The 142197-nt window shown below is 34.4% G+C and overlaps 17 protein-coding genes, 2 long non-coding RNA genes and 1 other non-coding gene across 28 annotated transcripts; 10 read left to right on the top strand and 10 right to left on the bottom strand.

Moving 5' to 3' along the window:
- The first annotated feature begins 9253 nt into the window (after window positions 1–9253).
- LOC109181316 (probable F-box protein At1g60180) lies at window positions 9254–10412 on the top strand. Of its 2 annotated transcripts, XM_019331069.1 has the most exons (2): window positions 9254–9516; window positions 9547–10412. In XM_019331069.1, exons 1-2 carry the CDS (start codon window positions 9339–9341, stop codon window positions 10356–10358), a joined length of 990 nt encoding a protein of 329 aa, XP_019186614.1. In that variant the 5' UTR covers window positions 9254–9338; the 3' UTR covers window positions 10359–10412. The 2 variants fall into 2 exon arrangements, with proteins under 2 accessions (XP_019186614.1, XP_019186613.1); XM_019331068.1 differs by having other exon boundaries at window positions 9254–10411.
- Window positions 10413–23479: 13067 nt separating this feature from the next.
- LOC109181773 (casparian strip membrane protein 1-like) lies at window positions 23480–24818 on the bottom strand. Its single transcript, XM_019331683.1, has 3 exons — window positions 24448–24818; window positions 24169–24292; window positions 23480–23883 (listed from the first exon to the last, which is right to left on the bottom strand). The coding sequence occupies exons 1-3, from the start codon at window positions 24735–24737 to the stop codon at window positions 23668–23670; spliced, it is 630 nt and encodes a 209-aa protein (XP_019187228.1). The 5' UTR covers window positions 24738–24818; the 3' UTR covers window positions 23480–23667.
- Window positions 24819–26948: 2130 nt separating this feature from the next.
- LOC109181774 (vacuolar protein sorting-associated protein 55 homolog) lies at window positions 26949–29658 on the top strand. Of its 2 annotated transcripts, none has more exons than XM_019331684.1 (5): window positions 26949–27084; window positions 28465–28516; window positions 28729–28768; window positions 28850–28934; window positions 29230–29658. In XM_019331684.1, exons 1-5 carry the CDS (start codon window positions 26987–26989, stop codon window positions 29411–29413), a joined length of 459 nt encoding a protein of 152 aa, XP_019187229.1. In that variant the 5' UTR covers window positions 26949–26986; the 3' UTR covers window positions 29414–29658. The 2 variants fall into 2 exon arrangements, with proteins under 2 accessions (XP_019187229.1, XP_019187230.1); XM_019331685.1 differs by lacking the exon at window positions 26949–27084 and adding an exon at window positions 27883–28381.
- Window positions 29659–36783: 7125 nt separating this feature from the next.
- Window positions 36784–38524, bottom strand: LOC109181772 (NAC domain-containing protein 90-like). Its single transcript, XM_019331682.1, has 3 exons — window positions 38196–38524; window positions 37443–37720; window positions 36784–37344 (listed from the first exon to the last, which is right to left on the bottom strand). Exons 1-3 carry the CDS (start codon window positions 38359–38361, stop codon window positions 37015–37017), a joined length of 774 nt encoding a protein of 257 aa, XP_019187227.1. The 5' UTR covers window positions 38362–38524; the 3' UTR covers window positions 36784–37014.
- A 7907-nt stretch (window positions 38525–46431) lies between these two features.
- LOC109181776 lies at window positions 46432–58338 on the bottom strand. The gene is made up of 3 exons (XR_002054269.1): window positions 58253–58338; window positions 55283–55286; window positions 46432–46442 (listed from the first exon to the last, which is right to left on the bottom strand). It is a non-coding gene; the product is annotated as an uncharacterized LOC109181776 (long non-coding RNA).
- On the top strand, window positions 55102–60265 carry LOC109181770. Its single transcript, XM_019331680.1, has 9 exons — window positions 55102–55629; window positions 55772–56185; window positions 56257–56395; window positions 56482–56723; window positions 56839–57737; window positions 57817–58169; window positions 58400–58663; window positions 58746–58951; window positions 59414–60265. Exons 1-9 carry the CDS (start codon window positions 55390–55392, stop codon window positions 60131–60133), a joined length of 3477 nt encoding a protein of 1158 aa, XP_019187225.1. The 5' UTR covers window positions 55102–55389; the 3' UTR covers window positions 60134–60265.
- A 481-nt stretch (window positions 60266–60746) lies between these two features.
- Window positions 60747–62900, top strand: LOC109181775 (40S ribosomal protein S14). Its single transcript, XM_019331686.1, has 5 exons — window positions 60747–60858; window positions 61615–61734; window positions 61871–61916; window positions 62161–62246; window positions 62468–62900. Exons 1-5 carry the CDS (start codon window positions 60856–60858, stop codon window positions 62663–62665), a joined length of 453 nt encoding a protein of 150 aa, XP_019187231.1. The 5' UTR covers window positions 60747–60855; the 3' UTR covers window positions 62666–62900.
- A 2005-nt stretch (window positions 62901–64905) lies between these two features.
- LOC109181771 (beta-fructofuranosidase, insoluble isoenzyme 1-like) lies at window positions 64906–69013 on the bottom strand. Its single transcript, XM_019331681.1, has 7 exons — window positions 68743–69013; window positions 67201–67209; window positions 66240–67105; window positions 65968–66126; window positions 65534–65778; window positions 65345–65444; window positions 64906–65243 (listed from the first exon to the last, which is right to left on the bottom strand). The coding sequence occupies exons 1-7, from the start codon at window positions 68936–68938 to the stop codon at window positions 65064–65066; spliced, it is 1755 nt and encodes a 584-aa protein (XP_019187226.1). The 5' UTR covers window positions 68939–69013; the 3' UTR covers window positions 64906–65063.
- A 6126-nt stretch (window positions 69014–75139) lies between these two features.
- LOC109182339 (pentatricopeptide repeat-containing protein At4g21065-like) lies at window positions 75140–80912 on the bottom strand. 5 transcript variants are annotated; one of them, XM_019332492.1, is made up of 3 exons: window positions 80766–80912; window positions 79485–80051; window positions 75140–77243 (listed from the first exon to the last, which is right to left on the bottom strand). In XM_019332492.1, exons 2-3 carry the CDS (start codon window positions 79778–79780, stop codon window positions 75332–75334), a joined length of 2208 nt encoding a protein of 735 aa, XP_019188037.1. In that variant the 5' UTR covers window positions 79781–80051; window positions 80766–80912; the 3' UTR covers window positions 75140–75331. The 5 variants fall into 5 exon arrangements, with proteins under 5 accessions (XP_019188037.1, XP_019188040.1, XP_019188038.1 ...); XM_019332495.1 differs by having other exon boundaries at window positions 79485–79792; window positions 80766–80897; XM_019332493.1 differs by lacking the exon at window positions 80766–80912 and adding an exon at window positions 80230–80288.
- A 101-nt stretch (window positions 80913–81013) lies between these two features.
- On the bottom strand, window positions 81014–81095 carry TRNAS-GCU. Its single transcript has one exon. It is a non-coding gene; the product is annotated as a tRNA-Ser (tRNA).
- A 4080-nt stretch (window positions 81096–85175) lies between these two features.
- On the top strand, window positions 85176–88099 carry LOC109181059. The gene is made up of 4 exons (XM_019330816.1): window positions 85176–86086; window positions 87078–87255; window positions 87461–87967; window positions 88016–88099. The coding sequence occupies exons 1-3, from the start codon at window positions 85295–85297 to the stop codon at window positions 87928–87930; spliced, it is 1440 nt and encodes a 479-aa protein (XP_019186361.1). The 5' UTR covers window positions 85176–85294; the 3' UTR covers window positions 87931–87967; window positions 88016–88099.
- An 834-nt stretch (window positions 88100–88933) lies between these two features.
- LOC109182175 lies at window positions 88934–90864 on the top strand. Its single transcript, XM_019332262.1, has 3 exons — window positions 88934–89863; window positions 89938–90106; window positions 90335–90864. The coding sequence occupies exons 1-3, from the start codon at window positions 89060–89062 to the stop codon at window positions 90763–90765; spliced, it is 1404 nt and encodes a 467-aa protein (XP_019187807.1). The 5' UTR covers window positions 88934–89059; the 3' UTR covers window positions 90766–90864.
- On the bottom strand, window positions 90771–92848 carry LOC109182174 (putative pentatricopeptide repeat-containing protein At3g11460). The gene has a single exon (XM_019332261.1). It carries the CDS (start codon window positions 92796–92798, stop codon window positions 90894–90896), a length of 1905 nt encoding a protein of 634 aa, XP_019187806.1. The 5' UTR covers window positions 92799–92848; the 3' UTR covers window positions 90771–90893.
- Window positions 92849–93038: 190 nt separating this feature from the next.
- Window positions 93039–96514, top strand: LOC109181938 (ABC transporter B family member 29, chloroplastic). Its single transcript, XM_019331917.1, has 10 exons — window positions 93039–93670; window positions 93925–94011; window positions 94106–94213; window positions 94336–94602; window positions 94732–94815; window positions 94887–95103; window positions 95178–95263; window positions 95594–95781; window positions 95864–95993; window positions 96087–96514. The coding sequence occupies exons 1-10, from the start codon at window positions 93101–93103 to the stop codon at window positions 96216–96218; spliced, it is 1869 nt and encodes a 622-aa protein (XP_019187462.1). The 5' UTR covers window positions 93039–93100; the 3' UTR covers window positions 96219–96514.
- A 595-nt stretch (window positions 96515–97109) lies between these two features.
- LOC109181940 (uncharacterized protein At3g28850-like) lies at window positions 97110–98547 on the bottom strand. The gene has a single exon (XM_019331920.1). The coding sequence runs from the start codon at window positions 98481–98483 to the stop codon at window positions 97293–97295; it is 1191 nt and encodes a 396-aa protein (XP_019187465.1). The 5' UTR covers window positions 98484–98547; the 3' UTR covers window positions 97110–97292.
- Window positions 98548–104995: 6448 nt separating this feature from the next.
- Window positions 104996–105889, top strand: LOC109181111. Its single transcript, XM_019330865.1, has one exon. It carries the CDS (start codon window positions 104996–104998, stop codon window positions 105887–105889), a length of 894 nt encoding a protein of 297 aa, XP_019186410.1.
- A 9060-nt stretch (window positions 105890–114949) lies between these two features.
- Window positions 114950–117068, bottom strand: LOC109181941 (alpha carbonic anhydrase 1, chloroplastic-like). Its single transcript, XM_019331921.1, has 6 exons — window positions 116716–117068; window positions 116323–116561; window positions 116125–116231; window positions 115809–115911; window positions 115369–115554; window positions 114950–115258 (listed from the first exon to the last, which is right to left on the bottom strand). The coding sequence occupies exons 1-6, from the start codon at window positions 116795–116797 to the stop codon at window positions 115133–115135; spliced, it is 843 nt and encodes a 280-aa protein (XP_019187466.1). The 5' UTR covers window positions 116798–117068; the 3' UTR covers window positions 114950–115132.
- Window positions 117069–123182: 6114 nt separating this feature from the next.
- On the top strand, window positions 123183–125664 carry LOC109181939 (myb-related protein 1-like). 2 transcript variants are annotated; one of them, XM_019331919.1, is made up of 7 exons: window positions 123183–123314; window positions 123397–123612; window positions 123701–123777; window positions 124036–124093; window positions 124168–124264; window positions 124360–124429; window positions 124682–125664. In XM_019331919.1, exons 2-7 carry the CDS (start codon window positions 123405–123407, stop codon window positions 125414–125416), a joined length of 1245 nt encoding a protein of 414 aa, XP_019187464.1. In that variant the 5' UTR covers window positions 123183–123314; window positions 123397–123404; the 3' UTR covers window positions 125417–125664. The 2 variants fall into 2 exon arrangements, with proteins under 2 accessions (XP_019187464.1, XP_019187463.1); XM_019331918.1 differs by lacking the exon at window positions 123183–123314 and having other exon boundaries at window positions 123380–123612; window positions 124177–124264.
- A 9419-nt stretch (window positions 125665–135083) lies between these two features.
- On the bottom strand, window positions 135084–136218 carry LOC109181433. 2 transcript variants are annotated; one of them, XR_002054197.1, is made up of 4 exons: window positions 136004–136218; window positions 135765–135844; window positions 135602–135663; window positions 135084–135493 (listed from the first exon to the last, which is right to left on the bottom strand). It is a non-coding gene; the product is annotated as an uncharacterized LOC109181433 (long non-coding RNA). The 2 variants fall into 2 exon arrangements; XR_002054196.1 differs by having other exon boundaries at window positions 135765–136218.
- Window positions 136219–136545: 327 nt separating this feature from the next.
- On the top strand, window positions 136546–137031 carry LOC109181110. Its single transcript, XM_019330863.1, has one exon. The coding sequence runs from the start codon at window positions 136546–136548 to the stop codon at window positions 137029–137031; it is 486 nt and encodes a 161-aa protein (XP_019186408.1).
- The last annotated feature ends 5166 nt before the right edge of the window (window positions 137032–142197 follow it).

Below are 142197 nucleotides of genomic sequence, written 5' to 3'. Positions count from 1 at the left end.
AGGGGGAAAAACAGCCACTTCAATAATTCAAGGGAAAAAAATACTATATGTATATAACTCAGGGGAAAAAAGTGTCATTTTCCCTTATTTTAATTATTATTTCGTTTTTCATTTGCCTAATTTACACAATCATGAATTTTTGTTTTCAGCAACTAAATGCGTGCACCCAACTAATAGTTTGTACCAAAGATTTAAATATACGTATCATATTGTCAAAATTAAGTCTTAAATGCCTCTATAGTCTACACAACTATTTCTACTTCACACATTTATGATTATGTCATACGAGGTGTTATAGTACTCTAATCTATAGTAAATTTTCTCAAAATATTTATTATTTGTTGGTCCCATAGTTAAATTATTTACTTTGTACACTCGTCCTTGTTATACAATTAGGTATTTAGGTTCACGATCTATATAATATTTATATAATGATTGCAAAAATCGCGCCTAGGCGCCCGGCCGCTGCCGCGAAAAAGGCCGGAATCGGCCTCCTCCGCAGCCGGCCGGCTAAGCGGTCTAGGCGGTTGCCTAGACCGCCTAGCCGACTGAACCGGCGGTTTATTTTTTTTTTTTTTTTTGCGTTTTAAATTGGGAAAGTTCGGGAAGGCATAACTTTTGACTCGGTTGTTTGTTTTGGACAATTTTTTTTCAAATCGCGTATTTTTTCGAGATCTATCCACCGCAAATAACCGAAGGCGGTTTGGTCCACTAATTTCTCAAAAAAATGCTTCTTTAGCTCTTAATTTTAGTTTTTTATGTATTTAGATGGTTTAAACAATCTTTTGAACAATTTTACAACCACTTTCATAAATAGTTTTTGAGAAATAACTATGGGAACTTTATGTTTTATTACTAAATTTTAAAAATTCTTAATTTTTAATTTTATTTTTAATTAAAAAAATTAAAAAATTAAAAAATCGGCGCCTAGGCTCTAGGCGCCCCCTTGCCGCATAGGGAGCGCCTAACGTTTTTTGCAACATTGATTTATATTGTAATAAATTTGAGGCCCCATTTTTACATTTTATATTTTGATTAAAGATGAAAATTCACCGTCACTATCATATGATGTGTTCGCATTAGATAAATGTCACTCATGTGTAATAATTTACAAAGCATACTAAAAATATAAATTTTATTATTATCATTTTTGGATGATATATAGCGAATGAAAATACAAATGCAGATCTTAGTAACATATCTCGAGCACTCTCCTATTTATAGGGATATACCCAACCTATCTTCGTTCATCACTTTCGCTAAGCCTTGCGGAGTTACATTATTTAGATCTATCCACCTATCCCTTTGGCATTATTGAACTCTCAAAACCTAACTTTTTAGTTCAAGTTAAATTTTTTGGGACCAAATTTGTAGGTTAGACAACATAGGGCAGATTATAGTGTGAACTATAAATAAATGTATATTTTTAATATATTGAATCAGGGTCGGCCCTTGGGGAGTTTTCCCAGGGCCAGCGCACATTTGGGGGCCCCTTAATTTATAAAAAAAAAAGAAACATACTATATATATTAGGGGTGTAGGGCACTAGCATTACCGCAGTAGGCAATTTAGGCTTCACCGTTTCAGCTTTGGAAGACTAGCAAAGTCCGAAGTGGCGAAGTCGACAAATCTCTCTTCCAAAAAAATAAAGCTGTCAAACACTGAAAGTCTGAAACATAAACCTATTATTATATTAAATATTTTATATTTACATAATCTGGAATAGAAAGACAGACCGCAGGGCGCAGACGAGACTCATGAGACAAATACTACAACAAATTGGTGAAATTGCTTACTGCCTAGTCTAGGTGTTTGAACATTTTTATTCTTTTAATTTTTTTTATTCTTTTAACTTTTATTCTTTTAATTTGAGGCTGCCTGTTTGTGAATTTTAGGTATTTGATTTAATTCGAATATTAAAATATTTAATTTGAATGTTTGTGTACTTGAAGTCTTGAACTAGATTAGGTAATTTAAATTTGGAAAAGACGATATATTTTATTCATTTGCTACTGATTCTTCAATTCTTTTTTATCATACAAACTCTCAAGTTCTTCCATTCTTTTAACAGATAATTAGAATTACGTATTATTTCACAATTCTTATATTGAGTTAAAATTGCTTAGAGAGATTTTATCGAAAGAAAATATAGGAGCAGCGAGTATATTGAATTCATTAAAACAGCTGGGTTGTTTTCCAAATGCTATTATTGCATATCGAATATTATTGACTATCCCAATTACTGTTGCCTCTGCATAAATGAGTTTTTCAAAGTTGAAATTATTGAAATCTTACTTACGATCAAGTATGTTGCAAGAGATACTCAATGGATTAGCTTTAATCTCTATTGAAAATGACATTTTGGAAGAAGTTGATATCAAAAGTTTGGTGGATGATTTTGCGTCTAAGTGTGCACGACGCATGTCACTTTTTAAATGAAATTTTAGATGTATTTTTTTTTACAATACTTATATTTTGAATTTTTGACACAACTTTTTGAACAACTATTATTATATATAATTTTTTTAAAAAAAAAAAATGGCCCAAATCCCACTGCTGGAAATTTTGCATTTTCCGTCCAACATTTGTTGGACGAAAAACGCGATATATTGGTCGGAAACAACGTTTCCGTCCAACATACCGACCAAAAGGAACGTTCGGAAAAACCTCCGTGGGAAATTTCGTCCAACTACAATTTTTGGTCGGAAATAGCGTCCAACGAACAAAATTGGACGAAAATTCCGGAAAACAACCCACCATTTTTAAAACGTGGAAACTTCCGATCAACTTTGTGCGTTGGTCGGAAATTCCATCCAACTACGTGCGTTGGTCGGAAATTCCGACCCAACGTTGGACGGAAAACTCACATATTATATTTTGTTATTTTCCTTCCCACTGTTGGTAGGAAAATCCTAAATCATATGGAATATTTTTATTATTTTTATATTACCATAATTTTATTTATAACTGTTGTTAATAAATTATGTCATCAACAAATTAATGAACACACTAAATTGAAAATATATTTAAACATCAAAATTATTTACAACAAAAATTATGTTCATGTTCATAAAAAAAAAAACATAAAAAATATATACTACTTGATTGATGTTCCGTACTACTTAAGTATGAAAATATACTTATTTGATACTACATAAGTAATAAGCCTTCAAATCCGGCACTGCTTCAATGGCTTTGATCAATGCAGCATCCACAACCTCCTTCAATGAAGTTGATCAAGTGTAAACCTTCACCAAAAATGGACCATGATATAAGTAATCTAATACTGAATGAGTAGATACCTATGCATTTTACAAAATGACTAGAAAATTAAAGGAATGTCTTTTATGTTTAAGTAATCTAACACAGAAAAAATAGAAAACTTCTGAATTCTTACATCCTAATTCTAAAGTTTGTTTAGTATAAGAGATGTACTCCACAAGTCTTGCTGAACTGCTGCTTTCACACGTTATACTATAGATTTGAACTTAAAACATAACAAAACAATAATTGTCCAGTATCACTTAAGGAAGATATATAATTGAGTACCAATTAGTGCAACAATTTAACTCACTTAAGGAAGAGATACACACAGTGATGCTAATAGGAAAATGTCAAATGTAAGTTGTCCCTTACTCTCTTTCATCCCAATCTGCAGGCTGGAAAAAGAAAGAAGAATGCTCCGATGCATATTTATAGATGTTAATGCCCACAATTTCAACAAAATAATTAAGAATGATATTATAGTAGATAATAACTAATAATCATCCACAATAATCTTTAATATGAGGAAATGTCACAGATTTTCATTCACTGTAGATATGTAAAACTCCAAGTAAAGCCCAAGCGATTCAGTAAGTTGGTGCAATGCAAGGAAGAGAGTAAGAGGGTAAAGAATATAGAGATGCATACATGAGTTCAGCCATCTTCATGATAAGAGAACATATATGAAAGCATAATTGGCCATTAAATCTAAAGAATCACAATAAATGCAAGAATAAGCAATAAACACTGTATTCAAACACATAAAAGTTGAGTCTTTATCCTTCACTACTTCTGAGCCATCTGTTTGAGTTTCAGATTATCAGATAGAGAAAGCTCCAAAAGAAAATGAAATGTTCTGTATAAAGGGAGAAAAATACAAGTGAACACCGCATTCAACAACCAACCACTCTAGACAACCACTGTATAAAGGGAGAAATGTTGTAAGTCCCGCTTATAGACAACGGTTTTTTAACCGTTGTCTTTTCTAGAAACAACAACGGTTTTTTAACCGTTGTCTATTAAGTATAAAAGATGATAGAAAAAATAGAAAACACTTACAGTAGAAATCTCAGCAGATGATTGTTCCTCTGTCCTAGAAGCTGCATCCTTTGATGATAACAGCTCCTTCAATTATGTAATGAAGATACAAAAATTATTAGGAAACAAATGGATCAACCAGGAAGATACAAAAATTATTAGGAAAAGAATCAGTGAAAGAAATTACCCAATGAAGATCTGTAGAAGCAGGCTCATCTATATAGACCCTAAGTTTAATTGCCTCTTCCTCTGCAGCAGAAATAATAACATCACAAAATGCTCACCTTCCTAGGCATCATGACCTCTTATCTGCTCACCTTCCAAAATATAAAAAGGCTATAAAATCAGGTATGATACAGTGATAGTTAGTACTTTCTACGATTTCAATTAGCACTTTCATATATACTTCTAAAAGATTCTAAATTCTTTAGAATCAAAATCTAGGGAATGTTTCCAAGGGATACACAAAAAAAAAAAAAAAAAACCTCCTTAATTCAACATCACAGCTTTCATCCTAAATTCATATAACAAGCTAATTATTGTAACTCTAATAATTCAGAAATTGAAATCATAATTAAAAAATAATAAAAAACTTACAGCGGGAAGGCGGTGCTCCAATGCGGCGGAGGCTGTGCTGCGGTAGCTGGGCAACGGAGGCTGTGCGATTGGGAAGAAGAAGGCGTCTGCGGCTGGGCAGTGGAGGCGTTGGCTGGCGGTGTGGGCGGAGGCTTGCTGCGATTGGGATGCAGTGCGGGGCGGTGTGGCGGTGGGCGGTGGCTGAGCGGTGTTTAGTGTGTGAAGTGGTGAGCGGTGTGCGGGGCGGTGGCTGAGCGGCTGTGCGAAAGGAATTGAAGCGGACTTTTTGAGAACAAACAGACGTCGGGGTGCGAAATGAAATATTAAAACCCCTATTTAAATTTCCGTCCAATATTACGTTGGACGGATATTAAAATACCTACTATTTTAATTTCTACTTATCAATCAATTCGACTTTACCAACCAACACTATAGGTTGGTCGGAATTTTCGTCCAACACGCGAGTGTTGGACGGAATTTCCGTTCAACACTCGCGCGTTGGACGGAAATTCCGACCAACTTTCTGTCCACCCATCTTTAGTAACAGGAAGTTGAAATCTTTAGTAAAATACCGACCAATTTACGGTTGGACGGAAATGTTGGACGGAAAACGCGAGATTTCCAGCAGTGTCCAAATATTGCATAAGACCCCTGTTTCGATTGGGACGGCCCTGTATTGAATATACATTCTTTATGTATTGAATGTACATTATTTGGTAGTAAACTAAAGGAATAAGGTTTAAATTGATCACTGAACGTAACTTGAAAATGAAATTAGGCCACTGAACGAAAAAAAAAATACAATTAGGCCACTGAACACTCCAAAAATGTGCAATTAGGTTACTAAACACTCCAAATGTATGCAATTTTACCTGATAGCAGGTTACCATCATTTTTAGCAGGTTACCTACTTACGTGGCAGCTGAGTTGACATTTTTAATAATTTTTAATAATAAATTTTTTTTAAAAAAAGGAAAAAAAATAAAATAAAAATAAAATGACGGGGTGGCTAGCAACCACACCGTCGTTTTTTTTAAGTAAATTTATTATTAAAAATTATTTAAATATTATTAAAAATGTCAACTCAGTTGCCAGTCTGCCGCGTAAGCAGGTAACCTGCTAAAATTGATGGTAACATGCTATCAGGTGAAATTGCATACATTTGGAGTGTTCAGTGACTTAATTGCACTTTTTTTTTTGTTCAGTGGTCTAATTACATTTTCTGGTTACGTTCAGTGGCCAATTTGAACATTATTCATAAACTAAATAATGTACATTCAGTACTCAAATAATGTACTATTAAAAATATATTTTCAGTGTAATAAAAATGTATCTTATGTCAGTGGTACACCTTATAAAATAGACCAAGGTTTATGGTATAGTGATTGACAACGACAACATAGATTATCGACTCTTTAGAGAAGATTACTGTTAAATTATATTTTGTTTAAATATAATTGAAAAGTTAAAATTATGAATATTTGGCATCAGTCAAAATTAACATTTATATTATTTTGAAACTAACTCTGCCACAACGTAATCTCAACAATTTGTGTACCAAATGTGATGACAAATATAATTAAAGAAATGAATTAATCATTTACTTACAATCCAACAATTAAAAGTGTCATTTTTCCCAATAAATATTAAAGTGTCACTCTCATAAGAGTGGTATCCAATCCCTTTCAATAACCATTATTGTACAAGTTAATTGCGTGCATGGCAATAACCAAATTACCCAATCATGATGCACATTGCATTGTTCTCCTTGATTTTTATTTCTTAGGCACTACCTATTATACTAATAGATTATTTTCACTCAATATAATTATATAGTTATACGTAATTGTATCATATATTATAATGAGTCCCGAAATGAGTGGTTAAGTGAGTGAAGTAAGAATCTCATACTTGTACGATTATGAGTTCAATTCTTGTCAACACTCTCTTGGTTGAGTCTGTCATATGTGATCTTTCTACCGCAGTTTATATGTCTCATGTGTGGTCTTAAGTAGTGGATTCAAGTATTTATTCTAGCCGTACTAGCATCGTAGGGTGCAAAGTTCGATTCCTATATATCGAAAGAAGAGTATAGAATTGCTCTGAGCAGGCAAAGCTTATGTGGAGGAGAGGGAAGAAAAATGGTGCCCCTGTAAAGCAGTGGTTTTTATCAGAATTATGGAACCGACCAAGGAAAATAGCTTTTCTCGTTGCAATCGCGTGAAGCGCAACACAACGCCTAGTTGCACTGCACGTGCCCGTTGGGCGCATTAATGAAGTTTTTTTTTTCACTTTTATCTTCCCTCACATCTTTTCTTTTATAGTCACATCTGTACAATTTTTTCAAAATGTATAACTGTTGGAGATGCTCTAACTGATTTTTTTCACCAAGTTTTTAAGACAAAAACATGGGGCCGCAATCCTAATTATTTACTTTTTACCTATATATCCACGGTACTATAATCATTATATTGTCTCCCACCAAAAAAAAATAAAAAAAATAGTCATTATATTGTCAATAATAATTCCTAAGTCAGTATCACGGAATAAGTCCACAAAGTCATCGTCAAAGTGCATTATTCCATATATCTTAGCCGGCAATATTAATAAACAAATTAAAATCAACCAATATATTCTACAAAGAAAAATAATAATAATTAATTAATTAAAAAAATAGCTTACTGGGTGACGGAAAATATGCAAAGGACACTGGATGAATCAATCCACGGGGCAATAATAATGATTTATTTTAAAAATAACATATAAATATAAATATAAATAAATATAAAAGTCCTTTTAAGAATTAATTAAGAAAATGCGATCGTTGTGTGCGTATCGTTAATTAATACGGAGTATGTTTTTTAAAATCTTATTATGTCTGCCATAATTGACTTCTAGCTACAACCTGCAAAAAGACATTTATGACCAATTTTTTTACAATATCTTTAGAATGCGGTGTACATTTCTTGTTCACAAATGTATGTTCTCAAATAGTGATTGAATGGTTGCGAGTTTCTTTCATCACTAAAAAAAAAATAAAAAAAATTTGTGGTGTTATGTCCAAAAACATTATTTTATAGGTTAAAACATTCTTCCAAAAGGCTAAAACCCCAATCCTAAGAGCCCCCACACCCACACCCCGACCCGACAGAGTATTTGGGAGGATGTAAATCATGGTGACTCAACTGAACATGAACCATAAAGGCTAGACCGGTGCTCACTGCGCACAAAGAGCTCCCCTCACTTTGAGAGGTTGCTCCCACACTGCCGCTGGTGAGACTCGATCCCTGGTCATTCTTCCAAAATTTCACCTCTATGACAAGTTGAGCTACCCATGCGGGCTTTATAGGTTAAAACATGATAGTTTAACTGGATGTCTCAAATTTGACTCATGAAAATGTAGTTTGAATGGTTGATAAAATATGTGATAAAAAAAAAGTGATATTTTTTGTATATAATAATCCGAGAGAATGAGTGAAACCTAAGTTAAGCTATTAAAAAAGAATTAAAATCATCATAGAAAGTCCAAAACATGGGTTTAAGTACGTAGAGTATAACATTGGTTACATTGGTTATAATACAGTTAAGTTAGTCAACTAATAATGTAGAAGATAATGAGGTTAAGGCAGTAAATACAAGATTGGCTCTAAATTGCCGTCATTATCTATTGATTTTGATTTGTTTTAATAATTTCTTCTTTAACTATGGATCACTCACTAATTAAGCATATATACAAAAAAACAATAATAACAATATAATGTCTGCACACATTTCAGACTTTACATCTTTCATCAATTTCTAAGATGAGAACGGTGAGGAACTATTGAATTTGATGTTCAAATTTATCAATAATTATATGAAATTTATTGTTCAACATAAAATTAAAAGTCTTCAAGATTGATATATCGTTTGGTCAAACAAATTTGTACTTAATAATTAGGGTTATAGCCTTATAGGACAGTACCCCTATCTGAAAATTAACTTTCTAAAAGACTAACTCGAATCTAATTAGTTAGTATATTGAAATATCAATCAACTCAGTTAAATTTGGAAGAACCTATATGGATTATATAAATAAGTTTAGTTTTATCAAGTATTTAATTAAGAAGTGACACGATTTCAACATGACGCAATAAACAACTTGGATTCTATATAAATAGCTTCAGTTTAATTTATAAGTATATATTTAATTATAATTATAATTATAATTATGATAATGTTTCAACCAAACAACTCTAGAGTCTTGGTCAACCGCCCATACTCTTATCTTGTAATTAATTGCAACATCATGGGCATTAATGATAGACTCTACTACACACTATATATATATATACACACACACATATATATATATATACACACTTTAATTTCACCCATCCATTATCAAAATTCGAAACCCAAAAGTTCCATTAAGTGGCAAGCAAGCAAAGCTAGTATTCTCAAGTCAAGAAACCCAAAAAATGGTTCCCTTATCGCCACCGCTTTCCACGGCGGAGCACGGCGGAGAAGCTGAGTTCTTCGCCTTGCACGGGGATATAATCGAATCCCATATCTTGACTCGTCTGGATGGCCCCACACTCGCCTCAACGAGCGCTGTTTCTTCCGCTCTTCGCCGCTTTTGCTCGGAGGCTCAGCTGTGGACTGACATCTGCCGCTCAGCTTGGCCGTCCACCGCCGCTGATCCCCGTGTTCGCGCCGTCGTCTCCGGTTTCCCCAACGGCGGCCCCCGGGCGTTTTTCGCCCACTCCTTCGCGATTCCGGATTCGGGGCGTTCGCGTTCCTACTCGAAGCCCTCCATGCCGGCGCCGGAGGAGTTGATATCCGCCGTCGACGTGCGCTACAAAGGCAGGCTGATATTCACCAAGGCCCAGGAGACGGAAACCGTCACCGCCTGGTTCCGGTGTTCGCCGTTCAGGATTGACCTGCTCGACCCAAAGGACGTCGTCCCCACGCCCATCAGCCACCCCGACGGAGACGGCGCGTGCGCCGCTTTCTCCGACGACATGACGCTAAGCTGGATACTGATCGACCCGAACGGCCGCCGCGCCGTAAACCTGTCATCCCATAAACCCGTTTCCGTCCACCGACACTGGCTGAGCGGCGAAGTTCAGGCGAAATTTGCGTCAATTCTGGCCGTCGATCATCGCCGGAGTCACGTGCAGTGCGCGATCGTGGTCACGTGCGGTGCGTCGGAGGGCGGTGAGATGCAAGTGAGAGAAGTGAGCATGCAGATGGAGGACATGGAGGGAACTCACCTAAACGGAAAGGACAGTTTGGTAATTCTGCAACGGGCATTGGAGGGCAAAAAGGGAAATGGAAGTAGAAGGGTAGAAGAGGGAAAAAGGAGATACGCAGAGTTTTTGGAAATGAAGAGAGAAAAGCAAGAGAGAAAATTGAGGATAGAAGGGGTATTGGATATTTTGTGCGTGGCATTTGGGGTATCTGCTTTTCTTGTATTTTCTTACTTCCTTTTATGCTAGACTAGTATTTGCACTTGTGCGATGCACGGAGTGGATTTGTTGTAATATATTAAGAATATATGAATCGATATATAATTATTTAAATTAGAACATCAAATATTATATAAGAATTATATAATGCAATTAAAGATATGATTTGAATCGTTTATATATTTTGATGTTATTATTGCTTGAATTTGTGCAAATAATTGCTCAAATTAATAGCTAATGTCTAGATGTACGGATGCGGCCCTATAATTTTGAAGATTTTATTTGTCATTGTTTAGTATTTTCATACATTAGACAAATGTGCTCGTTCTCTAACAACTCAGTTATAGAAATGAATTGCGTGTTATCCTTATTCATTTGTATGGAAGATATATTTTTTTGTCTAGATATATAACAATTTTTTCATTTAAAAAAAATTATATCACCGATTATATTTACACATTATTGAAACCTTTTTGTAGACAACATTGGTAGTGACAACACAATCTTGTTCATCTTCGTCTAGAGCTAACATCTTCTCCATCATGAAGGGTTACTTGGGTGAAAATATATAATGGTAGAATACCACTAAATTAGTTATCCTTTTATATTTTCAGTCAATTCGCAATATCAGATTCATTTTCAGCCAATTATTCTTTTTTTATTTTCAGTCAATTAGAATATCAAATGTAGTGATATTTTTACCTAACTTTCGTTCCATTTTTAATTGAAGATGTAGATATTATTATTGAAATATTTCCGTTCCTTTTTTAATTTACCTTTACTATTGTTTAAAATATGCATTTACTATTGATAATGTAGAATATTATTATTGGAATATTTTCCTCCAATTTTTAATTTCCATTCTATTTTTAATTAAAATGCAATGATCTTACCATTTTTTAGTCAATTATAGATCATTTTTTATTTGCAGTCAATTATTAATATTCATTTCCTTTTATATTTTCAGTCAATTAGTAATATTAGATTCATTTTCAGTCAATTATTCTTTTTTATTTCCAATCAATTAGTCAATTAGAATATAGATGCAATGATATTTTTACCTAATTTTCGTTCCATTTTAATTTGATGATGTAGAATATTATTAATGAAATATTTTCGTTCCATTTTTAATTTATCTTTACTATTTTTTAAAATATGTCTTTACTATTTGATGATGTAACATATTATTATTGAAATATTTCCTTTTCATTTTTAATTTTCCTTTACTTCTAACCAAAAAAAAAAAAAAAAAAAAAAAAAAAAAGGAGAAGAAGAGACTTTGGACTTCTCAATACTTGCCCACATTGATTTTTTTATTTTTTTTTTGGTAAACCCAGCCGTCAATCCCAAATCCAAGGATCGAACCCTTGACCTTTGGTTAAGGATAAATGAGTCCCTTACACTCAACCACACCCTCCAAGTTACTTGCCTACATTGATGAGCAAGAAATTATGTTTGAAAGGGGAGCATTGCTCCTCTATCCAAACATTTTCAATGTGAGATCAAAATGATCCCACATCATTTACAAAGGGAGCCCGTGACTCCCTTTTGTCTTCTTCTAATTTTTTTTTAAATTTTAATTTTATTTTGTATATCATTTTGTTTGATTATTATTATTATTATTATTATTATTATTATTATTATTATTATTATTATTATTATTATTATTATTATTTGATTATTGACAAATTCGTCATTTTAACAATTTATCTTTAATCAAAACACCAAAAATATTATTTAATAACTAAGTAATTTGCTCCAAACTGCTAAAAACTAAAACAACACATACATTTTGGGTTAATCTTTCCTAACCCCCAATAATAAATAATAAATAATAAATAATAAATAATAAATAATAAATAAATAAAATTAAAATAAGAAGACAAAACTAAGGTTTCTTAAATAAGAAACTTTTAACTTCTCAATATTCTCCACATCGATGGGCAAACAATTATGTTTGTAGTTTGTACCTCTTAATATAGAGGAGCTCAAGAGCTCAGCTTTTCAAACATTTTCAATTTGGGATGAAAATGAGCTCACATCATTTACAAAGGGAGCCTGTGGCTCCCCTTTGTCTTTTTTTTTTTTTTTTTTTTTTTTTTGTTAATTTTAATTTTATTTTGTATATAGTTTTGTTCGGATTATTATTATTATTATTATTATTATTATTATTATTATTATTATTGTTGTTGTTGTTGTTGTTGTTGTTGTTGTTGTTGTTGTTGTTGTTGTAATTTGATTATTTGGCAAATTCACAAAAATTTTAAGAAATTCGTCTGTTTAATATTTTAAATTTAATCAAAAAATCAAAATATTATTTAATAACTTAGCAATTTGCTTCAAATTGCTAAAAACTAAAACAACACGTACATTTTGGGTTAATCTTTCCAAACCCCCACTACTAATAAATAAATAAATAAATAAATAATAATAAATAATAAATTAATAAATTAATAAAAACTAAAATAAGAAGACAACGCTAAAACTTCTTAAATAAGAACCTTTTGACTTGTCAATACTTGCCGACATTGATGTGCAAGTAATTATGTTTGTAAGAGGAGTTTTGCTCCTCTTATATAGATGAGCTTTCTCTTTTCAAATATTTTCAAAGTGTGATCAAAATAATCTCACATCATTTGCAAAAGGAGTCTGTGACTCCTCTTTTTTTTTTTTCTTTCTAATTTTAATTTTAATTTTAATTTTATTTTGTATATAGTTTTGTTTGGATTATTATTATTATTATTATTATTATTATTATTATTATTATTATTATTATTATTATTATTGTTGTTGTTGTTGTTGTTGTTGTTGTTGTTGTTGTTGTTGTTATTGTTGTTGTTGTTGTTATTGTAATTTGATTATTTGAAAAATTCTCCAAAATTTTAAAAAATTCGATTATTTAACATTTTATATTTAACATTTTAAAAAACATAAAAAATATTATTTAATAACTTAGCAATTTGCTCTAAACTGCTAAAAACTAAAACAACAAATATACATTTTGAGTTAATCTTAGTCAAACCCCCTAATAAATTAAAAAAAAAAAAAAAAAAACTAAAATAAGAAGCCATTAAAATAAGGTTTCTTAAATAAGAGCATTTTGAAACGTTGGGCTTCAATAGGTTGAGAAAGTCTATATAAACAGATACTACATGTAACACGGTGAATCGAATAGTTATGATGTGGAACCGTGTCCACTTTGCAAGGTGGACACAGTTCTATGTTCATAATTACTGAACTATATGTTCATAATTATAAAGCTAAATATTCAGAATCTTTGAATTTCATATTCATAATTATTGAACTCTATATTCACAACTACAAAACTCTATGTTCATAATTACTAAACTATATGTTCATAATTATAAAGTTATATATTCATAATTTTTAAACTTCATATTCACAATTATTGAATCTCTATATTTATAATTACATAACTATATGTTCATAATTATGTTCACAACATTATGTTCATAATTTTGGAACTATATATTCATAATTTTAGAACTATATATTCATAATTATGATCAATTTTAGAACCATGTCTACCTTGCTAGGTGGACATAATTCCACAGCATAATTTGACGTGTCAATAGTACTCAAAAAATAAAATATTTGCCTGTGGACTTCTCAATACTTGTCCACATTAATGGACAAACAATTATATTTGTAATAAGAGCATTGCTCCTCTTATATAAAGGAGCTCAATAGCTCCTTTTCCAAACATTTTCAATGTGAGATCAAAATGATCCAACATCATTTACAAAGGGGAGCTCGTGGCTCCTTTTTGTCTTCTTCTTATTTTTTTTTTTAATTTTAATTTTATTTTGTATATCGTTTTGTTTGGATGATGATGGTGATGATGATGATGATTATTATTATTATTATTATTATTATTATTATTATTATTATTATTATTATTATTATTATTATTATATTGTTGTTGTTGTTGTAATAAATGTTTGTATATCGTTTTGTTTGGATATATATATTCATAATTTTTGAATTTCATATTCACAATTATTGAATCTCTATATTCATAATTACATAACTATATGTTTATAATTATGTTCACAACACTATGTTTATAATTATAGAACTATATATTTATAATTATGAACAATTTTTGAACTGTGTCTACTTTGCAAGGTGGACACAGTGCCACAACATAATTTGTCGGGTCAATAGTACCAAAAAAAAAAGTCTTTGGACTTCTCAACACTTGTCCACATTGATGGGCAAATAATTATATATTTGTAAGAGGAGCAATGATCCTCTTATATAGAGGAGCTCAAGAGCTCCTCTTTCCAAATATTTTCAATGTGGGATCAGAATTATCCCACGTCATTTATAAAGGGGAGCCATCTTTGTCTTCCTTTTTTTTTTTTTTTTTTTTTTTTACTTTTACTTTTAATTTTAATTTGTATATAGTTTTGTTTGGATTATTATTATTATTATTATTATTATTATTATTATTATTATTATTATTATTATTATTTACGAATTAATAGATTTTATTTAATTTCCATTTGAGATTTACTTACCAAATAAGCTTTACTACAAAATTTTGGGCGGGAAAATGAATTAGGATGTTTTTTGTTTTTAATTATATATAGATAGATTGATTCTGTTTCATTTTTAAGCAAAATCTTCCTTAAGATTAATAGTAAAATAAAGCTAACTTACTAATAACCGATTCTATTACATTTTTTTTTACGCAGAATTTTTCTTAAAGATTAATAGTAAAATAAGGCTAAATTATTAATAACCAATTCTATTCTATTTTTTATACAAAATCTTTCCTAAAAGATTAATAGTAAATATCTTAATGATTCTTTTTCTTATACTGCTTATTGATTCTTTTCCATTTTTCAGAGTCTATAAAAAATTCACATGGCTAACATTTCCTTCCATTCATTTCCATTTTTCCATATTATTATTAATTGTTTAGGCGGGAACTTGTAAAGGAGGATATTGTTTTTATTAATTAATATAGAATATAGATTACCAATTAAAATTAAAGTTTTTATTATAATTGAACAGTAATATTACCAATTATTATTTGAAGATTTTGTAAAACAATAAGTAAAATTGTATTACGGATAGGAAAATATATGTACTTTAATTTTAATTTTAATTATTAATAATTAATTCTATTTTATTTTTTAAAAAAATCTTCCTTAAAGATTAATAGTAAAATAAAGCTAAATTATTAATAACCAATTCTATTACATTTTTTTACGCAGAATTTTTCGTAAAGATTAATATAGTAAAATAAAGTTAAATTATTAATAACCGATTTTATTACATTTTTTTACACAGAATTTTTCTTAAAGATTAATAGTAAAATAAGGCTAAATTATTAATAACCAATTCTATTCTATTTTTTTAAGCAAAATCTTCCGTAAAAGATTAATAGTAAAATATCTTAATGATTATTTTCCTTATACTGCTTATTGATTCTTTTCCATTTTTCAGAGTGTAGAAAACATTCACATGACTAATATTTCCTTCCATTATTTTCCATATTTCCATATTATTATTAATTTTTTTCCCAATATTATTATTAATTATTTGGGCGTTCGGCTTCCTTCCATTCTTTTTCATTTTTTCATATTATTATTAATTGTTTAGACGGGAACTTGTATAGGAGGAATTGTTTTTATTAATTAATATAGAATATAAATATAGATTAATATAAAATATAGATTACCAATTAAAATTAGTTTTTTTAAATATTATATTGAACAATAATATTACCAATTATTATTATTATTATTATTATTATTATTATTATTATTATTATTATTATCATTATATTATTATTATTATTATTATTATTATTATTATTATTATTATTATTATTATTATTATTATTATTATTATTATTATTATTATTATTATTATTATTATTATTATTATTATTATTATTATTATTACTACTACGGAGCAATTATGTCGATTCCATAATTACGCCAAAAAATAAATACACTTTTGACATATACAATGAGGAATTGAGCATGGACTTCATAATGGTCAAAATCGGTACCATGAGAATAAAACAACTTAACAAATCAGAACTTCAAAAGTCCGATTATTTCAATAATCAACGGAAAAAATTAAGAAGAATATAATAATAGTCAATTGGTGTATTAAAGGCGATTCTTGCTATATCTTGTCGTGTATATTACAACAGAAACACTTAACCACTCCCCATTCTCCAATCACCCGTGAATCACACATTTTATTGTGTGGCACTTTAAATTCTTCACCAATGACAGTATAGCAAAAAAATGAAGAGAGAGATTAGAGGAGTCAGCACTCATCATCCCTTTAAACGGGCAGGAGTAGGCACCACTCAAAGCAAGATTCACATGAGGTTGCCTTTCATCAATGATAATGAAACTTCAATAGAAGCAAAAAATCAATATATAAAATGGACTTGAAGTAACCGTAGAAATGTTCAAAATAAATCATAATCTAGGCATATGATATTTTTTTTTTTTTGAAAGTATCTAGGCATATGATATGAATAGCTTTTCGCTGAAAAAAGTATTAAATTTGGACAATACAACCATGAAAAACGTATTGTATCTAATCCAATCAAACTACTTGGATGCTAAACCTACCGTTAATTTCGAAACGCGGCTAAACTGAATGATCAAGGCTGAAGACCTAGTGGAAAAAAAAAGGGATGCAATATAAAATGAAGACTTATAATTTTTGTAGTCATCAACTCATTGTATTTATAGGTGAAAAATATGAGAATTAAAAATTTGTAAAATTTTTTAAAAAGAAAGTGTATTTATTTATTTAAGGTATTGCCCTAATCAATTCATTATATTGATATTCCTAATCAATTCATTATATTAATATTCCTAATTAATCTTATTCCTAATTAATTCATAATATTGATATTACTAAATTTCCATTTTTCATTTGCTTACCAAATAAGCTTTATTAAGTATTTGACCAATAAAATATAAAATATTTAATTAATTTGACTACAAAAGTTTGAGCGGGAAAATGAAATAGGAGGATTTTACTTTTATATATATACTAGTATTTTCACCCGTGCGATGCACGGAATAGAATTGTTGTAATATATTAAGAATATTTAAATCGATAAAAAGTTAATTTCACCAGAGGTCACTTATCTTTCCTAACAATTCCAAATTTAATCCTAGACTATAGTTATTAATTATTACGATATATCCTATGTTATACTTCTTACGTTAATATTCTTACTATTATTATTAACACTTAATTACTTTTAAATATAATTTTTACCACTTATATTATTATTATTATTATTATTATTATTATTATTATTATTATTATTATTATTAGAATTTTTACCCAGAATTATTATACGAATGGAAAAGTAAGAATCAATACATTTTATTGGGAAGAGAGATTTTTTAGGAATTGGGCGGGAAAGTAAAATTCCAAGATTTTGTTATTATATATAGTATAGATTAGGCTTTACGTTCTAACCCTCTTTTAAATGAGAGGTCATGAGTTCAGTTTCCAGTAAATAGTGGAAGCGGTATTGAGTCAATACTCAATAGCAATACTATGATTAATTAGTAATATTTTATAATAACATTACATAAAATGTGAATGTTAAAATATAGTATGTAAAAATGATTGTCATATATAATATTGTAAATTTTTGTGTTTTTTTATTAATTTGAAATTAAAAAAGAATTGCCACAAAAAGCCGAAAACACAAAACCTAAAAAAAAAAAAAAAAAAAGCCTACCCAATATTAGGGATGAAAATTTGTCTCGTCCCCGATGAAGATTTTCGATCCCTACTTCGACAAAGACGGGGCTGGGAAAAAATTTCAAAAAACGGGAAATGTGTGATTTTGACTAAAAGCTGACTAAGAGTTGACGGGGAATGGAGAATCCCCACCTTTGCCTTATTCTTCACGGGGATGGGAATGTGAAATATTTTCAATTCTCCCCCGGAGACGGGGACATGAAGTATATATACTCCTCGCTTCCGCGCCCACCCGGTTGCCATCCCTACCCAATCCCCACACTAACTTGTCAAGATTAATATGAAACTATACTCCTTTATTATCATGTAACAGAGCAAATCGGGAAGTTAACTCTAAAAACTAGCACTGTAAATTTTCAAGAGTGGATGATGAAATGCATGGATAATAGTCAATAATTTTATTAGATACTAGGAGATTTCTTATTTCCAAAAGTCTATCTTTCCCAAGTGCGTAGCATTCAAAATTAAACTATCTTTTCATATCCGCTATAAAGAAACTATAAATAGTTGTAATATGTAATTTTATTGAAATATATGAAATATTTTATGTTTTGAATTGTTTTTTATTTTGTATTTTTTATTTTTTCTATAAAATTTATCTCCAAAAGGAATCCAACCGACACTTGAAGATTTAATTTTTTTTCATAAAAGTCAATAGAAACTAAAACCAATCAAATATTTCTCCATTTAACTAACTCATTTAATATCCCAAATTCCCTTTCATAAAGTTTCTTACTTTCTTTCATACAATTAAATGAACATCAACCCAATACTAATCGTTCTAAGACTGTTATTAGCCTTAATATCCAGTGGATGCAACAGAGTCTACGTGTGAGTGAGTGATTATGACCACTCACCAACCTTCCCGCCAAAATTAAAAGTGTTTTTAATGTTTTGAAAAGACCGATAGAGTGAGTGTAATATAATTAATGTACTGAAAGGTTATGAATTTGATTTTTATTAATAAATAATTTTTTTTATTATGATTTGTAAATTATTACACATTTTTAGATAATAATGGTGAATTTTTCTTGTTAGTTCAAAAAATTAAAATCTCTTTTTAGTGGAATGAAATCAAAGATTTTATAATGCTTTCCTGAATTTCATGTTCTTTCTTGGAAATGCATACATAAGCAGTTATAGATTTCCACATATATAAGATCTCTTCACTCTTTTAATTTGTGGGAATATCTTGTTTCATCAACAAAACAAGAAAAGGTTTGACAAACGTTGCGTCACTAAAAAGGAACGATGTTTTCTTTTAAAAGAAATAAAAAATTATCATCATTATATTTATAAAATTACAATTACTTCTATTTATTTATTTATTTATTTTAGATCTACGAAAGAGAGGCCGGAAAAAGAAAATACAACTACAAAGAAATATCTCAATCATAATTAAACTCGATCATATATGACAGAAGATTTCACAATAAATTAAAATACGTTGCTTTGATCTATTTTGCTCTCTACAAATATGCACTAATTAACTAGACATCTTAGTAGTTTTCTACTCATCATATGCTTACCCCTTTCTATTTATAGAAATAATACACACGAACATGATGCATCTTTGAGATTGAAAATTTGTTAACTTTTTTTATACATTAAAATATATGTGAGTGTGACTAAAATATGATGAACAACTTGAAAGCATATCAGTACACTAGCTCTTTGTGAGCGTATAAAGTAATTCAAATGTTAAATGACTGATGAAGGGTGTGCTCCTTGTAGACTTATATCCAACTTGTTAGAGAATGTTATAAAAGAGTAATTAATTGTTAATCGGAGATAAAATTAATGCACATTTATAGAGAATAAAATATGATGGTTGACTGATGGGTTATGTTATATGTTGCGAGTAGAGCCGAGCCGAACCGACATCGAGCTCGATAAACAATAGGTAGACTCGAACTCAAGTTCAATACGAACGAGCTCAAAAATTGGAGCTCGAGCTCGAGCAACTCGCGAGCCGCTTGGATATATATATATATATATATATATATATATATATATATATATATATGTGTGTGTGTGTGTGTGTGTGTGTGTGTGTGTGTGTGTGTGTGTGTGTGTGTGTGCGCGCGTGCGTGTGTGTGTCTGTCTGTGTGCGCTCGGCGAACCACATGCATAAAATATTTGAGCTTAAGCTCGATTACGAAATAATTCGGCTTGAGTTCGAAGTTAACTGATCTCAAGTTGAACTTTGACTGAGCGGCTTGCGAGCTGCTCGACTCATTTACACCCTAATTGCGAGTGCTTTCTGCATACTAAAACTTTATAGATCATTGATGTTTTTCCTTCCGCACATTATTCTTAATAATGAATTGAGCATTTCAAAGTTGAGAACTGTGAAATATTAGTGTTTTTGAAAAAGTATTATCCTCTTGATCATTGATTTTTTTTTTTTTTAAATGTAAACTTAATTTACATATATATTCCGAATAATAACAATAAACTTCCCACGTCATCTAAACAAAATTTAACTCAATCATTTGAGTGTGGCAAGTGAAACACTAAAGCATGTTTTGTTGGATAGAAAAAAGTTTTTGAAAGAAATAATTTTCTTTAAATTTGAGAAAAATAAAATTCTCATCAGTTTAATTCATGGAAAACTTTTTTCACAAAAAAATGTTTTTTAATTTTTTCTTTTTTAGGAAAATAGTAATTTTTCTTAGGAAGGGGTTGATATTTTGTTTTTTTTTTTTTGCATAAAAGTTAAGAAAAAAGTATCACATAATTGAACAATTTTGCCTTTATTACTTTTATTATCATTAATTATTGTATATGAATATTTTAGTCTTTATATTTATTATTCATTATCGTTTCAACTCCAACCAAATAACAGAATCACTATACTCAATAATTTATTTTCCACAAATTAAAATAATGAAATCAATCTTTTTGATAATTTATTCTTTTATAAAATTTTAATCCTATTTACTCTCAAATATTTTCCACGAATCAAATGAGGTGGGAAGGTAGCTAACATTCAAATAGCGTGAGTGGATTTCTCCATTTTTTGTGCATGGGATTTGCCTTAAATTACTTTCACGTGTCCGGGAATCCTCGAGTTGTCCGAGGTGGAACAGTCCGACAAGAGGGAACACAACCATAAATTATATCAATCGTTATGTTGTGCATCCGTATGCACCATGCATGATGTATACGGATGTCAAAACGATGTCGTTTTATTAAAAAACGCACATCTTCCCTTTAAAAAAAATTCAGGTTCAATTCTCAGCAACAATATTATATTGTTCATTCATTCTTGAATTTTAGTTCATAGATTATAGAATTATAGTTCATTGATTATGGAATTATAGTTCATCAATTATGGAACTGTAGTTCATCGATTCTGAAATTTTAGTTTATAGATTATGGAATTTTAGTTCATTCATTCTGGAATTTTTAGTTCATATATTAGATTATGGAATTATAGTTCATCGATTATGGAATTATAGTTTAACGATTATGGAATTTTAGTTCATATGTTGTTACTGGGAATCGAACCTGATTTTTTTTTAAGGGGAGACGCACGTTTTATTAAAATGACGTCGTTTTTGCATCCGTATGCACCATGCATGGTGCATACGGATGCACAGCATAATTTGCCAAATTATATGGTAAAGTTGGACCCTATGGTTCATATTATTTTGTTTCCAACTTTTTTCCTTTTCTTTTGGTCAACGTTCACATTTACAATAGATATATAGTATTTTAATTTAAAATATATCATGTCAAGTAGTAATTCTAACATTATTATAGGTTCATAATATGTGAACAATACATAAATATTTTTTTAAACACTTATAATTCTCTACAAGATAATATTTGTTCTAAATTAATAGATAAATAAACTTAAAATTAAAGGTTCATAAATTGAGTGTTTAATATGTAATTATAATTATGATATAGTTTTAAGATATATTTGGTTGAAAATTAACAAGTTTTTATTATAAATTTAAGGTATTGATTATATAAATTGATAGTAATCATATTATGTAACTACAGTCAACAAACTATGTATTTGCAACACTAATTTTGTTTCTAATTACGTGAAAAAGCGACACCACCACTAATGACATTGTTTATGACCTTATGTAAGTTACAAAATAACATTGTTTCCTGAATATAATGTACATTATTTATATACTAAATAAACATTATTTGATAATATGGTCCACACAATAATAATTGTAATCAGCTGGACCTTGGTTAGTTGGTGATCTTGTTTGAAAAGAGTCAAGTCCAATCAGTAATGGGCCCTTAATAAATTAAAACGTGGTTTATTTGTTATGTGCAAAACCCAACTGTTTTAATGAATGCAGTTTTATTACATGACGCCCAATACGTACCTTTCTGTCCCAACCTTTTAACATGGTAAGATTATAATTTATTATAGCTTACTTTTAAACTCGTGATCTACCTATGACATCATTTATTAGGATCAAATGTTTACTAGTATACAAAAAGTTGTAGTTAGTATCAAATGCACAATTTTATTTGTTTTTTTATGTTGCCATATTTTCAAGCGGTAGAGTGTTGAACTTGATCCTTTAGACTTCCGTCCAACAATCCTTTAACCACTTGGTGCTGGATTTGACCCTTTATCGACCTCGATCCGTTCAACAATTTTCTTGTGAGATGATAATATGAGATAATAATGGATTGCTGGAGAGGTTGAATATTGGGTGGGGAGTATATTATTATCTTAATGGCATCAATATGGAGTAGTTGCTTGAATTAGAGTATAATGAATGGCAACAACTTCTAACATCGTACCTTGCCTCCTAGGTGGACTGGAAACATTAACTAAGAGTTAATTCCATTTTGTTTTTTAGATTTATAGGTGACAATTTATTTTTAGTTATTTTTTTTTTTTTTTACAAAATATCATTATTTGGTCTAGTATTATTAATTGTGGCATAATTATTTTTGATCGTTCATCAACAAATTTAACCCGATACTAAATTCTTAATCGTTACTAAATTCTCACCAATTGCACATAGCGTCTCTTAAAAGTTGAAACCGACACTATAAATTCTTATCATAATGGCTTCTAAACCCTTGGTTTAGTGCGGTTAAGTTTTTTGCATTAATTTTTATTTTTTTTTTTTGTGACGAAAGAAATTCGTAGTGAGATATGTACACACATTTCTCATTGTAATTTTAGCTGACAAAGGACCAAGCAAATCAGGTAAAGCGTTTAGATTATCCAAAATTGTTGAGTCCAAATCAAGAACGATGTTAATAAACTACTCTCACGGTAAATCAAACTTGGAATAAGCTTGTATATATGGGCTAATAGCAAGATAGATATATATAATCATTTGTCTTAATTTAATGTACTCATCATTCAATGTTGATAAGAAGCACTATGATACATGTAACACAATTTCCACCATCAATCAATACAAGTACACCAACGTACAACACCACTATATATAAAATCACAAATCAGAAGATAAAATCCAAAGGAAATATATATAATATTAGAACCCGCAAAAGCGAGCATTCAATCATTTTCTTGATTAATCATCATATCAGATCAGCGTCTTCGAAGAGCACAAGCAGAGAGAAGCACCATAACAATCAAGATCACCACCGTGACGAAGCCCACCACCACCGCGCTGCTCGCCCTCTCGCAGAAATCCCCGAACTGCTGACAGATTGCAAGCCAGTTGGCATCTGTATTCCCGACGTGAGCCAAGTAAACAATCGCCGCCGACGACCCCGCCGCCGCCGTTGCCAACGTAATCGCCACCTATACCCCATCAAAAAATGTTTTAGTTAGTTATCTCTATTGCATGCATGAAATATATATATAATAAAACATTATAAAAACAACCCAACCAAGTTAGTAAGACTATTGACATGGTAATCACAATGTTATAAATTTAACTTTCAATGGAAGAGCAATTTGACAGCTATGAGCCACCTAATCTAGTTGACCGTTAGAATCACAAGATGGAATTTATTTATGCACAGTTTTCAGTAGTGACTATGGATTTCCTGATCATTAATAAATTAAGGTGGAGAAACATCTTACGGTGTCCGCTATGATTAGAAACATCCTTGGACCGACTGCATATGACCGTGCAATGCACACTATAGAGAAGGGTAATGAAAGAACCAGGTATCCAGACACTATCCCCATGCTAATCACAAAGAACCTGCAACAAAACACAAAAAAAAAATTCTTAATTAAGTAAATTACTGATCAGTTCAAATCAAGAATGTCAAGAGTCAACTTGGAACCTTGTAGTTACCAAGTCAGCAGTCTGACCAACTTGTTTAATGTTGTCTAGATTTTTTATTTATGACTTACGAGAAAGTTGGAAGATCATCATAGCTAGCTTCGAACTGGAAGAACTGAGTGAAAAACGGAAGAGTTTCCTCGGCGGTTGCCATGGTGACAGTGGCAGCGATGGCGGTGGCAACACTAACTATTCTAAGGATGAGGTCGAAGATGGCAAGGCCCTTTTTGTATCCTCCACCGGCCACCGGCGCCGCCTTATTGTCGGATGCAACGTTAAGAGCTCCCAAGAGTGGAGCTTTCCCTTTCCTCTCTTTGCTCGACTCTGCAACATCAATCTTGGTTGATTCACTCTTCTCCATTATCGAAACCTTAATCAATATAATCCGATGATGTTTCTGTTTTTCTAGTTGATTAAATGCTCAAATGCTTGATTGATGATTGGATGCATGGAAGGGGGTTATATAAGTTTGTTTTGATGATTTTCCCTTCATTTTTTAAAGAATATATGTTGAATTTATTGGGATGGTGGAGCAAGAACAGATTCATACTTAATCAATTATTGATTAATATATAATTTGTGATATGTCATATGATGGAGCAGATATAATTGGTTGGTCAGGTGCATGGGTACAATTTTCAATTATTTATAATAATTTTTGCAGTGGACCAAAGCTTTTGTTGAACAGTTAGATTAATTAATTAATTATTTTATAGTATAGTATGTCAACTGCACAATGATCTTCTTCCCCTAATCCATTATAATTCAATCTAGGGGTAGAAGAAAACAAGATGAATCTGCTCTCGAGGCATGACAGATATTCATGACGGTAACATAGTGAGAATCTTGGTGTAGAAATTAGAGAATGTGGCATACACATGTCAAGTCACGTTTACTTAGAGTTTATGAACATAATTGAGACATGTTGAAGAAATTTCGTATATGCTAATTGAACCAATATAATGATTTGTAATATTCAAAAAAAGGTTATGAGTTTGATTTTTTGTTAATACCTTCTTAATTGGTCGAATCAAAGTCTTTTCTAATGTGATTTATTTATTCTATCTGTGCGATTTTACAGGATATTACACAAGAACAAAATTTACTTAATATGCACTTTCGAGTAATGACTGCGAATTTTTATCATCACTCAAAAGAATAAGAATAAGAAGAATACAAGTAAATTACAGCGAATAAACTAGAAAAAAAAAATGGTCAAATAAGTCATCGAACTTTATCTAAAAAGTCAATTAGTCCCTAAACGTTTGCAATTACCTCCATTAACAATTTATTTTGATGCAATGAAGCGCAGAAAACGATTAATGACCAACTATCACAAGTTATTAGAGTTCCGGCAACCTTTTGACGAAATTTCAGGCAACAAAGTACGGTGAATGGTTGCCGATCACAGAGAAGGAGACCAATGTATCCTTCTCCAGCAGATGGCGACTAGTGGTTGCCTTCTCCAGTAGAAGGCGACAACTGTAATCGCCTTCTCAATATGAGAAGGTGACCATTTGGGTCGCATGCATTCTCGTCGAAGAAGACGACCATCTGGGTCGCCTTCTTGTCCAAGAAGGCGATTACAGTGGTCGTCTTCTGCTGGAGAAGGCTACATTAGTCTCTTTCTTCGTGATTGGCGGTCTTTCGTCGGTTGCCGATTATTTTGTTGTCTGAAATTTCGCTGGTGGGTTGTTGGTAGAGCCGTCAAAACGGGCTTAGCTCGCCGGCCCGGCCCTACTTAGGTAGGGGGTGGGTTTAAAAAATACAGGACCGTTTAGGAGCGGACTTTTTGGCCCGTCCCGCCAAGTCCGCGGGTTGCCCGCCATTATTTTATTTTATTTTATATAAAATATGCACTTTAAAATTATTGTTATGTGTAATATTTTTGGACTTTGAAGTTGTGACTAGTGTGATTGATGAACTATGAACTTTGAACTTTTATGTAATATTTAATGTTTGATTATTATGTTTTATGTGAGTTATGACTTATGTATCAATTTATTTTAATTAGTTTGATGTTTGATTCACAATTTTTTTTTTAAAGAGGGGGTTTGGGCGGGGCCCGCCTAGCCCGTGGGCCACTGGCGAGGCAGTCCGGGCCTACCAAACCTAGGACCGTTTAGGAGCGGGCTTTTTTAGCCCGCCTCGTTTAGGCCCGCCGGGCTTTGACCCGGCTCGCCCCGTCAGCCCGTATTGACAGCACTAGTTGTTGGAATCTTAATGACCTTGTAACAGGTCATCATAAGTCATTAACAAAATTTTGAAATTCATTGCATTAAAATAAATTGTTAATAGTTGTAATTGCATCTTCAAAAAATTTAAAAAGCTAATTAGCTTTTCAGTTGAAGTTTAAAGGTCTATTTCATTATTTGACCCATTTCTTGAGAAAAAAAAAAAACAATGCTTTCACGAAAAATTTGGAGGGAAAGCGTAAATAAGAGTTAATTGAAGGATGCAATCGCTAACCGTAAAAACACAGATCCGAGTATCCGACCATTCCGGGGAGGAATATAAATTACAACAAAATACAAGGAGATTTAAGCAAACAAAATAATTCCAAGATTGAAACCGACAAATATTCATCTCCTCGTTGTCGTTGAGCTCTGGATGCTTCATCAGACGTCGGATCGGAAATCAGCGATCACAAATTTCATTCCAACTTTGCCCCTCCGTCCTTCCAAAGAGAATGGCGATGACCGTAGGAGGTACGCCCCCCCCCCCCACCCCCCACCCCATACACACACACAGAGATACAGAACTCTATATATTCGCGTTATTTTTATAATTTGTAGAATTCGAGCTTCTATTATCAACTGCCATGTTTGATTTCTCAAATTTTTACTGAAAATAAAGATGAAGAACTCGGGTTTGGTTTTAGGGCTTTAGCAATTAAACATCTAAGAATTTCTGCTCAATCATCGTTATTCAAGATGTTGCACTGTGGTAATCAAATTGGGAGTTTTAGTAGAGATTATTTAATCTGATTATTAGGGTAGAGTTATTGTAAGAACAGATGGATTGTGCAAAACTTTTTTCATGTTTAAGCTGATAGTCTATAACTAAGAATTGTTCATACATAGTCTTAGCATAGAAAACTTTCATGATTTTGGTCTTCAAGGCTAAAAGTTTGCATCTTTGATGCTATAAAATGTTTGGTGGTGCTCTCAAGGTTTTCACAAGCTCTTAGAGATAGTCTATAACTAGGGAGTGAATGGATTGTTCATATGAAACCTTAACAATTAACATAGAAAAATTTCATGGTTTAGTCTTCAGGGTTAAAAGTTTGTATCTTTAATGCTATAAAATATTTGGTGGTGCTCAAGGTTCTTGCTAATGCCTATTTTCGGGGGTTATCAAAGTGTGGTTTGTGATAAACGATCTTGGAGGAAGTAAGCACGTTTTTGCTTGTCATTGATTAGTTGCGTGAATCGTGATGGATGGGCATGATCTTGTGATTCTTGTCATTGATTAGTTGGCCGACTCGGGTGACTAGGCCGACTAATATCCGCCTAAGGGTAAAATCCCCTTGGCCTAGGGGCACCTAGCCGCCTAGGCCGATTTTTACAACATTGATTCTAACATATTGAGCTTATAAATACAAAAGCCAAAATACTCTTTACGCCGCCAGTATGGCATTGTGGTCGAGGAGAATCTCTAGATTCTCTTCTACGGCAACCCTGACAAAGTCACCCCTGAAGTTAACTCTAATGGATTACCAGATTACTAATGGGAGGCTGCCTTAGGTGAGGTAATATGGCTCATTAACTAGATCGGTCTGTTTAGAACATCAAAAGAGCATTGAGTCGATTATTCATTTTTTAATTTGAATGTTTAGTTTGAATATCAGTTTATATAGTCAGCTAATCTCTTTTCAAATTTAGCTATCGTTGCTTTTCAGCTTTTGTTTTTTTCTGGGGTACTATATTAACTTGTTTTCATCTGGTGTTCGTTCATATCCTGTGGTCTTGATCCACCAACTCGACTTTGCTTGTTGGTTAAAGTGTAAGTGAGAATATTCGAGTTTTTCCTTTGGTAATTTCCAATACGGTTGAGATGAATATTCAAATGTGATTCCTTGTTAACAGGCTTATGGGGCTTGCCTTCATGTTTTCCACGAGCATCCTGCTACAGATCCTGGTAGGTTCAACGATTTTTCCCTCTCGTATATCCATGGAATCTGTGGATGTCAAAATTATACCTTCTAGATCACACGATATCCACTGACTTTTTAGTTTTATGGCTTGTTATCTTAGTGATTATACATTATATTTGTTGACAAAGAATATGTTGTCTTTTCCTTGTGTTTATGATGTTGCTCCCGGTTTTTATAATGTCCGTGTGTCTTGTAGGCTTGTGCATTATACAACAATTGGTGGCCGATGTTATCAGGTTTGGACAAAAAAATGTACTTTGGATTACACCGATTACTTTTTCTCGTTACTTACCAGAAAGAATTAATTACTTTGACAGCTCTTATGTATGTCGTGGTCCCCATGCCTTGTATGTTCTTTGGCGGTGGTTCCACTCAATTCTTAATCAGTCGAGATGGTGGCGGGTAAGTTCTTTTCAAATCTGCATTATCCTTTACGACTTGCCTTACCGAACTGTTCTATTCATCTCAATTAAAAGCCTAAGCTAGTAGTTGGATTGCACATTAATGGTTATATGCTCAACACTATTCAATCATATATTTGGCGTTTGCATTTCATTTCTTTTAGTTCTCGTGCTTAACATACATTGTCCTGATTAACTTATTTTGCCTCGTTTTCTCTCGTTGTTTATGTTTAAGTTCCACCATTTCTACACGATTAACTTGTTCTGCCTTATCTGACTCGCTCTCCCTCGTGCAGCTGGATTGACGCTGCGAAATTCCTAACCGGGGCATCTGCAGTCGGGAGCATTGCCATCCCCATCATTCTGAGACACGCAGATCTGATCGGGACAGGGGCCATGTTCATCGAGTTCACCTCGTTCTTCATATTCGTCTGCACCGTCTTGTGCTTTCACCACGCCAGCCTAGACGACGAATGGTGAAAAACCGTTGCCCTCGGTGTAAGCATTTTCTGTGTAAACATTAGGGTTAAGTGGTTAACCGGAACTGTGAATTTGGGATCTTCGGAGAAGAAAATGAGAAATTTCAGTTTGTGTATAAAATTCTAAGCAATTAAGCATGTTGTGTCTGTGTTCCTCGTCCGACACTCAGATTCTGATACCTCATACCTGTGCTGAATGTTCCACTCAGGTCACTTGTACATCATTATATTATTCTTCTTACCGAATTGTTTGTTGTTTGTTACGCACGTTTCGGCGTAGAATCCAAGTTTCTTCCTAGTCCTCTTCCCATGAAAATGACAATAATTAGAAGATATTTTAGCCACTAAAATTAGGGATTGTCAATCGATACCGCGTCGATTTGTACTAAGTAGAATTTAAATTGCACGTCTAGTTGTTTTGAATATTGTGGGGACCAAGTACAATCTAAAAAAACATTTGTTTTTAATATTGTGGGGATCAGCAATTCAGCATATTGTGGGTTTCTTGTGGGCATTAGACATTAGTTTTTTTTACTTAAGAAGTCACTAAGTCACTGTGATTATCTTGTTAGACTGGGGTGTAGGAGTGGTCTTTGGGACGAGAAAGTTCACTTTTTGTAAGCAAGAATAACTTAAAAATTAAAATATTGAGCTTAATATATAAATAATAAAAGATCTCGTTTTATAACCCTAACCATCAAAAGACCATATGGAGGTAAACCAAGAAAGTCAATAGGCCGAAGTCGAATATATAATCTTGTGATTACCAAGTTAACAATCTAACCAACTTGATTGGGGTTGCCTTCATCCCCACCCTTTTATTATTAATTCAATAAAGTTGTATAATTTGACTAATTTCTTAACATCAGAGTTAATATCTAATATAGTCATCGAGTATAGTGGTTGTACTGAATTTAGTCCTAAATGAATTTTTGTGCTCAATTTAGTCATCGACTTTGATGATTTTACACAATTTAGTTATCTGTTAAACATTCTATTAGTTGATTGTTAGAAATATGGTCCTAATTGTAATTTCTCATCCGGCCTTCATCTCATTTGGGATAATTCCTTCTTCTTCCCCTTATTAAGATCTACGCAATGCAAATCTTCGTACCCAAATCAACTTCAACCCTAAATAAATAAATACATAGTAAATAAATATTTAGGTACATAGATTTACATTTCTATGTGGACATATCTTAATAAGGGGAAGAATAAGGAATCATCTCAAATGAGGTGAATGATGAGAAATTACCATTAGGACCATATTTCTAACAGCCATCGAACAGAACTTTTAACAAATGACTAAATTGTGTAAAATGATCAAAATCGAGAACTAAATTGAACACAAAAATTCATTTAGGACTAAATTGAGTAAAACCACTATAGTCGATGACTATATTGGATTTTAACTCTTAACATCAACTTGTGACTTTTAGATACAAGAATCATACTACATTCACTTAATCATAAAGGATGTTTATTGTTGGGTTCAACATTTTAGACGAATAAAGGTTGTTTATTTATTTGTTTAGTTGACATAAATATTCCAAAGGAAAAAAGAAAGTGGGTTAAATAAATTGTCATTTAGTGAACAAAGTTTAAAAACAAAGCTTATATAATTATATTATATAGTCAATTTATAAAGTCTTCCATCTTATCCCCATGACTTTGCAAATTGCAATGGAGTTATGAAATTATAAATAATTATTACAAGATAAACACATCTTTTTCACGTCCTTGGATAAATGAATACGCATCACTATTATAAACTTAAATTTTTTAATTAATAAAAAAAATCACCTTTCAGTCTAAATTAATGTGAAGCGAATCTTTTAATTTGAACCCATAGAATGCCTGACCTGTTTACTTTCATCACATCATTGAATCACTAAAGACTCCTACTATTAGCATTTTTCACATATTATCTTTTTATTAGATATGTAAATTCATTATTAACTCATGGTGGGATGTAAAAAAAATATATATATATATATATATATATATATATATATATATATATATATATATATATGGTGGTGTAAGCCCATAATTCATAAAAGTGAATAGTTTGCATTTTATTCAGGAGTCGTGACTAACAAAGGATTGTAATTGTATGGTGAGAAATTTTTTTTTTAATTAATATGAAACACATCTTTCAGTCTTGATTAATGTGAAACGCATCTTTCAATTTGTACACATTATGCTTTACTTGTTTACTTACTTAAATTCCTTATTAACTTAGGTATGGTATAATGGTAAGCCAATTCACCCCAATAACCCATCCATAAACATATATAGTAGGGTTTTAAAAAATAATAATAAATAAAATAAATAATGTGAAACGCATCTTACTTTCAGTCTTGATTAATATGAAACGCATCTTTCAATTTGAACACGCAGCGTGTAGCTAGAATGCGTGACCCGTTTACTTTCATATATCACATCACCAAATCACTATCGCGGAATAACAAATCGATGGATACGGTAAGAATATGGAAACTAGCAAGGCAGGTTGTATGAGTTTGAACTTTATTATTCTTCTTCTTCTTCCTCATTCTGATCATCAATGCATGGTAATGGTATCCTAGTCACTGACTATGTCCGCACATACAACTAATGCAATCAACGCCACGAACTCGTCAAACAAGATAGCAACGTTGTTAGATTACGATGTTATGGTCAAGTGGTCAACTCCCGGTAACAGACAACGATCCCACCAATCTTCTTTAAATGTACATTGCAGCCGACAGAGCATTTGGAATGGTGTAAATTATGGTAATTCAACTGAACATGAACTATACAGAGGCTAGACTTTTGCTTACTGCGCAGAAAGAGTCCTTCATTTTGATAGGTTGCTCCCACACTGCTACTGGTAAGACTCGATCCCTGTTCATTGTTTTCAACTTTCACCTCTATGACCAGTTGAGCTACCCATACAGGCTTAAATTTTATTTCATTGTTTGACCAGTACGTAGAGTTGACCAACCAACAACTGTCCAAAAATCATACAACAATTTCCACCTATTTTCTTCAACTTCATGTTTGTACTATTAAAACTGCAATTCATCTCTTATGTATAGTTTGTGAATTATTTTACGGGGTCAGAGTTTTTTTTAATGGACACCTCAGATAGATTACGATGTTATGGTCAACTGGTCAAGTTGTCAACTGCCGGTAACAGACAACGATTTCGACCGATTTTCAACATCGCACTGAACCGCCCAATCTCATGTCGGGAAGATAAGTAATTTCAAATTTTGCTAGTTAAAGACAGCTTTTGGTGTCATTTTATGTATGCTGTTTTGCGCTAATTAAGTCTGCCTTTCTTGTCATGTTGTAAAGTTATTACAATTAATTAAGTAGTTGATGATGTATTGATGTGTGGTTATGAAAAAAACGTATATAGATATAGGTGGACAGGACATAATGAATAATATATATGATATTCGATGGGACAAAAATTGTCACCAAAAGTGCTATCAAATATCAATCTAGTAACGTGTTATCTCATCCGAAATATAATTCAACGGTAATTTTTGAGTAATTTGTGTTCACTAAATAAATCATGTCTTGTAATTTTAGTCTATATACAATTCAACTTTTTTTAAAGCTTTTATGTATATATAGTGATGCAAATCTCATTCTTTCTTTACTCAATCAAGCTTTTTCACCTTTATTTTTCAACTCAAATGAGTCTACTTTGATAATCAATTTCTCATTCATCGATTATCCATTTTGAACTAACGTACAATATATCGATCTCTTCATCTTACCACGAAAAACCCGAATCCAATTTGAGCCGACCCAGATTGGGAGTTAACCCCCCTATATTTGTATCACAAATAACCACTTACAATATCATTTTATGCTATTTTTCCAACACAAATGATTGTAACTAGTGTTTATAACAAGAAAAAGTACATACATATATGTCAGCTAAATATGCATTAAGATACAGTAGTATGCATTATCTGTGTTGGATTATTAAAATAAAATAAAATAAAAAAACCTAAATGACTAATATGCATATGCGGAGTAATTTTATTTTATATATAACAAAAGTACAATGAAACCTGCAATATAAATAATCAATAAATATACAAAAATAAAGACTGTAATTTATTTTTAAAATTTCTGTCAAGTCTATTCTATCTAAACTTATTTTCATAAATATGTTTGGCTCTTTCTTAACCATATTTCCCTGTCAAAATTTGACTTATCAATGGTTGTTTTTTCAGCTAAAGCAAAATATAAAAATATGAAGTATATTCACCATTTCTAGTTAGAAAAATACTATTTAAAATTCAAAAAGCAAAAAAAAAAAAAAAAAAAAACTAATTCAATTGCCAAAATAAAATATTGTATGTCCAGAATCAATGTAAAAGAAATGAGAAAAAAAGAGTGGTGTAGAGATTTTTTTTTTTAAGACAAGATAATGATTTAAGATTTAATAAGAATAATTGATAGGGGTAATATTGTAAATCTATTAATATCATGATTTTTGGGCGGCCATTTTTGGGCTCATCTCGATTTTTAATGTTGAGGGATTAGCCACTAAGATCGAACGAGGAAAAAAATAGTCATTTCTATGAATTGAAAATATAACCTTAATAAAATATAATAACATATGATTATTAAAGATTTGTTTTGTGAAATTCAAAAGGCAAAAATAGAATGTCATCATCTATCTAAGATACTGTTTATTATTCCTAAATATTAACAAAATCCGAATCCAATATGAATAGAGAGAGAATAAATTTGTTAATAGCAATATATATATAGCACTGAATTAATTCTATTTTTTTGAAAGGAAATTCTATTTTAATTATTCATTAATTAATTATTTTTTATGCTACAAACTCTATTACATTGTAATATGTGTTGCCCTCATTGAGGCTCGATCTCATAACCTCCCACATGAAAGAGGTCACTACATGCCATCTGAACACAAGATGCTTGGCTAATTAATTAATTAATTAATAGCAAGCAAATTATACAATTGACGAAGTTGATCAAAAATATGTTAACAAGAATCAAACTCGTGACCTTTATCCACTCAGTCACCCGAACATTTATTTATTTATTTAACCCAATTATTAGGCAATATCAACTCAAGATCCACTATAGAGAGTGAAAGAAAAACCCAATCACAATTAGAATTAGGTTAATATGTTTGGAGTTCTGTCAAAAAAATACTAAGGATATTCTCGCAATTGAATTTAGGTTAGAATAATAATTTTATTTTTCCTCCTAAATTTATCTTTCAGGAGATGAATATTAAGAAGGAAAATTTAAAAATGATTGATAGAAAGCATTACTCTTTAGGTTAATATGTCCACAACCAAAACTAATTTGTTGTAAGACATTTTAGAGTTTATAGCCGATTATTTTAAGCTAGAAATAAGTAATAAGATCTGGTAAATTATCGAGAGTTTAAAATAATAATTTATTTTAAAACGCTACTTTGAATAGAATTTCAAAATAAGCTAGTAGCTACTAGCTTTTAAGTTTTCAATTTTTAAGCTAGTTTATAAGCTAAATATGCAAAACAAAGTCCATATAAAATATTATTGGGATTTTTGCTACACAAGTGCTTATACCATCAACAATTATATCAATAGTACAATGACTATGTTTAGCAAACATAGCTGAAAAGGCAGCTGAAAGCTTAAAAGGAACTGAAAGCTGAAAAGCTATAAGCTAGGCGTTGAAAACTGAAGAGTTGTTAAGCTAGTTGTTATGCTGGAAAGTATTTGGTAAACTTAGCTTTTTGATAAGCTGATAAATGTAAAAAGACAAATAAGGACATCTTCATAAAATTTAAAATAGTTTGTTTACATATTAAACTTTAACATTTTGTCTGATCTTCAAAAAAAAAAACATTTTGAAATAAAATTATTAGCATAATCATGATCTAGCATCCCATAATGAAGTAGCAATATTGTTGCGAATCTCCTTCATCTCATAATAATAATAATAATAATAATAATAATAATAATAATAATAATAATAATAATAATAATAATAATAATAATAATAATAATAATATAATAATAATAATAATAATAATAATAATAATAATAATTGTGGTGAAAGTTGCGGATAATAATGGATAAAAAAAATATTTTAATTGGGAAGGGTAAATGATGTCATTTCTTTAAAATAAGAAAGACAAAGGCTCTGTTTGGCAGAGCTTATTTAGGAACTTATAGCTTATTTTAAGCTACTAATAAGCTATAAGCTCTGGTTGGTAATGTTCCCAAAATAAGTTCCTAGATTAAAATAAGAGCTTATTATGGAACGCTACTTTAGGTAGCGTTTCAAAATAAGTTCCTAGCTTCCTAACTTTTTTTTTTCCATCTTTATCCTTATTATTTTAAAGAAATGACATTATTTACCCTTCCCAATTAAAACCTTTTTTCTCTTCTCCTTTAATTTATCTGCAACTTTCACCATAATAATAATAATAATAATAATAATAATAATAATAATAATAATAATTATTATTATTATTATTATTATTATTACTACTACTACTACTACTACTACTATTATTATTATTATTATTATTATTATTATTATTATTATTATTATTATTATTATTATTATTACATTTATCTTTGTGTGTGTTTAATAGCGGTGAGCATCGATCGGTTACGTTTAATAACCGACCAATAACCGAGGACACTTTTTAAATCTCCATAACCGACCCAAATCGACCGAACATACACTTTTAACCGATCGGTTATTCGGGAGCATCCACAAGTAATATATATATATATATATATATATATATATATATATATATATATATATATATATATATATATATGAATAATAGTATCTGTTATTCGGTGACCGCGGTTATTACACCTTCATAACCGATAAATAATCGAATTTTTTTTTTGTTGCCTTATAACCGATAACTGACCGATAACCGAAATTATCTGTCGGTTCGGTCATCGGTTATCGGTTTTGTCAGTTTTTAGGTAATTATGCTCACTCCTAGTGTTTAATAGTACTTTTAGTGTACTTTCTAAATATATAAAATTTGTATACTAATACTAAACTTAATATTATGAAAAATTAAATTAAAAATAACTCCACTTAAGCCCCGAACCAAACACATAAAATGAGACAAATGGAGTAACTCGTAAACTTTTGGTACGAGAATCATGTTTTACCTTCTCAGTCTCTCAGCCACCTCTCTTTCCCGGCAAATTAAAATTTCCATAAGCCCTTTGTTTGTTGATACTATAATCAAGAATTTCAAAGAGTGCACTACTGAAATTCGTCCAAAGTTGGGGACTAAATGAACTCAAAATCTGATTAGAAACCTTAACGAACACCCAATAAAATATATAGCAGTAACATATTGAAATTCCGAAAATTATTGTAATATAAATACGATCATATGATCGAGTTTATTAAGTTAAAGATCTAAATTACAGTGTAATAATAATATAACATAGATATCTAGGGCACAAACATTCTTAAACAGTTCGAAAACTCATGTAGTGACGTCAGATTGTAATGGAAGACACAAAATTTAAAGATTTTGCCAAATATTCGTGTCTGATCTTCATAATATTATACGTACTAGTTGTAGAGGATTTTGAATGGATCCCATTCGAACAGAATCTGGTCGGAAAAATCCCAGACGGGGTCGTCTTCTACACTATCTCCGCCATGGGGTGGCGACGGCGATGAGGTTTCTTGCGAGCTACTTTTCTTGTCAGCCTTCTGTAGTGATGTCGACGCGGAGGCGTCATTGGCGGCTGCAGCCATTGGCGGCGGCGGCGGTTGCAGAAGAGCGGGCTCTCCGCCTTCCGCGGCGGGTGGCGCCGGTGCCATACATGCCGGCCGTCTGTCAAACGCCCTGGCGCACTTGGGTTTCTTGTAAACACGACACAAGATGAATTCCTGCGGCTGCAGCGCAGCAACAAAGAACATTCGATTAGTTTAAGGAAACTGTCTAAAAAAAAGAAAGAAAGTGCCATGAAATTCATAGAAAGTTTACTACTTACTGAATTATTAGAGGCTTCTCTTTCACTGAAACGATATTCTTTCATCTTCCACTCAGTCTTTCTTCCATTAGGCGCTCGCCCCGTGTAGAATACCATCGTCCTTTTCCCGCCGATGACGCGATTATTCCCGGAGTACACCAGCCCCGGCGACCCGGTGGCTTTCCAGTACCCTCCGGCCGTCAGCCGCGTCGGCCGCCCTCCCCGCGCTTCCCTCTCCTGCATTGGGATGAAGAAAAACCATTGCTCCGGGTCGCTGCGATTATACTTTCCTGCAAATTCTGCACTCCAAAAAACCCCAAAAATAAAAATAAAAAATCCCAGAATTAAACTTTTCAAATATTAATGCAACATGAACCTCATGAATCACTAATCTGTTTTATCACCAAAAAAAAAAAAAAAAAAAAAAAAAAAAAAAAACCCATAAAATGCATGGATTTACATGCCAAGAAAAGATGATTATATATATTTTTTGAGTAACGAGAAAACTAGCAACCACTACATGAGAGTGTGTATTGCATAAATCCTGTTTCTAACTCTAGTCAGTAAAAGAGGTGAACTAGCTTAGATTGTTTATAACTGATATGTTCAAATTAAAAAAACCAATCAACGACTCCTAGTTGGGAGTCACCTGTAATCTTATGGTTACAAAGTTATCACACCAAGGTTGTCGTGGAAAGATGATTATATTATTTCTACATACATATATGTAAGCACTATAAACGTAAGAAGAGATGGAAATTAAAGATGACTAACGTGGGAGACTCCATGGATCGTGATCGTAAATATTGAGGACGGGGATAACGACATCAATGTGTTCCTCAAACCTTCCTTCAAGCTTGTTTTTCAGATAAAACGACACCAGTTCTTCTTCTGTCGGGAAGAACCGAAACCCTGGCGGTGGAAAATCATCCTCCTCCATATCGATCTTAGGCTGTATAATCACCAGATTCCAGCAAGCTTCTTCAACAAATTTCTTGGTTTTTCTTTTCTTTACTGTGTTAAGTTAGAAGAAGCTAAGAAGAAGAAGAATTGAGTTGGATTGAAGCAAGGGTTTTCAGAGGTTCAAAATGGGATATCCCTAAAGACGATGACTGGTCTTGTCCACTTATATATAGAGAAAAAATGAAGTTTGTCTGGTTGTACGGAAAGGGCCGGGTTAGGAAAGGAGGGTGAAAGTTAATTAAACCGAGTAAAAGGACCAAAGCTTGGTCATCCAAGTTGCTTTGAAATTTCCACGCAATGGTAGCTAAGGATCCTTGAAGGAATAATAAATTAAAGAACATACAAAAGATTAATTGGCTGGTCTAATGAAGTGGACTATGACGACGATCATACTATTTTGGGAGACTAGTCTCCTCACTTAGCTAGGTCTTAGTTTATAGATTTGCAGTATATATTAGGAAATAGATAGCGGATAGCGGGTTGTATTAATTAGTTTTGAGTAGTAGATGGTATTAATGGTTTGTGAGTGGGTATTATGTGAAATTACTGTTATCAGATTAATTAATTAAGAGTTTATCATTACGTCAAAAGTTATAGTGAGTAGTGAATTTGTAATTTTATTTCCTTATATTTGCACTAGCAGTTAACACTACGTTTTGATGACATGATATTGAACTCGACCCTTCAAGTCACTCCAAACAAGTTAATTTGATGAATTCTAAATATAAGCAACGACAATTTTTTTTTTCTTCAAAATGTAAAACCATTAACTAAACCAACTATCATAACTATTTCAATATATCCGTGCTCGATCTCCTCTTGCACGAGTAGGGGTTCCAAAGAAATAGGGGTCATGTTCAATAGTTCAATTTACACTCACTTTTATATATTTACAAATATAAAATAAAGGACATATATATAATATTTACAAAACAAAAGACTTTTATCAATACAAAATAAAGAACAAAATATGACTTGAGTAAAAAAAAGTAAGCATTCTAACTTATGCAAAATAACAAACATACAAGTCAATTTAAGTCATGGATATTTGTTCTTTTTGTATTTGGACAAAAAAAATTAAAAAAATAGAAGGGTACAAATATGTTAAGCTTTGAGTGAATTTACTCATCATTTTGAAATGTTCGAACTCACAAAGGTATGAATTTTCCACCGACAAGCACTTGTTAGGACTATATAGTCCTAGTTTTCTATTGAGTTTCAATATATATCTTATGTAATGTGTTGTATATTACTGTGTATTGAGTTATCTTAGAATACAAACATTAATCACACTCACTACAAATAATTAATTAATCATTACCACTACTGTATAACAAACATATTTCTTCAAAAAAAAAAAAAAAAGTATGTGAACATACAACTATACAAGTCAATTCAAGTCATGCATATTTGTTCTTTTTTGTATCTGGACAAGAAATATAATGACTAGAACGGTACAAACGTGTTAAATTAATAACTCTAAAATGTTCAAACTTCATTGTTGCAATTTACAAAAGATTGATTTTATTAATTTTTTTTGGATGACAAAAAAAACTCGCAATCACTATAAAAAATGTTCATTCAATAAACCTTATTCATGTGTAATAGCCCCCAGATTTGAATTTTTCATTGATATATAGGTATATTTTTATTATATTTATTATTTTATATTTAACAAATAAATTTTATATATTTTTATTGTATTTATTCCATTATAGTTAAGAAATAAAAGTTATATATTTTTAATGTAAAAAATATTTCACATGTTATATTGAATATAAAAGTGAAATTTAAATATTACTCTATAAAGAAATATATTGTTATTGGAATTTAAAATATATAGTAAACATAAGAAATAAAAATAAATTCTAAGGTGTCAAATAGTATCGATGCCTTATGCATCAACTATATATACAACCATATATATTTCTAATTTTTTTATTGGAGGGTACCTGATACAACCTCAAAAACACCAATGATATATATTTCTGATGTTATATAAGGTAACATGATAATATGAATTGACAATACTTGATGCAATCTCAAAAACATCAACTATGTAGGTTTTGGGTTGTACCAGATCAGATACAATGAAATTAAGAATTGACAAGTATAATACTATACATACTTTCAATTTTTACCCCAAACTTACGTAGCGTCTCCTGATTTTTCCAAAAAAAAAAAAAAAAAATGATTGCTCCACAATTTTCAATGCTTTCTCTATCTCCATCTCTTCTATCAATAAAATCACGACACGTGATTGAAATTTGTATACATCAATGAGAGTCTATGTATCATTTTATCAAATGATAATACCCTATACAACCCCAAAGCGCAGCATACGTGGTTCGTTATACCTAGACCAGACAATCCCAAAGCATACATAATTGTATCAGGACCCACCGGTGAAAAGAATATCGATGTTGATGTACAATATACACATATATAGGTGTATACATAATCATCAATATAAAATAAGAATAAAAAGGATGAGTTGATTCAAGCAAAGGTGATCACAAGTAATGTGAATAATTGAAGTTGTTCACACATAGGCATCATGACGTTTCTCATGGGACAGCACATGGTGTTATCACTGTTATTTATTCAAGTCTTCTAAGTCTTCAACGCTTCAAGTCATCGTCTTCAACAACAAACAAACACACAATTTAATCCGATCATAGATTTTCTGGAGACTCCAAAAAAAACTACAAGTCCACTGTACTCTAACTATCCTATGTGTCTCTCCTCTCTTGCCTACCTTAACTTCTCCGTCATTCATGTCTAATTCCATCTTGAATTGGTATTTAATTTGATTGTTTGTATTCATTTATGGATTTGGTTCCATATGAAAGACTTGTTTTCTGGGTATGTACCATTCTTGGTGTTTTATTGAGCTAGTCATTCGGTCAATCAATGTTCGGCCATCAAGAGGCAGCTAGCTACCGCAATTCAGAAGTTATTCTAGAGTAGTTAGGTTTTTACTCCGACAAAATAATTATATATATAATAATACTCTTAGACATCATTTTTTTTTATATCTATGATATAGACTTTCACATTATTTCGCCCCATCAAAAGCGCAATTCAAGATTATAATTAAAGACTTGTTAGAGTAACGTATGAAATTTTGACCAAAAATTATAAATTATCTTCCAGTGCGAAGTTGTCTATCACCAACAAAATTCTCTTTATATATAATATAGTAATTTGTATAATTTTAGATACTTTTTTATTTCCTCATATAGAAGTCTATGATTGATTGATTGTAAGTTGTAACTAGCAGAAGCACCCAAATTTCTCTTTTACTTCTTTTTTTTTTTTTGAAAGCGAATTTCTCTTTTTACTTATTATCAAAAAGTTGAATCCACAACTTCAAGAGCCCCACACCTCGGCCCGACAAAGCATTGGCCGGTTATTCATGATTACTCACATGATTTAACACATAGGCTAGATCTTTGCTTACTGAGCACAAGGAACCCTCATCACTTTGAGAGGTTGCTCTCACACTGTCGTTGGTGAGACTCGATCTCAAATCATTGTTTACAAACTTCATCCCTGTGACTAATTGAGCTGCCCATGCCGGCCAAATTTCTCTTTAACAACTTCATGGAAGGATGTTTACTCTCGTAAATAGTAGCCTACAAGCTCTAGTTTTATCATAATGTACATGTATAGTTTAAAATATTTTATGCGACTAAAATGATCAATAATTTTTATATATAAGTCACTCTACTCCTTATATATATATATATATATATATATATATATATATATATATATATATATATATATATATATATTTATTTATTTATTTATTTATTATTATTTTGAACGGACCGTGCAGTGTTAACTACTTTATTATGCAGGAAACACATACACCATGTAAATGGAGAGAATTATATTGGGGAAGTTTTGGTTGAATTAAAAGTAAAAGGAGAACAAAAGAATAAAGGGATGATTTAGAAATTTAGTCATTTCTATTGGGAAATTCAAATGTAAACATAAAGAAATTGTAAAGATTCCATGCTAGGTCTAATCGTAACCATTGAGGCAAATTAATGTAGTCAGCACTAGACACTAGGTATGGAATATAATTATTAAGGTATGTGAAATTTCAAGGTATATGTAGTTGAGTAATTTATTGGTAATTATAAGATTTTAAATTTATCTTTTTGTAATTTTGTGTTGGTTAGGTCGCAAAGCGAGCTTCATTCGAAGCACACATTTGAATTGTGGGTGTGGATCGGACTTTTATTTCCTTAAATCAAATGTAAGGAAAAATTCATAAAAGTATTGTTATTTTAACATCTTACATATAATAAAGCTATATGGTTGGGAAATAATTAATGTTATAATTAATTACCAACATTATTATTATTACTAGCTATAAATATAAAATAGCCACAACATCTTTTACTAAAAAAAAAAAAAAGAAAAAAAAAAAGAAGCACAACATTTGAAAAATAAAATAGCTGTTTTTTTTTTTCGTCCATAACAAAGGATTACATTTATTGAATTAATGGAGTTATTAAATGTTGTGATATTAGGATTAAGAATTCCGATTCCCGATTAATAGAAAATATGAAACGATACAATATTAGTTAAATCTCTGGCTTTACAATGAAAGTCTATTTGATATGCTTTTGTTATTTATGGTGGTTCTTGGAATTACAATATTAATTAAATTTTCGATGAAAGCCTATTCAATATTTGAAACCGTGCAATTAATGCAAGCATCTACATATAATTTTTCTCCATCTCAAATGCTTCAAAGAAATGACAGAGGCGAGAAGGGATGAAGAAAGCAAATGTTGCGGGCCGTGGGTCAATTATTGGACTTCAGAATAAAAAAAAAAAATCATTTAAGCCATAAATAAAAATTTAAATATATATAAATGTATATATCGTATGGGTCTTTAATGTTTTTTGGGATGTCTAGGACTTTTAAAAGAAAAAAAATACATTTGAATTATCTCCACAAAAAGTGGTCTTGGACTTATAAAATGACATTTTAGTTTATGGAATGCCATGTGCATAAAGAATATATTATATAATCATATTAAAAAATGTGTTCAATTAGAGTATAAATTTACTCATACAAAATTTGAAATTTGCTTTCTAAATGTAATTATCTTAGTTATTATTCGTATTGTGAAAATTATAATATAGATGAAATACAATTAAGAATAAATCAATGTAATTATGTAAATTCTCTCTATAAGTTTATTTGAATATGTACATAATTAGATATTATATTAACCATACAAAATTTTAATTATAATTTTGTATTCTATAAAAATAATAAATACTTGACCAATGGAAGCTCAAAAATATTATTATATTAAAAAATTTAAAATATTTTTATTTTTTCTATTTTTTTATTTATATTTATAATAACATAATTTTTTCCCGTGCATCGCGCGGGTGAATTACTAGTTGAAACAATAAAGTAATTTTATATAATGTGGATAGTAATTAAAGTTGAACCAATAAAGTATTTGACATGGAAAAATAAAATATTTTTTCATAAACTCTACGGGGTTGGTGCGATTTGATAATTCAAAGAGTCTCTTAGACATGATTTTCATAGAGAAAGAGACGGGTAGCACTTGATCAAAAATCTTATTATTAGAGTAAATCATCATTAGTGCTCTATGGTCTTTAATTTCTTCTCTTTTGAGGTTAGGTGCATGGTATCGTTTAAGAGTTTAAGCTATGAATTGAAGAAAAAACTATACATACAAAAGCTTAGGTACATTTCTAATTTTTCTAGAATATAATTGGAATTAAATATTACCAATCATTATCAAACATTAACTATATTAGTTGACAAGAAGACTTTACAAAACAACATTATATATAGAAACAACTACTATATATACTATCGAATGATGACATTGATGCGATACATGTACTCAGTGTAATAATTCAAGTTTAGCAAGTTGTATTAAGTACTAGTATACTACCGACACTAATTAAGTAACTCAAGTATAGCAAGTAGTGTATTAGATACTACTGATACTTACTTGATACTATTGCTAACAATATTTGTTACAACTTACGACACAAACGTATTTGTACTAGATATAACATTACGTAAATATCAAACTAATAATACCTTAAAATTTCTTTTAAATGACATGGAAAATGTGTAGGCAATATCCCATTTCTGCATAATACACCTTAAAGATTTTCATGCATATAGATAGTATACTCTATAATTGCTGGGTAGTTGAGAGGTTCACCGTTTCTTGACTTTCTTCCTCGGCTGTCTGGTTTAAGAAAGCTAGCTAGCTAGCCCCACATTAAGGTGTTTCAAGTGGACACTACAATTGGTAACTTGGAGGCTAGGGGATCGGATGGGTGCCATTCATTTCATATATCATGTATGGACAAGATTTCAATGTTGTGCATGTTTTTGTACAATTTTAGGAATTTGAAAGTAGAGAATATTAAATAAAAAAAAATTGTAACCAAAGTCTTTTATTGCTGCGATTGTGATTGAACTGAATTATTTTATTTTATTTTTAATTTTGCGCATATATAGATTAAGAATGGATCTATCATTTTAAGTAAGGACGTGAAGACTTATCATTTTAAGTAAGGACGTGAAGATTTATATGATCCTTTCATTTAATTAAGTCAATGGCTGTGATTTAATTCTATGCAATGGATTTAATTTTTCATACACAGTTTGTTGTGCATTCGTTCTCAATTTTTTGTGCATTCTTCCTCAATTTGTTGTGCGTTCTGTCCCGTTTGTTGTGCATTCATAGTGTGACTATGTGCATCCAGCTGCCCACTTTGTTGTGCAGTCCATTTCTGTTTTGTCATAGCCTTTAGATCACTCAAAATGGATGATATTGATTAGTCCTCACGTCCTTACCTGATTCGGAACCTATAAATAAATAAAGAGTTAATACTCAAAATGGTCCTTGACTATAATGGTTTTTCTCAATTTCGTCATAAACGACTTTTGTGACCTAATGTAGTCCTAGATTTTTGTGTTTTTGCTTAATTTAGTCCTCTCTTTGTTATTCCGTCCATTTTGTGTTAAATATAGGGATAATTCAGTAATTTTAATATTGGTATCTCTTTACTCTTAGACCTGCGAAGTGCGAAATTTATCATTCTTTTACGAATTACTCCCAAATATGTGAACATAAAATTTGATTAGCAGGTCTAGGAGTAATTATGAGAGTAATTCGTAACATAACGATTGATTTTGCACTTCACATGACTGAGAGTAAAGAGAGATTAATATTGAGATTACTGAATTGTTCCTTTATTTAACACCAATTTGACGAAATAACAAACGGATGACTAAATTGAGCATAAAGACAAAAGTTTAGGACTACATTAGGTCACCAAAACCGTTTAGGACGAAATTGAGAAAAATTAGAGTTTTTTGCACTTTTAGTCCCACGACTATAGTGGTACTGACAGAATTGATCCACGACTTTTGAACCTTGCAACTTTAGTCCACGACTATTGATTTTTTTGCAAAAATGGTCCTTCCGGCCATTTTTCCGTCAAAATTTCACCGGAAAAAAAAAATTCTCTATTTTTAGCCGGGTTAATGTATGTAGTCAAATATCAATTTTTTTCTTTTAATTTTTTGAGATAAGTAAAATGTCAATTTTAACCCGGTTAAAAATGGAGAATTTTTTTTTCCGGTGAAATTTTGACGGAAAAGTGGCCGGAATGACCATTTTTGCAAAAAAATCAATAGTCGTGGACTAAAATTGCAAGGTTCAAAAGTCGTGGATCAATTCTGCCAGTGCCACTATAGTCGTGGGACTAAAAGTGCAAAAAACTCAGAAAAATTACTATAGTCAATGGCCATTTTGGGTATTAACTCCGATTATATACACACACTCCGATTGTATACAAAACAAATAATATATTGAATTTGGTAGGACTACGCAGCAACACAATCAATAGAAGCTACGCATATGAGTGGAAGTATAATCCCAACTTGCCAAGAAGATCCAAAGAACCGTCCCACCTTTTCCTTAATTTCTGTCTCAATTTCGGATAAATAGACATTGACAAATGCTCGAATTGACTTGTATATGTATCCCCAATTGCATCATCCATGCTCTCATTAATACATTAAAGTTCAAAAAAAATGTAATAATAATGATGTTGAATTGTGTGCCGTATTTCATGACCGATTAATGTGTCAAGAAAAATAATAGAGATATATTTTTTTCTCTTTTGTAAATAAAAATATTATATTAAAGAGGTTAACAAGAGTGCAAAATTTGGGATGGTTGCCAATTCATTGTCAATACAGAATTTTTGAGCCGATAATGGACCACATTTCGAAAGTGACCAGAATTATTGAAGGAATGTGAAGTAGAACCAATGAAGCAAATATATAAAGAAGAAGAAAAAAAACTTTTAAAAAGTTTTGAAATTTGATCTTTCAACCACTTTGGGAGTTGGACAGTAAGGTGGTGTTTGGTAATGGGGTCAAATATAAGGAATGAGAATGAAAATTATACACATTGTTTGATTGACATTATTTTAAAATATAATTATAAAATTTTATTACCCCCAATAATTACAAAACTCGTTACATATTTTAAATCACGTATCATTCTTTAATTCAACATTATCCTTCCTATTTCACCAAAATTCATTTTAATTACCAAATATTTAATTCCATGTTCGAACCAAACACACTCTAAGTTTTATCATTGCCTTTCAAATTTATGAAAGTGATCCGAAAAATAAGTATTATCTAGGACATGGGCCTTCTACAGATGCGGCCCATAGATCTAAAAGAAAAGAAAATGCATGGAAACTCCATATTCTTGGACATGGGCCTTCTACAGATTAAGCCCATGAAACTGTCCAATGGGCCCTTTATTCCGGACTCCTGGCAGCCTATATATACACACCATATTAGCTAGGGTTTATTCAATTCTCCGTCTTCTCCACTCTTCACTGTGAATTCTTCGTAAGAATAGATTAAACTTGTTCTGTATTTCTGATGTAGCATCCAATTCCCCTGTTTCGCAGCCCTTGAGATCGCCTTCCACCATCATCAATGGAAGCGTTTTGAGTCATTGCTGCGATATATCAACACTTGAAGCATAAATTCGCAATCGTATGTATATATGGTTGTGGATTATGCTGGGAAGTCTCCTTAGGGTTTTCCTATGAAGATTTTTCCTGTTTTGCTCCCATCTTATTTCTCTGAGGTAGTTCGCCATTTTTGGATCTTATTAACGAGACCAAAATGCTCGTCAGAACCGCCTCATTTTAAGGTGGGAGAACATTTATTTATTAATGAAAATGTGGATTTAGGTTTGGTGTTTGAGCGTAGTAGGCAAGGATGATGATGCGATTAGATGCGTGAGGGGGAGAATTCCTCTATGAGCATAACTTACGAGGCTTATTGATATTCTGACTTGCCTACGTTTGTGTTGAACGATTAGACCTTTTTTTTTGGTGTTTTAATTTCATTGATTTTGTTAATTATACATTGAGGTGATTTGAAATTGGAATGATGAAAATCAGATTGTGTGCGAAGTGAGAAATCTCTACTGAGCATTACACAAACCGCTTATTGATATTCTGACCATTCATCCCTCTCTTTTCATTCCCATTTTAAAAAAATTATATATATATATATATATATATATATATATATATATATATATTTTCTTGGTCTCATTTTATATATTAAACATTGTGAATGATAATTGAAGAGACATTGTGTTTAATGTAATTAAGTGAATAAAGAGGTGTGGTGAGACGAAAAGAATTTTGAAAATTTAAAGAAATTCGATCAAGGCAATTCTAGTTGAGTTGGTGAAGCAGTGTTATCCAGAGCCCAATAGCGGTTAGAGCTTTTTTTTTTGGAAATCAATGAAAAGGAAATTCATAATCAAAGCTACTATACAAGTAGGGAACATGATTTAGATAGTGGGGTAGGTGTGATAAAAAATTTGTCAAAGAACAATAATTCCAACTAAAATTAATGGATTATATAATATGATAGATACCCACATTTCCTGATTTCATGTGGGAATCAAGGCTAGTACTGTGGTGATAGATCTGCTCTAGAGCGGGTCGGCATTATGGTTATGACTTGCTGGGAAATCTGGAACCAAAGAAGTAATTAATTTTGCAGATACAGTGATCGTCTGGATTGCAGCAGTGACCAGGAGAAATGGATTAAACCTGAGAGGAAGGGCTCTTAAAGCTTAATGTTGATGCTGCAATTGACAAAGACAATGCTAAAATGGGATTTGCAGTGTGACTAGAGACGAGAATGTGAACTTCATTGCTGCTAAAGGTATTCAATGGAGTGGTGTCTTCTCTCCTAGAGAGGCTGAAGCACTTGTTATCAACGAAGCTTTGAAATGGATAAACGATATGAACATGGATAATATTCAATTAGGACAGATTCCGTGGTTCAAGGCATTAATCATATTAGGGTAGAGTCTTCTTTCCATTTGATTTTGAATGATATTTAAAAAATTTGAGTGAATTTACTCGTGATTTTATCCTTTTTGAAAGGATCATCGACATGACTGATCATATTGTTGAAAGACAAGTTGTTTCTAGGTCAAAATTAAAATGAAAATCAAATATTTGGTAATTATAATAGATTTTATTTAAAGCATTTTACATGTTTGGTGATATGGTATAATTGGAAATAATAATTATCAATATTAATGTTTGATTACATTTGATTTTGTAATGAAAATAATAATTATTAATATTTATGATTGATTACATTGGATTCTATAAAGACAATTGATGTTAATATAATGCAAACCACCAAGGATAAGAGCGATAGCAAGTAATAAGATCTTTTGACAATGTCCTCCACCTACCAAAGGTTAAGATAATTCCATTTGCCAAAGGTGTGTCCTCAAACTAAGAAAACTAAGAACTTATTTGATTCAAACAAGAGAACTAATAAGAAGCCTTGTCTGATTCAAACTAAGAGAACTAATGATAGAAAATTTTCGAGTCGAAACTAAGAAGACTAATAGCTGCTATCCAGCACAAACTAATGTGATGTATCAGTTGAAACTAAGGAGACTAATAGCTGCTATCCGGCACAAACTAGCTCAAATTAAGAAGGTCAATAAAAGAACGCCTAAAAGACAATTCCCATGGTTGTCCCATGCCTGTAAAGTTCAATGCTTGGATGCAAATGCATCACCCCCACTACCAAAATAGCATACAAGAAGTACAAAACATTAGTACGAAAAAGATCAATTCAAATAAATGAATTGATCTCAGGCAGTAAATGAAGAAGACAGGTTATAACTGCACCAATATGTACAGTTTCTTTGAATTGAATCTTCTCCCAAAAGCTGTCTGTAATTCTCCTGTTCAATACTGGAAGTTTTACCAAAATTTTCAATGTAATATCTTCAAGAAAAAATCAACAATATAAGAATCATAAACACAGACAAAAAAAATGAAATTTCCATATACTACTATATTTGACTATAATTGGGGGGAATCGACTTCATGACTGAAAGCTATCTGGAAAACTTGTTAACTTCACAGTCAAAAGGAAGAGCAAAATCACAGACTTTGACTAAAATTTGAGTTCAGTCTCAATTGTTCTCAGTCGATGAAACCTGTTTGACGAAAAACCGCATTGCGAACCTGACGAAGATCCCTCCCCTTGAGGGTTCTGCCGACTCCTTCCAGTACTGAGAAAGTGGTTTTCGGAGACCTAGCCGATCCTCGCGCCACGATCTCATGCGGTGGCAGCATTTCATCATCGGCATCGTCGTCGTCGTCAATGTCCACATCAGCAAGCTCGCCGTTCCTCGGCGCCTTCTTCGGCATCATCGGCACTTTCATCGGAGCCGAGTGCTGGAACTTCGTAGCCGGCATTGATTGCGAGAAGTTCCGATTGTAGCCATAGCTCTGCTCCCTGTCCACCGCGGGCTTGGGAATTGAAGGGAAATCCCGCGAAAACGACGTCGTAGCGTGCTTTTGATAGATAACCGGACGCCCACCTTTCCGCTGCTGCTCCGGCAATGCGGCGAGGATTCCAAAATTCTCCGGCTTCTTAAACGCCTGCCGAGGAGTGCTGAGAGAGCCTGAATTGGAGCGAGGTTGAGGCTCCGTAAAGTCTCGTCCAGTCCAAAGCACATCGTCTTCGTTCAGCTCATCGCCGCCCAAGGATGCATCCGATTCCCCTCCGCCGCCAATAGCAGATTCCACCTTCGGCGGCGAAAACACGCCGAGAAACCGATCCGTCGAGGTGGATCGGCCGTGGCCGTGCCGGAAGTTTACGACGGCGTTTTGGTCCATACAGTGAAACTGAGAAACCGGGAAGAACAAGAAGACTTGTACCCACAGAATTAATTGTGTACAGCGAGTAAGCACCGAATTACGCAATGCACCCCCTTTTTTAAAGCACCCTGTCTCTGTGGCCCCCGCGCTTGTACGCATGGCCTGCACGTGTCTACAGCGCTTACCGCTGGATTGAGTGGGGCCCGCATGCGACTCGACGGCGTACAATCCTCGCGACTTCAATTGTTTCCTGTGACAAAACGTATAGAGAAACAAGAGGCGGATTGAGATGATGACATATGTGGTCTAGGGGCCAACGTGGCGACGGCCTTAGTGGGCCATGGAATTTTTATTTATTTATTTATTTTTTAATGACTCTATTACATAGTAAAAAATTTTAATTTTGGTCTACTGTCTATTGGAATTGTTTTAATTGCAACGCTTGACTTTTAAAAATGTTAATTTAGTACCTTGATTATGTAATTTATATCAATTTTGGTCACGCTGGCTAAATTATCGGTCCAATTTCACCGGAAAAATTTAATAAATCAAATAATGAAGATATTTTAGTCATTTTACTCATTTTCTTTCTTCTCCGATGAACTTCTCCCTATTTCCCGCGATGAACAACATGCTAGTACCTCTCCGCCGGCCTCACGCAATCCATCTTCGTAGGAGGCAGCAAAGACCATTGCCACTGCCACTAAGCACACACATTAATGGAGGCTCCGGCGGCGACGGTGCTGCTTCTGCTTCATGCCCTCATATGATGCAAACTCCCAGTGTATGTATCATTGTTTCACGTACACATTCATTTCTTCATCATTAAATTTATGCACTTCACTCATTTCTCTCACTACTTCTACTTTGCATTCATGCATCTGGTTTACTACGCTTTCCATACTTCAATTCCTTCGGCTCAAATTCTCTAATGTCGCGTTCCAGAAACCTCGGAGTCCATAGCCAAGAAGACGAAGTTGGAGAAGATGGACCGCGAACACTTCACCGGGCAGATTGGGATGAACGAGGTATGTTCTAATCCACCATGGGTGTTGGAGAAGATGGAGTTGCGTGAGGTCGGCGGAGAGGTAGTAGTAGGTTGTTCGTCGCCGGAAATGGGGAGAAGATCATCAAAGAAAAAAGAAAATGAGTAAGATGACTAAAATATTCTCATTATTTGACCTATTAAAATTTTTCGGTGAGATTTTGCCGGTAAATTGGCTGGCGTGATAAAAATTGATAGAAATTGCATAGTCAATGTATTAAATTGACATTTTTGAAAGTCAAGTGTTGTAATTAACACACCTCCAATAGCCAGTGGACCAAAATTGAAATTTTCTCTATATAGTAGTATCTGTTCATACATACTTTCTCAACCTAGTGAAGTACACAGAGTCAACAACGCCTCACTAAAATTTGATCTCATGATCTCCCACATAGGAGAGGGTCTATGAAAATTTAATATTTGAATTTTTAAAATACTATTTTCCACTACTAAAATCTTATTATTCCTTCATACCTCAACCAACCAGCATACAAAAAAAAAAAGATTAATGCCCGAAGGCATAAATGTATAGAATAGCAATCACTCAAACATTAATTTTACAATCAAGTTAATTCCAGCAATGGTCCTCCGATTATGATGATTTTCCAGATTTAATTCTAGACTTTTAATTTGGACAATTTAAATCCTCGTTTATTAAATTTTTTCCAATTGAGGTCCTTCCGTCAATTGTTGGTTAAGTGAGCGTCAATTTCAGGGACAAATGAGTACTTGTACTTAGCGTATTTCTCCTCTTCATTCCACCATATATACGTGAAATTATACCGGATATATATATATATATATATATATATATATATATATATATATATATATATATATATTATATATATATATATATATATATATATATATATATATATATGTATACACACACACATTCATATATAGAGGCTAAATGGTCAACTTCTCTTAAAGATTCAATCTTTAGATTTAATCTTCTGTTGGGTGTTGTTCAATGAGCAGCAATCAACAGTAGAAGTTGTTTGTTTTTTTTTTGTTGTTTGTTTTTTTTTTGGGTTAAAATTTTGGATTTTTTTTATCTAGGTTTTTGGAGAAATGGGTAACGGAATCGAAAGACTGAACTTCTGCTTCGCCGGGGATGCTGGAGAAATATCCTGGCGGCGGCACGACATCGTCGTCAACCTGTCATACACATTCATTCTTCCAAAAGGTTGAACCCCAACCCTAAGGGTTCCCACACTCCGGCCCGACAGAGCATTTGGGAGGATGTAAATCATTGTGACTCAACTGAACATGAACCACAGAGGCTAGACCTACTGTCATACACATTCATATATAGAGGCTAAATGGTCAACTTCTCTTAAAGATTCAATCTTCTGTTGGGTGTCGTTCAATGAGCAACAATCAACAGTAGAAGTTGTTTTTTTGGTTAAAATTTTAATTTGGATTTTTTGATCTGGGTTTTTGGAGAAATGGGGGCTTCGCCGGGGATGCCGGAGAAATATCCTGGCGGCGGCACGACATCGCTATCAAGCCAGACCTGTCTTCCAAGACACAACCTTTCTCCTCCGACAACTCTTGCTCTTCCGCCACCACCACCATCACCAACAACAGCTCCATGACGACGACGTTTCACAATATTTCCGGCGCCTCCATCTCCGCCAACACCTCCACCCCTCTCTCCACCGCCCTCGTCGACCTCGACCCCTACCACGAAAAGGCTTCGGCTTTTGAGAGCTCCCAGTTTTTCTCCTCCATCCCTTTGCACCCACTTCCTCGGAACTCCATAACCGATCCGGCCCAATTCCCGGGGTGTCAGCCTTCGGCTCCGGTCCTATTGTGGGCGGATTCTTTTCCGGTCCGATTGCTGGAGGGTTCTTATCCGACCCCATCAACTCAGGCTCTTTGGGATCAAAAGGAAATTGTCTAAGCATATTTCACGTATATACGGTGAAATGAAGATGAGAAATACGCTTAGTAAGTAAAAGTACTCATTTGTCCCTGAAATTGACGCTCACTTAACCAACAATTGACGGAAGGACCTCAATTGAAAAAAATTTAATTGACGGGGGTTAAATTGTCCAAATTAAAAGTCTAGGACTAAATCTGAAAAATCATCATACTCAGGGGGCCATTACTGGAATTAATTATTTTACAATCTCAATGTAACTTCTCAACTTTCAGAATTGTATTTCTAGTCTTTTTAAAAACTCTGTGTAGAAGACAACTCATCAAACAAACACCTCTTAACATGTCCACCATCCTTTCCATCACATTCTTTATAGGCGATTGTTTAAACTTCCCAAGATAAAGGGATTCGAGACACTTTATTTTAGGCTTGTTAATGGTGTAAAAAACGACGACGTTTTATCCGGGCAAAAATTAGTAGTCATATTTTGTTTTGCAATGCGTATGACTATTTTATAGTAGATGATTAATTATTGATTATATTATGAATTAATAAAGTAAATCCAAATTGAATAATAAAATTTATGGGGTTTTGCCGTTTTGGTAATACGATGATGATAGAATTGTCCTACATGGAAAGGGCGACACAAAATCATAGTTTTAATAATATTTAATAATTAATTTTTCACGTTTCGTGTACCCAGTCCATCACATACTATGCATGGCCATATATAGGTAATAAAAAAATTCATAACCTTAATTATATACTAATTTCTATCAATCAATCAAATAAAATACCCTTCATTGTTGAATTTCGATCTACTACATTTTATAATTCTCTACAATTTAATAACAAAACTTCTCATTTATTCATCATCACAAGTCTAACATTTCAGCTATTCACATGTCCATTTGTTGACCGTGCAACGTTTGAGCATTTACATGTTCAATGTAAATGTATGAATGAGGATTTAAAAATGCTTAGGAGTAATAATGGATTTGGAACGTCAATATTTTTTATTCTTCGGTAGTTAATGAAGTGAAAACATGTAATAAATTTTGTTATTTTTATCAGTCCGGCCAACTCCTAGTTTTAGTGGCAAAAAACGTAGATTATTATCAACTTCAATCTCATTACATTTTTAAATTTCTATTAGTTTAACGGAGGTCAATATATTAAAAATTAATTAATTATAAATTTTAGAACATGAATAATTATGGGACTAAGTCAAGGAAGATACACATGAATTGAATGTGTCAACGGAGACAGGAACAACTAACAGCCATAATCTACAACATGATATTAATAGTTACAATAATTGAATTGACTTTAGCAAGTTCTGATTGAGCATAGTTCTTCTGAGTTTTCTGGGATGTCTTAGCTTACCTAATACAGACCATCTAATAGTGGCCGGGTTTTCCTGGTAACTCAAAAATCTTGGGTTATTTGCAGATTGCATGCAACCAAAGTTTCGTTTGTTGTTGTTGTCGTTGTTGTTTTGGTCTTGTCTTTGCTAATAATGACAATCAAGAATTGTATAATTTTCCTATTTAATTTACACCATACTGTTCTTTGTGGAAGGAGCGCATAACAAGGAAGATGCTGATATGCTAATCTGTTATCTAATCTTGTGAAATCATTCGGCTGTTGTTACTGAAAATTACAGAAAACATTGACACAGCTGATTGTACTTAAAGACAACGTTATTTGTTTGTCAGGTTTTGAGTGGATCATTGTTATAACACAGTATTGTTTAATCACTCACAATCATAAGTTGTGGAAGAATGGAGAAAACAAGCTCATCAGAAAGTGGTGAGGGCTATGATGCTGTGGTTGTTGGTTCTGGATATGGAGGTTCTGTTGCTGCGTTTCGCCTTTCGATGGCGGGTTTCAAAGTGTGCCTGCTTGAGAAAGGAAGAAGATATGAAGCTCAGGACTTTCCCAGGGATAGTTGGAAGATACTTTCATCTGTCAGGGTGGAGAAAGGAGGAGTCAAGATTGGCCCAAAAGATGCTTTGTTTCAGGTTATCTTTCTCAATCCTCTTTATGGTTTCCTAGGTTTCATGTCAGAGGTTTCAGACATCCTTGAACTGTATTGAACATATAACCATTAATGTGCAATCCAACTATCACATGTTTCAATTAACTGGACTATGAATGTGTCAGATTCATCAAGAACAAGACTGTCTGGCAGCAGTGGCCTGTGGGCTAGGTGGAGGGTCACTTGTGAATGCAGGAGTGATGCTACCAACCCCTTCAAGAACACGAAGAAACCCGAAATGGCCTAAGGAATGGGAGACCGATTGGGAGTTCTGTCAAGCGTCTGCTGCAGCCATGCTAAGGATACAGACGATCCCCGCCAAGTTCCAGACCACGAAAGTCATGGATCAAGTGCTCCCCGAGTGCTGTGACAGCAGCTCCGACGCTCCTCCATTGAAACTTAGCGTGAACTTCGACATGGAAGACTCAAAAACGCCTCGAGGAATGGGCACCTGCCTTGCCTGTGGGAATTGTCTCGCGGGGTGTCCATTTGGTGCCAAGAATTCCACTGATAAGACCTATCTGGTCTCAGCTGTCCAGGTAGGCATGGTTTGTTTAGTACTAGGTAAATGTTTAGTAGCTGTTCAAGAATGATGACAGATGAATTGCAGGCAGGATGTACTATAAAAACAGAATCTGAAGTTCAGTTTATTGTGAGACAACATATGACTGACAGAACAAGGAAAAGAAGGTGGCTTGTCTTCCTAGATGATTACAACTACATAACATCCGATTTCGTTATACTTTCAGGTATACACTTTCTGGGAACACAACACCAATGCACATAAAACTGACCATAATTTTCTTATTTTGTACTTTTTTATGTCATTCTATAGCTGGAGTTTTTGGCACAACGAAGATACTTTTCAGGTCCCAAGCCCGAGGCTTAAAGTTCTCGGAGAGGCTTGGATCGGGGCTGAGTTGCAATGGCAACAATGTGGCTTTCCTGGCTGGAAGCTCCGCGCCTTTAAATGCTCGTGGCTTGAGCAGCAAGAATTTTTCCAGTGTACCTTTTAAAGATCGCCCCGGGCCATCCATTTCTTCATCATACATTTCTTCTTTGGGGTTCACTATACAGGTTAACTCATTATAGCATAGCTAAAAGCCCAAAACATCTGTTATCTGTTTTCTGTTTTATGTTTTCTGTTTTCGAATTCTCCAGTTAGTAAACGGGCCTATAATGTTTCTTGCAGAGTGCCGTTGTGCCATATGCTTATCCAAGCGGGCTGTTTAAAGGAATCACAACGTATATATGGCCATCTCGAAACTGGCTCCTTTACTGCATCAAAGAGAACTTACAACATTTTCTTGGACTAAAGGAAAGCCAGGAAATGGTTCTGAATGTGATGGGGTGTGACGAAAGTGATGGGGAAATCGGTTTCAAGAAAGAGACGGAATCCATCTGTTTCAGATCCCCCCGAGACCCTCTACTACCCCGAAAGATCGAAGCTCTACACAAGATCACGAAGAAGCTAGGAGGGTGTCTGTTCATGTCAAGGTTCAGGAGCACATCAGTGCATCTTTTAGGAGGCTGCAATGCTGCAGCAGATGCCTCGGGTGGTGTCTGCAACCGAAATGGTCAAGTTTTCGACGCCAAATCTGCAGAAACTGTGCATCGTGGCCTTTACGTCTGTGATGCATCCTTAATCCCTTGCTCGGTTGGTGTCAATCCATGCCTCACCATTGCCACAATCGCGGAACGTGTGAGCAAGGACTTAGTTCGGGATGCTCTCGGGTACCAATCTGAGAAAGAAGCCGAATTGTCTGATCAGTTTTGGGTCACTAAACCAGACTCAAACTATGGACACTGTGCTAAAACATCCTCTGTGGACATTAAGGAAACCATGACAGGACAGATTGCAGGTATGCCTTGTTCTGCATTTCTTAAACTCAGGGTAGATTGTGCTGCTGGCTCAAAACATCATGGTTTTTCGCGAGGAAAAGCCGGTGGGTACATAGAATTCAGAGCTGTTGAAATGGACAGAATGTATGTAATACATGGAGAAGTGGATTTATGTGGAACTGATCCAAGAACTCCATACACTCAGTACATGCATTATCACCTTCTCCTTGGAGCTTCTTCTGGTTCAAGGTTAGATTCCCTGACAGACTTTCCCTATCTGAGAATTTTAACAAAAATCAAAGCCCTTTTAATTTATCATTACCTGCAGGTATGTTCTTGAAGGAAAGAAAGTAATGAATCCTTACATGCTGGGATTGTATGCATGGAAAGAGTCCACCACCATGCATGTAACATTCAGAAAGATTTCAGACAGTGCTTCCATGGAAGAAAATCAAGAAATGATGGCTCTAAAAGGAAAGCTGCGTATTTCCTTCATGGGATTCCTAAAGACTCTCATTTCTGTGAAGGGTAACAGCAGATTGATGTTCTTATCTGCTTTCTTGCAATCTTTGTTAAGAACATACATCCTGCAAATTCCACGACGAAATCGAAACATCTTGGCAGCATCAGAACTGCCTGAAAGGCAGTATCCTACAAGTACCCTCCACAAGATTAGAACAGGTAAACTCATACACACAAGATCAGAACACTTTTTTTTTTTTTTTTTGAGTCATTACCCGAGAGTGTCCACTAGGCCAGCAAACGACCACAAGGAGTTAAACCAGTCTAGGTTGTCCATAACTGACCGGTTCAAACCAAAAAGACCAATAGGCCGCTCCCACTAACAGTCTGACCAACTTGGTTGGGTTGTCGTTAGATTAGAACAATTTTAACTCATTTGTATGATGCAGAAGATGGATTTATCATCAGTTGTAGACAGTGGAAGTGTTATCAAAGTGAGTGGGGGCTTGAAGAAGGGAGAAAACTGTATCCAGTCCTCCTAATCAATGGCTACTCCACTGAAAGTTTCTGGTTACCAACTGAACCAAATGATCTTGTAAGGACTTTGCTTCAAGAAGGGCATGAAATGTGGCTTCTGCAATCAAGGGTGCACCCTTTAAACTCTTCAAACAGCTTCTCCATTGAAGACATTGGCAGATTCGACATACCTTCTGGTATATATACATATAATTTGCACTTGCTTTTTCAAGTTAATCATTGGTGAATATAATGAATTCACAGAAGCCATTTTTGCAGTAATTGATACAATCTTGGAGTTGCATGGGGCATCAATAAAGATACATGTTGTAGCACATTGTATTGGAGGCCTAGCCTTTCATATTGCAGTAATGGGAGGCCATGTTTCTGCCAAGCAAATAGCTTCCCTCTCTTGCACCAATTCTTCCATGTTCTTCAAGATAACCACATCTTCACTTGTCAAAATGTGGCTTCCTCTCATCCCTGTAAGCTCTCTTTTGATCACAAATGGATAATTTTCGAAGGCAGGCTAGTTAAGTTAGTCAAGCTATTGATTTGGACTTATTGGCTTTCTTGGTTTGAACCGATCAATTAAGGGTAACCTAAATTGGTTTAATTTACCTGGTTCTTGGTCAGTTAGGTCACAATGCAACTAGGCTGATTTATCTTTTGTGGTCCTTTGTCGACTAGGGTCACCTTGATCCTTTGTCGTCCAGGTCACAAGCGGGAATTACTTAGTGCATACCCGGTCAGTAACTTAATTGGGATAAAGTAGTCCTTTGTCAATTAGTGTGCCAGGTTTACCCAATACACGCCGGACATGACAATCCTGACTCCATGATTATTTTGAAATATTATAGTACTTCAATCGTAGTTGGTCAAACGGCATTATTCAATCCTGACTCCGCTCCTGTCCCGAATTAATGTTTTATCTTCAAAATCTGCAGATATCCATGGCGATTCTAGGCAACAACAAGACCCTACCCATGTTCCAATCCTTAAAGATCAACAAAAGACAAACTATCCTCAAATCAATAGCAAGATTCCTGCCACGCTACGAGAGATGCAGCTGCGATGAATGCGAAGTCTTCTCCGGCATCTTCGGCAACGCATTCTGGCACGGCAACGTGACCCAGACCATGCATTCCTGGCTGAACAACGTGAGCTTGCCGGCGCTTCCCATGGCGGCCTTTCCTCACCTCAGAAAGATCTGCAAATCCGGCAACATAGTAGACGCCGAAGGAAACAACTCGTACTTGATCCACCCGGAAAGAATGGCGTTGCATACCCTTTACATCTCCGGCGGCCGGGCTCTTCTCGTGACTCCCGAAACCTCGTTTCTTGCTAACAAGTACATGAAGTTGCACCAGCCGGAGTTCAGGCATGGAAGGGTGGTTGTTGATGGGTTTGGGCATTCTGATCTCTTGATCGGAGAAGATGCTGACAAGAAGGTTTTCCCGCACATTTTGGAGCATATTGCGTTGGCTGAAAATGGAAGAAGCTTTGCTCAAGAAAGGAATGACTGTAATAGTGGAGCTTTGCATTGGGGTGATAATGATCCATATGAGGATGAAGATGATGGTTTTTGGAGCTGGAATTCTACATTTGTCACCCTGTTTTTCCTTGTATTCTTTTTCTTAGTTTCTCTTTTCAAATGTTTTCTATGATATAGACATATAGTAAATCATAGGTTGCTTGATCTATATATTGTATAGTGCTAAGTTATGTTTATTGCGAGCATAATAGAGCAATTGATTTATTATAAAAATAGCTATTCAGAGGTAAGAATAGATGACACAAGACAAATCTCTTAAATGTAGGGATAACAATTTGTCTTTTTCTCAACAGAAATTTTGGATCTTTGCCTCAATAGGAATGGAGAAAATTTTCAAGGGAATAGGAACGGAGACTGGGAATGTATGTAATTCACTATCAGTGGATATCTCTCTCCCCCAGAATGAGGACTATTTTCAATTCCCGACTGAAATGGGACGAAAACGAAATTTCAAGAACAAAAATATAGAGTATATTTCCCGTCTCTGCCTAGTTGCTATCCCTAATTAAATGGTTCGTGAAACAATATAGACTTTTTGATTTTAATTTATGGAATTTTCATCCTTATGATTATTAAAAAGAAAATAAGGTAAATGGGCTAATTATTTATATCTAAGCTTTCAGATTTTGATTTTAATCATTGGACCCATAACCCATTGGGCATTGGCACACAAATAAGAAGTCCAGGGGTAGTTTCGGTATATCCCCTCGTTCCCAAACCTAGCTATATAAACGATGCAGCAAACATGACATTTCTCTTCTGCTTACATCGCTAGGGTTCTTCAGCCTCAACAGCAGCTCAGCTTCTACAGCTCTCTTCCACCCACCTGAAGCCATGGTAATCACTCTGCTCTACATCTTCAACTTGCCCGTGCAATGTTCTACTGTGATCTATGGTTCATATTGCGAGATTCATAGAAATTTCTCTTAAAAATTCCAACTTTATCAGTGATATGTAAGTTGAATGGGATAGTTTGTTCTGTATTTCTGATTAATAGGAAAATTTTAACGGATATCGGCTAATTTAGTAAAGGGCAATGCGATTTTATGCTTGTCGTCTCGAATTTCGTTTTGCCTCGGAGCTTATGTAGTTGGCAACTGTAGTTTAATGGGGATTTTTTTGAGCTGATTTATTTGAAAGTTAGATATAGTTTCTAGTAATTGAGACTTCAAAATTGATGGTTGATATTCGTGTGAAACATAATTCTATTTTATTATGAGATTCATAGAAATTTCTCTTAAGAACTTGAACTTTATCAGTGATATGTAAGTTGAATGCTATATATGTTCTGTATTTCCGATTAATAGGAATTTGTTTAGGGATATGGGCCCAAGTATTAAACGGCAATGTGGTTTTATTAAGCCATTTATGGTTTTGTTATAATCTTCTTGAATTTCATGTTACCTCGGAGCTTTTGTAGTTAGCAACTGTAGTTTAATGTGGATCGTTTGAGCTGATTTATTTGAAAGTTGTGTATTGTTTGTAGTAATTGAGACTTCAAAATTGATGGTTGATGTTCATGTGAAGCATAATTCTATTTTATTATGATTAATGCTAAGGATGTGTAGTGACTGTGTGCCTTTCTTCTTGTAGTCAAGGAGAAAGACCAGAGAGCCCAAGGAGGAGAATGTGACCCTTGGACCTGCCATTAGGGAAGGGGAATTGGTGTTTGGTGTTGCCCACATTTTTGCATCATTCAATGACACATTCATTGTAAGTATTGTTCTGTCTTGTGCTCCTAATTGTGATAGTCGTTCGTTATAATTTTTAGAAGAATAAAAATTAGAAACAGTAAAGCCGATTATGCTCAAACTCTGAGCTTACAGTGTTTTCTTGTTTTTCATTCCAGCACGTTACTGATTTGTCTGGCCGGGAAACACTGGTTCGCATCACTGGTATGTTGGGAACATCTTTTGTTCGTTTCTTTACTACTGTTATTGTTCCATTTATGGTTTTTTGATTTAGTCAATTTTGCCAACACCCCTTTTTGCATTCTAAAACTAACCTTACAGATATGATTCTGGCACAAGTTACTCTTAGGCTTTTAAAACTAAACTTATAATCCATTCGTCATCTTAATTGTCTAATATACTCTTCTATCCTTTAAATAATTTCGTGGGTAATGATCCTTGACTGCAGGTGGAATGAAGGTCAAGGCTGACAGAGATGAATCTTCTCCATATGCAGCTATGCTTGCAGCACAAGATGTGTCTCAACGATGCAAGGTAGCCTGTTGTTCCTTTTTTAATGTGTTGAACTGTAGGCTCTCTTTACGTAACTTTGTCTTTCTAGCCTCAGTTTAAACAGTTATTATGTATGTTAAGTGCTAGTAAACATTGTTTCAAGTCGTGATATAACAATGAAATATATTTTATTTTTTTTCTTATAAGATTTCATCCTTTTATGTCTGCTTTGGAGACTGACTTAGCAGTTGATAATATTGCAGGAGCTCGGGATTACAGCTCTTCACATTAAGCTTCGAGCTACAGGTGGTAACAAGACCAAGACTCCCGGTCCAGGTGCTCAGTCTGCTCTCAGAGCCCTTGCTCGGTCAGGCATGAAGATTGGCCGTATAGAGGATGTTACTCCAATTCCCACCGATAGCACTCGTAGAAAGGGTGGAAGAAGGGGAAGAAGGCTGTGATTCCTTCGTTATACTTGTGCACTCACCACCATGTTTCGAACCCTCAAGTCCGGTCATTTTTGTTTCGCTTTCGTTCTTTATTTCGGGTGTTTAAACATTTTGTAGCCAAGAGGCACTTGTGGTTGTCAATTTTACCAACTTTTGGTAGTAGTATGTAAGATGATGGAGTTGTTTCATATTACAACTAATCTTTACTTGTCTTTGTTTAATGTCATATTTTTGTTTATTAGACTAATATTTACTTTGATTAGGTCATACCATCTCTACTTAACTCTCACAAGCAATAGAACTAAGATTGTTAATGTTTCACCAATGCAATATTTAGGCTTCTAAACATGTGGTTATGGAAGAAATAATACCAGGATTTGCATACTTGAAATGGAATTTGGAAGTGATGACAGTTTAGTTAGTACATAAATGAAATTTGAATATTGTTGGTAATCTAGTAATGGAATTTGAAATTGTTGGCAATTTAGGAAGTATAGAAATGAAATTCGAAGATTGTTGGTAGTCTAGGTAGTATTGAAATAGAGGAAATAGGTACTTGGCAATCTAGGTAGTACTTAAATAGAGGAAATAGGTTTTGCCATACGGGGCAGTGGGGATTATGTCTAAATTAAAGTGGGCAGATCCCTTGTACGCACCGCCATTTGGCCTTGTCTACTGAGTCATTGAGTCACCGTGATTTACATGGCAAATAGAGATCGTGCACCAGGGTGCACAATGCATTGTGCGCTATGGCCCAAAACGACGTCGTTTTTATATTTTTATTTTTATTTTTTTATTTTAAAAATTCTATTTCCCGTTTATGCCGTTAACTCCTAAAAAAAAAATCCTTTATTTTGTATGTACAAAATTCTATAGTAGAATACACATAAACTCCTAACATAATACACATAATCTAACATAATACATAATATGGAAAATTGCATCTTTAGCCCCTGAGTTATAACCAAGTTTCGACTCAGTCCCTAAGTTATGACTGTCACCGAGTTTAGTCTCTCAGTTATGAGCGGAGTGGCGAATTTGGTCCCCAGCATTAATATACTGTCTGCTGCTAACAGAAAAATTAAAAACAATTTAATAATTGATGGGTAAAATAGAAATTTTAAATTATAATCCTCTTCTTATGTCGAAACTCATTATGGAACAATCACTCTTTTCTTCTTATACCTACAATCGAAGGTCTTTTCTTCCCCAAGCTCTAAAATCTCAAATTCGTCCATTTTCAAGCTGATTCACATGTATTAATTTCGTTTCTCTAATTTATATGTTTAAATAAATAATCAATATTCTCCGTATTGATGAACTACATTAATTATAGGATATCATCTCTTAGTTGTAGTATTTCAACTTTATCCAAATTTGGAGATAATTTTGGATGTAAATGTGGTGATTTATTACCCATTAAAATGTCATAGAGTTAGGCTAATCCAGGGAAAAGATACTAAACTTGTCCATGTTATGAGTAAATTAAATTTTTGTATTTGTCAAAAAATTGTCATTTAAGTTTTTTTTTTTTAATAAATAGAATTGAAATATTGAAATTTGATTTTTCAAAAAACGGGAGTAGGGTTTCTTCGTTTATTACATAAGCAATTTAGGGATTTTGTAGGTTTGGAGCTAAAGTATTTTAGCTAAGTTTGTAAAAGGGGGAAATAGGTTATATTACATACAATCATACAAGTTTTTTTTAAAGGAATTTACTTCTTTACCCCTAGAATTAACTCTGTCAGGGACTAAAAATGGATACGTTAATAACACAATGACTGAGTTGTCACTATGATTATAACTTAGGGACCAATCTCGCCATTTTCCCTACATGATACACATAAACTCTTAACATAATACACAGAAACTCTAAACAGAATACACATAAACACAAATGTTAAAAAAACTGTAACAGAATTATTAAGTAATACTTATAAAAACGACGTCGTTTTGCATTGTGCACCCTGGTGCACGATATAACAATTGAATTTATATCATTCCAAATGCTTTGGCAGGCCTTTGAGGTTGGGGATTCAACATTTTAAAAAATAAAAAAAATAATTATACTCAAAGTGGATAGATTCTTTATACGCACCCGCATATACTTCGTCCGGCATTGAGAAGAAATAGAGGAAATAGAACACTTTGATATTGTTGGCAATCACATAAATGAAAAGCAAATCTGCTGGCAATCGAATATACGTACTTCTATATAACTGTATATTATAAAAACCTTGTACAAATTTTCGAAACATAAAGCTACTTCTGATCTATAAATAAAAAAAAGAAATACAAATTTTCGAAACATAAAGCTACTTCTGATCTATAAATTAAAAAAAAAAAAGAATAACAAATAAAATCCACACTGCCTAAAAATTAAAGTAAGTCCCCCCTTTTGCAACTATAATTAGTTCATTTTAGGATTACCCATACTCCATGCATTCAAAGTCTCTATAGTAATTGCCTCTGTGCCATTGTTGAATGCAAACAAGTGAGCATTATCATAGATTGCCAATGTAGGATAAACTCTAGATGTAATGCAGGTTTTTCCACCTGCACCAAAACTCTCTACTACTGAATGATCAATCTGCAAAATTACAAGCATCGATATTAGTTATGACGATCGACCAGCTAAAAGAGAAGAAGATAGTCGATAAAATGAAAGATTTGACTAAATTCGTCACATACCAGACTCCTAAGTGACAGTTTCTTCTCTACAGCTAGATCTACATCTACAAATCCAGCAAATGAGGGTTTGTACATTCTTGGTTCATTCCTCAAAGTCGACCTGTAATTTGTAAAAAATTAATTATATTAGAGCATGTAACATGTCAAATAATAAAAGGTGAAACCGATCTGATAATGAGATAACCATACAATGTTGCATCTGAGCACATGAGCACTTTGTACTTGTGTTGGTCCTTGAACACTCTGAAGGAAACAGGTGTGAACTCTTCCAAGTTCGTTGAAGCTAAGGTTGCCAGCCCAAATGGTCCCAGACCACCTTGGACTGTCGAACCCCTTACACTACAGAGTTTCTGTGCATCATAATCAGCCCAGGTGGGGTCAAATGGCTCTGCCTTGTCTAAGCTTTTGAAGGAGAAAGTCACCTCAACATCAGCCTACAATTTATATATATTAAGATAAGATATCATGCCAGTTTGGTAAAATAGTTAATTTATCAACCAATTTTAACTTATTTGATCACTATTAGCTGTTAATTTAGTTAAACATCAACCTTTTTGTAACAGATTATTACTCTAAAAAATACTGTTACAAATATGAAAAACCAAGAAAAGTAAAGAACAAACCTGTGCAGCTGTGATTCCCTTAACTTCAATATTCTCTCCAATGTTCAGCTTGTGATTGTTCAGTTCGACTTTGTTCTCTCTAATGGTTTCCAGTTCTTCAATTGGCCATTGCACCAGTTGTTTTCCATTAGAATGAAGCCAGATTCTACGTGGAATAGCCTATGTTTAAACATGGGACAAAGAACAATGTTTTTAGTATATAACAATAAAGATAATACGATAACATGTCACATAAAATGGGTCGATCTGACACTTTTGTCAATGTATAGTACCTGAACTCCAGACCAACCCTTTATTTCACTATCATCCGGGCTAACATCGGATTCATTAGACCAGCCCCAAAGAACCCTCCGGTTCTTGCTGGGATCAAAGAAAGTCTTGGATGCATAGAAGTTGCCATAATCAAACCTCAACCCGGCCCAACCATCAACAGAATTCCTATCAGGAATGAACCGGTCTATATCCGGATAATATGCACCCACAGTGTAGTACTCATACCTTGTCTCATCAAGACTAACTTTCAACACATGCTTAACATTCTCCCCAAGAACCGAAGTATCCAAACCGGTTTTCCCCTGAGCCTGAACCGGGAAGAAATCCGGGCACTCCCACATTCCGGTTTGGGGAGCTGAATGCAATGGGTGTTTTGCCTTAACCCAATCCACAAAGTTTCTGCTCCTATACAAATAAGCTACCCCTCTTCGCTTTCTCTTGGAGCCCACCACCATCCGCCAATGACCATCCCGGCCCAACCAGGCCGTGGTTGGGTCACGAAACGCCGAAATGTTCATCCAGGGTGTATCCCCAATAACAATCGGGTTGAAGTCGGGCTTCACCCATTCTTGAAGGTACGGGTCGTTGTAGTCCTTTGGGTAAGCCAAGTTTTGGACTTGGGTTTCTTTGTTGTCCACAATTCCGGTGTACAAGATTGCGGGCTTGTTACCGGGGAGAATGGTGGCCGAGCCCGACCATGTCCCAAATTGATCAAAGGGCTTTGACGGGTAGATTGCGGGCTTTAACGGCTTCCAGTTAATCATGTCTTTGGACACTGAATGGGCCCATACTATGTTTCCCCAAATTGCCCCTTTCGGGTTATATTGGTAGAAAAGATGGTACAGTCCTTTGTAATACATCGGACCTGTTTCAAGAATCAATTAATTCCGTTAAAAAAATTAAATGATAATTAACGTTTTACTTTTAATTTAATCCAATAATTAAGTAATCATTACTCACCATTTGGATCTGTCGTTCATTTGACAAGGAATCCCAATCCCAACAACAGCCATGCAAATTAAAAGAAAATAATTAGTCAATGATCATATATACATACCATATAATCATTATCTAATACAACTATTAACGTGACCAGGCTATTTCACTAAGAAACCTAGCATATTTCAAGGGTTTGGTAAGTTGTTACTATAGACGTGGATTCAAAATATATTTAACATTGTAGTGAGCAATATATATATATATATATATATATATATTAAATTAGATTAGGAAGGTCCAGCACATAATTAATGAATAATTAATCTCATGAACAATTATAATTAGGTTGGGCCTTACAAATTTCAACTAGGCCGCGATACAGCACATATATAGTTGACCAATGCATATATTATTATATATATGTATAAATATATGTACACTTGATTGGCAGTACAGTTGACGAATATAATATATATTATATAATATACAAGCAGCCATATTTAATTAGCTAATTAATTTGCTTAGCTTCTCCCTACATAAATTAATCTATACATACACCAAACACATGCATGATTCCACACCAATATTGATATTAGCTCCGGTGTTAGTAATATTTAAGTAAATATAATATATCTAATTACACTACGTATAATCAACACCGTATATATAATAGATAAATTGAATCGGACTTTTATTTTTAACAATAAAAGTCTCAAATACATGTTGCATATGCTAAGACAACATATCCCGAGCCCGTTTGGCCGGTGCTTTTCAAATAATTTTTTAACATTTTAAAACAGATTTCTATAATGCAATTATTATAATGTATAAGGATTAGTCTTATGAAATAAATTATTAATAAAATAGTAGTAGTATATGTACACATAAATTTATGATTTTTTAAAAAATAAATAAATAACTTAATAATAAAGTAGTCTTCGTCGGGAAAGATCCGATTTTGACGGGCAAAAAAAGTGATTACGCAATCTTTAATCTCATAATCTACAGAACAAAGAGAAATTTTGGACTTTTCTTGTATCTAACTGGCAACAAGTTGATAAACATTTGTAATCAGATTTACTATTTCAAAATATATATATATTATCAAACTAAACCCTAATAAGACTTTCATTGTTATTATAAGCCTCGTCGAGTATAAACTTGATCTTGAATACATTGAAATTCGAGATCTATGTGTTTATTATTAATAGGACTAATAAATTAATTAATATTTTCTATTCTCTAACATCTTATGGCACAAAATCTTTGACATTATAAAATCCACATGCATATAAGATAACAATTTATCTTGTTCCTAGTTGGCATCCCTACATGCATATATGTACATATATACATACACAAATATATATATATATATATATATATATATATATATATATATATATATATATATTCTGAATTATAAGTTATTATTAAAAAACGAGATAGGTTTACTCATGCACAATCTCAAATAGTGTTTTGAAAACAGAACGCCAAAGATCATGAGCTTAAATAATATAATTAATTAGAGGAAATTAAGATTGGGAAGAAAGACATATATACCATTCATCCAATGTTGTGGGGGTTGAAAGTGGTAACCGGTACGATGAACTTTCTTGATATCAACGGCGCTTTGGGATTGCAGATGCATATAAACCTTGTGAGAGGCTTCGACGACGACGACGCCATTTTTGTAGCCGCAGAAAACCACAAAACAAAGCAGAAAAACCCACCCAAGCTTTTGGGACGACAACGCCATTACAACGTTGTACGTATGTACTGTCTCTTCTGTTATAGTGTATATATATATATAGAGAGAGAGAGAGAGAAAGAAGAGATGCAAGGAGGGTTATGGGAAGAAGTCTAGGGTTGGGTTATATAGAGGAGGGGATGTGATGAGAGAGAAGCGTGGGTTGGACTAGTAAGAGTTGCGGATTATGAGGATATCAGAGGATGCATGATTTGACTTAAAAGCTAAAATAGATAGAGAGGAGGATGTGGTTTTGGATAAGTTTTGAAAAATTTAATGTTGAGAGTTTTTAGTTAAGTCGATAACTACTTAGATAACTTGACTCTAGTATACAATTAAGAAACTTTCAGATTTTGTGGGTAACTATTTGGGTATTTAGTACAAGGTTGTAGTAATTATTCTTAAGGATGATAACGGTTTAAAGATTTAATTCAAGAAGTTAGGCTTATTAGGATCGGTATTAGGACTGATATTATTATATTAGGATTCTATGTATTTTAATCACATTATGACTCCTTATCCTAGTGTTAATGTGACTCAATCTATTTTGAAGACTTTTTTTACTCATTGTCTATTTGTCTGTTTGAATCAAAATAGTATACTTTGAAAAGATCGAAAAGAAAAAAATGTTTTTTATTCTATGAAGTATATGAACCCATATTTTCTTATGATTATTTTAATCATGCATGCGTGTTTAATTGGAATGGTAATAGTGTCTGCTAGTAACCATACCAATATCAAAATCATGTGTAAATCATTATACATTATGATAGCTAGATTGAAACAAACAAAAGTTCTACTTAGGTTAAAACAATGTAATTCAATAAAATTACAACTAACCCACATTCTCGATCTCAAATTGTATACTTTTATGCACAAGGACAGATCACTCCCAAATCCCACCAAATTGAATCCCACCTTGGTGCCACTAGAAGCAAGTTTTAAATGTAACTTCTCATTCATTATTGGACTACTGCCTTGGAAGCGTTAAAATCATTATAAACGTATAGCTCAACTACAAATTAACATTTTTGTTGAGATATAATATATACATTCTTTAATTTGGTGTCTGTCAATTCATGCTACGCCATCTAATAAAAAAGAGACTATATCTGCGTGTTGCTTGGAATACATAAGAAAATAATGTAATTGATACATATACACAACAAAAATATTATTGAACATATAATAAATGTGTATTTCAACTATTATTTTAAACTTTTAGTTAAAACTGTACATATTATTCACGTTTTATATAAAATTGTATAATATTACGCTTGTTGGGAGAAGTAAAGAATTTTATAGTGTACAAATTTGATTTTATTTCTTTCCCAATGTATTTTCCCATTCGGTATTTGACTATACTCTCTGAAATTTATGAGATTTTGAAAGCTGGAAAAATTTATGAATTTTCTAATTAAACCCATTTAATTTGATTGGTTTACTTTTTAAGCTATCATTATATTATTATTATTATGGATCATGGTACATATTGTAAAGTGGACCACCATTAATTTATAAGTTCATTTTTAGTATATTGAAAATTCATTTCTAGTATATGTACTACATATTTATTTTTGAAATTAAGTTCATTTTTAGTATATACGACCTACAAATGAACCTATATATAGTATATTAAAAATGAACTTTTCTTTAGATGATGGAGAAAATTCGCAGCCACTATTCAATTATCTGTACTAAATAAATGTCGCTCATGTGTAGTAGTCTACAAATCATACAAAAGAAATAAATCATGTAAAAAAATTAAGGACCTCTGTGACAAGTCCAACTAAAAGGATGTTGATAATAATCAAACTCGTAACGTTTATATACGAGAATCTATCAAACTCATTTAGTCATCTCATTAAGTAAAATAAACTTTTAGTATACTAAAAACAAATACTCTGATCTATAGTTGTTAGTGGTCCGGACCAACCACGATCCACAATATAATTTGCTCCAAGGGTGTGAGTTCCATTGTCAAAGTCAAAGATGAGCTGATAATGAAAAATATGCATAGATCTTTGACTTTTTCATTCCCATATATTTCGTGTTTTTCCGGCCGGCCCAAAATGACTTAAACAGCTTGGCCTCCAGGTTTAATTTTATCCAGCTTGAAGTATTGCCGTATTGGCATTTCCAAGACCAATTTTTTTTTTTTTTTATCTTTTCAATTTTCATTACCTTTGACTGATCAAAAAATATATGGAAATGAATATGGCATCGATACACCTACTTAAGATGTTTGATTGTAATTTATTTCTATACTATTTTCAGAGGTCGAAATATGAGATCTTAAAAACACAATAAATTTCACCTTTTGAAAGTAAATGTGGCATCCATTGGATCAACACATGTAACGAGGATCAATTAATATGCCGTTATTTGTGTAAGAAGAACATGACACAGTACAAATGGATAAGCTAAGATAATACATGAGATGTGATCTTACATCTTGAATTTCATATATATGATATTTTATGAAAGTTATTTGTAATGGGTGCGTCATGATTAACCGTTTTGAGTTTTTTTTTTTTTTTTTTTTTTTTTTTTTTTTTTTTTTTTTTTTTTTTTTTAGTAAAAGTCAAATTTATTCCAAACCCAATTACTTTCACATGTTAAAAAATCATGTTTTTAACTTATGAGTTTAATTTAATTATATATCAATCAATGACTTTAAATGAGTTGGTAATATCTTTAGCGGTTTAATCTCAATGGGCTCCCTAGCACCGTGTTAGAGAAGCCAAACAATTCCTACTAGTAGGGTATTAGTTTGATTAGGACAGATATTGTTAGCTTGGATTCAATGCTAATTAACACATTTAATTTGATGTAAAGATGATCTTTATAAACGAAAGGTGTGGTTAGAATAGAACTAGTACAATATATATTACAACAGCACAAATGGTAAAAATAATATGTTTTGCCACAAAAAAAAGTGTGATCGAGTAGGCGGAATATATATGATCGATTTTTGTACTTGACGATGTAAACTGTATTAGAAAGACCATATATAAAGAAACTGCACTAGAAAGACCTTATCTAGAATGTCGGCAAGAATAAAAATTATAATCTTTAAATACGAGAATTATGTTTTACCTACTTGATAATCTCTTTTGAGGTATTTCCCCATCTTTTTTAATTCTTAATCAAAGGGCCACATCTAAGAACATTTGTCCTTCAATTCATTCCAATCCTTATACCATGGACGTGACCAGGGTTCACAGTGCATCGTAGATCCTAGTGCATGTGTATGTATCTTGTATTGTGAGTTTTTAATTTGTGTCTTGTATTATGAAATTTTGTATCTTAAGTGTATGAATTTTGTACCTGAAACAAATTAGTAACTGTGTCTTATGTTATGAATTTATGTGTCTTGTGTCGTGAAATTCTGTGTCTATGAAGTATGAACACAAATTATGTACGTAAATCAGATTTGAATTTAAAATTACATAAGTAAATATATAACATGTATATGTATTTTGTGTTATGATTTTTTTTGTATCTTATGTTATGAAATTCGGTACTTTACGAGTATACATTTTGTATCTCGTGGTTTCGATGATATAAATGGAAATTCATTCAGGTTGGTTCAATTCATCCACTAATATATAAATGCCTTATTTATATATGCCCTGAATTATAGGACCAAGCTATATGCATGGTATAGTGGGCCTAACTACAAGGCACAACTAACCCTACAACGAATTGCATGTATACTACTCCCAAACATCAACGAGAAAACCACCACATATATATGCATGTTTTTTGTATATTGTTCTTATCTATTTTCGAGGTGAAAAAAGTTCAACTTTTGCGCATTGATTCCGTGACACAATCAGTCACGTAATGCGCCTGTAAAAATTAGTCAATTCATAAATTTAAACTTAAAATTTAATAATTTATCACTGTTTTTATTTTGAAATTGGTGAAATAAATCATATATTAATGTGCCTTAAGTTTTCAATTGGTCTTTATGCCCCAAATAGTCAAATACTTGTACATTAGTGTCCTTAACAAAATTAAATTCATACTTCTCCTTTTTTTTTTTTTTCTTTTTTTTTCTTTTTTTTTTTTGTTGGTAAAATTCGAAATTTGTAGCTTAAGGAGGGGTTTGTAGGATTGAATATTATTCCATGCTTGTTTGGTTATTATTCTCCATTCTCCAGCTGAGAAAAGTAAATAGGACGAGTGTCAAAGGTTGTTTGAGGTCAAAAATTGTGACTTCATTCCTTATTTGCTCTGTGGATCGTATGAATAAAAAAAGTTATTTTTTGATCCATATCTATTCTTGATGACTTTCCTCTTTTGGTTCAATGAATATATATAGGAGGGAGATGTGGTGGGTGTGACTAGGTTTTGAATAAAAGAAATTTACAAGATATGTTTAGATATATGAAAAATATTACGGGGTAGTATATATACAAACATGCAATAAAATTAAAATAATATAAGAGTCATTTTATGAACATCCCAAAAAAAAAAAAAAAACGCACAATACATGAACTCGATCATGTGAGGCACGGCTTTTCCGACCCGCCCTATCGTCTATCACGACCAGTAGGATAGAAGAAGGCCGGGGGACTATTAAGCATTTGAACATACACTCCTAGCCTAACGAAGCGAATATTTTGTCAAGATATCAGCAACTCTGATTTGCTCTTTTGTACATACACATAGTCAAATTGAATATGATATGATACTAGTAAAATTTATTTCTCTTTTAATGGATAATTTTGACTATTAGACTTAGCTTGTTGTAATACCACAAGGAATCATTATTGCTTCCAAAAAGTTGTTGATTTGTTTACATGTCCAATGCCTTATCACACGTTGCAAGTAATATTTTAAGGCCAAAAATTGATAAAGGGGAAATCAATGTGAGCATATAATCATTAATGTGCAATCCAACTCTCAGTTTATGCTTTTAGTTGAGATGGAGCACATGCATCAATTTGGTATCAGAGCCAGACCAAAGGTCATGGGTTCGAATCTCACCGCCACTCATAAGCGACTACGGTTTACTGGGGGCGTGTGAGCATATAACCAATGGAGCACATACTTCAATTATCAACACTCCCAACTATACATACACAAAGTCAAGCATGCGAATATGCAATATATACACGGATCTTTCTCAAGTGTGGAATTGGATAAACATGCACTTTGAAAATTATAATATGAACTTATTAGAAGTTAGAAAAGTATAGGTTATTTAATGTTTTTGACTAATATGTATATTGAGATTTGACAAAAAGAGTGACTATTATGTTCTTTAAATTAAAGTGTCATATAAGTCTTGGTATAGATTCTCGTATCTAAAAATTACGAGTTTTATTCTTGCCAGCACCTTTTTAGTCAAATTGACACATGTTATTTCTTAATTATTTCTTAACTCTGTGCATATTATTTTGATCGTCTTATCACACATGTTATTTCTTAATTATTTTCGATGTTAATTCACAATTAATACCGCCAGTTATGATGTGAATTGAAATTGACAAACTTATATTTGATGTAACTGTTTTAATTTGACTTTTTAAAATATATCTTTAAATTTTTGCAGCCTCACATATTTCATTTTCAACAATGGCGGGTTGTATGAGTTTGGCGATGAGATGACAAGTCAAACAGACAGAATCTTGGTTTCATCGTTTAGTTCTCGACTATTTCCTTATCAACTAACTTATTATACAAAGATGTAAAAATAATATCATATGAATTTTGGGTCAATCTTGTAAATTTTAAGAATTACAACTATAATGTCTAAACCTTTACTGGATGAGGTAAATCGTTAGATAGGCCATGGGCCTAACGTTTATAGGTTCTGGTGCCTGTAATATGACCGAACGATCAACTCTTATTGCAGCCCAGGGTATGGTGATGCAATTTTAAATGTTATATTTTAGGAAAAATTTCGTTCCTAAGGTATAAAGTAATTGTAAGGTTCGTTTCTACTTGTTGATTGTGCTCACTTTTCATCTCGATATAACTAATGTTACAAGTTTCATTTTTTTTCTAATAGGTCGTGCTCACTTATCAGTTATCATCTCTAAGCTATAACTGGCATTGTAAATTTCGTTCTTAATATTTTGTTTGAAAAATGACGAAACTTGCAACGTTAGTTATAGCTTATGGACGAGAACTCGAGAAGTAAGCACGACCAATAGAAAGTAAGGACAAATCCTACAATTATCGTAGACAAAAAAGTGAAATTTTCCTATATTTTATTATTGTTAATTGTATACATTCTCTGTTGGAACTTGGAACCATCTCATTTTCATGTTTCAAGAATAGTAATATCTGAGGAAATTGACACAAGTACATTCTGTCACTCTGCAGTGAACCAGCAAAAACTGGGTATGGAGATTCACATTATGAAAGTACTGAATGCAGTATAACTCACCAATAATCTCCACAAGAACAAGCACCAGATCCGAAATGGTGGAACCGATTTGCATCGCGCACAACAATCGTCCTGCTCGTAACCAGAGACACGAATTTAATAAACGTGTGACAGTCGCCGCAGACTCTGAGGTTCTTGATGACACTAATGGAGGTTCCCTCTGGTGTGGCGATGAGGCCGAATGCAATGGCAAGCTTCTCGCTGTGAGCGTATATGCTTTCCAGCTTGAGTTCCTCATCAACGTCGTGCAGCACGAAATCTGTATCGGGAACGTATCCAGCAAGCTCGAGTTCCCCGCGCAGATGACTCAGCTTCTGATAAATCTCCTTCGAGGAAGGGTGGGTGTGATCTGCAACGCTGAAGCGATGGATGTTGTTGTCCACTTCGATCCATGTCCAGCCGGGCGTTTTCTTCAGGCTCTGATGTGTCATTAGCTCCCGGATCTTGGCGACGTCTTGCCATCTTCCAGCTTTGGCGTAAATGTTGGCGAGCAGTATATAGTGCCCGGGATTCTGAGGCTGCAATTCGAGGAGTGAATCTGCTGCCATTTCTGCAAGTTCTACTCTGCCATGAATCCTGCAGGCTCCCAGCAATGCTCCCCAGAGACCTTCATCCTTTTCAACCGTCATGTTCTGAATCAAACTCTGTGCTTCTTCAAATCTTCCCGCTCGGCCTAAGACATCGACCATACAAGTATAATGCTTCACATCTGGCGTTACGCCATACTCTCCCTCCATCGATCGGAAGAGCTTTTGTGCATCTTCGACCAGCCTGGAGTGACTGCAAGCATACAAGAGTGACACGAATGTGATCCTGTTAGGTTGTATCCTATTCTGCAGCATTAGAGCGAACAAGTCGAGAGCTTTCTTGCCCTGTCCATTATAACCATAAGCCCCAATCATTGCGCTCCAAGTTATAACATTCTTTACTCTCATACAATCAAATATCTCCCTTGCAGAATCAAGGTTTCCACACTTAGCGTACATATCAATCATGGCTGTTCCCAGTATCACATTCAGTGTGAAATTGTTTCTCAGAATATATTCATGGATAAGCCTTGCTTTCTGCATTGCCCCTAATTTTGCACACGCGTTTACAACGTTTACCATGGCAACTTTATCAGGAAAAACCCCTTCCTCTCTCATCTGATCAAAGAGAACCAGAGCCTCGTATGGATCCCCACAGTCAGTAAACGCTCCAATCATGACTGTCCAAGTCACAACATCCCTGTTGGGCATTCTGTGAAAGACTTGCTTGGCATCACCGATAACCTTACATCTTGCATACATATCCGCAAGAGCTGCAGCCACAAAAGGATCTGATTGCAACCCGTATTTACAAACCACATTATGAATCAATTTACCCATTTGAAGGTTCATTCTATCCCTACAAGCCCTTATGACAAAAGGCAAAGTATAACTATCAGGCTGGTCCCCGGATCTCAGATAGTCCTTAAAAGTCCTAAAACAACTGATAAAGTCATCAACTTTAGCAAACCCACCAACCATAACACTCCAAGAAACAGGATCTCTTTCACTCAATCCACCAAACAAAGCATAAGCATCAGAAATAACCTTATGTGTGGTGTACGTATAAAGAAGCTTGTTAGCAACAAGAAGGTTATCAAGAAGACCATTGACTGCTATTTGGGCATGAACCCGTTTGATTTCAGAAACACTTTTACAGTTCACAAGTGAAGAGAGGTAAAACCTTGGATCCACGAAGTGCGGGAACTGTGGGGTTGATGTTTGTGGGAGATGGGCTATCTGCTCATACACATGGTGCTTTGTTGTAGTCTCAGCAGCAATAGATGTAAATGGGGATGCTAAGAACAAACCATGTTGTGCATCAATGGAGTGAAGAAGCCTTCGGGTTTTGGATTTGAACATAGAGATTTTGCTCAGAGTCCTGAGATGGAATAAAAAAATCAGGATGCGTCACTGCTCTTGTTATGCACAGGAAAGTGCAAAAATTGAAACTTGAAACAACCAGACTAACGTATTATTCTGATTAAAATACTACAAATTTACAAAAATCTGGTCAACACCTCTTTGTACAAAAGGAAAGATTGAGGAAGAAATCATGAATCAAGAACATAGAAATAGCGTGAGGTTGCATAGTGAATCAAGAACATAGAAGGAATATGGTTTTAAGTTGAGACTGGGAACTCTGACAACTTTTGCAATATGCTTTCCCTTAACTGCTCAGTTCTAGTACATCTCCAGTGTCTCTCAGAATGCAAGTCAAATCCCTAACCACTTCATATATGAAATCTGTTTGTGTATGCGTATTATGGCCCATAGAGAAGAAGTGGGCTTGTCTTTGAACCTCAATCATGCTATATCCAGGATCCTTTTTAACCCCCGACTCCTTCATCACTCTCCTGATCTCTGCAACATTGTTCCACATACCAAAAGAAGCATAAGCATTAGACAAGACAACATATTTACCAGCATTGTCTGGTTCCAACTCAAAATAATTTCTTGCAGCAATTTTCACCATGTCCATATTTCCATGAACCTTGCAAGCCCCAAGCAAAGCACCCCATAAAACAGAATGCTCCTTACAGGGAGAGTTTTTAACAAATTCATAAGCCTCTTCTAATCTTCCTGCACGTCCTAAAAGATCAACAATAGCTGCATAGTGTTTTCCGCTTGGTTGAAGCCCATAATCTCTTGACATTGAAGAAAAATACTCTTTACCTTTATCCACAAAGCCTCCATGGCTACATGCAGAAAGAACTGCAAGAAATGTAACAGTGTTGGGTCTAAAACCTTCACTAATCATTCTATTGAAAAATTCCAAGACCTCCACTACTCTACCATGCTGCCCAAAACCAGAAATCAAAGCAGTCCATGTTATAACATTCCTTTCCAAGGAGTTCTCAAACACAAGATACCCATCATAGGGACTACTGCATTTGAAATACATGTCCATAAGGGCACTATTAACTACAATATTTCTGCTAATTTGGCATTTTATCATCATAGCATGTGCCTGCCTGCCCTGTTCCAAAATAGCTAAAGAGGCACAGGCCCTAAAGACTGATGAAAAAGTGTATTGGTCTGGATTCAAGCCACTTTGTTTTAAGTTGTAAAAAAGACTTAAGCCCACTTCTTCCATCCCCTTCTGCACATATCCTGCAACCATTGCATTCCACGAGACTAGACATTTGTATTTTAATCTATCAAAAATAATATGTGCAGTATCCAAATCGCCTGATTTTGCATATAGGATTAAGAGCTTAATTGTCAGATATTCATTTGGAAAAAAACCAACAACAATCATTTGCCAATGAATTCTTCTCCCTTTCTTATATGCTTTCCTGAAAATACATTCCTGCAAGAGGAGGGAATAAGTTTCAGATTCCACTTGTACCCCAGTGCGGCACAATATCCCAACTGCTTCCATCACTCTTCCAGAGAAACAGAGATCTTTTATTGTTTCATCCAAACAGAACAAATTCTTTAGGGCATTGGCCTGAAAACTATGAATATAATCAACAATCACTTTATGTAGTTGTCTAATTGAACAAACAAAACTATCCAATTGTACATTTATTTCTCTACTATTCCAAGGGTATCTACATTAATTAATCCAGAGAAATCAGCAAGGACAGAAAAGAATTTGTAAAAAACAGCATTGACACTTTGTGGTTTTGGTTAGTGAAATGAAACCGTAAACACTCTCCATTTTTGTCTAAAGTCTCAAACTTTAATTACAGTACTCACAAGATTCGGCTTAAGTTGATTTTTTCGGCCACATAATGCATTGGCTCATGTTTTTATCCCTATGTCATTACCTTAGCACCTGAGCACCTCTACTAGAAAACCATAAATAAATTAAAAGTATAACAAAATTAAGAACCTCGCATCTTTTTTTATAGAAAATATTAACAATTATACAAAATTAACCTCATATAAAATTCAAGCCCAACATTCAACATGAGTGTCTTCCTAGAGCATTATTACTAGATTTTTTTTTTCTCCACGAGTTAGCCACTTGGCCTAATTCCAATCAAATATAAAACTCCAACTAAGCAATGGACAAATATAAAACTCGAATTAACGACAAAGATAAGTAAATTAGGTGACAGAAATATAGACAAAGAATTACAAAATGAAGCATTAAGGTCGGAGCTTTCCTAACCTGCTTTTGCTTCTATCAGACTGTATCCTCTTAAGAACAGTGGTGGCTTTTCCAGCAAACATAGTTCCCAGAATTGTAGGAAACTCTCCAGAAACCATCTGCACTGACTGGGTTTTCAAGCTCCGAACTCGATTGCAATTCAACATTGCTAAATACCCATATGAAGAAATAGTGATCCATGGTTTTACAGTTTGAACACGGTTAGGGCTTAGAAGAGGTCTGAAAATGGGTTCCTGAAATTTGAACTTGGGCGCTGTTGCATTCATAAGCATTTTCATTCTTGAACTTGTTAGCATTTGTATGAAACTCTATGAGGATGATTAAAAATTTAGTTCTTTTGGTGTTATATTAATTGCAGAAATGGGAAGAGGAGAGGGGTTTAAGCTTTTAGAGGGAAACATTAGGACGAGGAGTAGAGCTGTAGAATGGCAGTGAACATGAATGTCATAGTTTCGGCCATTTTGGGCCTCTAATAAATTTTCTAACAAAAAGCTCCACAAATGGGAATGATTTTGTATTTTGGTTGAATAAAAATACTCTTTTTGCCTCATCTTACATCACATACACCTGCAACAAGAGACTAGAGTTATTTACAATCTTATTGGTGGTTTTAACACTGGCAAAAACATTTAATAACAGATGCTTATTACTTTCACCAACAAGTTAAGCAAATTTTCTAATCTAGAATCCAGGATAGTTGACAATTACACAGTGTTTATCACTCTATTACAAGAATTTCTGTTACCTTTATTTTTGTTTGTCCAAAGAAAAATATCCAAAAACTGAGTCTCTTTGTCCTAAGTCCTCATCAGAGATAACTAAATCAAAGTTAAGCTTTAAAAACAGAACAAAACTTGAGCTCTGCAACCCAGAACTACTGTCTGCTTCCAATCCACAATAATGCTAAACAAACCTGCTAACCTACTACCAGTGGAGAAATTAAAGCTGCACTTCACAATTCAAATTTAACCTGTTGCCACCAAATCAGTACTTACTGTACTAATTAAGCTGCAATTTGTTTTCTTGTAAATAGATTTCAAACTTTTATTCCTGTAAGTGGGATTATTTTTTTTTCAAACACATTTAGGTTAGTCACTTAGCTGTGCTAATATAAGTAAACAAAATCATAAGCATAAAGAGGTCCTGAATATTAAGCTTCTCTGGCACTTTGTGTAGACTAACAAGGGAATTTCTCATTTAAAGATGTTCAAGATATCAACCAAAGCATCAAACAATAAGGGAACTTCAATGAAATCAAATCACATTTCGTTTTTCAAATACCTAAATGAAGTAGAGGGCTTGCTGGCTGCCGGAGATCGGAAAACGGAGGGCCTATGTCGGAGATAAGGGCTTGTAGGCTGCTGCGCCCTACCGGTCTGCACAGCGCCGGAGCTGGGAGGGGAGTCGGAGGTTTAGAACAGAGAAGGCTGGAAAAAAACAAAATAAAAATTAAAAAATATATATAGCCTCATCAAAACGACGTGGTTTTGATGCTGTATTTTAAAAATGAAAAATTACTCTAATTAAATCGTCGCCTGAGAGATTCGAACTCTCGCGGGGAAACCCCATGTACTTAGCAGGCACACGCCTTAACCACTCGGCCAAAGCGACGCTCACACAACAGTCTCGATTAAAAATTAATAAATATAAAGTTTCATCATCTTCCAATTATTTTTAATATTTTAATACAAAATGCTTAAATTTGATTCGTTATTAAAAAAAAAAAATTAAAAATGATATTATAATTTAAAATAGTTTGATTATAAATTTATAATTATCATAATGTATAACGATTTAGTTTTTGTTAATAAACATTTGCCTTATGTGGCAAGGTGGACATTGATGTATATTTTTTAGAATAATTTTTAAATCAAGTAATTAACTGATAGTCACATCTTCAGGCTGGTTGAATCTTTATTTGACTTAATAAAATTGATTAAACTTGAGCAAGGGTTTAAATGCAATATAAAATTAATTGATGAAGAAATTGAGCTTTGAGTCTCAAAATTAAAGTAATTGGAGTCCAATGATGGAGATATATGGTAGAGATTAGGAGCTAGGGAGTATAGGTTAAAGACAAAAATGGATGTAAGTTGGGCCAAAGAAATCAAGGAAGGGTGCAAGTTAGACCTAATCATGAGCCAATTTGGGGTGCAAATTTAGCCTAAGAAGTCAAAGAATGGCGCATGGCATGTCGAGCCTAAAGGGACATGCAAGACTTTGGGTATAGGTTGGGTTTAAAAGGTTAGGGTGTGAAATGGAGTAATGAACAAAGTTTGTGAGTTATGGATTGAAAGAAAAAAGAAAAAAAAAAACTTTTTTTTTTTGTTGTGGGGGGGTGGGGTGAGTACGAATTGAGAAAAGGGGCAAAGTCTAGTGGTTGAGGTAGTGGTGCAAATTAAATGCATGCCATGGTGTTAAAGGTTAATGAGGAGTGGATGAGTAACTACCCAATTCTTATATCGTGGACCAAAGTCCATAATGTACAGAATTCTTGTTTATAATACACAGAATTCATGTTTATAATACACATAAATATAATATAATGAACATAGATTCTGTGCATTATGAACATAAATTCTATACATTATGAATAAGAATTTCATGTATTATGTTAAGTATTTTTGTGTCTTTATTATATCGTGTTGATGTATATGTGTATTATGAACATAAATTCTGTACATTATGTACATCAAAATATAACGAACTTAGCTATTATACAAATAATAAACACATAGTAATATACTAAAAATGAGTTTATTATAATATACCAAAAAAATTGTACTTATATCAAAACTTATCTTTTAAGATGAACTGATCTGAATCGCACAATATAATTTCCTGAAGTGGATGGGACAAGGAATACAAAATGGGGCATGAGATTTGGCAACAGGAAGAATAAGGTAGGCAACTATGTTTACAGTTCGATCAATTACCTAGTACTGTTTGGCTATTCTCAACACACAAATTAAAACCAGCCAACGAGCCCCAGCTAATCAAATATTGCTTTCTACCAAATCAACATTTATTTCTTTACATAAATAGGGAAGCAACCCATCAATGGTCACATGAACTTCGGTATGGTAATATGAAATGCACATATATGTACACAACTAATGTATATCAGTAATAAATTCACTCAAAATACCATCAGTTGAATTGGTTACGTTATTGACTTATTGGGTGAAAGATCACTATAGTGTGAGAGTTTTACCCTCTTGTAGGGATGTTTAATTTTCTTATGGGCACCAGTCATGAGTACGTCCTCCAAGCTAGAGGGTCACTGAGTCACTCCTCCACACTCCCTATTGGGCTGGGCATGCACTGATCCTCCCAACTAAAGGGTTGCTTATCCATAGTGGACTGGCCAGCTCATGTGTGGGTGTGAGGGATTTTGCCTTTTGTACCCAGGATAGAGACATTGATGTAATTATATACCTGATGTATCTGTCAAAGTCAAGGATCGAACCCACCCTTGATCTTTGGTTAAGGATGGATGAGTCCCTTCCACTCAACCACACCTTCCAGGTTATATTATTATATATTATACAATCACTCAAATGATTTTTTTTTTCTTGATGAAAGAAATACTCAGTTATTATCTAATGATAGAACATGTTCAACTAAAAGAGTGTTATCAAAAATTAAATTTGTAACTTTATAGTACGAAAATCATGCTCAATTTACTTCTCCACTCCTTGGGCAAATAATAATTTAATTGCTCCGGCTAGTATCACCTACTTCTCTTCAGAGTTTATCCAACTTCTTAATTAGGCGCAACATATAGTCATTAATTTATAGCCACATTAGGAAATATATAGTCGTTGGAGCCTATTTGTTGTGAACCAATGTAGTTTCACACTTCCACATGGTGTCAGATCAGATGAATCATCATTGTACTATTCAGTGGTAGTTATCGTATTTAACCATTTCTCAAACAAATTTCTACCATGATAAGAACAAATTTCTACCATGATATTAATGCAGATGGATGTATTCTGCCTAACATATTTTCTTCTTTTGGTCTAACCCGCGTATTCACCGTCGGATACAGTAATTAATCATATTATTAAATTATAATCACTTTCAAGCGATGATTCTTTTTGGATCAGCTTCCATGTACTCCGATAGCGAATGAAAATTAGTTGGGTGGACCTGAACTGTTAAACAGACAGAAAAAGATCCAGACCACCTCATGATTTAATTAACACCCAAAAAAAATTATAAATACTTTTTAAGGAGTGGGACAATTGGCTCGGGGGTGGAGTTAGAAAATTTATGTCATAAAGGCTAAAATTACATAACAAATTTACAATGTCAATCAACATCAGTACCGGTCATATATATATGATATCATTATATATATTGGGAAAATGATATCATTATATATATACCATATATAATTATATTATGTATTATCGATAATAATTTTTAATGATAATTTATGTAACAATTTGCATCCGCATTCAAAAAAAAAAAAATGTAACAATTTGCATCCAAGTCAATCGATACTTTAAAATTTTTTACATAATACAACATATAAACAATTATAATCTTGCTTGTCAGTTATCACTCTTTTATCAAATAAAAGTTGTCATTTATTTTGTTGGCAACATTTTTTTACATAATTAATTGATATTCATTTTACTAATTAACTAAATATTCTATAATTTGAGGGACACTAACGAATTCCAAAATTACAAATTAAAGAATCAATATTAAAATTAGTTTTTTCAATTCCAAAAAATTAATTTCACTTTTGGTCCCACGACTTTGGAGGTTTTATCACTTTTGGTGCACAACTTTAAAATTTTTTATTTTTAATGTCTAACTTTGTTATTTTTATCAGTTTTGGTTATTTCGGCCAAATTGACAATGAACTATTGCTGGATCGGATTTTATATTTTTAGGGGTAAAACCGTCATCCTAATGAAACATCTTCAATATGTAAACAAAATCACTATAAAATCATATTTATAGGTGTTTGATCGATGAGAATAATGGAGAAGACGGGCATAAATTAGACACATATTTATGAAATTTATAGCGTCGACGATTGACAAGTGCATCTATTTCTCTTAATATGATTTTTTTTTTAGATATTGAAGATCTTTCATTGGGATGACGATTTTGCCCCTAAAATATAAAACTCGGCAATATTTCACCTTCAATTTGGATGGAAATGAAGGACCACAACTAATAAAAAATAATAAAGTTAAACACTAAATTGAATAAATTTAAAGTTGTGCACCAAAAAGTAATAAGACCTCAAAACTAGTTTGAAGAAAAGTGAAATTAATTCATTCCAAAACTAGTCTTTTGAAAGGTCACCATTGCGAGATTTGAACTCCCATATCTTTCCTCTTGGTATGACTACTCTTAACTAATTTATGAGGGGATGGTCTTAATTCTTCTTCCAAAGGTTGAACTTAACCTTAAGGGCCCTCGGCCCCACATTCCGGGCATTTGAGAGGATGTAAATTATGGTCGCTCAACTGAACCACAGAGGCTAAATCCGTGCTCACTGCGCACAATGAGCCCCTCTCACTTTGAGAGGTTGCTCCCACACTGCCGCGACCTGGTCATTCTTCCAAAGTTTCACCTGACCAGTTGAGCTACCCATGCGGCGGATGTTCTTAATTCTTAAATGTGTAATATTGTTAACAATTAACATCGGTCCACCTTGCAGAATATTTTATAAATAGCAAACCAAGAAGGCTGCCATTTATACTGTTTCAACACCGGCCACCTTTCCGAATCCTTATTAACTCCAATAAACAATAATACTGTGTAACAAGACGACGACAATAATGTCTGTTAGAAAAGGCGCCGATGAGAATAACAAGGAGAGGGTTGTCGGAGGCACCGAACACGGCTGGTGCAGAGCCGTGTCCGGCGGCACAGGCATCACAGTGCTGGCGTTTCTGGTGTCGCCGAAAGCCGCGGACACTTGTCTTCTCCGAAATGCCCTCCACAAGATCCTAAATGCCCACCCTATCCTCCGCTCCAAGCTGCGCTACAACGCCGCAACCAAGGCCTTCTCCTTCGCCATATCCGCCACCCCAGACATCCAAATCACGCCGTTCGACGCGCCGTCAACTCTGCAGATCCTCCGGTCCCGGACGGATTCCGACGACGACGTCGTTTCTCCCTCTCCATTCCATATAATCCTCGAGCACGAGCTGAGCAACAACGCCGCCTGGCGAAACCCCGCTTCCTTCCCGCCTTCCGGCGCCGACGTGCTCTTCGCGAGCCTTTACGCCTTGCCGGAGGAAGGGGGACACGTGATGGCGCTGCGGTTCCACACGGCGGTGTGCGACCGGACCACGGTGGTGTCGCTGCTGGGGGAGTTGATGGAGTTGATGAGGGAGGGGACACTGAAGGGAATAAAGAACGAAGGGGAGGGTAGTTTCGGAATAGAAAATGTTGTCCCCAGTGAGAAGTCAAAGAAGAGGCTTTGGGCTCATGGCATAGACATGCTGGGGTATTCGGTCAACTCTTTCCGTCTCACTAATTTGAAGTTCAATGACGTAAAAGGGCCTAGGCATTCTCTTGTGGTTAAGCTGCAGTTGAACCTCCATCACACTTCAAGAATCCTCGCAGTAACTATAATTCTTCCCCTCTTTAATTCTTTTTTAAAATTTTCAAGTGACTAGGAAAACCGATAACTAATTATAACTATATATAAGTCGGAGCTACAGTATCATTAGGTAAATTATATTCTATAACCCTAACCGACAAAAAACCATAAAGAAAAAAATCAACATATAAATTGCTAGCTCCCGCTATGAGTTAATTAAACTTCTAACTTTGTGATTACAAAATAAAAAACTTGACCAACTTAGCTTGGTTATCCCGACCCAAACCCAAACATTTAGCAAATTATATCATGAATCAGGATTTACCTTGCAGTGTAGATCATGGTCCAAAAATAACCTTCAAATTGTGTATCTATAGTTGACATATTCTGTACATGTAGTTTATAATTTCTGTACATGTAGCTATCATATTATGTGTCAGCAATTATCAAGTCAGATTCTGTATTTATAGTTGACACATTCTGTACCTGCAGTGCAGTTGATAGTTTCTGTACCTGTAGTTATCTATTATGTGTTAGCAATTATCAAGTTACTTGTTTACATGACGGTAGGTACAAAATTTTTGTATCAGGATTCACAATACAATATGAACCCTGATCCATGGTATAACAATACAATTGCAAACCTCCCTCTTTAATTTTTTTTTTTTTTTTTGAAATACTCATAATTTTTTACCATGTAATATCTGTTTTATACTTTTTCAAACATTTTCAGTCCAAAGAATCACTATGATGTGACAGTTGACCCCTCTTTAATTCTTTCATCTATATATTGGTCCATCATCTCTAAACATATATAAGTCACCATCTCAACACAATTTCACATGCATGACACACACCGTTAACGTATAGAATACTAAATTTTAAGATTTCAAATATCAAGATATGTGGGCCGGGAGAGCCTCCTCCCGAATGATCGACACATTAGTTTCATCATGTGAAATGGGGATATACAAGCTTAGTTCTATGCAAATTGATATATTCTTTTTGGATAGGGTTGCAAATCTGCTGGGATCAAGTTATGTGGAGTTTTAACAGCAGCAGGATTAATGGCAGCACATTCTTCAAGATCCCAGTGGGATCATCATCAGCAGCAGAAGAAGAAATATGGAGTTGTGACACTCACTGATTGCCGTTCAATTCTTGATCCCCCTCTTTCTTCTCACCATTATGGTTAGTTAGTTGCTCCACTTTCATATATCCATCAATCTGTTAAGCATATAGCCATTAACGTGCAATCCAACTATCAGCTTAGACTTTTAGTTGAGATAGAGCACATGCTTCAATTTGGATATCAAAGCCAGGCTAAAGGTCATGTGTTCGAATCTCACTAAGATAAATCAGTCTAGATTGTCCATAACTGATCGACTTAATGCAGGATTCTATCACTCTGCAATTCTGAACATGCACACCGTGAAGGGTGGAGAAAGGCTGTGGGACATGGCAAAGAGAAGTTACAGTGCCTTCGAGAATTCCAAGAAAACCAACAAACATTTCTCGGACATGGCGGACCTAAACTTCCTGATGTGCAAGGCCATCGACAACCCTGGTCTGACGGCGTCGTCGTCGTTGAGAAGCGCCGTTATCACGGTGTTCGAGGAGCCGGTGGTTTACGACATCAGCGCCGACATCCAACGGGAGCTGGGCGTGGAAGACTACGTGGGGTGTTCCTCGGTTCACGGCGTGGGACCGTCGATCGCCATCTTTGACACCGTGATTGACGGAAAACTGGACTGTGCATGTGTTTATCCGTCACCTTTGCATTCCAGGGAACAAATGCACGAGCTGGTTGATGAGATGAAGAGGATTCTTATTGATGCCACCAAATTCATTGATGATCTTAATTAATGAGATTTCTTAAGTAAAGGTCATTAGTTGATCCAACTAAGTAATTAATATGGTAAGTTAGAGTAATGACCCATCCAGTACACGGGTTGTTTAGATGCATGGTAATAATCTCGACTTTTTCATGGTTGAGTTTTTAAGCTTATCCCAGAGTAGTCATTTTGTTGGTGAACAATTTTATTTATTATTATTTTTTTTATCATGATGGTTAAATTGATGAGCGCAATTAGCAAAAGTTTCTGCAAGTAAATCACGTGCAACAAGTTTAAATAAAAACACACACATACATATAATAAAATAATGACTAAATAGTCCAACCTCATGAAAGCAAGTTAAGTACGTAGTGTACAATTGTGTATATATATTAGCTTAAAGGACAAAGATGTTCCAACTATCCCCTATATATTGAGTATAAATTATTTAAAAAAATGAATAATGAAATGGGTGTAACTCTTACGGTGGATTGATCTTATGAATTTGGAAGCTTATTTGAGATGTGTAAATATTTATCGACAGCCAATCAACACAACTATGAGTCTCCTAGTGTTCATACTTGACAAAACACTAATCAGTCTATAAATCCTCTAATGGCATGAATCATGTGCAAATGTAAATCCTTATAGTTCTCTCCTTGCAAAACTTTACTAACCACAAATATAAAATTGATATCAAAAGACTTATTGTTACTTTTGATCATATCCCACAACTTTATTTGTGTTTTATGAAGCTCGATTGCGAAAATTGTCTCGATTGATTTTACAATTGGAACAAAATCAATTGGAACAGTCGACGTAGCCCAACACAACCACTTAAATTGCAAACAAGAACATAAAGATGGACAACTCTAAAGACGGTATTCATTATTTGTGCTTCAGTAGGTTGAGAAACAGATACTATATTGTAACAGAGTCAGTATTACTATTAAAAAAAAAAAAGAGTTGGTGGACTCTTGGAGTCTTGGGGCAAAATGTTAGATAGTAGAGCAAGACAACATTGAACTTGATCAATCTACTAACGTGTACTCAAACGAATTCTAGTGGTCCTGATTCAATAAGTATCTTTACTTCTACCGCAAACACTTCAATTATTTGTCTCCGATCCCCAAACTCTAAACCCATCACTCGGAAATTTCATGGCGGCGGAGCAGGCAACCACCGCCAACTCGCGGCTGAGCCGCCAGTTGGGTGGCACCGAGCAGACCTGGTGCAAGGCGGTGCCTGGCGGCACAGGGATAACTGTTTCGGCGCTGCTCTTCTCAAAACCGCCGGATTTTTCAGTTGTTAGCGACGCCGTCGGGAAACTCCAAACCGCACATCCCATCCTCAGCTGCCAACTCCGCCATGATCCGGCCACGGGATTCTACTCCTACGTCACTCCCGCCACTCCTCCCCTGAAAATCCAGTCGTTTGATCGTGCGTCGACGGCGGAGATTCTCCGCGAACTGGCAAATTCCCCGGACGGCGGCGACTCCTCAGTCTCCGACTTCCACCTCATCCTCGAGCACGAAATGAACCGCAACGCTTGGCAGAGCCCCGACCCGGAATCCCACGTTGACAGCGACGTTTTCTTCGCCAGCGTTTACACCTTACCCGGCGTCGCCGGCGACAAGTTGGCCGTGGCCCTACGGCTTCACACGTCGGCGTGTGACCTTGCGACGGCGTGGACATTATGTATGGAGCTGATGACGTTGCTTGGGGAAGAAGGGATAATACAGAGGGAATTAGAGTGCGAAACTAAGATTGCTCCGGCAATGGAGGACTGCATTCCTGAAGAGAAGATTCGTAAGCCATTCTGGGCACGTGGAATCGACATGTTTGGATATTCTATGAATTCTTTAAGGCTGTCGAATCTGAGCTTCGAGGATACTGAATCTCCCAGAGCATCAAATCTTGTCAGACTTCAGATGAACAGAGAAGACACCCATCGAATTCTCAACGTAAGACTGGTTCTTTGTTGATTTAATGATATGATCAAGAACATATGTGCATGAATCATCATCGGTTTCTGCAGGGCTGCAAAACAAGAGGAATAAAACTGTCAGGATTGTTGTCTGCTGCTGCCATGATTTCTGCATATTCTTCAAAGGGCCTTCCTGATTATCAGCAGGAAAAGTATGCAGTGGTGACTCTAATCAACTGCCGTTCCATTCTTGATCCAGTCATCAGCAGCAACCGGGCCGGTTAGTTAACTTAACTTCTTCCTCACTTTTAGTTAAGACAGAGCATATCCTTCAGTTCTCCAATCCCATGTTGCATTTTGGGTCGTAAACCTCGTATTCTGACCCTAGTTGGCAAATGAGAGGTAAACCAGTCTAAGTTACCTGACCGGGGCTCAAACTAAGAAACTAAGAATGCCAATAGTTTGCTCCCCCGGGTTGCGTTTTAATGTTGTGTTGAATGATGTTTAGGGTTCTATAATTCTGGGATCTTGAACACACATGACATCAGAGGAGGAGAAGAGCTGTGGGAGCTGGCAGGGAGAGCCTACACAGCCTTTGCAAATGCTAAGAACAACAACAAACATTTCACAGACCTTGCTGATCTCAACTTCCTTATGAGCAAGGCTATAGAGAATCCTGGATTAACACCTTCATCTTCCCTGAGGACTTCTTTAATCTGTGTCTCTGAGGACACCCTGGTAGATGATCATGGATCTGGGGTGGAAGACTATGTTGTTTGCGCTTCAGCCCATGGCGTAGGCCCTAATATCGCGATATTCAACACAATTAGAGGTGGGGAATTAGACTGCACTTGCGTTTATCCATCACCATTGTACTCGAGGAAGCTTATGCTGGAGCTGATTGATGGCATGAAGAGGATTCTTGTGGAGGCAAAGTGAGTAGATAGATTAACAGCTCTGTAATCAAGTTGAACTCAAAACTTTTATTTGAGTTTTGGACAACAGATAAATAAAAGGGCGAATTTTAGTTGCAATGTATTTTCAAGAGTGCATATGCATTTTCAGTATCACCAATAATCATTGCAGGAACAGGCTCCATTTCTGAAATGGTGAAACCGAGTTGCATCTCTCACGACAAACAAACGATCCTCCAAAACTCTAGTTACCTGCCTTAAAAAGAAATGGCAATCTGCACATATCCTCAGGTTCTTTATAACCAGGATGTCAGCTCCCATGTTAGTGTTCAAGAGGGCAAATGCAATTGCCAGCCTTTCGCTATGCAGCCTCGCGCTACTTCTATGTTCTTGATTTATGATTTCTTCCTCCATCTTCTCTGGTCCTGCAAGCACGTTTAATGACTCTTCTAGTCTCTCTAACATACCGAGTATCGCTTTCAGTTGAGGGTGGCTTCTATCTGCAGCAACAAAGAGGTGAATCTTCCCTTTGAGTTCAACATAGCTATAGCCTGGATCCTTTTTAAGCTTTCTATCTCTCATCATCACTCTCACCCTTTGTATGCCTTCTGAATTCTTTGCCTCAGTGTAGATGTTAGATAACAGTATGTAATAGCCTGTATTCATGGGTTCAAGCTCAACAACCTTGTTAAACGCGAGCTCAGCTAGCTCGACATTTTTGTGGATCTTACACGCTCCCAATAGCGCGCCCCATACAGCTCCATCAGGTTCAACTTTCATATCAGCAATAAGCTCGAATGCTTCCTGCAGGCGACCTGCCCGGCCTAAAAGATCAACAATGCAGGAATAATGCTCTGAACCTGGCTTTAATCCAAAATCTTTTTCCATCATAACAAGATAAGTTAAGCCCTTATCAGTCAATCCGGCATGACTACAAGCAGACAAGACGCTAACGAAGACTGTTCCATCAGGTTTAACACCACCGTTTATCATCTCATCAAAGAGTTCTGTGGCAGTCTCTCCTAGCCCATGCATTCCATATCCACCAATTATGGCAGTCCATGACACCAGGTTTTTCTCCGGCATCTCATCAAATATAGCCCGAGCTCTCGCCAATTTACCAAATCTCGCATACATATTGATTAAAGCATTCTTCAAAAACGTGTTGAACCTTAACCCGCAAGACTCGATTTTCTGTTCCACCTCAAAACCAGTTCTTTGAGCACCAAGATTAGCACAGGCTGACAAAACTGCAACAAAGGTCATTGCATCTGGACAGATTCCTGACAATTCCATCATGCAGTAAAGCTCCAAGACTAGTGCAGCAAGCCCATTTTGGGCACATCCAGTGATCATTGCATTCCAAGTGATCAAACCTTTTTCAGGGATGTGATCAAACAACTTCCTCGCAAGTTCAATCGACCCACACTTCACATACATTGTCAATAAACAGTTTAAAACAGCCAAATCAGTGTCCAAACCACATTTAATGTTCATACTATGCAATGACATACCAACACCCAAAAGCATGGGAGCAGTGCAGCCCGGAACCAGCCCCAACATGGTAACTGCACTGAAACCCACTCCCATTGACCTCATTTCACGAAACAATAAACACCCTTTCCTGAAATCAGAGTTCTTAACATACCCAGCTATCAAAGCATTGTAACAAACTGTGAGCTTTCTAGACTGAGGACTTTGGTCGAACACTTTGTAAGCATTTTCCACTAGCCCGCATTTGCAGTACATAGAAATCAACGCCGTCTGAACAAACGGCTCGGGTTCGCACCCAGACTTAACCACGTGGCAATGGAGTAGTTCGCCGGCGACAGTAAGGGAAAGCGCGGCGGAAGACTTGAGGACAAACGGGAAAGTGAAGGCGTTTGGGGTGGCACCGGAGCGGAGCATTTGCCGGTAAACCCCCAGGCCTTCTTCGAATTGACCTTGCTTGGAAAGCTCCCGCAGCTGGGCGTTCCATCCGCCGGCGGGTTCACCGGCGATTCTGTTGATCTGAAAATTCGATAAAAATCTGGTCTTGCTGTGGAGTTGTCTGGTCATAGGTTCGTAGCATTATAAATCGAGAGTAAATAAGTGTTGGCTATTTATAGTTTCGCTTTTTATCTAACAACCAGCTTTGTATGAATATATATGGTACAAAATTACCTTTTTAATATATTAAAATTACATTATTTATGTAATGAATATATATTATACAAAATAACATATTTTTGATATATAAATAATATATTTGTGTTTTAAATATGTATTGTTTGATAGTATGGCCGTGGAATAGTTTACTTGTTATTATTTTGGATTCTTGTTTTAGTTAATCTCAAACAGTTAACTTCCCCCGCCGGAAAATGGCCCTGCGCCTGGAGCTGCCGTACTCCTCCTATCCCCACTCCTTCCGCAACCAAATAGCCACCGCACTCCGCCCAATAATTAAACTATCATTCACTCGTCCCCTCAGATTCCATTGCTCCTCCGCCGGCGCCACCTCCGGCGGACTCTTGTCTCCCATTTCTTCTCTTTCGCACCTCAAACCCTACCTCCAGTCAGAGTGGCAACCCATCCTCTACGGTTGGCTCTGTAGTTCCGTCTCCGTTTACTGCCTCTCCAAACTCGTCCCGGCAGTCGGAAAGTTCTCAACTTTGATGAGCCCAGCAGACGCCGTGAAGCTGAAAGAACGGAGCTTCATCTTGGGGGCTCTGTTTTCGGTTAGACTCATCTCTAATTACCTCCAACAGGCGTTTCTCTGGACGGCCGCCCTTAGCTCTGCGTGTAAGATTCGAGTTTTCGTGTTCCGAAAGGTTTTGCAGAGGGAATTGAGTTTCTTTGAGGGTGAGGGCGCGATAGCATCAGGAGATGTTGCGTATCGGATCACTGCCGAGGCCTCTGATGTTGCAGACACTGTTTATTCTCTCTTGAATGTGAATTCTGCACCCTGTTTATTCGAGAAATTATTTAGGAGTTTATAACTTATTTTAAGCTACTAATAAGCTATAAGTTCTGTTGAGTATGTTTTCAAAATAAGCTATTAGCTTAAAATAAGAGCTTATTTTGAAATATTACTATCATCTACAGTAGTAAGCATGCTATTTGAAGATGTGTTTATGCATTTTACTTTGACCTCTCTCTACTTCTTTCTTTCCCTTTTCTTGAAATTCTACTTTACTATTTGCAGACAATTGTACCCTGCACCTTACAGTTAATAGCAATGGCAACTCAGATGCTGGTCATCAGCCCTGGTCTGACATTAATCTCAGCATTGGTGAGAAAGACATAATTATATTCTGTTTTTGCCTTCTCGTTTGTATTAAAACTGTGATGGTCATCAAATAGATGAGATTTCTGGTATTTTGAAGGTTATTCCACTGATGGCTCTTGTCATTGGATACCTCGGTGAAAAGCTTCGAAATGTATCCAATCAAGCACATCTTACAATAGCTCAATTATCTGCTTACCTGAATGAGGTTTTTTTTCTTCTTCTTTTTCGTTATCTAGTAGATGTACTGGTGTTCTTATATATGCATAATTATTTGTACTTCTTGAATCTCCGGTTATGTTTAACATAGAAAAACGGTTCTTTCTCTAGGTACTTCCATCAATTCTGTTTGTGAAAGCGAATAATGCAGAAAGCTATGAAATTTCCAGGTTTCAGTCTCTTGCTTTAGATGATCTATCAGCGAGTTTGGGGAAGAAAAGAATGAAAGCGTTTATTCCGCAGTTGGTGCAAGCAGTGTACTTTGGGATCTTATTTACGTTTTGTGCTAGCTCGCTCATAATTTCAAGAGGATCTTTTGATTGTTCCGCTATGGTTTCTTTTGTCACATCATTGGTTTTGTTAATTCAGCCGATTCAGGTAAAGCCGTAAAGCTTTTCTCTTGACTATTTGTCGATTCGAAGTTTTACTGATACTGATTCGTGTTGCTATTATGGTTCAATATTACTGCTCCAATCTTAAGTTATCTGAATTTAAAGAACCATGCAGGATGTCGGGAAAGCCTACAATGAATTAAAACAAGGAGAACCAGCTATCCAGCGCTTATTTAGTCTTACATGGTTCGAGTCCGAGGTAATCTTCGTCGGTCTTTTATTGCAGACAGTGCCTCGTGGTTGCTAAAATATAACCGGACATTTTACCAGGCGAATGATAAACAAAATGCAGTGAACTTGGGCAGCGTTGCTGGAGAAGTAAGTTTTTCCGATGTCTCTTTTAGATATGGAGATAATAAACCTCTTATTTTGGAAGGCTTGAATTTTCGAATTAAAGCTGGACAGACAGTAGCCCTTGTTGGACCGTCGGGAGGAGGAAAGACAACTATCGTAAAACTCCTCCTTCGCCTCTATGATCCTCTTCGAGGTCTGGTGTCCGTTATTAAAACTGCAAATATCGTGAAAAGTTTTCCTTCTTTGTATCTAAAGAAAGTTTAACAGGTACCATACAGATAGATGGCTACGATATTAGAAATATACAGCTGGATAGTTTGAGGAGACATGTCGGTCTGGTCTCTCAAGATATTGTAAGTGACATGATCTTCTGAACATTAAATTTTAAGCAAAACTAAGCCTGTCCATTATACTATGTTGGGTGTCAGTCGAGTTCAGCCCCTGCTCAATTCGAGACGTGGCGTTGTGGCTTACCATAGAGGGATGTGGTTAAATGGTTAATGTCCAACTATTTATCACCAATTGGTTTTAAGTAGGATATGACAACCAGATAGCTAAAGAACTCTGTGGTTAAGCGTGCTTGACTTACAACGGTCTGTATCTGGTTCCTTTGTGCTTCTTGATATCAAAATCATGTTGCTCTTATGACTACGTGCTTGATCTGGTGTTCTTGTGATTTCCAGACGCTCTTCTCGGGGACCATAGCCGAGAACATTGGATATAGGGATCGAATGGCTGGTATTGACATGGACCGAGTTGAACTTGCAGCTAGAACTGCTAATGCAGATGAGTTCATTGGAAGCCTGCCCGATGGGTACGAAACAAACGTTGGACCTAGGGGCTCGGTGTTTAGTGGAGGCCAGAAGCAAAGGTATGCAATTCGATGTTATAAACCAGTAATCTCGAGTGAGATAAGGCAGTAAGAAACGTTTTTCTGCATTTCCCCGTCTCAGAATAGCCATTGCAAGAGCACTTTACCAGGATCCATCGATTCTGGTTCTGGATGAAGCCACTTCTGCATTAGACAGCAGGTCAGAGCTGCTGGTGAGACAAGCTCTACAGCGTCTGATGCAGAATCGCACTGTAAGCTCATTTTTTTTTCTCAGAAAACTTCGTTCTTTCACCATTTTTGCCTGCTTCATTCTCGTTAATTAGATCTTCCCCCGCTCCATGCAGGTGCTGATCATTGCTCATCGCCTGGAGACGGTGCTAATGGCTCAACGAGTTTTCCTGTTAGACGACCGGAGTCTGCAGGAGATACCTCGCTCCTCGCTGTTAGATTCTCAACAACATGGTTTAATCTGCTGACTCTAATATGATGGGATCTGATGTCTTGTTTCTTGTATCATCTGTAAGTATTATTTCCAGGAATTCCAGGGATGTTCACACTTCATAGCAATATAGCATAGAATTTGTGAAGAAAAACAAACATATTATTACTCCATTTTAGAAGCACAGCAGAAAATTTGGTATAGAGACAGAACTATGTATGTCTGGCATATTATTATGTCTCCCCTATTATTTTTTCTTTTGGTTTTTTACATGAACTATGTGACCCTAGCCGACAAATGACAGGTAAATCAGTCAAAGTTGTTCATAGCTGACCGGTTCGAACCAAGAAGGCGAATAGACAACTCTTATAAGTATTATCCACCGCTATTAATTGTTTATGAAGTCGTCATAAAACCGTCCAATCCCATTTGGAAATAGGGTTTTATGAGCGTACTTTTGTAACTTCCAAGTTCATTTTTTTCTTCTATTTTTGCCCTCTATAACTTACTATCTCAATAGACAATAATAGAAGCACATTTACTCAAGTTGGTCTAGTAATTGACTTGGTAATCATAAAGATTTCAAATTTGGCTCCCTATAAAAATTACCTATTGGCTTTTTCGGTTTGAATCAGTCAACTATAAATAGCTTATATTGATTTACTTCTTTATGGACCTTTATTGGTTAGAGTCACGAACTCAATGGTTGAACGATTATGTTTATAACTTGGTTAACGATGAAAATATAATATTTTATAATTTTGAAAGGTAAAGGTGAAAATTTGGACTTGGTTCCCAAATTCAAGAATTGAATACTACGGAGTAGTCCTTTTGAATATCCCAACACAGTTGGGATGAAAAAGTGAAACAATGCTAGCACACTTGCAGCAGCAGTCCTGAAACCTCAAAATCCCCAAAAGATAAAAACTGAAAAGAACAACCAGAAAATGTCTTCTTATTGTTGCAATTACGCAACTAAAGTTGATCCAAAAAGGACCACAGATTTAACACACAAATACTAAATTCTTCCTTCTCCATAAGTTCAAGAAAAAGGATAAATATGCAAAGGTGCAAGAACAAACATTAATAATGTTTGTTAAAATTTACATAGTTAACAACAAATGGGACATTGAATCAAACCATTCTCATTGCACTCCCCGCACTTGACCGTATTCTTCAGGTCTTCGCCCAACACCTTACAACTCCCGTTGCAGTTCAGGCACAAGACAAACCGAACCCCGGCGCAGCCATCGCATCCGGCGCCCGCCTGGGGGATCCCGCTTAGCAAAATTCCCAATTTGCCCTCCTCCTCCAGCTTCACCACCTCATCAGCCCCACCTATCATCCTACCCTTCACAAAAACTAAGGGCACTTTCACCACCATTGTGCCCATTAGTCCTCTCAATTCCTCCTTGAAACCTGAATGCATCGACACATCACGCTCGAACGTCCGAACGTGATGCGATTCGAGTATGGACCGGGCCGTGTTGCAGTCCTCGAATGTCTTCCTTATACCCCTCAAGGTTGTCGTGTAAATCACGACGGAATTTTCCCCCGCCGGCGGGCATTTCTGGTTGAACTGTTCTAGGATTGTGTCGGCGGCTTCCTGGGATTTTCTTGATTTTCGCGAAACTGGAGTGGATGAGATCATCTTCTTGATCTGTTCTTCCTCTTCAGACGACAATTTCTCGCCTATTTCTGGGTTAAACAGAGGGTTTAAGCTCCTCCGAGTACAAACCGCCATGGATTCAGCTCTCATACTGTCGCATTTCAGTTCATTTGGGGATAATTTTGGGCTTCCCTTCTTCAAGCTCCTCAACCTTGGCGACACTCTCCATGGACTCTCCTGCAAATTGTAAGCTTTGGGAACAGTTTTCGGGCTGAATTCTGATCTCCCCATGGCTCTTCCGGGCTTGTTCTCTTTCCCCCCAGATCTCCTCAGCTTCCCCGGAGACGCTAACTGGTTCAGAAACTTCAAAGGGCTTCTTCTGTGATCGAGAAAGCTTCGAGCTTTCGGGCTTTTCTTGGCGGCGGGCATCTCTGTTTCGTCGAGACCCTCCATTAGCTCCCACGCGTTGATCACCTCCGGCGGCTTTTCGCGCGCCGGCGACGCTTTCTTGACTTCAACCACGCATTCCTTGATGCATTGCGGCGGCGTTTGCTGCTGATGAGAATCTTTGTCGAGCTTCAGGACGCCGTAGGTGCTGGACGTGAGGGAAACGACGTGGGTGGCGCAACCGCCGTCTCCGGCGAACGGAAAGTCTTTATCTTTGGGGAATAGTTTGGACGAAACGCAGCCCATCGGAGTGGGGGAAAGGGGAATGTGGTTAGTGGAGTTTCATGTTGGTTTCTGGGTTTTATTTGTACTTTTTATCCGGTCAGCATTTTTTAAAAATGTTTTCAACGGTTATCGTGACTGCAAACGGAAGCAACGGTCGAAAAATTCGAAATATGTTTTATCTAATTTCGCGAGAAGCCCTCGTGTTTTTCTCTAATTGAAATCATCGCCAATTAATTTTGTTCATATTTCTATAAATTAAAAAAATTACATTTGTATGGAGTGAGACCTATTTTTGTAGCTGACATTGTGAGTGTGACATGATCACCACACATATAGTTAGTTTTTTTTTTTTTTTTTGAACTGCAACTCAAAAGTACTAATATGTTCGTGTATGAGAGATAAATGATATCATGTGTGATCACATCTCGATACGAAGTGACATATTATCCAATATGTTCGATGAACTTGGAATATACTCGTCTTCATGTTCTGTACCTTATTTAAGGTGGATTTACGGTGAAGAATTACACAAGTCTATACTCTCACAATTCTTACCCGATTCAAATTTTTCCGCTCAAATTAACAATTTTGGTGGTCCTTATAAACCTTCAACTACTCTCTTGTCAATACTAAAATTAGTTATTGTGTAAAATCTTTTTTCTTTCATGCAGTCTAGCTAGCACGGGAGTTGTCTTCTTCTTCTTGTCGAGAAGTGAAAGTCAACAGCTTCCAAGAGTGCCGGGACAACAACATAATGCTCAACGAATATAAACGTACGATTAAACTCCACGCATTAAAAAGCTAAGGTTGTTTAATTTGTTCCTTCTTAATCTCATTCTCCCCATTAACTTCTTGTTCTATTTTGTTTGTCTCTTTCCCTATGCTGCGAATGTCAAAGCCATTCACATATGTTGGGTTTATTGGAATTGGCTGGTGATCCAATATAAATCCAAACAAGATAGAGATTAAGCCATGAAAAATGTGATAGGGTCTACATTTTTTTTTTTTGAGTGGTATAGTGATGCAATTTTTTTGGATAAAAAGTTGATGTGACGCATAATATAAATTTGTGTCCTATCAATTTTTGATGATATATAGGATAGTAGTCTATTGTGCATATAGTAGTAACTGCGGAGAATTATGGCTCAATTTTTAAGGAGGGAGTTTGAGAAACAGTTAACATATACGTGTAAAGCAATAAGTATGTAAATTCATTACCTGATCTTGACAAATCAAATTCTACTATATTTAGAGTGTTCATACATTTATATTATAGAGTTCAATCAAGAGTAGTTTGGTAGAGTTTGCGATGAAGTGTTAAGAGTGTGAAAAAAAAAAAAAAAAAAAAAAAAAGCTTATATCACCTGTGAAACTCATAGGACTCAAGAGTAGTGATGCACTGATGCACAGTCGAGTCCTCTTTTCGTTCTTGATGTAAAGCCTTTGTATATTTATTTTATAATGGAGGATGTCGAAAGTGACAGTCACGACACAACAATTATATTTGTACATGTGCATGGTTGAGTAATGATATATTATTTGTGATGGATAATAATGAAATAATGCTCCAACGGTAACTTTGACCATAATAATAATTTTTTAACGGTCAATTTGACTAGACCATTTTCGCGAATCAGATCTTTTCATTTACTTTTGTAGTTATTGACTTATATATTATCATTCTTGGACCTACTCCACTCGTTAAGTTGAGGGACTTATCCAGCAATATAATTTCATGATTGTTTTTAAACTAGTAATATTCATGTGACTAAATCAACATCTCTCAAACATTTGAATGACGCGATTAATTAATTAATTAAATTAATTATGCAAAATTTCATGTTGTTTTTATGCTTTTTGTCTTTAAAGATATTGGATAAATGGAACAATTTGTAACTTAGCCTGTTAGCCATGTGAAGGAGCCTAAAGGCATGAGGACGACAACGTAAGAGTTGGGCCACGCAATAGTTTCATTGCTTGTAACTAATGTTTTTTTTTATTACCTGAAAATTATATTTAGCCGAATTATATAAATATATATTTTTATCTTATTTTATTATTCAAATAAATAATAAATATTGCACTTACGACTTTTCAAACATTTTTTAAATAAATTCTATTTATTTATAACTTTTTCAAACTAATTCTTCTTGGCATAGAATATTCCCTATGCATATGCATGGTAGAGTGAATTACCAAGAAGAGGGATTTACGACTATTATACATCACCAATAGATTAGCAATTGAATTTCTAGAACATCTCGTGCATGTCGGAGAAACATCGACTACCATAGTCCCACACTCCCACAACCTTAATAATGAATACACATTTATTTCATTTAGTGAGTGTTTGGTAAATAACCGTTAGCTGATTAGGTTAATGAGTTTGACTAATTGATAACATTAGTCGATTGTAGAAAATTATTTTGTAAATTAGCTGATAGCTGATTACATGCAAAATGATTTTATCAAAAAAGTTATTTTGAGCAGTTTTTTAATTTTAACATTTTGGAGCACTAGTTATCACAAAAAGCTAATTAATCAAATACTCATATTAATTTTTTAACCAAATAAAATAGCTATTATAGTGACCAAATAAGCCAAAATTGACTGATAAACTAACTATTTTACCAAATATAGCCACAAAAAGCTAATTAATCAGACACTCATATTAATTTTTTTTAACCAAATAAAATAGTTATTATAGTGACCAAATAAGCCAAAATTGACTGATAAGCTAACTATTTTACCAAACATAGCCTTTATATGTTGTTCAATTAACTAGATTTGATCAATATTATTCAAAATATTAAGTTTATTGTTCTGTATGTCACAAAAACTATTAAAAGATCAAATCTACTTTGTAGACCTATTGAAGCACACATCGCTTTCACATAGGATCAAACCTATGACATTTCATTTGGAAGAATCACTTCATACCGCTTAGACCATAAAATCATTGACACAACAAACTCTTTTTAAGATTATTCAGAATTCACAGATCTCCAGAACATCCTATGCTGGTTCTTTTGACTGGTAATACTAGCCACCTTGTAATTCTTGTATTATGTTACTAATATAATTGTGCCCGTACAGATGGGCCCAACAAATGACAAGGTAATATATAGTGTTCTAGAACAAAATGATCTGATGCTTCCAATATGCCACTGCTTAAGATTTAAAAGAGAGATTGAAAAGAGATAAGTGAATAAGTAAAACATGATTCTAATATTAAAATATATTATGTATTTAATTATTATTGTTTATACATTTTCAATCGGATCCATTCTAATAATCTTTTTAGTGTGATGTGATTCTCATGTAAAGTTTTTCCACTATTATACATAAATAATTTTTATTTAATATATATTCTCAATTGAATAGTGATTATAAATTTTTGTCGTTGTCTGAAAATAAATAAAATAAAAAGATTGAAAGGAGAGTCCAAGTTGGAATTTGGAAGGGCAGCCCAATGTATTTGACTCTCATTATTGTTTTTCTTTCACAATGATAAGTAATTATTGTTGTTTAGACTAGTTCATTTCACACCTGCCTTCTAATTTTCATGCATACATTTCTACTTTTCTAGTACTATCCACAATTCACAAACCCTTTTCAACAATTATTTCTTCTAGAGCCTCTAAAGTATGGAGTAATAATTTTTGTAAAGTGTATTTGTAAAGTAGAAAAATGACTTTTAGTTATTTTATAAAAAATATTTTTCTTTCTTAGCATTTAAAAAATTTGTTTTGGTGTATTTAGTTCATTTTTTGAAAAATGAGCATAATTATTTTTAATTTTTTAAAATATACAATGATGGTGGTGTAACATATAGTATATTATATAGCAGTATAGGAGATATATGTTTGAGAGAAAATTCTGAATTAGAAGAAAACTACATTGCATAAGATAAATTTGTACACGTAATTATAACCCACGGCGCCGCAGTGCTTTAAACAGTAGAACAGTAGAAATAAAGGAAGTGGGTGGTCTGGACCGTCTGGTACATATATGTGTGAATTTGTAGGTCAAAATTAAAGGATAAAATCAAGAAAATTAATTATATTCCCTCCTAACAAAATTGATAAGAAACTATGTGCTACCAAACATACAAGGATGACTTACCTCCTTTGCCATTCACTTTTCTATACCTCCATAAGATTATATTTATGGGAAATTTTATCAATCTCCGAAAGGCAGAAACGCGGGAGATTTTACCTATTTCTTCCGTTATAAGGTTTTTGAAAATTTTATTATCATTGTCAAATTATACGATATTGGTATCTCATCATTGTTAAACTAATCAAAATGCAGCCCTGACTCAGAAGGTCATGCACGAGCTCGATTCTTGCCAACACTCTCGGTTGAGCCTGTCGCGAGGGTCTTTCTAGTGCGGTTTACCTCTCCTATGTAGTGGAAAAAAAAATTCAACCCTGACCGTGCCTACAGAGTTTAACTGTTATCCAAGAGAAAACTTAGTTTAAAGTTCTTTAACATAGTGCACACTGAATGATGTTTACGGGCCCGAACCCTGTATTAATATTGAGTACTATTGACTCTGTAACAATGTAGTATCTATCCATACATATTGTTTCCATTGAGGTTTGAACTTGTGACCTCCTATTAGGGAGAGCCACAATTATGTCGCTTGACCATAGAGTATTTGGCTTCATGATTAATAATTACTTATATAAGGCATTCATGCATCAACTTGTCAAATACAATCTAATATTATTTCAGCTGTTAATATAACTACAAGAAGATATCACCAAGCCACCATCCAACTGAAATATATTTGCTGCTACACATACTATCCCACTTCCCCAAATCAATCTACATATAGTTTATCATGAAATGTACTTTGGAATATTTTGTGTTTGGGAATATATATATATATATATATCTGCATCACATCAATATTGATCATAAAAGATCTCCATTTACGTGTATTAATTTAACATATTAATTAATTAAATTGCATAGGTTAGATGATCTGATGAGTGGATGGTCTTTGTTTTTATTTTATTATTGAGATCTGAAAAATTAATCATTTTTGTTGTGAGCTGTACTATGGAAAGACAACATTAGCTGTTCATGTTTTGGTGTCCATCCATGACCTAACTAATTGACATGATTTCCCCATCTCGTACAGCTTAATCTGGGCATTTTTGTCTACCATTAATGGCCTGATTCCTTTTGATTTGAATTAAATCCCATCCAATTAGCGTTCTTAATTCAATTATTATTACCCCATTATTGATTGTTATTAGTTCAATTATATATGTATATCCCTCCTAGACAAATTGGTTAGTCAGTTGTCTTGGTAACCACAAGAATTTCGATCTCCTGAGAGTTATTTATTAGCTTTTTTGGTTTGAGCTGGTCATAAGTATACATAACTTAGGTTGGTTTACGTTCTTAAGATCATTTGCCGATTAGGATTATCACAAGGTAGGATTTCAATCAAAGTACATCTTCGTATATTGACTGTGAACTTTCTTGAACTAGGCCAAACCTCCCTTTTTGGTCCCCGGTTTTGTGTTATGATCTTGACCATGGTCCTTACTACTTTCATTTCTTTAATTAATGAAAAACACAACACAAGCTTATCTCATTGATGATGAAACACAATTTTAACTTACGAAAATTAAAAATAAAATAAAAAATTGCAAAGAAAGGTCAAAGATTCTCAAAAAGTAGTAATAAAGGAAGTAGAAAAAAGCAAAATCAAAAATTTGGAAGTTAGTTTGTCTTCTAGAAAAGAAAAAAGGAGATGAGAGAAAGTGTTAAACACGAACCAAACCCCACCCACATATCACTTTCCCTCCTATCTTATCAAACCAAACAGCCCCTCCTCATCAACCTATTGAAAACTCTCCATCCAACAATTCACTCTCATCTAACCATTTTTATGTTATAGAATGTCACAAAAATATTTACCAACATGTAATTCTTTATATAACAAGTTTGTAATAAGTGTCCCTAATTAAAGTTTGATTAAAACTTCAATTCCTAACGAGTTAGTAATAAGTGTCCCTAATTAAAGTCTGTTTTTTTATATGATTAATGCTATACGTACAAGAGTTGATTAATAGTGACGGAATCTGCACTATCAAACACAGGCGTAGTGAAGCAAACTTGTGTGGCAACACAATTACACATGCATAGTGAAGCAAATATGTGTGCTGACACAATACATGACTGTCGACACATATAACGTCTGATAATGTAACGTCTCAGTCTACACATTTTTTATAACCCTTCAAAGAATCCTAGGAGTTTGTTACTTGCCCAAAAATTCGTAGTGTATTTTGGTTATTTTATTTTGTATGTATTAAAAAATAGTGTTATAGAAATTTTAATGTTTTGTAAATGTTTTTTGACTTATTTAATTCCGAGTTTCAACAATATATATATAAATAGCCTTCTTCTCTCCCACTCATGCAGTAGATTTTCACGTCGCTTAATATCCTCACTACTCATCCCCTCTCTCTCTCTCTCTCTCTCTCTGTAACTTTGTTTCTCTCACTAGAATGCCTCCTCAGGTTGATCTGGAAACGTTAGTCTCGGCCTGCGCCGGCGGCGGAACGGATCGGAAAATCGCATGCGAAACATTGGTGGAAGATAACGCGGCAGACAAGGAAGACAGTTCCGACGACGACGATGCCGGAAGGGAAGCGCCGCCGGATTTTCCGCCGGAGTCTTTCTGGCTGTCCAAAGACGCCGAGCTGGATTGGTTCGACCGGAACGCTTTTCTGGAGCGGAAGGAGTCGGCGAAGGGAATAAACTCGAACTCGAACCCGACGACGGCCCACCCGAATTTGAACCCGGGTTCGAATTCGAGCTCGCAGCGGTTTTTGAAGTCCAAAGCTTCGCTGCTCTTCGGGCTGCCGAAGACGCAGAAGATGAACTACGTCTGGAAAACCTGTAGCAAACCGGCCAATATCCGGCTTTTCCCGGCGAAGCGGACCGAGTCGATCGGAAAAGTCGTGGCCGAACCGTCGTCTCCGAAGGTTTCGTGTATGGGAAGAGTCAGATCGAAGCGCGGATGCCGGAAATCTTTGTCGACTGGAGAAAAACCGACTGAGGATCACGCGGAAACCGGCGGAGATAAGCGGAGGACCGGGTTTTACTCGAGATTACTCTCCATGTTCCGGACGAACCGGAGTCACAAACCGGCTAAGAAAATCGAGGCCGGGCCAAAACGCGAGGAGCCGGAGCCAGAACCGGGTCGAAAGAGCGTCAAGGCGGCAAAAATGCGCGACGTTCCGATAAGTGCTGAACCGGTGCCGGAGCCGCCGGGGCTAGGGGGAATGAGGCGGTTATCGTCGGCTCGGAAGTCGGAATGCTGGGCGGCGGAGGAAATCAAAGCCGCGATTTCGGAGGCTTTTGAAACGGAACGGCGGCGCGGCGGCCACAATGGGTGAAGTTGATCGCGGCGGTCGTCGGAGTCTTTGGTGGTAGTTGAAACTTTGCGGTCGGTCGTTGATCTGACGTGGCTTGTGGAAAATGTTTGTCCTCATTTCATCAAGGTAAAAGATAATATTTTTTTACAGTTTTATTTTAGGCTTATTTTTATTATATAATTAGAATAGGTTATTGTAAATATATTGGGTTGGAGTGGAACGGCTTGTAAACTTCACTACTATTAATGAGAAAAAATTACCATGGAAACTTCACCTTTCCAAACTGCAAAAATGTCACAAATTAAAGTAACATTTCCAAGTAAATACCACGAGTAATATCATATACTTTTAAGTAGCAATTCTTATTTGATAATTAATCAATTAATCAATTTATTCGTGCCATAATTTGATACAAACGGATAAGATTTGGCCAAATACAATGTACAAATCATTCAATAATACCACTCCAAAAGTGGACGAGTGGATGAAATATGATTTTCTTACCAGAAGATAATGAACTCAATTCCTGCCAATACTCACACATCGCACATAATCTTTCTAGGCTTCACAAACTATTACAGAAAAATGGAATTATCCAATGTACACATTCGAATACTGACTGTAAATTTTATTTGTCAACTAATTTTAAATCTAAAAATTTTCTATTTTTCTCCTAATATATATAGTCACATGTAAGTTAACTGACTTTACTATACAATGTTGGAATTTTACGTAAGAGTCATAATTTACTGGCACAATCCATAGGGTTACAATGATAAGGATATGTTCATGGGCAGCTTAATTGGTCACAGAAGTGAAGTTTAGAAATAATAACCAGAATCGAGTCTCACCCGCAGTAATGTGTGAGCAAACCTCTTAGAGCAGAGTGACTTGTAGACAGCTGTATTCAGCTGAATTATTATGATCCCAAATACTTTAGGGAATTCAACCTTTTGGAAACACCTACAATGATAAGGATATTGGATGCAGTAAAGTCATTAGGTTAGTTAGGGTTTCATTCTTCCTACCAACTTGGGTGTATTAAATGATGTCTGGTACCGAAAAGGTCAATGCATATTGTTACCTTCCTCATATTTTTCCTTAATTGACGTGTTGACCGGTTTGTTTGAAATGCCAAAAATATTTAATTGCAGAAAATGACAGACAACCTATTGGAATGCACAAATGGTTATAATTAATTTTATTTCCAAAAAATTATAATTAATTTTGATTGTCAGTTATTTTTTCCTTTAATTAAATCAATAAAATTGATACAAACTATGCCTTTTTAATTCACCTTTTAAATTAAATAAAAACTAATTATCATTCACAAATAAAATCAACAATTTCATAGTTAGAAGTTTTATTATGTAAAATGAATATTCAAGACTAAATTGGCAAATCTACCTAATCGAAGAATCAGATTGGCAATTTATTATTGTTTTTGTAGTTTGGGACAATTGGTACACAAATTGCTGATGTATTTTTAAAAGTTTTGAATTAAATTTTCTATAAACAATATCAGCTGGTCAAAACTGTTAATCCGCTAATTGCTAATTACTCTTCATTACTCGCTAATTGCTAATACAATTTGTTAACTATTAATCATTATTAAATAACCGCTAATTGTGAAACAAGACTTTGTAAATGTGTTTTGTAGTGATAAGAATATAATATTGGTTGTTGAAGGGTAAGTAAACACCCTATTGTGTGATGTGTAATTAAGAGGTGAAAAGTCACATGTCTTGCATCCTCGTACACGTAGGTGTGTCCCTTGCTAATTGAAGAAATTGTACATATTCTCCATGCTCCCATAAGTACATGTATGGAGATTATCGAGGTGAGGTGGCGTGGAAGTTAGATCTAACTTATTATATTTTTATTGGTGAAGATGATAAAATAATTATTGTTCAAACGTGGAATGAAAACCAACATCAACCAACCAGCTTACCAAATGCCACTTTCTTTTGTTTTATTATTTTGGTAGCATTATCTAGAGTATGCACCGAGTAAATCTCATTAAGTACCAATGTTGTAAAAATCATTTCTAGATGTCGATTAATTGACACTTAGGCGCTAGGCGGCGGCCGACCGCCTAAAAATTCGGCAGAATCGTTGTTCTAGGCGGTCGGCCGCCTAGGCGCTCTAGGCGCCCTAAGCGCAAAGTAGGTATTCGTGGCCTAGGCGGGATTTAACTAATTTTTTTAAAAAATAAAAATAAAAAATGGCGCCTAGGCGTAGGGCTGTGCATCGGACGGGTTCGGGCGGATCGGTTTAGAAAACCGTTCATCCGCTCGGATTTCGGATTGGGAAAAACTACCCCAATCCGTTCGAATTAAGAGGGAAATCCTATCGGATTTCCCATGTTCGGATACGGTCGGGTGGGGTCGGATTTCGGTTTGAACTCGGATTAATATAAAACATACCAAAAAAAAAAAACTGTAACAATGTTCAAACTTAATAACCATAATCTAAATTACCAAAGCTATCAGCTATGTAGGCATTTAGATTTTAGATACATAATTACATATTGCAGTTTCCAACTTGTGTTCAAAATTCAAAAAGCAAAAATGAAGTCCACAAAATGAGTTTTGTCTACAATACTCAAACAACACTAAACTACTAACTACTAACTACTAAAGTACTCAACAAGTCAGCAGTCAGCAACTCAGCAAGTCAGCAAGTCAGCAGTCACCAATCAGCCTTCAGCAATCAGCATTCATCCATTCCTCATCTTCCTGCTCAATTACAAAACCAGTAAAGACTTTAAACTTTAAAGCCAATAAAGACAAAGAGAAGTAGGGAACTAATAATACTTAATAAGAAAGGCTCAGATTGCTTTTTTTCATATCATTTTAGAGTTGGGGGCAAATTGCTTCATGAGTTTTGTCTCAGAACAACATACCAAACACCCAAACTCTTTTTAATTCAGACAAATGGTGGAAGCATCATCATAGCCATAAGTCCATAACTAAACAGAAATGAGAATATGAGAGGAAGGGAAGTGATATACCAGAATTCCAGAATACCAGAGATGTAACTGAGTAAGGGCAGCAACATTTATAAAAAAGTTACCAAGCCACTTAGCAATTAGCAGTTCTGGAATCTTACCTGATTTGCCTCAAAGAGTCCACACATTTATCAATCAAACTAAACAGAAAGTCAGAAAGCAATGTTATATAAAAGTATTACAGCAATTGTTGGGAGTGTTCCAACAGTACTTGGTAAAGAACCAGCAGCTCCAGTGGACAATTCTGCACAAAAAGGAAAAACAAAAAAGAATTTAGAAAAGGTAAGTAACAATTAACAATTTATAAAGTAGAAACCTACAAAAGATATAAAATAAAAACAGTACCCTTCTCTAATCTTTCAACATCATCCAAGTTTTCCTCCACAGAGATTGGATGATTGGGTGCCCTCAACCAATCTTGTGCACATACTAGGGATTCAACAATTTTAGGAGTTAATGAACTCCTAAAGGGATCTAATACCCTACCACTAGTACTGAATGCACTCTCAGAGGCAACAGTTGAAATGGGAACAGCCAGCACATCCCTTGCCATTCTAGAGAGTATAGGAAATCTATCACTGTTAACCTTCCACCATCTTAGAACATCAAAGTCCACATTTTCTTCATCTTCCACTATTTTTTCACTTAGATAAATCTGGAGTTCAGTTTCTTTACTGCTTCCACCAGCCTCCATTCTCTGTTTTTTAAGCTGGCTTTTCATTCTACCCTGAGGTTTTCCAACTGAAGTTTGAGAATGGACTGGTTCAGATTGGGTAGATTGCACAGTAGGGGATGCAGACTGCACACTGTAGGTGGCTGTATAATCATTAAACAGGACAACCATAGAAGATTGAACCTTTTCAAAGCATGATTTTCCTTTTTCATCACCATACAACTGAGCAAATTGGGCAGGCATGTACTCAATCTTATCCCTAGGATCCAGAATATTGGCATAGAATATCAAGAAGTTCATTTTTTCAGGATCTCCCCAATATTTTTCAAATTTTTGTTTCATATGGGACCCCATATCCTATAAAACAGACATAACACAGAAAAAATTAAGAGATGCATACAAACACATTCAGATAAATGATACCAGTTTACAGTTTACCTTTTCAGAGGTTGAAACAGAGTTAACCATGTCATCCAGCATGCAACCTAAGTCAGAAATCTCAGAAAAGAAAGTATTTGAAGTGACATATAGAGAACCAGATATTCTCACAGTCATCTCATAGAAGCCTTTCAGGAAATCGACTAAGCTTTGCACAGAAAGCCAATCCATAAAGTTTGGAATAGAATCAGGTAAGTCAGCATTCAATGAGGCATCATTCTCATAAGCTTCAAAGGCCCTCTGGTATTGAAGGGCAGTGTTAAGCATCATGTATGTGATGTTCCATCTTGTTGGAACATCAAGTTGTAATGCACATTTGGCTTCCACCCCATTAAGCACAGCAATCTCTCTAAACTTCTTAAGTCTGGCAGGAGAACTCCTCACCCATCTCACAACATCTCTAACTTTCTTAACAGAAGGACCTGCATATCTCAACCCATCCTGGACCACTAAGTTCAACACATGGGCTATGCACCTCATGTGCATATATTGAACCCTAACAGAAGACCCACCCCAAGACAGAAGTTTGTTCTTGAAAAACCCCAAAGCTGTGTCATTTGAAGAGGCATTATCAACAGTAACAGTGAACACATTTCTAATCCCCCAATCAAGAAGACAACTCTCAAGGGCTTTGGCTATATACTCTCCCTTATGAGAAGAAATTGGGACAAAGGAAATGATCTTTTTGTTTAGCTTCCACTGATCATCAATGAAATGTGCAGTAATGCACATGTAATTGATCCTTTGGACAGAGGTCCATGTATCAGTGGTCAAGCTGACCCTTTGGGTGCTCACCTTAAACAAATTTTTTAGGGTTATTCTCTCATCTAGGTAAATCTGATAAATGTCTCTAGAAATGGTCCACCTAGAAGGGATTTGAAACCTAGGACAAGCAACTAAAATGAATTTCCTAAAGCCATTTCCCTCAACAATCCTAAAGGGAAGTTCATCAACAATGATCATCTCACACAATGCCCTCCTAATAGCCTCTTGGTTGAAAACCCAAGTCCCCAAAACCCCCTCAGAAGCTTCTGTTCCAGAGGCATTAAAGGTGAGAAGAGACTGCCTTGTGTCCTTACAATGAGGATTTTTTAGGCAGGCCTTCATATGGTTTCTCAAAGAGGAAGTGCCATGCTTTTTACTTTCACATTTATAGATTTTGGCACAATAAAGGCATTTGCCCTCAACTACTGGTCCCTCAATTTCACCTTCAGCAGGTGGAGCACGGATCTTTTCAAAATGATCCCATACTATAGATCTAGACTCCACCTCTTTCCTCTTCTTTGTAGGAACAACAGGAGGAGAAGGCATAGGATTTGTCTGAGGATTTCTCTCAGTGCCTTGAGCTTCTACTCCATGCTCCTCATCAGTTGAGGTTGGAGGGTGTCCAGTTGCACTGATGCTTTCCATCTATAAAGATGGGCATCAGTATCCAAATAAAGCAGACAACCAATCATACTAAAGCTTCCACCATACAGTACTCATACATAGAAGTATTACATATTTACATATTACTTATTTACTTTCAGTTAATTTCACATGTCATCATGTATGCAGAATTGACATAAACAATTTAAGGGTCCCATATCCATAAACTTAATACAATTTACAATTTACAATTTACAAAGAAATCCATATTCAGGCATTCAAGCTAAGTGGATGTATGCCACTTCATAATGCTCATCATATATATGGATTTCACACAAAGGGGCTAGGGCTTCCACCAGATTGGGCGGGTTGGACGGGTTATGCACAGCCCTACCTAGGCGCCTAGCGATTTTTTCAACCTTGTTAAGTACTAACCTTATTTTTCATAAATTTTATAAGGGATTTGAATTGCATACACTAGAAACACTCTCTGTAACAGACTCGATCAAAAGAGTGTTGACAAAAATCAAATTTATAATCTTTTAAGTACGAGAATCATACTTCACCCATTCGGTAACTCCTTTCGAGCTAGCTTTCATTATTTTATTGGTATGGGAGTAATTTTTATTATTTAATTGGTACTTTAGGTATAATCAAATTGGATTTGTTATTCAAATGTGTTATGAATTATGACTAATCATTTATTATCTTATATAAAAATGTTTTACCTTTATTTTACCTACCTATGCAGCGTTGGTTATAATTTTTAAAGAAGAAAAAAAAAAAAAAAACGAACAAGATTTATATTGATGGTTGTTACCTTCAAAAAAAAATATTGATGGGTAGTTCATATATAAATTAGGGTGTGTTTGGTTCATGGGTTTACATATCAGTAATGATAATCAAAATCATAGTTAGTGTTTGGTTGACAATTTTTTAAAACACAACTATAGAATTTGATTACCCATTCAATTAAAAACTTTATTTCTTAATTAAAAACAAGCATCATTCCATCTTATTAGTAATATGATTTTTAAGTTTGGGTTAGTGCTTTTAGATTTTTGATTTGATTCTGCTTTTTGTTCATATTAGTGCTTTGGATGTCATTATATTACGATCAATTGCATTGTTTTTGTATTTTTAAAACCTCTATTCCTATTATAGGGTTATACATAACGACCAAACATCAATATTGGTAGTCATTTCAATTTCACTCTGCTACCAAACATGCAAAATACTTTCACCAAAAACTTATTAACATTACAAGTATTTGACTCTCATTCCTATTCCAATTTCTATGTACGAACCAAACACACCCTATAATTATTCCGAATAAATAGATATTCCAATGCATACACAACAACACTCTTAAAAATGTTGTTCTAAATAGAGTTTGAACAAGACTCGATTGAATTAATCACATCTGTGATATACGAATAAATACTAGTGCAATGCGGAAAAAAAAAGTCAATCTAGTAATTAAATAACAAAATCAAATAGAATGATGGCAGGTAAAAGGTGAAAATGATGAAATAAGTTAGAATAGTAGTACTCATTTTATATTTATCATATCATATACTTCAATATAAAGTTAATTTATTAATAAAAATAAAAAAAAATTAAAGTGTCAATCAATAGTCTCGATGTTCTTTTATATTATTATCATTCTAAAGTAAATGATAAAAACTTTGAGTTCGTATCAAGTATTATAAAAAACCTAGTACAAACTTATAATTTTCATTATTTATTTTAGAGTGGTATGTGATACATACAAACTGAATCACTACTAGTCGATATCGTAAATTTTCATGTAAAAGTATATATGTAAATCTAAGAGTACTGGTGAGTGGTGACAATTGGGTTATAAAACACACAAATAATATAATAGTAATATTATATTATTTCCTTGATTGGCAGGTGTATGTGGGTAATATATCTCCACGTTTAATTAAACAAATATAATATTAATCGGATCCCCTTAACTAATTACAAGGACAATTTCATATTGAAATCAACACCACGCTCTATTAGTTACAAACTTTTTAAAATTTTTTGGTTAGTGTCAACTTACAATAATTCACTTTCAAGGTAGAAACTCTTCAATAGTATTTACCGGGGCATTATTAATTCAGATCAGCATTTGAATTATTTTGATAGAAACAAAAACAATGGAACGTGCTGGTTGCAGTGATGGACCCATGGCACATATATATATATATATATATATATATATATATTTTTTTTTTTTTTTTTTTTTTTTTTTCTGGGACTGTAACGTTAAATAATGCATGAAGCCTACCCCATGATAAGAGTGTCAAATACGTCACTTTGTTCTAATCGTTAATTTCTTCACTCTGCACTGAAACTTGCTGCAGCTGCTTCTACTTTCTTGGTTGCATAAAACTTGTCCTTTCTTATAAATATTTAAAACACAAATAAATCCTTTTCACTTTTATAAAAACCGCATATATAGCCAACAAATTCAAAAATTAATTAACGCATAATAAAAAAGAATTTCAAGTAATATTTTAGCTAGCGTTTTTATAAAAGTTGCTAACTTAGCATCCACATAATAACAATAACAATAAAATTTGGACGAAAGGCCATAGTCGACATTCCCATGGTCATGGCATGGGCTCATGGCTACAATAATATAACCTCTTTAAAAAAAATAAAAAATTGAATGGAGTAGTATGTATTTATATTAATATCAATTGTTATGTTGTGGAACCGTGTCCACCTTACAAGGTGAACATGGTTCTATATTCATAATTACTGAACTATATGTTCATAATTATAAAGCTATATATTCATAATTTTTGAATTTCATATTCATAATTATTAACTCTATATTCACAATTACAGAACTATGTTCATAATTACTGAACTATATGTTCATAATTATAAAGTTATAAGTTATATATTCATAATTTTTGAACGTCACATTCACAATTATTGAATCCCTATATTCATAATTACAGAATTATATATTCATAATTATGTTCACAACTCTATGATCATAATTTTTAAATTATATATTCATAATTATGAACAGTTTTAAAACTGTGTCCACCTTGCAAGGTGGACACGGTTCCACACATAATCTGCCATATTAATAGAGTTGGTGTTAGCGTGAGAGTGGCTAATGTACGTAAGTAATGGTTTAATCAAGTTGCGCAAGGGTTTTTCAAATTCCTAAATTTCTAACGCGAATCAACCAAGGAAAAGTCGCATACATAATGTTAAATTGTAAAAATAAGAATTTGACAACAAACAATAAGGTGCATGAAAAACAACATCCCCTAAAATTCGCTTGTTACATGTTGGGCTGAATTGTTATGACAAATTACCCACCAACAAAGGTTGTTTGTTGTAATTTCTGTAGAGACCGTTTCCAAGCATCACTAGCAAGAATATTCATAAAGCCACAAACCTTTCAATACACACTTATATGTAGTGAATTACTAAATATTTTGATTGAAGTTTAGTTCCACAAATTTTACACTCATATATTTCCTAGTTTAATTATCCCATCTTAACATCTATTCGGACTATCTATATGTAGTTGAACAATAACCAAAGGTCGAGACAATAAAATCATATAGTAGGAATTTGATAAGAACTCAATTTAAGCTTGATTCTTATTTTAAAAATGACTTCTAAACACACATATATTGAAATTGAAAAAAAAAAAAAAAAAAAAAAAAAAAAAGCAAATCATGTTTATTTATGTATATATATTATATCCCAATTAACTTTAAGATAATCAATAATGTTATTGACGCTCATAGAGCTCAACCTGTCGTCCATCCAGGGGCTGGATTGGCCTTGAATTCCTCTTGCATGCCGAATCCAATGGAGCTCTCAGAGCTACAACTTGTTCTCTTGATACTGAATGAATCTTCTCATATGATTTTATAAATAAAATCAGCAAATCAGCAAATAAAAATAAAAGACAGAAATTAAACTAAGAGAAAAGTGTATATATGTTGAAGATTAATATTGGTATACCTTGGCAATGACGGTCCATATAATATCTTCAGTGCATGGAGGGGTAGTGAGGGAGCCAACATATCTGTAATACTTATGGCTATGGGAAAATTTGACCAATTCATGGGTGTTCAGATTTCCTAGAAAAATCCGAGGTTTCTCTTGTCTTAATAACTCGCTAGGCAGCTCAGTCAGTTGCTTTTGTATCTGAAAAAAAAAATTAAAAAAAAAAAAGACTAAGCATCGTACATCATGCATGAATATAATGTTCATATAAAAATTTTAATTTAATGAAATTTCATATAATTACTTCGTCAGATTAAATTTCAATATCAAAGTGATAGTTTGAACCGATTGAAAATTGTTTATAGAGGGATTTGAAATGTATTCCATATTGCCACTTACCCGGTCCACAATGTTATAGTCAAAGAGCTATTTGAGTAAGCCAATAATGAATTTACCTTAGCAAGAAGGGGATCAGGACGGCCTAATTTGAGGAGGACTGCCAATACCGCCACGCTGTTATCAGGAGCAATGTGAACCAGGTGAAGCTCAGCTGCAAAGCTACAATTTTGTAATTAATTAGTTTATTCAGATTTTGTAGAAGACAAAGGACCTCAGAATTGAAGGGAATCTTTGCTTCCTTAGAAATATGTGCATAGTCTAGGACCTCGTAACGCTAATGCTATAAGTATGAAACTCTTTATAAAATCAATTTTCTTATAGGTAAAGAAAAAATATATGTGTGCATAAGCCATAAGGGAAAAAGGGTATTACTGAAATCCATCAATCTGGTGCTCAGAAGGGGCATGCCAGTGCATTTGCTTCAGTCTGTAGATCTTCCCTTCCAAAACCAAAGCTCCTGCATCTTCACCATAACTTATCTGCATTTATTTATCATGATAATATTAATGAATTAAACAGTACAAAATTCTGCAACTGATTGCAAACTGTAACATGCTAGCTTTTCATTACCCCAACATTAAACCCATTGTCCATCAAAGTAGCATTGACAGACCGACTATATTTCATCTCCAGAGGCTTCAACTTCTTGTTAATGACAGCTTTGTGGCGGAGGATGTTGATTGGGGACTGTGATTTCCCATTGGAGCATGCTGAGAATGCAGGGTTTAAGGCTCCCCACCGGGCCGGGCCCGTTATGCCTGAGTAGCTGAAGTTGAGTGCCATGCCGTGGTGGTGGTGGTAGTGTTCCCCTGCAAATTTCAAAGAAATTCATTTAACCCAAAAGTTACTAATTTTCTAAACAGTAAACAAACATCTGAACTTAGTCAAAAAGCATGTATTATGTATAAACTTTGATCAAGTATACATTTTTAAGAAGAAATGATATGGGAAGAGAGTATATACCATGAAGAACTGAGACTGCAGATGCAAAGGGATTGAATATGGTGAGAAATGCAGAGACTGCAAGGACAAAAAACTTGGCCATTTCTGTGAAATTCTAAGCTCTTCCTCCTCTTTGGAGAAATATGATTTCAACTTTCCTTTTTTCTTATTCCTGTTCGATCTGGCTTTATTCTTTGTATATAGTTCACATGCAGATAACTTTATGTCTGCACTAATAATATATATAGTTGCTGACAAGTGACAATCCAAAGTCTGCCAAAATGATCAATATTTTGTGAAACTTTCTAACTGTAGCTTTGTCTTCGTCTCTCTATACACAGCTCTCATAATTTTCCCTATTGTAATTATTGCTCATTAAGGTAGTAATTTTTTTTTTTTTTTTTTTTTTTGGTTACGTTTTTGGAAGATAACATATATATACACACACACAACAACGACAACAACAAATTGAAAGGTTGAATACTCTCAAGTCTCAAATATACAAAATAAGAATTAAACAGTCTGAAAGGGGTGATTAAGTGAATGGAACATGATTCTTGTATCTTAAAGTCACGAATTCGATTCTTGCCAACACCTTTTGGTCGAGATTATTGTACAAGGTCTTTTTAATGCTATAAGTTTCTTCTTCACAAAAGGAAAAGGAAAAAAAAACAAAAACAAAAAAAAAAACAAACTTTAATGTCTCTATCTCACTTTTAACTAATAGGCTAAAGCTTATTTGACAAATACAAGTATACAAAGTGGGATGCGCAAGGATTCCACTTACAGAAGACCACATAAATGCAACAAAAATATTATTGTATGTAATTGATTGAAATATATGAGTTAATACATCCCCTAAAAAAAAATGAGTTAATACATATAATGGAGGACGGTAGAATTAATTATGTGAATTTGAACTTGTTTTGTCATGAATTTTATAATTTTCTGATATCAATATTTTATATAAAATATCTTGAATTCATTTCTATTTTTAAAAGTATACCAAAAATTTGAATTTGCATTTTGTAATTGTGAAAGTAACGTACACCATACTAAGTATTAGGCATAACATGATTATTATATTTTACTTGAAGTGACATTCTGGTACCTCTTGATTCGTCGTGCCAAATGGGAATATGGGATGGGATAATGTTCTAGGCATGCTTGTGTTTAATTCTGCAGCATCCAGAAATCACAAGATTAGAACAATTAAGGTTAGTATATATGAGTTTAATAAGATAAGATGAATGGACAACCACATGGATGGATGACAATTGACTTGTGAAAAATGCGGCCTGCACCATTATGTTTGCAGAAACCACAATGGCACAATGAACAGTGTTGGATGCAGCGCTCACCAACTTCCTGTGATGTAAAAGTCCAATAAAGAAAAAAGTTGTGGCACAGAGGAATAGATGAATCCATCTAGTATCTCGAAATCGACAGCAGAGTAGAGAAATGATGCAAAAATTTGACCCTGTGGGTTGCTCCATGGACCATATATTGATGTGACCTTGATGAAACGCTGCCAACATAAAGAAATGACTCTTTCTATCAAAATTGTATGGAGTATCTATTTCATTTAAGAAAAAAATGCATCTTTAGATGATAAAAGAAACTGTAATCACTATTCGATGGTATACACCGAGTAAACCTTGTTCTTGTATATCATTTACCTCAACATTTATATAAAATAATAATTTTAGTCTCATAATCATCGTGTACTCTGCTTTTCTAAGGTGTGGGAATCATATCCCACCACCAAATCTCCAAGCTAATAAAGAGAACCACTTTTTGAAGCATGACAAAGTGGTGGGTGGCCATGCTTCTGGGACCTCAGAACGTGAAATGCTCTGCAGCCCAGCTTCCACATAAGATGGATGGAGCTGAAGGTAGAAAACTTTTTTGTTTAGAGGTTTATAAGAGAGATAGAGATTCTTCATGGCAACCAACTTAAGTGGTTATAATCTTAGTCCCCTACAGTATGAGGATTCACCTGCTAATCTTACTGCCAAAAGTCCAAAACACAAAATTTTCAAAGCACAGAAATTTAGGATTTTCATGAAATTAAGCAGTCAGCAGTTCAGCACTAAAACTCAAGAGCATGCTGTTTCAAGATGGGAAGTACTTCCTAAGCCATGGATGGAAAAATTCCTTTTTTTTTGGATGACGAGGAAACCCACAACCCTTTTGAGTGTGAATAAATCTCGCATTGTGACTCTAGTCGGCAAAGAACCACAAGAAAGACTCATAGCTGCTGACCGGCTCAAACTAAGGGCACAAGGATTCAAACTCATGACCTTGTGGTTACAAGCGTGAATCTCTTGCCATTTTGGCTAGAGTTACCCCGAAGGTGTGGATCTCTTGCCAAGCGTGGATGCATTGGCCATTAGGGGTAAGTTGATGGGGTATCTCTTCCGAGGAAAAATTCCTATTTCATGGGGGTAAGTTGATGATTGGCTATTAGGCAAATTAATTCGCCCACTAACTGACTTAATAATTAATCACAAATTGAAACGTCAAACAAAAATTTCTCTATTGATGCATTATATAACACTATTCTTTCAAAATAAGCATTATTCACATTAAAATTTCTGTTGCATCAAGAAACTGGGTAATGTAACGACTACGGAGTATAAATTTATGAAAGACAATCAAACATAATCTTACAATTAAACTACTCAACTACTAGAAATTCTTGATTGATAAAACCACAAGCATATAGAAGGATCCAACAATATTAAATTCAAATGTGTTAATTTTCCACAGCTAATGTGGAAGAGAGGAGGGTGAGGCCGTGAGGGACGTGTAGAAGATGGGAAAGGGGCTTATGAAAGTGCAACTGGGCAAAAACAAGAACAATCATGTTATCAGATAGTTGAGCAGCCTTGAAATTGGGTAGCAGGCTAGCAGCATAAGTGAAGGCCCACTTTGAGTTTGGATTTAATCTGTATGAAAATCCAGATATGCAGAACTTTTAGATAACAAGAACTTGGGCTATATTTTTCTACCTTACATTATGAACATAGCCCAGCACCTTCAGTTAGGCACACTTAGACAGGGACATCTCATATATATATATATATATATATATATATATATATATATATATATATATATATATATATATTCCGATACACATCCCATTTCCTCGTCATTATAAAATTAATTTAGTTTTGACCCAAATTGTATATATAAACTCTTACTCGGAAAAGGCTTGGCTAAGCGCTTTTTACCCAGCACACCCCTACAAGATTCAATTTTCTTCGACCATGCAATTGTATTAATAATCTGCTTACCAACTGTCTCAAGACATCCCATGCATTTATTTATTCATATGTTATTATTATTATTATCATGGGTACATAGTGGGTATTAAGATCCTTAAGGATAGATTGATTGCATGTAGGTAAAGAAGCATCCAAACTGCATTAAGCAGCTTAAAGACAAAGGGAAGATGGGGAGGAAGCCATTTTCCGTGGCTGTGGGAAGAGAATAACTAAATTCTTGGCTTGGGAATGTGACCCCATGGCTTTAGTAAATATTCTCAAATTCCATTCCCAGAATATCTAACTTTTCTTTCTCTCTCCTTCCATTTTCTTTTTTCTTTTTCTTTCTCTCCCTCAAGGAATATCATTCCGTGGTCATTTCTATCTCTGTGTTTTCTTCCTCAACCAATGGCTGCACTCAAGGTTAATAGTCCTAATGATTGTGCAGCACTGGGAAAGATGTTTTTCATGTGCAGTCCTTGAAAGTAGAATTAGATTAACATAAACGCATCATCCAGGAACGAAATGAAAGTACATCAAAGAACAAATGGCCGGTGCATGCCCATGTCCTCTTCATTAAAGTAGAGAATCTTTCTAAGTGCACTAGTAAAACAACTGAATTAAGATAGTCCGGATGAGTAAAAGGAAGCTAGGAGTTGTGCGTACCGTACTTGCACCAGAGAGAGAGAGATAACAACAGCAGCAGCTATCTTTTTGGTAACATCAAGAAAATGCAACTTAAGTACTTTTAATTGTACTGCTTTGGAAACAATGAAACCAAAATTAGAATGTACTTATTCTATATTTATGGATTAGAGTGTTTAAAAGAAAAGGCTAATCACAATACAAATAACTAATCAAAACACATTATCATCACAAGGGAAAGGAAAGTGAAGATAATAACAAGGAAGGTAATGAATTTATCAGTAGACAATTTTAAGGCTATTTGGTTACTTTTACACCAGGAGGGCCTCACATATACAAATAAATTAAAGCATCATCAAGTCTTGGTCCCATCTACAAATTCCATCTCAGGAAACTATGTCCAACATTTGTTTATGTGATCAAAGAGAACCCTCATATTCATTACGGTTGAGATCTATGCACCAGCTCAGTTTAACAAAGTTTGAGGCATGGTATATCGTACCTCATCTGCATTTCATTCCTATCCACATGCCAGCAGAACAGTTGGAGAATCCTGCTTTCTGCACTTTATGTAAAGGTTGCTTAAGATTCCTCCAAGCTACATACAAAATATATATCCTATCGTATGTGAATCAATTCATCCTTCCAGATAGAAAATTACAGAATGAACAAATGTCCTTGAAGGAGTTGATCAGTTTAGCTCATTATTATATAGCAAATTGCATTTAAAAGTTAAATTCCTAAAAGAAGGGAAGGCCTAAAAGGTTTTAATCAATCTCCTAATGCTTCTTTTAGACACCAAAAAGCTGTCATTAGATGAACATGCATTATTGCCTAGTTATGTTGGACATATTTGTTCATATGCAAACTTGCTCACCAGAACTATACACAGTAACACAAACACATTACTGTACATTGGAAAGTGGTAACTCAATATAGCAGTTGCAGAACATATATTATTTTATATGTCATAGAACTATATTCTGTTCTTTCATGATTTTTTTTTGGTGAGAAGATGCATTATGTGGTTAAGTCTATCACTCTATCCCAAGAGAAAGGAATTCTAGATCACCAAAACAACACGTATTTGCATATAGGCCCGACCTAAACAACAAAAGAGCATAAAAGTATATATAGGTAACCATGTATAGCAACTATTGAATGATTCATCCACAGTATTCAGCCAGGCAAATCAAGGCTCAACACAGGGGAAAGGCAAGTGGTGGCCTTCCAATTCTGAGTTGTCATGTTTTGCAACAGACACAAGAATGAAGCAAGTACAGTTCATCATTATATATCCTTTTTGAAATGGTCCCAATGCTTTGGAGATGGCTGTCTTTTGCCATTTTAGAAGAATTGGAAAGATTTAGTTGAGAGCCCCTTATCACTATTTTAGATCTGTCCAAACTGAATAAGTACCAAACTTACTAAAGGAGACGAAAAGGAATAAGTTCTGTATTCCATTCCTGGCCTTCAGACGAAGTCAGAAAAAGAATCCTGCCACTATTTTCATATTTATCTTCTCATTTTATTAACTCATTATATTTGGTGATAGAATGTGACAGATAGAACACTAAAGATATTCAGAAAGTTCATTAGACAGAACACAGATATTGAAAGCAAGTTGGCGAGTTTATTTACCATGCATTATTACATCTGGAAGTCTGGAACTGAAGAACTAGTGTAGATAGCGACATGCATAAGCTTCTTGAAAGTGACGCACAAAGTAGCTTGCATTTTTCATGATCCTTTTGCAGGAGGCTAAAACAAAGCTCCTTCATTTAACAAGAACACACTGATATCTGAAAGCAAACAAGATAAAAAGAAAATGGATAAAGAAAAATGATGAATAAAAGACTGAGTTTGGAGATAGCGATCTCTTTCTTTGCCCAGGGGAAACTATAGTCAAGCTAATATCATAAAGTATATAGCTATGGCACTGCAGCCAGATAACTGCATCATACAGTGACCATAACCAAAAACAATATGGCAATAATATTATAAATAAATTAAATTATAAAAAGAAGAAGAAATGCATCCCAGCTATAACTTGAAAGAAATGAATTAATTCACTTATTATGGGCTTAAAACAAGTAAACAACAGGGCCATCTCTCAAGGTACAAGATGCTTTAGTCAGCAGAATCATCCATAGAAAGGTGAAAATGGCTGTGAAGGTTTCAAGACATCATAGATAGTGGATTCCTCCATTCCCCATCAGAAATAATTCCTCTACTTGTTCGGAGAATAAGATTCTAAACTTTTCTTTGAGAGGAATATGTCTGCACAGGAGAAAGTCTATGGTGAATCTATTCTCGTACCCATTCTAAGGTGTTAGTGTTTCAGAAACTACAATAATGCATAGGAATTTAACTGCTTAGCGTCAGGGTCTGATAATATAAATATAACCTGCAAGCAAGGGTCCACAGGGTTTAAAACTGCAAGAACAAAATATCTTTTTGAGTCACTGTGAAGACTGGATTGACGTAGCTTGTGTTGTCCCTATCCAAGATTCCATACCTTACCTGACCAGTTCCTAAAGCACCTCCTCATTTCCATATAAGACTTCCTTGAGCACAGCTTTGGAGTGTGGAGAACGGTGTAGACAAAAGCTCTATAAAAGTTTTCTCTGATCAAGTATCAAGACACGTTAGAATTCAAAGGGTGACAGCAGACTGCACCAAGCAATTTCAAATCCATTACAGGTACATAAAAACTATTTATAATTTGTCATGATACTTCAATTCCTCATAATGTGGAACTTACTTTGTAATTTTCAAATTAAAGACAGCAACATGTATCATCACCACCGTCAAGGAAAGAGCATGCACCCTTCCACAAATATGTTGATGCCACCTGAAAGGCATTTGTTCATGCAAGGTGAGAATGGCCATGGTGATTCAGGACTAGTCCTTTCAACTGATGCCAAGCCAAGATTGAAGTGGACACAAGACCTCCATGAGCGGTTTGTAGAAGCAGTTAACCAGCTTGGTGGAGCAGACAGTTAGTATATACAAACATGTCAATTTTAAAAAGAATCAGAAAAATTGCAGTTTGTTCAGCTAATTAAATTCAGCACTTCTTACTGCAGAAGCTACTCCAAAGTCAGTTTTGAAGCAAATGGGAATTCAAGGATTAACCTTATACCACTTAAAGAGTCACCTTCAGGTACATTCTCAATCACCCCCAATTTCAGCCTTGATTAGTTTACAAAAACTTGAGCTAGTAATTAATTCAACTTTTCCAAGCAAACAAGGATCATGACTAAATGAATGATTTTCACTGTCTAGGGTATTAACGCCTTTGTTGTAATTCCTAAAGCCTCCTTTGATTTGTTTTCATGTAATAGTTGATGGTATAACTGCTAGAAGATACTTCTATGTGATAACAATAAAGCAAACTAACATTTTGTGCTTGAACTGACAGAAATACAGACTTAGTAAGAATCTCCATGGACATGCAAATAGCAGTTCCAATAAAGCAAGTAAGTAATCCAAGAACTTGAGTAAAACATATATATGCAGACAGATTTTAATGAGAAAATATGAAACGATTCAGTGAGTTCAGGAATGGATGCAGCAACCGGATCAGACAAGATACCTGAGGCAAATGGTAATCATATAAACAGTGCAAACATCGGACCCCTAGCAAATACGTAAGCATGTTAAATAAATGAGAGCTTATTTTGTTATCCAATTCATTTCTCATTTCAACTGATGTTGATCTGACCATGTGTTATCTTGTACCTAGAAACCTACCCATAAGCGAAGCTATACAAATACAAATTGAAGTTCAGAGAAGGCTACATGAGCAGCTTGAGGTAAAAGATTGTTTAAGAATTATTTATTTCTCTAAAATAAGGGAAATTTGGTTTAATTTGGGTACAAAATTAGCACCAAATGAAAATTTTCATTTCATATATAGAATATCGAACTGTTTCAGTAATAAGCAACTTGGTTCCCCTCAAAACCTAGTCAATGTTGTAAAAAATTTGGTCTGCATATCTAGTTCAAGAGTCAATAAGGGATTCTTCTTAGATGCATTTAAATGATATCTACCTGGAATGACTTAGGTACAGCGACATTTACAGCTTAGGATAGAGGCCCAAGGAAAATACTTACAGGCAGTGCTTGAGAAAGCACAAGAGACTCTTGGAAGACAGGACTTGGGAAAAATGGGACTGGAGGCAGCCAAGGCTCAGCTATCAGAATTAGTATCCAAAGTATCCAACCAATGTCTAAACTCAGCGTTTTCAGGGATAAAAGAACTTCCAGGCTTCTGTCAGCAACAAGCACAAGCAACACAGCCAACAGATTGTTCATTGGACAGCTGCTTGACGTCCAGTGAAGGTTCTTTGAGGGACCATGAGATGCGTAATAGCCAGATGGGCTTGAGATCTTTGAACTTTGGAGCACATATGGAGTCAACAGATCTCTACAATGAGACCAGGCTAAAACAGACTGAATTCAGATGGTGTGACGACATTTGGGAAAACAGGAAGTACCTGTCCAAAATGGATGAAGAAACAAAGAATAATGGCTTATCGGTGAGCACTGGACTTCAAGGAGGAAAATGGAATGGCAACAGCAATTATTCAGACAGAAGATTTACTGGAACAGATGCAGACGTCAAACTATTTGCTCAGGCTGTTGATAGAAGTGATACATCTAAACCAGAGAAGCAGAAGACATCACAAGAATATAAACTGCCTTATTTTGGCCCAAAATTGGACCTAAACACAGATGACAAAACAGATGTTGCTTCGAGCTGCAAGCAACTTGACTTAAATGGATTCAGTTGGAACTGAGCAACCTTGTGCCTACAAAGTATCGGAAGGAGTTGAGTTAGCATATCCCAGGTACTTCAATTTGGGATTTCCTGTCTCAGAAAAGCTTGATTTGGTAAATCAAGCCTACTCTTCTCAACTGAGAGGAAGACAATAATGTATAACAGAAGCCCTTATGCTCTAGAGTATAGCCATTAACACTATTAGATTGGTGGTGTAAATTTATAGTCAATAATTAATTTTAGTTAAAAAGTTGTTCATGATGAAAACTCATTGAAGTTGGGTAAAAGGTATAAATCTACATCCATCAATTATATGTCAGTCAAATGACTTGTGAATTCACAACTTTGGAAATAGGAAACATTTTGAATGAAAAGCTAGGGTATGTGTAGCATAATGATATTCCAGAACCATTTCACTCTATATTAATGAAATTTCTCTCCAAGTGGCAAGTATAGACTTCTTTGAAATGAAACTGTCCTAATAACCTTCGTAAAAAAAATATATGGCGGGAGAACACAGTTAAACTCGAAGACTTATATTTTCAGGTAAGAAATCCATTTATGTAATTTTAACGTTTCAATCTTTCTTCTTATATCCAAAGCTTAAAACATCTCGAGGCACAAAATTTACCCCTTCACTTGCCTCCAGCCAAAATACTAATATCTACAGAGTGAATTTATGCTTGCTCTAGTCATCAAAGAAATTGGTTGAATGCATACCGGTATTCCAATAACTCCAGTCCTCGTGTCTTAAACTGGGCAAATTCATATGCCATTTTACTGGAAACATAGTGCATTCAGCTAAGCAAAATTTCATCCTCCATAATGCTGATAGCTATCTGTGACTTGCCACCAGCAGCTTTAAACGCTTCCTGGAAACATTCTTCTTTTGTTGATAATTAATGCATCAATAAACTCCAACTGCAAATCCATTCACCAAGGTACAAGTATGCTAGCAGTCTCTGAACTATATATATTCAATTATATGTGTGCTCTCTAACTTGAGAAACATACTGCCAAATAAAGCCAAAGCAACTTGATATTCGGAGGCCAATGAAACTTAATAGTAATTTATTCGAACACAAGTTAGCCAGAAACCAACGGTCTCAAACGTGACCAGCAAATAATCTCAATTCTCAAGTAATCATCACCGATCATAATCATCATATATTGCAGATTTTCAGAAGAACAATATAATCAAATTGAAGATATGTGTTCAACAGGTCTGGGGTTATCAAATTCAGTTGACCTATAATCCGAAGAGATCTTATCCCATTGATCGTAAAGTAAGTAAGTAACCATGCTCTATGTGTGCGCGCATGCATGCATATAATGCGTGATTGAATACCTTCTCGATGAGAGAACAAGGACGGGAAACATCGCCAGTCGGCATCGCTGAAAATTGAAGCTTCGAAGATAGCTATGATTAGCCAACTTTTCCAATTTTCTCCATTTCGCGGCGGATTGAAGAAGGCGCTAAAACTTCATCGCTGAAGCGTAACTGTAAGTCTGTAACTCAAAACTTAAAAAATTAAAAAATTAAAAAATTAAAAAATTAAAAGATTAAAAAAACAAACAAATTCACAGTGTATGGGCCTGTGTTACGAGAGCCCACAGAAGAAATTTCCCTCTGTTGGGTTATAAAGCCCATTCGACTTTCATGTAACCTGCCCAGCCTACCGGGCTTATTCTAGTGGATGCCAAATTATCTGATAAAACTGTTTAAATGGCAAATTATACTTTGAACCATAGTCCACAATTTCACATTGTAAGATGAATTGCTGATAAATGTTTATTTTTTATATATAAAATACTCCTATTCATTTTTTATAAAATGTTCTTTTTTGAATTGTGAACATTTAGTATGTAAATTTTGAATATTTAGTATTTTAGTATGTAAAATTGTGAATATTTAATATATAAATTATGTATTTTAGACGCGGGTCCACATAATAATTTACCCTAAAAATGAATATGCAGCACATTAAAAATAAACTTTCAAAAAATGAATTTGTAGTATAGTCAATAGTAGAATGGTTGTTGATACTCGTATGTATGAATGTATTGTACGTAATTTGTTATGGTGCACATACTCATTGATTACAATAATAGAAATATACTTTTTTTTAGTATTATTGACTCTGTTACACTTTCTCAATCTATTAAAGCACAAAAAGGCACAAAGAGTCAATATCAGGGTCACACTTTCTCAAGTGTACATATATTGAAGTTGAGGCTTGAACCCATGACTTCTTATATGGGGAGAGTCACTTCATACCACCCAACCACAAGGTCATTGACACAAAAATATTCGTTAATTATTTGATTGTGTAATATATTATATTAAATCGTAAGAAATTCTTACAATATCAAATGGCACCATCGAAGTCTTTTGTACCTGTTCAGATATAACAATATGTGCTATTTAAATCGTATAAGGTAATATCATCACTTATCTTTACAATATCTAGTACAAACAGACATATAATATGTGATTGTACTTGAATACAAAATGTATCGATGTCAATCGGAACCGTAAATCGCAACTAAGTTTGGCTTTAACGCAATAAAGCATATAATGCTTAGCTTTTAAGATTGCAATGCAGTGCACGCAGCTCCTGCTAGGGTGCATGCATGAAAGCAGCAGGTACCGGTCGTGCTTAGCTTATTATGTATGTTTAATTTCTAACTTCAATTTCTGGTAGGGGTGTTCAATCGGTTAACCGTTCAGTTAACCGAACCGTTTTAACCGAACCGAATTAACCGAAGTTTTTTTTCCTTTAACCGTTAACCGAACCGAAGTTTGCTCTACCGAATTCACCGAACCGAAATTTTTTTCGGTTAATCGGTCGGTTAACCGATTAACCGAACTTTTTAAAGCTAAAATTTAAAATTCAAAAAATAACACCTAAAATAATAAATCTAATTAAAATAAAATACATATCATAATAAATTCATAACAAAATATACAAAAACATTAATTAGAAACTCCAAACATCCATAACTTCAAATTAGTATTTATATTTATATTATTATTTATATATATATTAAAAACTTCGGTTAACCGTTCGGTTAATTCGGTTAACCGACCTTTCGAACCGAATTAACCGTTAACCGAAGTTTTAAAATTCCTTTAACCATTAACCGAACCGAAAAAGTTCGGTTCGAAAACGGTTAACCGAACTTTGTCGGTTCGGTCGGTTAACCGAAAATTATCCGAAATTTGCACACCCCTAATTTCTGGTGCAACTTCATAATCAAGTTTTGACAAAGACATTATATTATATTTCAATACCATCAATTTGAGACTATACAAGTCTCATGCTTAATTACCACTCCCCTTAATTGTACAAAAATAGGAGTAGTATAATTGCATGATATAATTAAGTTTAAATTGTCTATATAGAATTGTCTGTTTGACTTTTAAATACCCAAACAAGTAAAAGTAAATATATGTAAAAAAAAAAAAAATGCACAAGTAGTCTAACAGGCGGTGGCCGCCCAACACGGCGGCGACAGGTGTCGTTTACGCCATGGCAGGGCTTGTAATAGCATGCAGATGGGGGACCAGACCAATAAATGGTCCTAAGTTCTGCAAAATAGTCCAAACTGGGAACCCAAAAGGTTGAAATGCGGCATAGTGTAACAATAATATATATATATATAATAAAAAAAATACTGTATTCATTAAAGAATGTGAAAAACCAAGTCCTCCACTTTAGGGTAGTGTGGGCGGCAAAACACGACAGGGACGTTTGATGATGACAATGGAATATATATGTCGTCTGATGATAATGTGTACAGTTTCTGTAGATTTTCCATTTTTGTGTCCTGCAGTTACCCTGTACTTGGACACCCTAACCGGCCTTCTTTTAGCTAGCTTTTACTAATTCCTCATTTCTGTTTGCGTATCTTCTTCTTTTTTTCTTTATATATACTACGTTTGCACATATTTAATTTGCTTTCGCACACATTTAATCTAATCTAGATAATTTAAAAATATTAGATGGATGCACACGATTTATTCTCACATTCTCACCTAAATAAGTGTTCTCATATGATCTTAAATAAATAAATAAATATATATATATATATATATATATATATATATATATATATATTTATATGGAGTATATATTTTCCTTTCTTTTGGTGTATATTAAGTAAATATGTTTTTAAGCAAGCCCTGTGACAGATTAATTGAGAAAATTTGGTGAGAATCTAAAACGTGACTTTCTGATACGAAAATTATACTCGATCCACTTCGTCACTCTTTTTAGGGTGTTTGCATAAGTCTTATATTGCATAAGATGATATGATGATTTGCACGTTGGATTTACTAATACAATAAAAAGAAAATAGAGATTATATATACTACTTGTAAATCATAGGTTATAAAATCATAGGTTATAATAGTTATCTAGAAATAGGAGACTTTTATATATGTGCTTTATATAATGGTAGTGTATGTTTGATGATGGTGATATAAAGAAAGAGTGTAGTATAATTTTATCAAAGTATAGTTAATTAGGATGAGTTATATATGATATTATTATGTATGACACTATGATTATTGTTTTTTCTTAATTATGCAAATGTGTTGTAAGAATGTCACATGCAAGGTTTAATTTTTTTAATAGCATGTTTGGTTTTGTAGAATGAAAATATAGTATTAGAGTGATATTTCATGATGAATGGATAGAAGCTAATTAAGGTTAATGTAATAATAAAATGGTTGGTAATGCAGCCCCGAAAAGGGGATGAGTGAGTGTGCATATCATAATTCTTCCATTTAAAGGTTATTACGAGTTTGATTTTTACAAACACTTTATTTACTAGACAAAATAATAGAAAGTATAAGGTGCTTACTTTTACTTAATGTATGGTTAGTACGGCCATTACTATTTTATTTTAATTTAGATTAGAGTTTGATATATATAACATCTTAATAAATTATACTCCGTAGTTCTTTTTACTTAAGAGATTTAGACTCAAATTTCACTTTCGCTTGCCCCATCAAATGCTACCAAACGACTAATAATCACGCGTGCTTTTATTCGAGAGACTAAATTAGTGGGCAATTAAAGAATTAAGATATTGTTAGATTTTCCGTAATGGTGATCATTATTGAATTTGAATGTACATGGGCAATACCTTTCCAAAAGAAGAATATACATGGGCAATTTCATCTTTCTTGGGGACGTTATGCCATGGAACCATGTTCCATTCATGGTGAACACGGTTCCAACGGTGTTAGTACACCGTTATTTTTTTTTTTTTTTCTTAATTAATTGCGTGACTTTTCTTCTTTATTTTCACATTTTGCAGTTTCACTTTAATTTGAGGTGAACAAAGATTTCGGACATTCATAAATTATGAATTCATGCCTGCACATTCACTTTGGAACCATGCCTACACATTCCCGTCCGAAATCACGGACATTCATAAATTATGAATCCATGCCTGCACATTCACTTTGGAACCATGCCTACACATTCACTTTGGAACCATGAGATTATGAATTTTCTGTTATAAGATTATGAATTTTCTGTTATGAGATTATGAATTTTCAGTTATGAGATTATGAATTTTCTATTATGCGATTATGAATTTTCTGTTATGAGATTATGAATTTTCATTACATTCATAATTTCGGACATTCATAAATTATGAATTCATGCCTGCACATTCACTTTGGAACCATGCCTACATATTTCCGTCCGAAATCACGGACATTCATAAATTATGAATCCATGCCTGCACATTCACTTTGGAACCATGCCTACACATTCACTTTGGAACCATGAGATTATGAATTTTCTGTTATAAGATTATGAATTTTCTGTTATGAGATTATGAATTTTCAGTTGTGAGATTATGAATTTTCTGTTATGCGATTATGAATTTTCTGTTATGAGATTATGAATTTTCATAAAATTCATAATCTCATAACAGAAAATTCATAATTTGATCAAACGCGCGCCGTTAACTCCACATCCGCGATTTTTTTTTTTTTTTTTTTGCCTAAAAACGACGTCGTTTTGCCTTGTGTTCACCATTCTCGGTGAACACGATTTCATGGCATAATTTGCGATCTTTCTTGCTAGCGTATTTCAATAAGGGGCAAATAAATTACTGATCGAACTACACAAAAATATAATTAAGTTATTGAACTCAAAAAAAAAAAAAAATGATCTTTGAACAACGCAAAATGATACAATTCAACCAAAAGTGACATGTTTACTTTGTTGACGTGGAGGTTATATATCATATTTAAAAATATTTTTTTATTTTAATAATTTTAAATAACAAAATTTAAAAAAAAAAATTCCACTTCGTCTCCAACAGTCTGAAGACGAAGAGCGGAACGAAGAACCTTCTTTGTCTTCGACCGAGGATGAGACCCCAAAAACTACTCAAAGTATCGTTGATTTCTCAAAGTGAATAAGAAATTCGTCAAAATGCTCCAAATTTGTCAGAAATTTCTTCGTCATCTCGGACTAGGCGAAATTGGCTTACCTTAGGGTTAGGGGTGAAAATTTCTACCTTAAACCCGGGTGGGGATGAGGAACGCAAGAGCATCATTGTACTTGCTTATATTCTAACAAATGAACAATTTTTTAGAGATTTAATAATTCAAATTTGTAGGTCACGAGAAATTCACAATTATTATATGATGGTGCATACGAGATAAATCTTATTTTTGTATAATAATCACAAATTACATACAAAAAATAAACTACACTAAAAAGATCATGTACAACGAGTTCGACCAAGAGGTGTTAATAATAATCAAACTCATAGCCTTTTAGTATGAGAATTATGTTTCACCTACTCAATCACTATTTTCAAGTCACAATTCAATTCTTCTAACATTATTATATTAAGGTTTGTGGTATGTGAATAATACTAAAGTGGGAAGAGAAAAAGAAAATGAAGACCATGATGATATATATAGTTGAAAGTTCAAAGTGATCGAAGGGGAGAAAACAGCATGAAACATCAAACTCTATAGTGTGTTATTATAGTCTATAGAAATGTATATGCAAAAGCATGCCTTATTATTATTATTAAGGAGTATTACTATTATATCGTAGTAGAAGTAGGCATGCATTTTGCTTCTTTTTCAATAATAGTACAAATAAAAACAAAAGAATTACGTGTATACATTTAGCACGTGTTTGGTTCGCTGGAATCGGAATGTGAATCAAATATTTGGTAATAATAATGGATTTTGGTGAAAAATATTTTACATATTTGGTAGTAGGGTGGAATTGAAATGATTACTAATATTAATGTTTGGTTATGTATAATCCTATAATAGGAATACAGGTTTTAAAAATACAAAACAAAAAATCAAGGCAATTGATCATAATATAATGACATCTAAAGCACCAATATAAACAAAAAAAAAAAAAAAAAAAAGAAGCAAAACAAAAGTATGAGGGATGTAATGAGGAGGCGGCAGATCGGGAACTAACAGATCAGATGAGGAATAAGATGAAATAATACTCGTTTTTAATTAGAGAATGAATTTTTAATTAAATAAATAATCAAATCTCATATTTTAAAAAATTGTCAACTAAACAATAAAAATTATAATTTTCTTCTTCTAATACAATACATATTACTATTAAATAATCAATAATTATCCCCCCCCCCCCCACCCAAAAAAAAAAAAAAAAAACAAAGTACTATGTTGAATAAAAAATATTTGAACCGTTTAATTTAAATTTAACGTCGAGAGACCCACCAAATTTCATGCCCAACAAGTTGAAGCATTACCATCTTCATTGGACAAATATCTTTCCAAATCCACATGAAGATAACAAATAGGACCCACGAATGCTCATATCATTGTGCACAAAAGCTCATATGTACTGGATCAATATGCCACGTTATAAGGTTTTGTGCAAATATCTATCCAAAATAAACCAAAAATATCAAACCTAATAAACTCCTTTTCCACCGCCCACCTAGTACGCATCTGATTATCTATGCACTCAATCGATGTGATGAGGAACCCAACGACAGGAAAGATTATTGAACCCCAAAGAATCACACACCAAAAAGTGTATCTAACCCGAAAAAAATGATTAAGTATATTATGTGAAGTATAATTGTCATAATAGAAGATCACGAGTTTAGTTTTTGCAAACACTTTTTTAATTAAACCGGTGATATGGTACGATCTTTGTGCAGATAACCTCTCTAATATAAATTGTGAGCTAATGAAATTTACATAGTACTTACCCTCAAATATTGGCTACAAATTTCTCTTGTCATCCAAAAATAAAAATGCATCCAAAATATCTTAATTGTTGGCCTAACATGAGCACTATGATATATCATTCTTGGTTGGAGTGATTTTTTTGTTTAATGTAAGTGAAAGGTTACAAATGTCCATAACCAGATTTTTCTGAAAAATAAAAGAGATGTTATTGGACAACATTGTATAATCTTTATATTACTTTTTATCAGTGCATGAAGATATTTTAGACGGTAACTTCTAACATAGCAATAAAACTATTCATTTTCATTTGATGTTCATAAATTGGTTGATATCATTACGAATTAAAAAAGAAATCTACTTAATAGGGAAAAATCGTATCAAATAGTGTCGAGTTGAATATTAGGAGGAGTGTGTAATATTACTTATAAAATAAAGTTGATTTTGCACCCAAAAAAAATAAAGTAAATTTATATGGCTTAAACTTTACCCTAAAGGTCAATTAGCCCCCTAAACATTAAAAAAGGTTAATTAAACACTCAAACATGTTAAATTTGGTCAATGAAGCCCAAAAACTGATAAATGACCTGTTATTACAGGTCATTTTAATTTCGGCGAGGAAATCCGGCCACCGGTAACAGATTCCGGCGACCGGCGCATTTTTCCGGCGGCCGACTATATTTTCCGGCGGCCGGTGAGATTTTCCGGCCGTCCGGTCGTCTTCCGCGGGAGAAGACGACCGGACGGCGAAGGCGGCAGGCGGCCGTCTGCCGCCTTCTCCAGTGGAGAAGACGACCAGATCTGGTCGTCTTCTCCAATGGAGAAGGCGCAGACGGCCGCCTGCCGCCATTGGAGAAGGCGGCCGTCCGATCGTCTTCTCCAGTGGAAGACGACCGGTCGCCGGAAAAATTCGCCGGTCGCCGGAATCTGTCACCGGTGGCCGGATTTCGTCGCCAGAATTAAAATGACCTGTAATAACAGGTCATTTACCGGTTTTTGGGCTTCATTGACCAAATTTAACATGTTTGAGTGTTTAATTGACCTTTTTTTTTAAGTTTAGGGGGCTAATTGACCTTTAGGGTAAAGTTTAGGGATTTATTTGACCCTTTTCTCGATGTCAAAATGATCCAACTCGCTGGTTTACCCCATTTATTCTACTTTTTGATGGACTAAGTTGGGATTTACCCAGCCTGAAAACCTCAAGCCAATTTAGTTCGACCCACTTTTTTTAAAAGTCATATTGACAACTCTAATTGATAGCCAAACAAAAACTATATAAATTGTTCCATCATTATTCTTCTCTTATTTTCACCAATTTAATTTCTACCTTGCTTTTAGGTGTGCTATGGACATGGACATCAATCATAACTGCATAAGCCATCACAATTTTTTTATATAAAAATTTTAAAAAAATAATAGTAATACATTATGTCAATCAATGTATGTTAAACTGCACACTAAAACTACTTTTCTATTGTTTTCGAAAATTCTCAATGAAAATCATGATCCGAAAATGAAATGCTCAAGACATAATTGCAAAGTGCACATTAGTGGACATGTAGGATTATCCATTTGTAACTTTCAGCTTGTCAATAGCCTTCCCATTTAATCTTTTGCCTTTCTAGGAAGATGCATAAGAGGAATGAGCCAACCCACTCAAAGCAAAATAAAAAAGTAAAAAAATGAGACATAAATTGCACCCCACCCCAATGTATACCAAAGCATGTTGTGATGATAACATCATTTACCACTTACTTGGCATGTTTCTTCAACCTCCTCCTCTATGCTCTACCACCATTATCCATGCCCTCTCATCTCTTCATTTCCAAGTGGGCATCAATCATGTACATTAGTCATTTTGACTTCCTGAGTATCGAGTATTGTGGTGGTTAAGCAGTATATTTATATCGTAAAAACAATTATAATGAGTATAATAAGCTGAGACGACGTAGTATTGTTCTAAATAAAACATACCTAACTATCAGATAACAAGTCTTATTTTAACACTATAATTATGCCGGATAGTGCTAGGGGACCTTGTGAGAAATTCCATTGAAACAAATCACAAATTCACAATACTGCCAAAGAGAAATGAACAAATAGTCAATGCTGCAAAACATGAGTCAACTGAGTTTACCAATTTGCGGTGCAGAGTAGTCAAACTCCAAATCCCCAGTATGGCTTTAGTGGTCCTACTAGATCTGAACTGATCTCTCCCTGTAAAAGAAACAAATGGTGTTGGCGAAATCCCACTATCCACCACAACATGAGCAAATGAACTAATCACCATACGTTAAACCACCAAGTGGGTTAAAGCAAACAAAAAGAAAGATAAAATTTAAGTTCTGAAAACAGTTGGGTTATCTCTACTGTTACCTGTTAATGATCTGTTCTATCAACTTGTTGCCACTCTTATCCTTAATCCAGGTCCAGTAAAGTTAAGAGAGTTAACAATGATTTTGTAGTCCAACGGTATCAGGGTTTCAGGTTCAGTTCATTTTCCCATCAAACGTACCCAAAAAATGAAAAACAAATAAATGGAGAAACTCGTGCAGAGCTGTTTTTGCTTGTTATCATATATGATATACCGTGTAAATTTAAAATTTTCCACGCTAATAACTGTGTTGTTATTAATAGCAGTAAAATTTTCATATTGACTCGGCAAAGCAACTAGACCAGTTTTCTTTCCAAAGATCATTATTATTTCAGTGCAAAAATGATTACTCGTAACCCCCTATTGTATGCCTAAAAAAATCAACACGGTGGGGACCAAAGTGCAATGGCTGTATTGTGAATATTTAAAAATCATGGGGAAATTCTCATAGGCTCTTCACTATAAATACACAACCATGGTCTCACCAACCTTAGTACTCGAAAGACCTCAAATACTTAGCTTTAAAGCAAGCCCTACCAAAAACATGGGAAATTGCTTAGTTTTGCAGGCAAATGTAATTAGAGTCATGAAAACAGACGGGAAGATCCTAGAGTATAAAGCTCCCATGAAAGTATATCAAGTGTTATCAGAATTTGCTAACCATGCAATATCTGATTCACTACCTGTTGTCCAGCATCTACGTGCAGATACTGAGATGGTTGGTGGCCGCCTGTACTATCTTCTGCCACTACCAGTCCCCCGGCCAAAACCTGCAAAAAAGAAGGTCAAGTTTGCAGATCAAGTTGAAGAAGCTGATCAACAAGGGACTGGAGTGGTAAGGGTTAAGATCATCATCAGCAAGCAAGAGTTGCAAGCACTATTGAGTAAAGATCAGATATCAGTTGATGACATGGTTCGCCATCTTCAAAAGGAAAAAAGCTCAGATGAATTGAATAGATGTGCAGCTGATGAGGAAGCAAATTGCAAGGGATGGAAGCCAATGCTGGGCAGTATACCTGAACTTGACTAGCTTATAGCTTTCTCATCTTTTTAAACCTCCCATGGTGAGAGAGAGATGCAGAAAAAAACCTTGAGATAGTGTAAAGATAATAGATATAATATGATGAGTTCACTCAGATACTTCAAAGCCATCTTCTAATTTTCCTTCTTGTAATGGAGAACTGAAACTTGTTCTCTCTCTCTCTCTCTTTTTTTTTTTAGTCAGACACTATTTGGGGTGTTTAACAAAAAAACATGAACTCCTTAAATAAAAACACAAACATACAAAATTAACAGGATGTATATATACAGTTATACGCACTTGATCATCTTTGAGTTTATTTTTGTCTCTTTCATCAATCCAAATTTGGAAAGGTGACATAAAAATGATAAGATATCTAGCTTGATGTAAGATCTTGAAAATTTCAATAGGGAGAAAAACCTTGCCTAGAGGGCCAAAGTGCTCACATAAATAAGTTCAGCACAAGCTTAGGGTTGAAATCATGTTTGTATCACTCTAATCAAGATAGGAAGACCTGTCTCGAAGCAAGAAAATGCAGAAGAGGGAATCGGACATTCTATGGTTAGTTTAATTACAGAACAGGCTAAACAAATTAAATGGTTTTGGTTTATCAATAGGATTCTGGGGTTACTGGGGTTATTTCTGTTTCCCCCCCTCAAAATTATGGCAAAATATTTAATAACATGTTCATCAGGTCATATGACAGATATGGTATTTGTAGAATATACAGAGTTTCTCATTTTCATTGAAAAAATGTTTGTTTCTTGTAGAAGATATACAAATATGCCACAACGCAAATTATTTGGTGTATATATCAAGAGATTTTATTTGCCAATGATGAAGAAATTCTGAAGAACTGGAGAATATTGCAGTCAGGTCTAACAGGTGTCTGGACCTGTTTGAAAAGTAGCCTTTACATTAGAATATCAGAACATGAGCTTAAGTAAGTTACGGTTTGATGGCTATCCCATGAATTGCATAAGCTTGATTAACAAACATCATCCTGAATCCAAGTGAGATTTTCATTTTCATCATTTTTTTAAAAACTCTATTAAATGCACCAGTTATGATGTGCCACTTTGAGGCCAACTGATTGGTTAACTTGGCCGGTAAATGTGGGTAGAACCTAATGGCAGAACTGTTCTTAGTGCAGCTTGATCTGAATTATATTAATGATTATTTTAGCAAGCCCAATGGGTAAATTGATTTCATAAATCTACTCAATAATGCATGTTTTTAATGTTTCCTGCCCCAAACTATTAACTAGGTATCCAAGCAACACAGTAAATTTCCATGAGAGCACACACACACCTCAGATTTTTTGTCTCTAGATTTTCTGCTTGAGGAAGAAGGGTGGGTGTGGGAAGGAGAAAGTTTAGGGTGAATTTTGGCTGTTGACGGTCAAGGAATATGGAATAAATATGACCTTTCCTTAATCAAAGGGGCAAGCAAAGTAACCAATCAAAAACACACCTCTGGAGAGAAATCAAACAGTAGCATGGGGAGCTAAGTAGCCAAGCCTTAATTGTTTCTGGTTTCTCAGTGTTTGAATTCCTCCAGAAATGGGATAATTAGATTGTGTTTTCTCCTAACAAGGCATAACATTTTTTTAGTCATCTTCAAATGCTCGCCTAGGTGCATTAACAATAAAAGCAATTGTAAGCCATGAACTCTTTAGATTTTGCACCTACCAACCTTGTGCTCTGGCTTTTTCTATGGTGATACATGAAACTAACTTAAATGTCAACAGAAAGATTACTTTAAGATGTAATTGACATCTGGCATGGATAGGAGATAAGTTACCAAGATATTTCTTGAAATTTTATGAAGTTTCTTATTATGGCGGATATGAGCCAAGTGAAAAATCATGATAATATGATACTTGTCTATCAGAGACCAGTAAATAAACAAATGATGCATACCACCGGCACTGTGCATTTACCAACACTGTAAAACATGCAAACATAAGCACAGAGGTGGATCAGCGGAATATATGATAAACATAGCTTTAACATGAGCAAGGGTCACTGCAAATAAGTAGGACAGTAGGACATCTATAGGGGTAACCCCGGCCAAGATGGCTAAGAATACAAACTTGTAACCACAAGGTTGAATCCCCCTTTCTTGGTTTGAGCCGGTCAGCTATGGCAACCTAGGTTGGTTTACCTCCTTGTGGTCCTTTGCTAACTAGGGTCACAAGGCGGAGTTTACCTAGTGCACATCCTTGGGTAGTGGCTGCGGGTTTCCCTCGTCACCCCCCAAAAAGTAGGATGTCTACGATAAATGAAAAGTATATAGCAATTGCAAGCACAAGTTCACAAAAGTTGAGTTTAGAATCAATCCAAATTTAATATTTTAGCAACTCATTCACCGTTCTATGTTTAATTTCAAATATAGCATTGTTGATGTTAGGAACACTATTATTGCACCATTACTGGTAGGAAAATAGAATGTGGATCAGAATTCATTGTCTTATTTAATACAATTCCAAATGTTTCCTACTTAGTCTTCAATTCTATACAACCATAGTGCCTACAGACTAGTGAGTAGTGAATGACAGTTTCTTATAGCTCAATTGAGGAATGTCCACTATGCAGATTAATTGCATACTTAAACAATGGGATTCTATAACGCATGAAGCCATAGTTCAAAAATGACAACTTCTGTGTTTTAAACTACGTCATCAAAGTTCAATTTAACAGAAGTAAAAACTTAAACACCTACTAAACCTGCTATAGGTGTCCATGGAGACAGGCGACGCTTTGACAGCCAGGGCGAAGAAGAGAGATGCGCGGATTTCGGAAGGCTCCGCCGGTGGTGTTTGTTGCTGAATTTGACGGTTGCGGCGGTGATCGGACATGCCGCTCAATACGGTGCGAGACGGAAAAGCCGTCCGTGACGATTCATTGAGCTTTGCAATTTAAAAACGAGCATCTTCAGGCTACAGTTTATAGCTCACTCTCTGGTATCGAGTTCGATCCGCATCCAAACAGGAAGTAGCGGTTATCGTTTTCGCGCGCAGTTGCAATTTCGCGGCGTTCCGCACGATTTATTTGCTAGATAACACCTCGTAATTTCTCTCTTTTTATGAATTCGTGCTTAGAATTTGGGTATTATTTGCCCTTTGTAGCCTATGAGCTTTATTTCTCCATATTAGGTCCTCTTAGTGACTTAGTGATCTAGTGTAGTTTTATTACAAATTTAACATGTTTGATTCACGGAATGGAGTATAGAATATTATGAATATTATTTAGTATGAAATAGAATAATATTTCTATTACATTAAGAAAAATGTATGGAATAAAAATAAAATAAAGCTATCAAATTAAAATTACACAACTTTTTGACTTAATGGCACAAATAATATTAATATGGGTGTGCATTTGATTAATTGATCGATTAACCGAACCAACATTTCTATTATCGAATTAATCTAATAAAAAATAATAATAGTTAGCCAACTAACTAAAATTTGTAACTTTTTTTTTGAATGCGATTGACTCTATTGCAATGTAGTATCTGTTCATAGCTACTTTCTCAACCTATTAAAGCACAAAGAGCCCATAACGCCTCCACTAAGGCTCGAACTCATAACCTTTCATAAGGGAGTTCAACCCGGATGCCATATGAGCACAAGGTGCTTGGCAACTAAAATTTGTAACTAAACTTTGAAATCTTTAGAATTATAAATAAAAATTAGAGAAAATGGCACTTTTTACCCCTGAGTTATATACTTATAGCATTTTTTCCCCCTCAATTATTTAGGTAAGCACATTAGCCCCCTCAGTTATTCTAAAAGTGGTGTTTTTTTCCCCCTGATATATTTAATTGACATTTATACCCTTAAAGTAAATATTTTATTTATTTTACTTCTCCAACAAATTATTGCGTATACGTAGGGATGACCACGGTTCGGTTTGAATTGAACCGGATACTATAGCAATCGAATTAATAGTTTTCGGTTATAATTCAGATCTAGAATCCAATATTTAAATGTCAATTTATTAAAATTATGTATCAAAAAAATTGAATCTTGAACCGTGAACCGGCGGTTCTGGATCCGATTCACGATTTTGAACCGTCTTTATTTTAAAATTTTATTTTTTATTTTAAAATAGTATAAATTCAACAATATATGTATTTTATTTTTTCAGTTCGGAACATGAACCGTCCGTTCTGGTTCACGATTTTAATAAACTCTAAATATCGGATTTCGATTCTAAATTGTAATTGGAATATTTCGATTTGGTTGGTATAGTGTTTGTTTGGTTTAAACCAAATTATGGTCATAATTTGTTGGAGAAAAAAAATAAATTAAATATTTAGTTGAAGGGTAAATATGTTCATTTAACATTTCAAGAGGGAAAATAGCCACTTCAATAATTTAGGGGGCAAAAATGCTATAGGTATATAACTCAGGGGGAAAAAGTGCCATTTTCCCTAAAAATTAATATTAAGAAAAGTGCAACTCTGTAATATAGTTTTAGACTTTTAGAGAAAGTCAAATATGTTGTAAATATAACAAATTTATGCCCATTATCTCACTACCCATTAATGTCCCACTACCCTTTTATTTAGTGTGTTAAGTACAATCATTATCGGATGCACATATACTTACAATTATCAATAAAATCAGTTTTTTTGAGTTATCGTATTCAGATGATTCTTTTCTGTCTTTATTTCTCTATATACGCTTTTTGAGCATTGCATGAGCCTACAATTATACATTATTCACATGAGGATATGTTGAAATTCACAACATAATACTCATATTGGTTAATATTTTTAATAATTTAATATTGTTGTTTAATATTTAGGAATTATATATATATATATATATATATATATATATATATATATATATATATAGGTTAATTCAATTAATTGACAATTTCAATCTGAATTAATTGAAATTATTCAAAATTTTTAATATTAACCGAACCGAATTATATATAGGTTAAAAAAATGTTAACTAACATTATTTGATTCAGTCGGTTAACTGGTTTTACTGAAGTTTACATACCCCTAAATATTAGCAAAACTCAATGAGTTTAAACTCTTCAAAAGGTGTCCGTAAACATGTAATTCATGTATAAAAGAGTCTTGATGTAGTATTGAGTAGTCATTCAATAAATACAACTACTAATATCAATCTCATGTCCCAAATCGATTGTA

This window comes from Ipomoea nil, unplaced genomic scaffold (assembly GCF_001879475.1).
Source record: "Ipomoea nil cultivar Tokyo-kokei standard unplaced genomic scaffold, Asagao_1.1 scaffold1043, whole genome shotgun sequence".
NCBI lineage: Eukaryota > Viridiplantae > Streptophyta > Magnoliopsida > Solanales > Convolvulaceae > Ipomoea > Ipomoea nil.
Note: the sequence above shows the minus strand (reverse complement) of the source record. Positions and strands in the feature narration are given on the sequence as shown.

Bases quoted from the DNA above. Each gene is read 5' to 3' on its own strand.
- LOC109181316 (XM_019331068.1), top strand. From the start codon at position 9,339: ATGGTTCCCTTATCGCCACCGCTTTCCACGGCGGAGCACGGCGGAGAA.
- LOC109181773 (XM_019331683.1), bottom strand. From the start codon at position 24,737: ATGGAGAAGAGTGAATCAACCAAGATTGATGTTGCAGAGTCGAGCAAA. The intron at 24,293-24,447 runs GTAAGTCATAAA...GTTTTGTTGCAG, and splicing joins GATGATCTTCCAACTTTCTC to GTTCTTTGTGATTAGCATGG. The intron at 23,884-24,168 runs GTAAGATGTTTC...GATGGGGTATAG, and splicing joins TTCTAATCATAGCGGACACC to GTGGCGATTACGTTGGCAAC.
- LOC109181774 (XM_019331684.1), top strand. From the start codon at position 26,987: ATGCTTCATCAGACGTCGGATCGGAAATCAGCGATCACAAATTTCATT. The intron at 27,085-28,464 runs GTACGCCCCCCC...CCTTGTTAACAG, and splicing joins AATGGCGATGACCGTAGGAG to GCTTATGGGGCTTGCCTTCA. The intron at 28,935-29,229 runs GTAAGTTCTTTT...TCCCTCGTGCAG, and splicing joins ATCAGTCGAGATGGTGGCGG to CTGGATTGACGCTGCGAAAT.
- LOC109181772 (XM_019331682.1), bottom strand. From the start codon at position 38,361: ATGGAGGAGGATGATTTTCCACCGCCAGGGTTTCGGTTCTTCCCGACA. The intron at 37,721-38,195 runs GTTAGTCATCTT...TTTGGAGTGCAG, and splicing joins CGATCCATGGAGTCTCCCAC to AATTTGCAGGAAAGTATAAT. The intron at 37,345-37,442 runs GTAAGTAGTAAA...GCTGCGCTGCAG, and splicing joins GAGAAGCCTCTAATAATTCA to CCGCAGGAATTCATCTTGTG.
- LOC109181770 (XM_019331680.1), top strand. From the start codon at position 55,390: ATGGAGAAAACAAGCTCATCAGAAAGTGGTGAGGGCTATGATGCTGTG. The intron at 58,170-58,399 runs GTAAACTCATAC...TGTATGATGCAG, and splicing joins CCTCCACAAGATTAGAACAG to AAGATGGATTTATCATCAGT. The intron at 58,664-58,745 runs GTATATATACAT...CCATTTTTGCAG, and splicing joins CAGATTCGACATACCTTCTG to TAATTGATACAATCTTGGAG.
- LOC109181775 (XM_019331686.1), top strand. The intron at 61,735-61,870 runs GTAAGTATTGTT...TTTTCATTCCAG, and splicing joins CATTCAATGACACATTCATT to CACGTTACTGATTTGTCTGG. The intron at 61,917-62,160 runs GTATGTTGGGAA...CCTTGACTGCAG, and splicing joins AACACTGGTTCGCATCACTG to GTGGAATGAAGGTCAAGGCT.
- LOC109181771 (XM_019331681.1), bottom strand. From the start codon at position 68,938: ATGGCGTTGTCGTCCCAAAAGCTTGGGTGGGTTTTTCTGCTTTGTTTT. The intron at 66,127-66,239 runs GTACTATACATT...GTTTAAACATAG, and splicing joins AGGGTTGGTCTGGAGTTCAG to GCTATTCCACGTAGAATCTG. The intron at 65,445-65,533 runs GTATGGTTATCT...TACAAATTACAG, and splicing joins ATGTGCTCAGATGCAACATT to GTCGACTTTGAGGAATGAAC.
- LOC109182339 (XM_019332492.1), bottom strand. From the start codon at position 79,780: ATGCTAACAAGTTCAAGAATGAAAATGCTTATGAATGCAACAGCGCCC. The intron at 77,244-79,484 runs GTTAGGAAAGCT...ATTCCATCTCAG, and splicing joins TCTGATAGAAGCAAAAGCAG to GACTCTGAGCAAAATCTCTA.
- LOC109181059 (XM_019330816.1), top strand. From the start codon at position 85,295: ATGTCTGTTAGAAAAGGCGCCGATGAGAATAACAAGGAGAGGGTTGTC. The intron at 86,087-87,077 runs GTAACTATAATT...CTTTTTGGATAG, and splicing joins ACACTTCAAGAATCCTCGCA to GGTTGCAAATCTGCTGGGAT. The intron at 87,256-87,460 runs GTTAGTTAGTTG...GACTTAATGCAG, and splicing joins TCTTTCTTCTCACCATTATG to GATTCTATCACTCTGCAATT.
- LOC109182175 (XM_019332262.1), top strand. From the start codon at position 89,060: ATGGCGGCGGAGCAGGCAACCACCGCCAACTCGCGGCTGAGCCGCCAG. The intron at 89,864-89,937 runs GTAAGACTGGTT...CGGTTTCTGCAG, and splicing joins ACACCCATCGAATTCTCAAC to GGCTGCAAAACAAGAGGAAT. The intron at 90,107-90,334 runs GTTAGTTAACTT...AATGATGTTTAG, and splicing joins CATCAGCAGCAACCGGGCCG to GGTTCTATAATTCTGGGATC.
- LOC109182174 (XM_019332261.1), bottom strand. From the start codon at position 92,798: ATGACCAGACAACTCCACAGCAAGACCAGATTTTTATCGAATTTTCAG.
- LOC109181938 (XM_019331917.1), top strand. From the start codon at position 93,101: ATGGCCCTGCGCCTGGAGCTGCCGTACTCCTCCTATCCCCACTCCTTC. The intron at 94,214-94,335 runs GTTTTTTTTCTT...TTCTTTCTCTAG, and splicing joins TATCTGCTTACCTGAATGAG to GTACTTCCATCAATTCTGTT. The intron at 95,994-96,086 runs GTAAGCTCATTT...CGCTCCATGCAG, and splicing joins GTCTGATGCAGAATCGCACT to GTGCTGATCATTGCTCATCG.
- LOC109181940 (XM_019331920.1), bottom strand. From the start codon at position 98,483: ATGGGCTGCGTTTCGTCCAAACTATTCCCCAAAGATAAAGACTTTCCG.
- LOC109181111 (XM_019330865.1), top strand. From the start codon at position 104,996: ATGCCTCCTCAGGTTGATCTGGAAACGTTAGTCTCGGCCTGCGCCGGC.
- LOC109181941 (XM_019331921.1), bottom strand. From the start codon at position 116,797: ATGGCCAAGTTTTTTGTCCTTGCAGTCTCTGCATTTCTCACCATATTC. The intron at 115,555-115,808 runs GTAAATTCATTA...TTTTTTTTTCAG, and splicing joins CTGATCCCCTTCTTGCTAAG to ATACAAAAGCAACTGACTGA. The intron at 115,259-115,368 runs GTATACCAATAT...TCATATGAGAAG, and splicing joins TATGGACCGTCATTGCCAAG to ATTCATTCAGTATCAAGAGA.
- LOC109181939 (XM_019331919.1), top strand. From the start codon at position 123,405: ATGTATCATCACCACCGTCAAGGAAAGAGCATGCACCCTTCCACAAAT. The intron at 123,613-123,700 runs GTTAGTATATAC...TTCTTACTGCAG, and splicing joins CCAGCTTGGTGGAGCAGACA to AAGCTACTCCAAAGTCAGTT. The intron at 124,265-124,359 runs GTAAGCATGTTA...TCTTGTACCTAG, and splicing joins ATCGGACCCCTAGCAAATAC to AAACCTACCCATAAGCGAAG.
- LOC109181110 (XM_019330863.1), top strand. From the start codon at position 136,546: ATGGGAAATTGCTTAGTTTTGCAGGCAAATGTAATTAGAGTCATGAAA.